Source organism: Podarcis raffonei, chromosome 10 (assembly GCF_027172205.1).
Source record: "Podarcis raffonei isolate rPodRaf1 chromosome 10, rPodRaf1.pri, whole genome shotgun sequence".
Taxonomy (NCBI): Eukaryota; Metazoa; Chordata; class Lepidosauria; order Squamata; family Lacertidae; genus Podarcis; species Podarcis raffonei.
The window spans coordinates 56,135,978-56,280,156 of NC_070611.1; the positions used below are offsets into that span (position 1 = coordinate 56,135,978).

At 43.5% G+C, this 144,179-nt stretch overlaps 3 protein-coding genes and 1 long non-coding RNA gene across 5 annotated transcripts; 2 read left to right on the top strand and 2 right to left on the bottom strand.

Moving 5' to 3' along the window:
* The first annotated feature begins 34,268 nt into the window (after nt 1-34,268).
* On the top strand, nt 34,269-49,722 carry FAM180A (family with sequence similarity 180 member A). Its single transcript, XM_053405745.1, has 3 exons — nt 34,269-34,590; nt 47,270-47,370; nt 49,031-49,722. Exons 1-3 carry the CDS (start codon nt 34,515-34,517, stop codon nt 49,385-49,387), a joined length of 534 nt encoding a protein of 177 aa, XP_053261720.1. The 5' UTR covers nt 34,269-34,514; the 3' UTR covers nt 49,388-49,722.
* Nucleotides 49,723-59,408: 9,686 nt separating this feature from the next.
* Nucleotides 59,409-97,028, top strand: SLC13A4 (solute carrier family 13 member 4). The gene is made up of 16 exons (XM_053405020.1): nt 59,409-60,168; nt 70,220-70,348; nt 72,385-72,521; nt 73,493-73,674; nt 74,494-74,548; nt 76,294-76,333; nt 78,390-78,467; nt 80,420-80,610; nt 82,278-82,397; nt 87,856-87,957; nt 88,993-89,094; nt 90,117-90,214; nt 91,774-91,904; nt 93,711-93,872; nt 94,936-95,073; nt 96,000-97,028. Exons 1-16 carry the CDS (start codon nt 60,070-60,072, stop codon nt 96,135-96,137), a joined length of 1,902 nt encoding a protein of 633 aa, XP_053260995.1. The 5' UTR covers nt 59,409-60,069; the 3' UTR covers nt 96,138-97,028.
* A 4,725-nt stretch (nt 97,029-101,753) lies between these two features.
* Nucleotides 101,754-114,779, bottom strand: STMP1 (short transmembrane mitochondrial protein 1). 2 transcript variants are annotated; one of them, XM_053405022.1, is made up of 3 exons: nt 114,585-114,779; nt 103,511-103,564; nt 101,754-102,381 (listed from the first exon to the last, which is right to left on the bottom strand). In XM_053405022.1, the coding sequence occupies exons 1-3, from the start codon at nt 114,597-114,599 to the stop codon at nt 102,304-102,306; spliced, it is 147 nt and encodes a 48-aa protein (XP_053260997.1). In that variant the 5' UTR covers nt 114,600-114,779; the 3' UTR covers nt 101,754-102,303. The 2 variants fall into 2 exon arrangements, with proteins under 2 accessions (XP_053260997.1, XP_053260996.1); XM_053405021.1 differs by lacking the exon at nt 114,585-114,779 and adding an exon at nt 103,699-104,612.
* On the bottom strand, nt 108,964-110,656 carry LOC128421807 (uncharacterized). The gene is made up of 2 exons (XR_008332376.1): nt 110,588-110,656; nt 108,964-109,231 (listed from the first exon to the last, which is right to left on the bottom strand). It is a non-coding gene; the product is annotated as an uncharacterized LOC128421807 (long non-coding RNA).
* Nucleotides 114,780-144,179: the final 29,400 nt, after the last annotated feature.

The window sequence follows — 144,179 nt, forward strand, 5'->3', positions numbered from 1 at the left end:
TAAACGTTTTGAGTGATGCAAATAGTCCTGAAGGCAAGGTGTTCCTGCTGATTGTTATATTTTTGAATGCAGCATTCTTATGGTTCAGTCCTATACATGCCTATTGAATTCAGTGGGGCTCACTCCCAGGTAAGTGGGCATACATTTCCAAGGGTATAGGACACTCAGTGGGTATAGGATTGGTACTTGCATAAGATTGTGCTGTGAAAAACTGATCAAGTAGCAAGCTTGAATTAACAAAAGCAATGACCCTATCTGTACTTCACATTCTCATACCACTTAAACGGTCATGGCTTCCCCCCAAAGAATCCTGGGAACTGTAGTTTGCTAAGGGTGCCAATAATTGTTAGGAGACCCCTGTTCCCAGGGAACTCTGGGAATTGTAGCTCTGTGGAGGAAAACTCCAGGGAGGTGAAATGAGGGGTGATGTCTGTCACCCCTGCCTTTGTGACAGTAGCCCACGCAGGACAAAGATGAGGTAAGTTCAAATGGATCCTTATGACCATTCCGACGGACTGCAGGAGTGCTTCCTTTAGTTTTTGGGCTCCTCCAACTACAGCACATTCTGCGAAGATCTGGCTTTCCAATGCAGTTGTGAAATCACTCAACAAAAGTCATGTTAAGCATGTAATGTTTCTAACAGAGCAAGTGACCAGCTTCCATCCAGACTCTCCTGTTAACCTAAGAAAAGTGTGCCATCTCGTGGAGGACAAAGAGCCTCAGCCTTCTGATTTATTCTGTCGCATGCCTCATTTGATCTGCTTGCCCCCAGGTTAACATTTAATTATGTTGCGCAAAATGCATTGAGAATAATTGCAGGTTGCGGGTATCAGTCAACATTAAAATCCTTTCGAGGGAATTTATTTTTATAACCTTGCCTATTAGAAAAAAGTACAGAACTCAGCACAGAACTTGACAGCACTGACAGACCTCCTCTAAGCAGCGATAAAGTGTCAAAGTCACACTCCCTTTCCATGTGGATTTGAAGAATATATATTTGGGGATGTAATGCCTAAAGAACAAGGTTTTCAGTAGGATATTTATTTTTAAGAGCACAAAAAGCTGCCTTTCCCCCAGGCCAGATAGTTGGACTACCTAGCACAGCATACAGTGACTGGTGGATGTTGTCTGGGACAAGGAAAGGGCTGAACTATAGCTCCCCCCATCCACAACTACTGACCACGCTAAGTGAGATGGGTGGGAGTTGGAGTGCAACAACATCTGAGGGTTCTCCATCCCTGATCTAGGGCTTTAATCTTCTCTAGCCCTTTCTAGTCTCAGGCCACACCTGGAATCCTGTGTCCAGTTCTGGGCTCCACAATTTAAGAAGGATATACAAGCTGGAACGTGCGTGGAGGAGGGCAACCAAGGCCTACTAGTAACAGTTGAGGGAGTTGGGCATCTTCAGCCTGGATAAGAGGAGACTGAGAGGAGATACGATGATAGCCATCTTCAAATATCAGATGGAAGGTGGTAGCAGATGATGGGAATGACCTGTGCCTTAGACCAGCCTAGGTAGACAAATAATCTGACTTTGTGTATGCTGTGTTCCTATGAAATAGGATTAGGTCTTCACCTGGTATGCCCTAAATGTCACTGTCACCTACCCACTGGTAATACTCAGCTATAAAACTCAGAATGTCTCAAGCTCCAGGGTTTGAACTACAGTGAATTTTGACCTGATGACCTGAGGGATTTTAGGCTGGGGACAAAACTGTGCGCCTTTACCTGCAGCTCTGGCAAAAGGAGAGAATTGTGTGGAAACCAGGCAATGGAGAAGGGGATTGTTGTTTTGGTTTGGTTTGGTTTGGTTTGTGAATGTATTTTGTGTTTATATCTCGTATTTTTATGTTGTAAACTGCTCTGAGATCTATGAGATGAGGGATGGTATACAAAATTAACTAATAATAATAATACAGTGGTACCTTGGGTTACAGACGCTTCAGGTTACAGACACTTCAGGTTACAAACTCTGCTAACCCAGAAATAGTACCTTGGGTTAAGAACTTCGCTTCAGGATGAGAACAGAAATTGTGTGGCGGCAGCGCAGCAGCAGCAGGAGGCCCCATTAGATAAAGTGGTACCTCAGGTTAAGAACAGTTTCAGGTTAAGAACCGACCTCCAGAACAAATTAAGTACTTAACCTGAGGTACTACTGTAATACTGCACAGCAAAGTGAAGGTAAGAAGATGAATTGGGAATGTTTGGTGTGTGAGGATTTTTATTTTTATTTTACTTGCAAATGTATGATCAGGAGTTGATCTTGGTGTGAGAAAAAAAGGAGGCAGCCTTGTTTTCATTCCCATCAGTTCTCACCAGCCAGCGCCACTGTAGGAGGCATTCCTCAGAGCACAGCACTGATAATGATGTGCCTTTTCCTGACTATGAGCTATTGTGTACTGTGCGGAAAGGGAGATCGGCAGAGATTGTTTTCTGCAGTAGGTTTCCTGAGGACAAAAAGAGACACTGTTCCAATTTCTCTCTCCCAAGCCTTCAGCTTGGGAGGGTTAGGTTTAGAATTTGGAACTTTTTAACAGCTGGAGAAGTTGGGGTGAGACTTCAGTTTTCAACTTGGAAAAACCTTAAACCTTTCAATTTATGCTTTCCAAGTACTTAGGCTGTATACACACTAGTGGTTAACCTGACATTCCCACTGCTGGTTTTCGAGTCGATGTAAACAGATGTTAGCCAAGATCCACACGTATCTCAAAGTTTCTGCATTCTGACGTGGTTCCTCCCCAAAATAGGTTCATTCTGATTTGAAAACTGTCTGCTTCATCAGTGTGTGGTGAATCCCAGGTGTGTACAAAGGAAATGTTTGCTCCTAAATCTCTGGCATCAGCAGGGTGTGTGTAATCCCATGTCCTACCTTCCTACCTGCACTTTGGGATGATTTCACTTCCTGCGCTCTGTTCACCTGCACTCCCCCCCATCCTTGCTGTGAGAGCACCAAAGGACATATAGTCATTCCTTGGTGACACATGCGGTATGACTGTTTCGATCCTTATTTTCTCCCCCCCCCCCCCAAGATCAGAAGCATGAAGTCTTAAGAGGGATGGGCTTAGACTGAAGTGAGACTGAGCAACAGGAGGAGCTCCCCACTCACACTTCATAAACACAAGATGAGCCTGGTGGGTTCTCACAGGGGCAGCCAGATGCCCCTAGTAAACCCACAAGCAGGATTCGAGCACAAGAGCACTCTCCCCTCTTCTGGTTTCCAGCAACTGGTATTCAGAAGCATCTCAGCCTCCAACTGTTGAGGCAGAGGATAGCCATCATAGCTAATGACCACCAATAGTCCTCTCCTCCATGAAATTGTCTTCGCCTCTTTTGAAGCCATCTAGGTTGATGGCCATCAATGCCTCCTGCATGAGGAAATTTCATCATTTAACTATGCACTGTGTGAAGAAGACAAGGCTAGCATCACAAGAGCACAAGGCAAGGATCTGTGGGGTGTCAAATGATGATGATGATGATGATGCGAGCAGAGTGGTGCAGCGGAAGCGTGCTGGGCCCATAACCCTGTTGTTGGGATACTGCTGGGAAGAGGGGGCATCAGGCAGGCATCAGGCAGGCCGCCAGCTGGCTCCAGCCACCGGCCGGCAGCCAGTCTCCCTTGGAGCAGCATCAAACAGCGACATGAGCCTCAGATACATTTAGAGACCCGTGCACACTCTATCATCAGAGTGTGTAAATCATGACACAGCAGATGAGGCGGACAGAGAGAGGTGCAAGCATAATGTACAGCATTTTATTCAGCATAGTTCAGGAACGAAGGAAAACATGTCTGCTTTCCTTCGTCTCCAGCAAAAAACAGCAGTATAGCAAAAGCAACATACAACGGAAGTTCCCAGCAGACTGTGCTGGAGTAAACAGGAATGTGATACACAACAGTCATGCCTGACCCTTTTAAGGTGGAATGGAACTATATCCTAACATGGGGAACCAGGTTTCTTATTCCTAGACTTGATCAAATATATATTAGTGGGTACCACAAACCAAAGGCATTGCTACCTGTCCACCAGGTGATGTACATCCTTTGCCCTTACAAAATGTGGTTCTTTTTTGGGGGGGTGTTATTGGGTTGGTGTTTTTTATTTTGATTATATATTTTGTGGTTTTATATTTTGAAATCATTTTTATTTGATTTTACAAATGTAAATTAATTACAATACCAAATACATATCTATAAAATGAGATTTCTCAGAATCTCGAGACTTCACCCCATCCCCTCCATGGGTCCTATTGTCAACATTTCCAACTGCATGTTATTTCATAGTCTACGTTTTACATCTAACTATATTGACCATAGCGTTTGTTACATTACAAGTGAAATTAAAATCCTGCTAATGTTTTCATCTGTTTACAGTGGTCTCTTAAACAAATTATAATGGTTTTATATCTTGATTTTGTTCTGTGAACTGCCCTGAGACCTCCGGGTATAGGGCAGTATATAAAATCTAACAGCAGCAGCAGCAACAACAACAGGTAAAGGTACCCCTGCCGGTACGGGCCAGTCTTGACAGACTCTAGGGTTGTGCGCCCATCTCACTCAAGAGACCGGGGGCCAGCGCTGTCCGCAGACACTTCCGGGTCACGTGGCCAGCGTGACGAAGCTGCTCTGGCGAGCCAGAGCCGCACACGGAAACGCCGTTTACCTTCCCGCTAGTAAGCGGTCCCTATTTATCTACTTGCACCCGGGAGTGCTTTCGAACTGCTAGGTTGGCAGGCGCTGGGACCGAACAACGGGAGCGCACCCCGCCGCAGGGATTCGAACCGCCAACCTTTCGATCGGCAAGCTCTAGGCGCTGAGGCTTTTACCCACAGCACCACCCGCGTCCCAGTTGCAGCAACAACAACTATACCTTTAAAATACATTCCAATCTTATTCTCTTTGCCAAAGAATTCTGGACCCTATAGTTTACTCCTCAATGTTACAATTCCAGCAACCCTAAACAAACTGTACTGCCCAGAATTCTTTGAGGGAAAGACTGTGCTCCAAAGGTACAGTGCACACACAGCCCCATACTACTGGTGCCAGCATACCTTCCTTTACCTATTTGTTGTGGATCAAAACAGAAATCCTGCTTACAGCATGAGTGGGCAAAAGGCAACTGGCAAAATCAGCACCAGATGCCACATCTCTCTGCTTTACAGCTTTGCAAGGGACAAGCATCATATCTAGAACGGCAGCCAAGAATCCAAAACACTGTCTACACAGACGAGCAGAAAAATAAACCCTTTGACACTTGCTTCAACATCTCACAATGTCTTCTGGATCTTTGTCTTGGCCATCAGCAATAACTGGAATGTTCCAAACATTGCCTTTGTCCTGGTCTTCGTAGCTAGCAAAACACTATCTTGTTTTGAATACCTGCTGAACTTAAGTCTAGAGCGTACGCCAGCAGCCTGAATCTTTTTTTATCAAGGTGTTAATTCGAAACAGCTCCCAAATCTGTAACAGCCACTCAGAGGAATGGTGGCCAAGGGATCAAGGCGTAACCCCTCAACAAGCTTGAAAAATCATCCCCTAGAATGTTAGGCTAGAAGCTGTTTCTCTGCTTCTGAGGTGATAAGTTCTGCACTGTGAGTCATTTTCACATGGGTGCATGAGGGGCTGGTGCCACATTTGATGCCAATAGTGCATCCTGCATGATGCCATAGCGCTTCACCAGATGCACTCCATACATTCACAACAAACCCTCCATCTCTTTGCTCTCTCTGGCTAGATTCCCCAACTTTCCCAGCCTTCCAAACCCCTTAGCAACAGTTGCCGTGCGCGCCCAAAACTGCCTCACCCGTGACAACTTAACATTTGCTAATCTCCTGCTTTCCTCAGGCTAAACTAGCCTCATGAAATATGTGAAATCCAAAACAGAAACATTAAACAAACATCTCATCGCAAACTCGCATGGATAAACATAGATCATCTGCCACACTTGAATTTCCCACAATGCCCCAGAGCAATGCTAAGACAGGAGGAGGACTGTGAATTTTAAAAAGATGGGTAGATCCAGCTGCTTGGTGTTGCTTGGAGTCCCTGAGCAGGAAAATAAAATAAATATAGGGGGAACAGGGGACAGACACCAGCAGTGGGGGCAGGCTTGTAGCCCTTGGCAGTTGCCTAAGGATTGCAAATGTCGAATCAGTGTCTGATATAATAAAGCCACATGGTTGTCATCTTTTGGAAGCGTGGCAGGGCTCCTATGCCTCTTGATAAATTAGTAACTGCATCACAGGAAGCAGTTTTAACAGGCCCAGATTTTCCCAGTATGACAATGCAGTGATGAGGACAAGCCGCATCTTTTAAATTTCTGAATGCCACCCCACTAGTAGAGTCACAGGTTTACTGTCACAGAAACATACACACACTGATCTCCATATAGAAGAGCTGTAACTGTTCCCTGACTATTTGAATCAGCTATAGAGTCAGCAAGGTATCTTTTTACATTTTTATTTTATGCTTCCACTCATAAAACAAGCAAAACATATCAAGAAGACTGAAGACTCTTATCCAAATGGGGAGAAGCCTTTCTTTGTAAAATGTAGTGACATTTCAGGGGGTGGATGGGAACAGGGCAAGCATTCCTCACCAGCCAAGCAATCCTTAAAACGTCACATCTTACTTGCCAATGTGGTGAACTAAATTTAAGCTTGGGTGAATGTTGAGAAACTGAGATTCATACCTCTCTCCTTCTGGATAGCTATGCATAGGACTGCACTCAAACAGAGCAATTCTAAGAAGGATCAGGAACTACTGCCACATCTAAAAGCCTGCCAGATCATTCTGGCTGGGGCAAAAACTGTGGTTAGTCTTGCCAAATTGTCCATCTTGCCAAGTTCTCTGTGGGCACAGCAGGGGCGTCTTCAGTTGTAGACAGTCCCACCCCCCACCCCCCAATGACAGACGAGTCCTTCTATCATATCCTTACCCCCCTCCGTCAGGCAACATCAGAGCATCAGGATTACTCTCCAGAACACATTTTTGCAATATCATCTTGAATTTACCAACGAGCAAGCCTTATTGCAACCTGAGATGCTGCTCCAGCTTTCCTTACCTGTTTCATTTATGAAAGGAAGAGCCCACCCCAGGTAACCCTTTGAATATTGCGAAGAAACTAGAAAACCGCTACTCCTTCCATACGACAAAAATGAATAAGGTATGCTATAAATTAACTAATCAGCCCATCGGTAAATAAGCAGATTTATCTAAACTCATTAAAAAAGCTATAAAGAAAATGTTTGATCAGACAGAACAAAAATGATTAGCTTGCTCTTGGATTTGGTGCCGTTGAATTAATTTTACATGAATAATGATAAAAGAAAATAGAAGTTCAAATTGATTTTTGAGATTATGCCAAGAGTGTCAGACTACTGAACTTTTTAAAATATGTGAATTACTTTCAAAACGAGTACCAAAGCTACTCAGATCATACCAAATTATTTAATGCATTCAAGAAGTGGGCACACAATTGGCATGTTCTCTCATCTGGGTTTCATTATCACAAGGCGAAAGCTACTGTTTTCTACTCTGGAGAAAATTAGTTACGCCTTTCCTATGGCATTAACACAATCCCGTTATGTTCTAGTGAGCTTCAGCCATCTTCTATCATCACAAATGTTTCATTATATAGAAGAATGAAATGTTCATTCTTTATTCTTTATTCTTTATTTTTAAATATATTTTTATTGGGTTGTACATAACAAATTTGAATTCAAACATTACACATCAACATAATCATTTAGGATTCCCTGAGTCCTTTGATTCCCCTCCGCCCTTCCATGGTTTTCATTATCAATCTTTTTTTCCAACTGCCTCCCTTATTTCCTCTATTTTTTTAAACAAATAACCCATTTTTACCATTAGTTCTTTGTATATTACAAGCATTACTCAAATCCTGCCAAAGTTTTTAGTCGTTTACAGTGTTCTCTTAAGTATATTGTAAATTTGTCCCATTCCATCTTAAAGTTCTTGTCTTCCTGGTTTCTGATTTTCCCAGTCAATTTCACCATTTCGGCATGGTCCATCATCTTCATCAGCCATTCGTCTCTGGTCAGAACTTTATCTTCTTTCCATCTCTGGGCCACTAGTATTTGCGCTGCTGTTGTTGTGTACAAAAATAGTCATTTCTGCTCCTTCAGAATCTCTGCAGCTAAAATACCTAGTAGAAAAGCCTCTGGTTTTTCCCCAACCCCCTTTTTCCAACTCATTGTAAATCATTTCCCACAATGCGTTTGTTATCTTGCACGTCCACCACATGTGCTGGAACGTAAAGTTCATTCTTTATAAGCCCTATTCAATCATTCCCTCTCATGCAATTCAAATTGTCAGGGGGAGGGGGTGTCAAACTTTGGTCCTGCCCCTCCATTGTGTTCTCAGAGGCCTGTCTCTGCAGGTCTCCATGTATTCAAGCTGAACTTCTGCAATGGGGATGCTCTACTTGTGTTTGATCTCTGAATAGCTCAGAATCCTACATGGGTTCTTAACTCTGATTCTAGAACCCTGAATTATCAGGCTGGTGTGAGGGTGACCCAATTAGAAAGAGGACTAAGGACTGCGAAGATTTGAGTTTGGCTCATAGTAGCTCATTATTTTCTGAATTGAAGGGCATTTATTATTTCTTCCCCAATTCCAGATTTTGACACTTTCACTAATTATTACCACACATGCATTCATTAGGCAGCACCTTTTTGCTTTATTATCTTGGGAATCAGTTTTGGCACTATTCAGAATTATGAGAAAGTCATAGACCAACTTGCTCCTTCACAAGTTCAAGCTTAATTTTTACAGATGTTCCTACTTTTAAATAGATACACGTTAGGAGACTTGGGGACCTATTTATCAGCTGCTCTTATCTTCTTTGGTGTGACTTAACAAGCTTCTAAGTAGTTAAAGGATTGTGACCATATGCTGGTTTGCGACAGAAGTTTGCAAAGCTCATATTTCTTGTTTCTCTTACCATCAAAATATGCGTTAACATCTGGAGATTATGGTATTGTGGCAGACGGGATAAATACTGTAACACAAAAAATGCATGTGAATAGCTGATTTTGTATTTCTCAATTAAGGCTGCGTTTTAAACTCTTAGCAACACTTTTTGTATAAATGTTTTAGATTATAATAAAGTTTTGCCTTTCCTGGTGCAGTGATATCTTCTGCTCACTGTAGATTACAATTTTGTCTTGTTTATGTGCTGGCACTAAAATAACTGCAGCTGGTGTGATGCTGATATGCTAACAGCTACCCAAGACAACAGCGATTCCCATAACTTCTGGCTTAAATATTTCAGCTGTTATTTTTCCCAGTTCCAAGAAGTGCAAACTTTAATCGATAATAAACTAATAACAGATCAATCTATTAATAGATTAAGAAGTGACATGGTAGAAATGTATAGAATTCTGCATGCTGTGGAGAAGGTGGATACAGAAAAGTTTTTCTCCCTCATAACACTAGGGACTCAGCTATACATCTGCAAATATAACGTTTTGAGTGTGTTTTAAGCGCATAACGCAAATGTAACACTAGATGGCGATGGTAAGCTAATGGGAAATTCCATATATATTTTAAAGCATTGGGGTTTGTTTAAAAAAAAATCATTTTCACAGCGATTTTTAAAAATGTCTAGATTCAGACTTCCCAGTAGTGATGTATGGAAGTGAAAGCTGGACCATAAAGAAGGCTGATCGCCAAAGAATTGATGTGTTTGAATTATGGTGCTGGAGGAGACTCTTGAGAGAGCCATGGACTGCAAGAAGATCAAACTGATCCATTCTTAAGGAAATCAGCCCTGAGTGCTCACTGGAAGGACAGATCGTGAAGCTGAGGCTCCAATACTTTGGCCACCTCATGAGAAGAGAAGACTCCCTGGAAAAGACCCTGATGTTGGGAAAGATGGAGGGCACAAGGAGAAGGGGATGACAGAGGATGAGATGGTTGGACAGTGTTTTCGAAGCTACCAGCTTGAGTTTGACCAAACTGCGGGAGGCAGTGGAAGACAGAAGTACCTGGCGTGCTCTGGTCCATGGGGTCATGAAGAGTCGGACACAACTAAACGACTAAACAACAACAGATTCAGCCTAAAACTTGTGGACATGCAATGAAGCTGAATGTTGGAAGATTTGGGACAGACAAAAGAAAGTCCTTCTTCACACAGCGCATAGCTAAACCACCAACTTAGATGGCTTTAAAGGGGAATTAGACAGATTCATGGAGGGTGAGGCTAAGAATGGCTACTATGCCATCCACAGTCAGAGGCAGTAAACCTCTGAATAGCTGGGAATCAAAAGTAAGAAGTGTAGTAGCTGGTAAGATGTTGCCAGTGTAGCACCATTGCTCTCCCAGCTTCCCAACATAATAGGTCACTAGCGCTTGTCAAGAGAGAGGGGAAGGGTGAGGCCCAGTGTGGTTCATGGCAATGGGAGCACATATATACATACATCATTTTATTTGCACGTCACCTTTCCATAGTTCAAACTATGCTCAAGGCAGCTCACACCATGAAAACAGTTCATAATTGCAACAGAGCAAAGGAAGTCATAAACAAAAAGTGAAACATCAAAAAACCACAACCAAATTGAAGAATCTCCACATGCCATATTTTCCCATGTATAAGACAACCTTTCTTCTCCTGAAACTTTTTAGTAATAAATTGGGGGTCGTCTTATACACAGGTTAATATGGTAAGTAACTGAGGCCTGCAGCCATGGTGGGAGCAGGGAACATGGCGAGAAGGCTGCTTGCTTGCTCTTCTGGGCTTAGGAAGAGTAATTTTGGGCTCCCCAGAATAGGGGTCGTCTTATACATGGGGTCATGTTATACACGGAAAAATACGGTAATTTGTAAGATCTAAAATAAAGATACAAAAAAATAGTATCAATAACAGCAACTCTCCCTCAACAACACCCCCAATCCAATCCAAAAGCATTGGATTGACTATGCCATCACATGCCACACCAGATCAAGCCCTCTGTGCCTCACTCCTCTCTCCCAGTAAGCCCCAGTTGGGAAACTGGGAGAGCAACATTGCCCTACCTGTGCTGCCTCACTGGTTGCTATCACACTCAGGTCCTGCTTGTAAGCTTCCCACAGGTGTCTGGTTGGCCACTGTGAGAACAAGATGATTGACTAGATGGGTCATTGGCTCTTATTACATTCTTAAGTAAGTAAGAGATCCAATGTGGGCCTCCAGGCCTGTTTATCTGGCCCTTGAGCCTCTTTCCAGGCCCAAACCACATCCCTCACCAGTTCTGCTTTGCACCCTCCTTGAATGCTTTTGCATGGCTGGAATGCAAACCCTCCAAGTGCCCCTATTGTCCAGGGACAGATTTACAGAAGTCATACCAGTTTCTAATTTGATCCCAGAATGTCCCGCTTTTCCTTAGGACGTCCCTATTTTCATCAGAGGGTATGGAGTTATGTGATCCCCGAGCCAAGGAGATAAGTAACTATACAACTTTTAGAAGACATCTGAAGGCAGCCCTGTATAGGGAAGTATCTTTTTTTAATGTTTAATGTTTTATTATGTTTTTATATATGTTGGAAGCCACCTAGATTGGCTGAGGCAAACCAGTCAGGTGGGTGGGATATAAATACAGTGGTACCTTGGTTGTCGAACTTAATCCATGCTGGGAATCCATCTGATTCCTGGAACCATTCAAAAACCAAGGCGCGGATTCTGATTGGCTGCAGGAGTTTCCTGCACTCAGTCGGAAGCCACAGAAACAGCATCGGACATTTGGCTTCCAAAGAACGTTCAGAAACCAGAACACTTACTTTAGGGTTTTTGGCGTTCAGGAGTCAAAACGTATGAGTACCAAGGCATTCAAGAACCAAGGCACGACTGTAACAACATTATTATATTATGTAATAGGACGTTCCTATTTTCATTGGAGAAATGTTGGAGGGTATCAGAATGTGCTTACCTGGATGAGGCAGGTATGTGAGCATGTGTAGAAACTAGCCTCTCTCACAGAAGGTTGCCCAGTAAGGAATGCAGACCTTGAGCTGAAGAAAGCTCCCCAACCTACCCCGAAGGCTGGCAGTACTTCTGAATGTCTCGCGTCCCTAAAAGAGCTACTCTGAAATAAGCATTATGACAAGAGAAGCCTAAGTGGCATTTGAATCTTTCTTCACTGCGCAGCGATTCCTTTCGCCGCTTTCTATTATCTAGATAAAGCCGCACTTTAAATGAAATATGGGAATGACGAGACTGTGGAATGCGGATGGGACTTACCAGAGAGATTTGGAAGAAGAAAAAGGAAAAGGCTCCGTTCAGAATCTCAGTCTTTCTGCCATATCAAAGAGCAAAGCAGCAGGCCAGAGGGGGACTCTGCAGCTTCCATTTAAAACACAAGAAGTAAAAGAGCGCTTGAGGGGACACGGCGCTACCATAATATAAATAGCTTTGGCTGCCAGAAGCAAACAGATTGTGGCATATTTGCCATGCTCTCCCTTGTGTTTCTTTGAAACTTGCCACGATGTTCATTTCAAAGAGTCTGCCGGTTGCTAAAATAAATCCAACAGCCATTTTGTTGGGGGATAGGGTAAACATAAATGTAGAGAGGGTAGGGGAGAAGCAGTATTGATTTGTACAAAATTCGTGCATCTTATCTGCTTCTACGAGGCTTCATTTTAGAAACCGTAAGCTGGTCTCAGGTTATGGCTTGAAGGAACATAGGGCCATCACCTTGCTGAAGCTAAGCGGGTCTGGTCAGTGGCTGGCTGACCACAAAGGGAACTGCCTGCTTGCCACATGGGGTTCCATGGCAGATGGAAGGTAGGATATAAGTGCAACAAACAAACAAACAAACAAACAAACAAACAAACAAACCAAATAGCTCCCTACCATCATATCGACATCTGGTACCAGCTAGACCAAATGGGAACATCTTCTGGAGCTTCTGAGAAATGCTCAGAATCCAATGATTCATGAGACTCTGTAGGGATATTCACACGTTGTAAAACAGTCATGGCGATTGCTCTCTTAAATGCTCTGGTGGTGCCAATGGCACACAGATGGTACAGCCACAGCAGTATTGTCTCTTAATCATAATGGTTTCAACGGACTGTGAGGGAGTATGTTATATCTAGAGCTGCCAACCCATTTAAGGCCCAGTCCTACATGGGTCAAGATAATAGTTAATTATTCCTAATGCTAGGGTCCCAAGGGCCCAACTGTCCCCCTCACCCCAGTCATGGTCTGCCTTCTCTCATACTGACTGAGGCTCAGGTATGCTGCACGGCCAATGTAGAAAGATAGCTGAGGGACCATAGCTCTGTGGTCAAACACCTGCTTTCATGTAGAAGGTCCCAGGTTCAAGCCCTGTCATTACCAGTTAAAAAGGACTGGGTAGTGGGAAAGACCTCTGCTGACTTCCCTTCATTGAGAGATGTAACTAGAGATGCATGCTATTCAGGCCTCAGCTTGGCAACTTTACAAGGAGGCCTGCATGGACGTAAGAGGATTGTTCTCAGTTAGCTTTGACTTTGATAAGGTATTGATCAAAATATGCAAGCAGCCCAGCCCCTGGTCAAAAGAGCATAAAACCCTATTTGGTCTTAGATCAAGATAGATCAAATGTAAAAAATTATAGACCAATCTCTCTGCTTAATGTGGATTATAAATTTTTTGCTAATATATTGGCCGACAGGCTGAAGAAGGTTATGTCAGAATATATCCATAAGGACCAGGCAGGTTTTCTGCCTGGAAGACATATGAAAGATAATATTAGGAATATTGTAGATATTTTGGAAAAGTTGGAAGCAAGAAAAAATTGCAAAGCAATGTTAATGTTTATTGATGCGGAGAAGGCCTTTGATAACGTATCCTGGAGTTTTATGACATACAATTTAGAAAGTATTGGGGTTGGTCAAGAGTTTATAAATGGTATTAATGCGATCTATCATGAACAAAAAGCTAAAATCATAGTAAATAATATGGTATCAGAGGAAATTAGAATTGAGAAGGGTACCAGGCAAGGGTGCCCACTTTCCCCCCTTCTTTTTATTTCGGTCCTAGAGGTCTTGTTAAATATGATAAGGAAAGATGAACAAATTAAAGGTATAGTAGTAGGATCCAAACAGTATAAATTAAAAGCCTTTGTAGATGATTTGGTGTTGACATTAAAAGATCCAGACTCCAGTGCAGTAAAAGCACTGGAGACGATACAGGAGTTCGGACAGGTAGCAGGATTTAAGCTAAATAAGAGCAAAACCAAAGTATTAGAGAAAAATCTGGACAATGAGGAAAGGAAATCACTACAAGAAAAGACGGGCCTACTCTTTGTGAAAAAAGTTAAATATCTGGAGGTTAATCTGTTGGTGAAAAATTTGAATTTATATAAAGATAATTATGAGAAATTATGGAATGAAATTAAGAGAGTTTTAGAGATATGGTCGAATTTAAAATTGTCATTAATGGGCCGGATTTCTGTGGTTAAGAAAAATGTATTGCCAAAGATGTTGTTTTTGTTTCAAGCCCTCCCAATTATTGATAATGTGAAATGTTTTTAAAAATGCAGAAAGCTTTATCTAGATTTATCTGGCAGGGGAAAACACCCCAGAATTAAATATAAATTACTAACGGATTCAAAAGAAAGAGGGGGATTCTCCCTGCCAGATTTGAAGATTTATTTTGAAGCAGCAGCTCTTTGCTGGGTTAAGGAATGGATACAACTAGATGATGCTGATGTTTTAGACTTAGAGGGATTTGACAAACTGTTTGGATGGCATGCTTATTTATGGTATGGCAAGGTAAAGGCCCATAATGGTTTTAAAAATCAGGTAATTAGAAAATCTTTATATAATGTTTGGATAAAATATAAAGATCTCTTAGAGAGGAAAACACCCAATGGCTTTCGCCAATGGAGGCAAAGGCCCAGAAAAAATCAAACATGGAAACCAAGTGGTTGAGATACTCTGATCTGTTACTGGAAGATAAAGAAGGATATAAACCATTAAGGTTTAAGGATTAAAACCATTTGATCAAATTAAAGATAAAATAAATTGGCTACATTACCACCAGATTAATGAACTGTATAAATTAGATAAGAAAAATGGTTTTGCCTCAGAAAAAACTAAGCTGGAAACAGAGCTGTTGGACTCTAAAGTTAAAAATCTGTCTAAAATGTATAATTTATTGTTGGAATGGCAAACAAAGGATGAACAAGTTAAATCTGTGATGATAGACTGGGCAAGAGATGTGGGACATAATATAATGTTTGAAGACTGGGAAAGGTTGTGAAGGAAAGGGATCAAGTTCACTGTATGTACGGTGTTAAAGGAAAATATTATGAAAATGATGTATAGATGGTACTTGACTCCTTTAAAACTAGCAAAGATATATCATAATAGTGACAATCTATGCTGGAAATGTAAAGAAAAAGAGGGTACCTTTTATCATATGTGGTGGACCTGTCCCAAGGTGAAAGACTTCTGGGAGAAGATTTATAATGAATTGGAAAAAATGTTGAAATATACATTTATTAAGAAACCAGAGGCCTTTCTTCTTGGAATAGTAGGTTTGGAATCGCAAGAAAAAGATGTTAGATTGTTTTTGTATGCCACAACTGCAGCTAGAATTTTGTTAGCTAAGAATTGGAAATCACAAGAAGTCCCGACAGTGGAGGAATGGCAGATGAAGATGATGGACTTTTCGGAGCTAGCCGACCTGACTGGAAGAGTCCACGACCAGAAGGAGGAGGAGTACCAGGAGGAATGGATGAAATTCAAAGACTATTTAGTTAAATATGCTAAGATAACTTAATTGGAAAAACTTGCAAATACCAGATAGGCTTAGGATTTAATTATGTGATGTTAGAGAAGAATATGAAAACAAAGTAAGATGTTAAGTGATTAAGTTAATTTTATGAGAAAATTGGTTTTGGAAAACTGTTACAATGATATACATTGAAATTCAGCCAGGGGGATTTGAGGAAGTCACTTAACAATTGGATCAAGTACAGTTAAGATGTATGGAAAAAATAAAAATAAAGCCCTATTTGGTCTTGTTTAGGATGATCTTCCCTTGAACCTTGTTCAAGACACGTTTTACAAGGCTTTCCAACCACCCACCCCCTGCTACAGAGTTTGCTTAGCAAATTGCCCTGACTCGCCGCTAAACTCTTCCCTCTTTTAAACAAACAAACAAATTAAATCACCAGTCCTAATATACTAGAAATGTGCGCCAAAGTTCAACTTCTCCTTTAATGGGGATGCAGTGTAAATAAAAGATGGCCTTCGGCTCCTTTGCATAGCCCAGCTGTTAACTAATGTGAGAGATTAAAATGTGTTTAGGGGCGCTGAGCAAACACCAGATTAAATGCTGCTATGCTGTCCGTTGAAAGTCTTTTCAGCAGCGAGGTGCTTCCGCTGTTGCTTTGACAAGGTTCTCTTTGGGTCAGAGGCCAGACTTCATTTAGCGATCCCCAGGCAGAAGGTTTCCAAGCAACTGGAAATGGATGTCTTCACACTGGGTTCTTACATAAAAGGGCATGTAAAGATGAAAACTTGGGACTCGCACTGGAGATTTTCACTTCTGTGTTCAATAATATTGTTGTTACCACTTTTAGTGACACTAAATGCTTGCTGCTGGGTTTCAGTACTTGTTAGCATATGATGATGATGATGATGATGATGATGATGATGATGATGATGAGATGGGGCTCATCAACCTGGGAAGGTTGCCCATTCTAGGAGAAGGAAGACTCTGATCCTATATGTCCACTGCCTTGTGCTCTTGGGCAACATGCGTTCAATGTCTCTCATCCCATAGTTAGCCCACTTTCTTCTCCATACCCTCCAACATTCCTCAGATGAAAATAGGGGCATTTCTCACTCCCCAACAATTGGCCCACCTTGACCACCCTTTTTTTGCCCCTGCCTCCAGCAGAGCATTTCCTATCAGAAGATGGACAAGTCTCACCAGCACTATACCAATGGGGAACAGAACACATGCCCTCCACCGTCCAGAGAAATCCGGACTTCAATCCCAATGTTATTTTATTTTCTTCTTCTAAATCGTTTTGTAAATCTTCTAATTTACAAAAAAGAAAAACACACACACCCATAAAAAGAAATTTAGAAAGGGGCAAGATTACTGTATTTTTTGCTCTATAAGACGCACCAGACCACAAGACGCACCTAGTTTTTGGAGGAGGAAAACAAGAAAAAAAATATTCTGAATCCCAGAAGCCAGAACAGCAAGAGGGATCGTAGCGATCCCTCTTGCTGTTCTGGCTTCTGGGATAGCTGCGCAGCCTGCATTCGCTCCATAAGACGCACACACATTTCCCCTTACTTTTTAGGAGGGAAAAAGTGAGTCTTATAGAGCAAAAAATATGGTAGTTGTAGTTTCACAAAGCATGAAAAAGATCAAGAGGGCCCTGCCCTCTGCCTGCATCTCAAAACCGGTGCATCATGTGGAGCTGGGCCATGGCAGCAGCTTCTCCTCACCCGCTAAACAGCATCCACTATGAGCTGCCCAAGGGAGGAGGCCTGCAGTGGAAGCCATGGAGAGGCCATGGAGAGGCCACAGAATGTTCCCTTGCCACCGCTGCTAGGGGAGAAGTGCTGGCTCATCCTCTTCTCCAAGCTCGGCAGCGGTGGCAGCACTGGTGAGGGAAATAGAGACATTCTGGGATGAAATCAGAAGCCAGGATGGTTTTCGTAGTTGCGTGGCAAGACCCTCAAGCCAACCCCCCATTAGGGCAAATAAATTCACACAGACACAGATATTTTGTTTAAGGTTTCTGGGCAAAATTTTGGCCACAACTTTATTGATTATAGGAATGAGAGCAGTATTGGCTTAGGCATTCGCAAGACTATAGCTGACTTCTGCCCCCTTTGCAAGAAGTCTGTAAGGGTAAACCACTGAAAGGGAAATTGCTTCGGGGGAACCCGCCTGCATCTCCCCTGGTGTTCCCAGAGGCCTGGCATGGCCCTCACCCTCAAGCAGACTTCGGACAGGAACCTTTAATGGAATACCTTTGAAAATGGAGGGGCAGGCAAAGGCTGACCTTCCTTCCCCCATTCACCATAAGCCAATGCCTAACTGCCACACAAGCCAATTGCTCACTGCCAATACCCTCACTCGCACAACAAATCTAATAAACTTTTTACAGTTCCAGTGAGCCATACATCACTACCACCATCCGACAGGGGCACACCATCCACCCTAAACAGGGCCACATTTCTGAAAGTAATTGATGGGTGTGGAATCAGCACTGCCACCCAAAGCAAGCACCCTCCGAGAAGCAGTGCGATCAACACACCTTCTGGCTCTGTCTGTAGCAGCTGGGCATGAACTCTTGCGCCATGTGCGCCTTGCCAGGAGCTGTGACCAAAAAATGGTCGTGGCAGGAAGGACCTTCGCTAGCTCCTCCAAGTCTTTGACAATTCGAGTCCGCAAGTCCAAGCTCATAAAACCAGGCAAATCATTTTCACATTGGAGGGGATGCTGCCAAGTCACTTGCAGTCTTTTTTCTGGATTCAAGCAGCAATACTTCTTGGGGAAAGCAGGATAAGAAAAGCAGGGGCAGAGCAAGGTGGGGGCAGGGGCAGAACAAGGTAAAAAAAATTAAAATTTCAATGTGGAGAGGGGTGACAAGAAATTTTTCTCACCTGACCTTGCTACACCACTGAAGAAAAGTGGAGGTTATTATTATTTCTCTTTTTTACTGTGCCTGCTTTCTTGCTCAGAGATGACAGCTAAACATGCAACAACAGCAAGAGGGAAGAGCAGGAGAAGGGCCAGGAGACTTCTGTAATAGTTGGCAGTGGGCCCCTTACTGGAGTGTGGCCCTCGATCATGCCAGCCTTTGCTACCAGTCCTTTCCTTCTTGGTGGGGCTGATAGTGGATACTTGTACCTGTCTAAGCAGCTGCCGCATGAAGTTTTCTCAATGTGTGCTATTGCTTTTCTTCACTGCTGTGACATCACATCCTGCTTTGGGAGGGGAAGCAGCTCAGGGGTAGAGCCACTACTTCGCATTCAGATGGTCCCAGGTTCAATCCTCTGAAAGAGACTCCTGCCTGAACCCCTGCTTTCATATGTGGTGGACCTGTAAAAGAGTAAAAAGAGTATTGGGAAATAATTTATAATGAATTGAAAAAAATGTTTAAAAGCACTTTTCAAAAAAACAACAACACCCAGAGTCCTTTCTGTTAGGGATAATTCCCAGGTGTCAAAAAAGGGTTATTTATGTACAGTGGTACCTCGGGTTAAGAACTTAATTCGTTCTGGAGGCCAGTTCTTAACCTGAAACTGTTCTTAACCTGAGGTACCACTTTAGCTAATGGGCCTCCTGCTACCGCCCAATTTCTGTTCTCATCCTGAAGTAAAATTCTTAACCCGAGGTACTATTTCTGGGTTAGCGGAGTCTGTAACCTGAAGCATCTGTAACCCGAGGTACCACTGTATGCCACTACTGCGGCCCGTGTTTTGTTAGCCCAAAAATGGAAAACGAGCGAGGTCTCAACCAAAGAAGAATGGCAACTTAAACTGATGGAATATGCACAGTGTGCGGACCCAACGTATTTAATAAGAGAACAAAAAGAACATACGCTTAAAGAAGATTGGAAAAGGTTTATTGAAGTATGGGGGGAAATTGTGTACATTTGAAAACATTGGCAGCATTAAGATAAATTCAGATGTCAATGCACTGCAACTCCCAGGAGCCTCAGCCAAGGATGATGAAAGTTCAGCCACATCTGGAGGGCCAGAGATTTTCCTAGCAGTTCTGTGGAGAATCCTGATTGAGATGAACCAAAGCTCTGACTCAGTAAGGCAGCTTCCTTCATACTGATGCTTAGCACATGTTGTAGGGAGCCCTGTGCAGAGAGAAAATGAGCCCTCCAGAAAATAAAGGAGTGAAACCTCCTTTATATGGGCTTCTTAATTAGTTTTTAAACAAGTGCATTCTTCCTACTCATTGTGAGCACTAAAATTTAGGGAGTTTACAAAGTTCCAGACAACAGACAAATAATTCATTCTCTTCCCCATGGTCTTGTCTCACCAGAGTGCACTTTAAGGTGACTTCTTGTCAGAGGGATAAGATAAATTTTGCTGCAGTCATTTGTTCTCCGGCATCCTGAATGACAAAGGGCAACTCATGTTTTCCAGCTAAACAAAACTGCTGAAGTTCAGGAAATGCGACGTATTCATTGTGAATTATAACATGTTTGTGAAATCCAGTTGTTACAGAGGTTTTCAGTAAATTGCAAAAAAAAAATTATTTGGGTGGTCTGAGCAGGAATATCCCCTCCCCTAAAATTATAATTATTATAATTATTATATATTTATTTACTTTCTCCCCACCTTTCTCCCTGATTTGTAAGGCAACTTACAAATAAAAACAAGAACTGCTAAAAACAGAAAAACTGATCATTAAAATACAATTAAATATTGATAGAATTAAACTACATACATATATAAACCATTTAAAACATACCAATGTATTATTATTGCTCAAAATGATTCCACACCAGCCATTTTAAAGGAGATGTGCATTTTCCAAATCTTAATTTCAACTAGCTTTAGTAATTGAGTTTGGGTTCATTCATTGGGGTCTGAATAGAGACAATGGGTTTCCTGTCCTGCCACATACGTTAAAACATTTAGCTAGGCTAAAATGATTGTGTTAGCACCTATTACTGCTATTATTGAATATTCTCTATGGCTAGACACCAAGGCTGCTGTCCCATATGCACTTTCCTGGGCTGTATACACTCTATACATTTAAAGCACATTTAAAGTGCATGGCTTCCTCCCAAAGAAGTCTGGAAACTGTAGTTCACCCTTCATAGAGCTACAATTCCCAACACTCTTAACAAAGTACTGTTGGCTTTCCCATGGTAAGGACAAATTCAGATTTATTTGTTTTTTTTAAAAAAAGGTACTTCCGCGTAGTGCAAATTCATATGCAACCTGCGTGCTTTTACTTTGCTTTTCCATTTTGCAGCTTGGGAGAGCACAGGCTCTTTATTTCAGCCTTCTCTTTGTGTCCCCAGCACTCTACTCTGAAGTAGCATCATTTTCTCTTGGTTGATCAGCTCCATTTACGCCGTCCTCCCAGTAGGTTGTTCCCATCAGTAAGAGCTCTTGTGCTGTATAAAAGGCTTCAGTGACAGCAGTCCATAGTTTGTCTGGGAGAAAATTGGAACTTCAGAAGTATTATCTTGCCGGAACATATGCTTGTGCCTATTTTATCTCTCAAGTTCTTTCCCGTTTCTAGCTATTAAAGACAGGAGAATAGACACGTTCTTCATGGCAAGGACGGGACAAAAGAACCCATTGTTTTGGATGCATAACCTGTGAATCTTGCAAAGTGCCCTTCTAAATGCTGGGCTCCTCCACCCTCTTGCAATGGAGAAGTAGCTCAGCTGTTGGTGTTTTCCACTGGGCTTACTGTCAAAATAAAAATAAGAAGGCAAGATAGGAGATGAAATAGAATGGGAGGGAGGAAAGAAGGGATCATCCTTCTTTAATTTATAATTTCAAAAAGGATTATGTTAAATTCCCTTTCCTTTCTCGGTTTGCTAATGTTTATAGTTAATCTCACTTTCAGAATAGCTGGCATCTGCTGTAGCGTAATCCCTCTCTCGCGTTCTCTGCCCCCCCCTTTAAATAAAATATAGACATCCATTCTTGAAAGGTAGAAGATGGAACATTGTAGTTTTAATTCTTCTTCAGTTGCTTCCAAGGAAAGGTTTGTGCAAACAGTTGTAAGAAAGTGAAAGGCAGAGCAGCCATAATGCCTGCTGTTTGTATGCTGATGAAAACAGAGCAAGATGTAACTCTTCATAAATTCTGACATCTAGGATGGGGTAGGGAACCTTAGGCACACAAATTAGATGTCTCTACATATCTCTGCCTGGCCCTTGGGTTCCAGGCAGATAACATTCCCAATCCTTCCTTGAGATTGCCGGGATTGAACCTGTGATCTTCTGTATGCAAAGTATGTGCTTAGCCACTAAAATATGGCCACTTCTCACAATTAGCTTTTTTTTAAAAAAAAATGCATTTTATTTTGTTTTATGGTTTTATTGTTTTATGGTTTTATGGTTTTATTGTTTTATGTTTTATGGTTAAATGAGAGCATGAAAGAACACTGCATTCTCTCCTTAAATATCACATCCTGAACTTGCAGAGTACAGTTGTGGAGAACAGCAGAACCCACCCAGTCCTGCCTGCCACATCACCCATGAGCCAAAATCTAATATTGAAATGCTGTCGTTTCAGCAGAATGTCTAAATCCAAGATGAGTGCTGAAAGCATGCACAGAAAAGATCAAAAATGAAAAGAAGCAGCAGAGAAGGCGAGGCAGGTCAGACAAGATGTGTCCTTCCATGTTTGACATGTTCAAGGATGCCTTTAGCTACCACAAAGGGTGTGGACATTAGCAGTATTCCATCAAGCTATGTATGTGCTTAATGCAGGGACAAAAACAAGGCAGGTATTTTCTCTTCTTTCCGTTGCTTTGGAAAGGCCAGACTGGAAAAAGCTGAGAGAGGAGAGAGAGAGGATGTATATTAAGAAAAATGATCATGCAGACACACCCCAGAAATGTGAATGGTATTTTAGTGTCCTGCCAAAAAAAAAATGTGCAGCAACACCCAATGAACTCGTTCATTCACTCTTCTAACCAATGCCCAAATGAGTAAATCTTCTCTGAGAGTTTAATGTATAGCTCCTGAAAATGTTATGGTAACCTTAGAGCAGAGATAGAGAACCTGTGGCCATCTCGGTGTTGTTGAAACCCTACCATCCTTGACCTTGACCATTAGTCATGGTAGCCACAGGTTGCCCAACCCGGTGTTAGAGTGAGCACACTAAGCCACACATATTTCAAGTTCCACAAAGGACCAGCTTTTCCCCAGTAAGGCTGTGCAAAGGATTTGCTGCTCGTATTCTAGACTGTATGGTTTGTATTTGTACATATGCACATACAGTTGAAATACATAGCTTCAAGCATTTACATATACCTCTGCAATTGGTTTCAGGCTTCTGGAAGACCCAAATCATTACAGTCCATGTAACTGAGAGCCATTGTGGTGTAGTGGTTAGAGTGTCAGACTAGGACTTGGGAAATCAAGGTTCCAATTTCCACCCAGCCATGAAGCTCGCTGGGTGACCTTGGGCCCATCACCACCTCTCAGCCTAACATCCTTCATGGAGTTGCTGTTGGTATTAAATGAGGAAGGGGTGAACCATTTAGGCCACTGTGGACTCATGGGAGAAAAAGGTGAGCTATAAATGCAATCAACCAGTCAATCAAATTTTCTTGTGGCAAACTAGCATGCCCTGGTAAACCCTCTGAAGAATTACTGCTCTATGCTGAGAGCATGACAGCTGTTTATTTGGGTGTATAACAGAACAATCTCAATCTAGTGTAGACTGTAAATTCTCTGGAGCAGTGACCATGCTGTTTCTGAGCTCTGTGAAACACCCTGTTGGCAGTACTATTCAAGGCATTTGCTTCAACCCTGGCACCATCTTCCCCATCCTCACACTTAGCATCTCCTGTTGTTGTTGTTTTCCCCTTGAGGCTGAAAAAGTCAAACTAACCAACCTAAATTGTTGATAATCTGGCCACAGGCTGCTGCTGCTGTTCAACCTGGTTTCACTGCTACAGAAAAGGCACCACTTAGTATGTCTTTACAGTATCAAATCCCATTCGCTTTTAAGGGTCCTTTCTTTGGATTCTTTTAAATAAAATTAAAAAAACCTGCTTGATAGCATTTACTGAAAAGACACGCTGGTGCTCTTCTGAAGAATTAATCATAAATCCTTCATCTGTGAACATTTGGAGTGCTGGTTGTTGACTTTGCAAGCTGCAAGGCAGGAAATTCTTCACATTGTTGACCTTCCTTTATGATTCTAGCAGCATTTTGTGGCATGGAGCTTCGTCTGATTTGTTTTGGAACATGTTCCCTCCATAATATCCCTAGCAGCCTTCTCTTTTATTTAGTGATGGGTTGTGGCCTCAAAGTTTGGATTGGCTCTTGGCCACTGGATTCTTGCTAGGGGGCTGTGGAGGATCCCAAGTAGCAGATTTGCACTTCAGAACTTAGAAACCTCCATGCACAAAAACAAGGGGGACTGTCACCGTCCCAGCGAATACAGAGACGGGAGTGATCTTCACAGGATGCAAGATGCAAGCGGCAGTCCGTGTCTTAGCCAGACTTTCCCAACCAGATGTCCTGCCTGAACCCATGGAGAGCCAGTGCTAGTCAGTATAGACGATACAGAGCTAGATGGACCAATTGTTTGCCATCACATAAGGCAGCAACCTGCATTCCTATGTTCCACTTCCCAGTGACGGCAAACTGGCTGACATATGTGTGAACACTGCACAGACACTCCCAACTACCTGGAGTTTGTGGGCCATCAAGGTGGCTTGAAGAATCCTCCCTACATATTGAAGAACTGTCCCAACAAGGATACAAAACAAGAAATGTTCAAAGGGCGTTCCGATCCCTTCAGCTTCTTAGGAGTTCTTGTACAGTAGTACCTCGGGATAAGAACTTAATTCGTTCTGGATGTCCATTCTTAACCTGAAACTGTTCTTAACCCGAGGTACCACTTTAGCTAATGGGGCCTCCCGCTGCCGCTGTGCCGCCACCACACAATTTCTGTTCTCATCCTGAAGCAAAGTTCTTAACCCGAGGTACTATCTCTAGGTTAGCAGAGTCTGTAACCTGAAGTGTCTGTAACCTGAAGCGTCTGTAACCCGAGGTACCACTGTACGAGCTTCTCAGCTTCTCCCTCAACATATAAACACTGCGAGCAACTTTAGGCCGAGACCAAAAACAACAACAACCAAGAGCCCCTGGTTACTAACGAGATTCAGCTGCCAATCATCTGTTTTTCAAGTAACTTTTCCTTGGAAGTCTGTGAGCCATCCTTTCAAGGGGTGAAAAGTTGCCTTTGGGCTGATTAAAGGCATCTGGAGTGTGTGGGGATCCTCTTCCCAGTGTTTATTCAGCCAAGCTGATGCTGCTGGAAGAGGTACAGCTAATCAAGCCAGTGCAAAAACGCAGGAGTCTTGGGTTTGAGTCGTGGCTTAACCTCAGAGGCTGGGAACATATTTCATCACAAGGCCTGCATTTTCTAGTCTTCCAGAGGCAGTGGGTGGGGTAGGAGGGCTTCCACTCCTCACACACACCTCTCCAGCCTTCATCCAGGCAAGCAAGAGGCATTAATGCAACTCAATAACACATTTCAGTATGTCAAACCGCTTGAGAGGTGCAGAGGAGGATCAAGACCAGTGAAAGTTGTGGCCTCTGGAGAGGATGAGTAGCTTAGGAAGGAGGCTTCGAGAATGGTCTCCTGTGGGAGGTAGTGGACTCTCCTTCCTTGGATGTTTTTAAGCTCAAGTTGGATGGCCATCTGTCATGGATGCTTTAGCTGAAATTCCAGCATTGCAGGGAGCTGGACTTGATGAGCTTTGGGGTCACTTCCAACTCTACAATTCTATAATTCTATGAGAGAGCTCAAAGGGCCAGTGAGAGAAGCCCAGAAGGGTGCATTTGGCCCCTGGGCCGTAGTGTTTTCTCTCCCCAGCTTTGCAAAGTCATTATCATAAATCAGGTTTCCTCAACCTCGGCCCTCCAGATGTTTTTGGCCTACAACTCCCATGATCCCTAGCTAGCAGGACCAGTGGTCAGGGATGGTGGGAATTGTAGTCTCAAAACATCTGGAGGGCTGAGTTTGAGGAAGCCTGTCATAAATGATTTGATTGTGGGGAGTGCAGAGAGAGGAAATGCAGCAGCAAAATCAGACACCTTCATCTGCCCCAGCTACAACTAAACATGTCTCTCCTGTATCAGTCTCTACTGCCACAGCAGGTGCCGCAAACTTCCAACAGTTTGACTTCACCCCCACAGGGACTCCTGAGACAGACAGCCGCCTACCAACCAACTAACTAACCCATAGGCATCTAGCTGGCCACTGTGAGATCAAGAAGCTGGACTAGACTATGCAGACATTGGTCCTGATCCACTGGGGATGTTCTTATGTTCAGCTGACCATTTGGCTTTTGTAAGAAGCCTTTGGAGTCTACTTGATTGTCCAACCACTTGGGTTGTATGTTTTCCTGAAAGTCATTCAGACAAGCATGCCCTATATTCAGAGTGATGTAACTAACACAGCACCAACCATATCTGACCCAGGTAAAGCCATAGTTAAGTTTAATGATGGTTAGGGGCAACTGACCCCTTTTTTCAGCAGCCTGCATTCCTGAGAATTCAGTGATGCTTTGCACCGCACCCAGCTTATATTTGACACTGGTAGAGCTAGAAGAAGCACCTTGTCCAAGGTAGCACCTGGAGATTATGCCCGGTTTTAGGTCTTAGGTTCAGTATCGAGCAACTTCAGATGTCCCCTGCTTGAAACCCTGGGCATTTGCTGCCAGTCAGTACGGTATTGAGTTTGATGGACCAACAGACTAACTCAGCATAAGGCAACTCTCTATGTTCTGTCGTTGATGCAAAATGTGAGTCCAGAATTGTACAGTGGCACAATCTGACCAAGACACCTTTGCTATAGCTCTTAACCATCTAAATAAGGCATAGCGGGCTTTTGATCTGCAGGCCCAATCTTGCCCACCATGGCTCTTTAACCAGCACTCTCCCCAAGGCACAGACCCTTCCAGTGTCCCATTCGGCAGGGGCCTAGCCATGCAGGAAGATATCTCCTACATAGCGGGCTTCCTTGTTTCAATATTGTGTGCCAAAACATTCCGGGCAGCAGCAGGAAGCAGCAAAGTCTCTCTGAGAAACCCATGTGAGATCTCCCTTCCTCCTCCTCCTCCTCTCATGCCGAGATAGCATGAGATGCTGTCTGAGACATGTCATTGCTCTGTTCTCCCCCAGCAGCATATAAGGAGAGGGTGCAGCTGGAGGAGGCTGAACACACAGCTGAGAGCAACTGACCTTGATGCCTAGAGACAGAAGCATACCAGACCCATGAACCACCATGGAAAAGGGAAACTGATTTCAAGTGGGGAATGTGCTCAACTGATAAGAGGACTGAAGTTAACTCCATGATTAGAGGAGCGGAATTGTAAGGGCTTTTGTAACTTAAAACACTGTGCTTGATAAGTGGCAGTGCCCTATAGTAAGAAGAGTCCTCAACTTTTTCCAGGAGGAATAAAGGACAGGCCAGAACCTTCCAGTGAATAATAGGGCTCTGAGGTCATGTCGAGCCTAAACAAAACCATTTTATTGAAGGGAATGCACTGAGTAATCTCACGGATAGCATCCCAGATGTGAGAGTAACCAGGAAGCATCTGAGTCCATAATAGAAGACCTTAGTCTAGACCAGCCTTTCTTAACCTTGGGTTCTTGAAGTTCCTGAAGTACATCATCCCTGGCCACTGTCCATGCTGACTAGGGATCATGGGAGTTGTAGGGACCCAAGGCTGAGAAAGCTGGTCTAGACTGAGATGCCTTAGAGAACTACCTTTCCCAGGTTCTCTGATGACTGAACACTGCTAGGAACATAGAAAGAGCCTTCTGGATCAAGCCAGTAGCCCATCTAGTCTAGTATCTTGTTCTCACAATGGCCAGTCAGATGCCTATGGGAAGCCCATATGCAGGACCCATCCTGAAGTTTCCAGCAAATGGTATTCAGAAGGATGCTGGCTTCAATGGTAAAAGCAGGCCATCAGGGTTAGTAATCAGCAATCTAGTTACCAGGGAGGGAGAGTTATCCCACCAGTTTCCAAAGACACCTTTCTGATTCCCCACTGGTGTCTTGGCCTCCAGATGGATTTGAGAGAAGCAGGCTGGCAGCAATGACAGGTGAACCCCAATATGGGCCAGGCCTAAATTTGAAAGGGGTCTGGGTTTGTTCCATATCGGGATGAACCTTCTTGAACTAGGAGAAGGTTGTTTGTATTCCAAACAACCTATCCAGCTTTCCAACAAGCAAATGACTGTTTTTTGCTTCTGTAACTTGGTCAGCTCACAGAATAGCTCCCAAATTTCCAAACATCTGGGAAAGAGTTCTGTGTGCTAAGCAGAGATGAGTTCTGTCTTTGGGAGGTTGGATCAAACCTCTTAAAGAAGGGACTCCTGGAGGCATCTCAAAAATTTATCACCAGCATCCAAGAGATTGTCAACCTGGATTTAGGGTGTACTTTCTTATGTACAAGTAGCTGATACTATTAAATGTGTTCCAGTTACACTGACACTCCAAAGTGGTCTATACTTAGCAATTAAAGAGCCACAGAGGAATTGAAGAATTAGAGGCTTCCTTCCAAGGCGCTGCTAACTATTGTTTATGCAGCCTTAAAACCACAAAGCCCATGATGCAACGTGACCAGGAATGCAAAGGATTGAGTGCAAGTTCATGCCATTAAGATATTTAAGAAATTTTGCGTGTGGATAAGAGCACGAGGCCTTTGATTAAAGAATGCAACTGAGAACACATTGGAGGCATGGAGACACAATGGGAAGCATATGAAATTGAAAATGGCAGATGAGCCTGGAGACATGAACTGGAAATGAAATTCATCTATGACCAAGTACACCAGTGTACCAACCTACCCACTTGTTCTGACAAAAGAACAAAGACACACTCACTTCTGAAAAGCAACAGGTAAAGAATGTTGGAGTTTGGTATATGTCATCACAGTGGAGTGCAGAAATAGATAGTCTAGTAAGAGTGCTGGCTGAAAGAATAAAGAAGGTCTATTCCTCATGGCAAACAAAGTCATTCTGTGCATAAGCTTACAAGTGGCCAATATGGAGTCAATAGGTTAACACTAACGCTTGCTAACACCAATGGACTTGGAGAAGAAGTAGGAAGGAAGGAAGCCTGAGAAGGCCACATATCAACAAGTAGTTCTTTAAGGAAGAATCTACAAGAAAAGGATAGGCTACCTTTCTGTCTATTGCCCCTGATTGGTTCAGGTAACTTATTGCAAGCGTTGTTGCTCTCCTCATAACTAAGGAGGGTGCCTTGCTTGTTTCCCAAGGGCTCCAAGAAGATGAGGAGGAGAGGCCATAGCTCAGTGGTGGGGCAGGTGATTTTTGCAAGTAGAAGGTCCAAGATTCAACCCTCAGTGTCGCAAGTTAAAAAAGAGAGAGAGAGATCAGGTAGCAGTTGATGAGAAAGACCTCTGCCTAAGACCCCGGGGAATAGGCAATGCTGGACCAAAACAGGCAAATAGTCTGACTTAATATAACTAAAAGCAATCCTATTTGCAAGGAGCTCAAAGTGGCATCCAGGAAAGTAGAAGAGCCAAACCTGGTTAACTGCAGCCATAGAACTACATCAAGTGCCTATGGACCATTTTTTAACCTGATGGTATGTCTTATGGGTGTGATCTGGAATGAACTGCACTAGCATCACGTGGCTTGCTGGGACCATTGATGCATTCACACACATATATTTACACTGGCTCCATGCAAAGGGAAACGTTCCCCTTCTTGTATTTTTAGCTGCGATGACTTCATGCTTCCAGAGCTGCATTTCCTTCATTAAAATGTACACACCTCGTTGAGGATTCCCCAAATAGAACAGTGCCGTGAGACTATATGCTAAGTGGAGTAGCCAGGCAACGGCTGCGTCAAGAGATTGAAGGCTCATTCACCAGAGGGTGTTTCCAAAGTAGCTCTTGGCGCAAGGATGGTTTCGCCTGTTTACATGGTGCTGCCAACACCGATCAAGCTACGTGCGCAGCATGTGCTGGAGGCTTCGTGAAGGCAGGAGCTTTTTTCATGTACATGGCATTTTTTGTGTGAATGCCAGGTATCCACAGCATAGTGTTAGAGGGCCCAACTAGGACATGGGAAACTGGGGTTCAGCTCCCCGCTCAGCTGTGAAACTCATGGGGTGACCTTGGGCCAGTCACTATCTCTTCGTCTAGCTCACAGGATTCTTGTGAGGTGAAAATGAAAATGGGGAGAACCATGCGTTGCACCTTGAGCTGCTTGGAGGGAAAGATGGGGTGACCTCAGCTGTATGTTCCACTGATTAAATTTTATATTGATTGTTGTGGTATATTCTTATACTGTATGGTGTTTCGGTGTTTTTATCTTAAACGGTACATAAGTGCTAAATCAGGCACAGGCAAACTCTGGCCCTACAGATGTTTGGGACTACAATTCCCATCATCCCTGACCACTGGTCCTGTTAGCTAGGGATAATGGGAATTGTAGTCCCAAACATCTGGAGGGCCAGAGTTTGCCTATGCCTGTGCTAAATGAAATAGTGGTGAGCAGTGGTGGCTTCCCCTTTCCGCCCCTGTTTTTTAACAGGGGGAAAATGTAGCTAGACTGCTGCTTGGGACAACAGCAGCAGCACAACGCTTCTCAGTAGCCAGCATAGGGCACCCTCCTCAGCTGAATCTCTGTAGAAGGATGGCAGACCAGGAGTAGGCACCAACACAATTCAGATTTGTGGCATCTGCTTTGGCTCTTACTAGAACCATGAGGCCCACCAACCGGAGCCAAATGCAAAATTGTGGCTCAGCTGGGTTGCATTCGACTAACTGCTACTCAGAGTAAACCCACTGAAATTAATGGAGCAACATTACTCTTGGCTATTAATTTCAGTGGGTCTACTCCACGGACGGTTCTTATTAAGAAGGAAGGGTGAGGGTGCCTCTGAATACATACTCACCCAGGGAATTTGTGATCAGGGCAGTAAACAGTATACTTTCCCCAGCAATCTAGTCTGGGGGAGAAGGTGTGGGGAGTTTTGGTTTGTTGCTGTTGTTAGAGAATAGGGAGTCAGAAGGCCTTGCCAATCTAACAAACATCACCCAGAGATTTACCAGTAGATCCCAATCTACGTTCTGCCCGGCTACACTCTGAACAGCATGTCATCAATCTTTACAACTGCCTCTACAAAAATTGGCTAAGATCCAGACACTGTTTGTACTCTGCACTGAAAAGGAAAGAAAAATTATGCCACAAGGTAATCACAAGAAAAGCAACCTCCCTCTGTTTCATGTGTATAATAAACATGTACGGCTGTTGTCATGCAACAGTTCACTAGGCCCCTGACTCATGGTGCTGTGAACAACATCAAGATGGCAGACTGGGTTCTCAGAGATGCTGCACCATCAGAGGCTGAGAAGGAGTGAACTAGAGAAAGGAGGCTTATTATTTCCTATAGAATTCGCCAAAAATCGGCATTTGTCGGATAATGTAAGGAATATAATTGACATTTTGGAAAAGTTGGAAGTGAACATAAACACTAAGGCTGTTTTGATATTTGTGGATGCCGAGAAAGCCTTTGACAACATTTCTTGGAGTTTTATGTTGAAGAACCTCCGGGGGATGGGGGTAGGCCAAGGGTTTGAGAATGGTATAGGTGCAATTTATTCTGAACAGAAAGCAAAATTAATTGTAAATAATGTGGTTACAGAAGAGTTCAAGATTGAAAAAGGGACACGACAGGGGTGCCCTATCTCCCCATTACTTTTTATATCGGTCCTGGAGGTTTTGCTTAATATGATTAGGAGGGACCAGTTGGTTAAAGGGATTCAGGTCGGAGCTAAACAATACAAACTGAGAGCATTTGCAGATGACCTAGTACTTACATTGCAAGAGCCAGAAGCTAGTACGAAAAGAGTTTTGGAAATAATCCAAGAGTTTGGTCAATTGGCAGGATTTAAATTGAATAAGTTAAAGACAAAGGTATTGGAGAAAAACTTAACACAGGTTGAAAAAGAAAGGTTTCAGAATGAGACAGGGTTGACTGTGGTTAAAAAAGTGAAATATTTGGGTATAAACATGACAGCTAAGAATGTGAATCTATTTAAAGATAATTATGAAAAAACCTGGACAGAAGTGAAAAAAGATTTGGAGATTTGGTCAAATTTAAAGCTTTCCTTGTTAGGTCGAATTGCAGTTATAAAGATGAATGTATTGCCAAGAATGTTGTTTTTGTTTCAAGCATTGCAAATAATGGATAAAATGGACTGTTTCAAGAAGTGGCAAAAAGATATATCTAAATTTGTCTGGCAGGGCAAAAAGCCCAGAATTAAATTCAAGATATTAACGGATTCAAAGGAAAGAGGGGGGTTTGCCCTGCCAGACTTTAAACTGTATTATGAAGCGGCAGCTTTCTGCTGGCTGAAAGAATGGCTGCTTCTTGAAAACACAGACATTTTGGATTTGGAAGGTTTTAATAACATTTTTGGGTGGCATGCATATTTGTGGTATGACAAGGTTAAAGCACACAAAAGTTTCATAAACCATATTGTCAGAAAAGCATTATTAAATGTCTGGATCAGATATAAAGACTTGCTGGAAAATAAAACTCCAAGGTGGCTATCGCCAATGGAAGCAAAGGCTGTTAAAAAGTCTAACATGGAGTCAAAGTGGCCAAGATATTGGGAAATTCTGGAAAAGGAAGGGGACAAACTAAGATTGCAGAGTTTTGAGAAATTAAAAGGGAAGGTGAGAGATTGGTTGCACTATCATCAAATAAATGAAGTGTTTAAAATGGACAGTAAAATTGGCTTCCAGGTGGAAAAATCAAAATTGGAGACAGAATTGTTAGAACCCAGTACCAAGAATTTGTCAAAAATGTATAATCTGCTGCTGAAATGGAATACACAAGATGAAACGGTTAAATCAGCTATGATTAAATGGGCTCAGGACATTGGTCATAATATTTTGTTTGCTGATTGGGAAAAGTTGTGGACCACCGGGATGAAATTTACGGCATGTAATGCCTTAAGAGAAAATATTATGAAAATGATATATAGGTGGTACATAACCCCAGTCAAGCTTGCAAAGATTTACCATTTGCCTGACAATAAATGTTGGAAATGTAAAGAAAAGGAAGGTACACTTTTTCACCTTTGGTGGACGTGCCCGAAGATTAAGGCATTCTGGGAAATGATCTATAATGAACTTAAAAAGGTATTTAAATATACTTTCCCCAAGAAACCAGAGGCCTTTCTCTTGGGTATTGTCGGCCAGGGGGTGTTAAAGACAGATATAACTTTATTTATGTATGCTACAACAGCAGCTAGAATACTCATTGCGAAGCACTGGAAGACGCAAGACTTACCCACACTGGAAGAATGGCAGATGAAGGTGATAGACTACATGGGCTTGGCAGAAATGACGAGCAGAATCCGAAACCAGGGAAGAGAAGCAGCGCAAGAAGATTGGAAAAAGTTCAAGGACTATTTAAAGAAATATTACAAAATTAATGAAAGTTAGAATGATGTTGGATTGGAAAGTAAATGGTTACTATTAGTAATGGTTAAGACAAGGAGAATAAGGAAGATTAGTTTAAATTTTAATTAAAACAAGGGAAGATTTGCTGAGTAATTGATAAGAACCTGGAATACAGAAAAGGGAGGCATGAGGAAGTCGGGGAAGAAAGGTATAAGAAACTAAGATATGAAATGGTACATGTTTTTTGTTTTGATTGTGTTTTTTGTTTGTTTATGTATTTGCTATATGTTTGTGTTGTTATAAAAATCTGTAATAAAAAATTATTATAAAAAAAAAAATAGAATTCGCCAAAAATCTGCAGGGGGTGTCTAAATCCATTTTCATAATGGCACTTAACATTTGGAGCAATCTAGCCCTGGGTTACCAATGACGTGCCCACCAAAAGTTGTTGGAATACAGTTCCCATCATTCCTAGTCAGCATGGCCAATGGACAGAACTACAATGGAAATTGTAGTTCAACACACACACCCAAAAATCTGGAGGGTGCTATGAATTCAATGGGAGAGAATTAAGCCTTGCTTCAAGATGTGCCATCAAAAACAGCAAACCTTAAAAGCACTTAACTTTGGCTGGATCATGCTTGTTCTTCAAACTGCATGCTGTGAGAATATGAATGTGGTCTCACTAAAAGTTCACTACATCTTCCATAAAAGTGTCCGGTTTGTTATTAAAGATTGTTTTACAAGAGCATCAATCCAAGTCAAGGATTGACTTCTACACACCTTCCACCCAGTAGTGACCTGATTGGCTGAAGTCTTTTCCAATGTTCTCTGTAAAATAAATTGGCACAGAGAAAAACAGAACATTTTCTCAATGAGCACGACCCACTCCCTCATTTATGCATCCAATATGTCACTCCAATAGCTCAGGCTTTGATCACGAGGACATGCGTATAGCAGACTGCAACCCTAAAGATTTAATAGTGCTCCTTAATACAGCTACTTGTGTCTGTTGACACAGGGAAATTCCAACTGGCCTGACTACTGAATGGAACTGAAATACAAAAATGTAATGATATTTATATACCCCCACAGCTGCCAGCAAACTCACATGCGTCATGAGTCATTCCAGATGTGGATATAAAACAGAGCCCGTCTGTGCAAATGAATTCCCTGACCCAAAGAGACTTGGTTTAAGGCGAGGTGCCGCTAGTTTGTCAGGAAAAAAATTGCGCTCAGCAAGTTTTTCCTGCTACCAGGAGGGAAGAGGAGAAGAATTTGCTGGCTGTTACAGATACAAGGAGAAGGTTGGGAAGAAAGGCCTAACCTATAGGCACTGCTAGGGCACTATTTTTGGACAATCAAGGATGCACTTGAAGACGGTGCTGCTGCTATTGTTATATTACAATGCTCATGCCACTGTGCCTCCCAGGTGGAACCGAGGTAAGAGTTATAAATATAAATTGCTTACAGCAGAGAAACAGAGGTGTTGCACAGGAGAGATCAACTGAGGGCTCCCTCTCCCCATCTCCCTCTACCAGCTCTTGAGAGTGGTCTGCGTATTTGCTTGTTTGCTTATGTTCGTCTATTCCCATCCACTTCATACAACAGCCCCCTGTTTTCTTTCTTGCAAAAAATTAACTTTAACATAGATTCTCTTCCAGCTGTAAAAGGTGGACATTGAAACCACAGAGTCCCTATCTGGAATTCAGTCCTGTAAACGAACACTACTAATTGGTCTCATATGTTTTTACATGGACTCTGTTCACACAAACAGAAACCCTGCAAGCCAAAGACCTGAACTGAATTTTTTTTGCTACGCTCAACCACATGCAGCTGTGCATTTGAGTCTGGTTGATTTTAAACACATTGCGGTGGAATCCTATCTTGAGCTCTGCTTTTTCTCGCAATGTAAAGGGAAATTAAGGAAAAATGGTTGATTCCTCTTTTAAAGAAATGTTGGCGTGCCTCTTTTATTTCAACTTAACTTCACACGCACTCGGCTGCCACCAATATTTATTATATGTATATCACCATTCTTTTATTGATCTCAAAGAAGCTTTCAAAACCAGAGCCAGAACTGCTTAGCTTTAGCAAGGGGTCTCTGTGCCATGTGCCTTTAAACCCAGCCTTTAAACTCATCTTAGGAAAGCTAAGTAGCAGCATTTCTTAAAAGAGGAGTGTATATTATTCATCCACCTCTATTCATATATTACCGCAGCAGCTTAGAAGCAACTTCCCTATAGCTTCATCCTATGTCACCACCTAGGTGTGAGCGCAGAAAGGCAGTCAATGGCACTGATACATTGCCCCTTAAAATGATCGACTATAGCATTGCCCCATTTGATGACACCAGAGCAATACTCCAGATTGGCTCCTGTTGCGGGTTCTGGTTGCAAACACTGTGCTGGTGTGGCAAACCTTGTACTCCATCTAATACATTCACTTGCTGATATACTTGGGCTGTCCCAAAGGAGGACCCCAGAAAGCTTCTGGAGTTCTTCTGGGAATTTTAAGATGGAGTTTAAAAATGGATAATACTTTTTCACTATTGAAAGTGGAGATGTAACCACCTAGGTGTGAGCGCAGAAAAAAGGCAAGGCTAAATTGGGATAGAGCCATACAACTCCCCTGACATGGCCTTCCGTTTTTCTCAACCTGGTGCCCTCCAGATACTGTGGACTAGAATTCCCACCTGCCTCAGTCGCAAATGACCGTTATTTGCAGAACATACAGCATGGACTAGTTGGGGGGAAGGCTGATTGACATATTATTAGGATGCTGCTGCAGTCCTGCAGTCCTGTATAACTAGGATCAGGTGGGACATGAATCTGCCCCAGAATGCTTACATGCAAAGTGGTGGTACAGAATGCATTGTATGCCTGCAAACCAACAGAATCATTCAATGCTTCTCAAAGCTTATCCTGCTGTGTTGCTTGTTGCTATCAGTTCCAATAAGAAAAGTTGACTTACTTCTGAAGGTGATAGCATAGAGCCAAAGACATTTGCTCCAGGTAGCCAAAATGGTTATGGTGTGCAACCTCCCCAGCCCTGCCTCTGTGCGTCCATTCATCTACCACATAACAATTTCTCATGGCACAGATACGCCACACCTTAAAATGATCAACTATAGCATAGAAAGCTTCTGGACTCCTTCTGGGAATTTTAAAAGCCAATGGGAGTTTAAAATGGATAAAACTTTTTTACTATTAAAAGTGGAGATGTTGGAATGAGAACTTTTTACTTAATCCAGGTTCAGCCTGGGTTGTTACCATCACATACCTGTAAAAAAATAAATCTGTAGCAACCCAGAGATCTACATTCCTTTCTAGGTTATCCAGAAATCAGTCAGGCCAGACACATGTGTAGAAGGTGAATAAGTGAGCCATGCTGCTTAACACACATGAGTCAGTGTTCTCCACGCCAGTTGGGTAGCCATGAACCAATTTGGAGAGCCTGCTGGGGGCTAGCCTGGTTAGCTTTGGCTCCATCAATGGCTCTTCTGGTGACTCACCGGCAGACAGCCAGTTTTTGTGCCAAGGAATTCTGAACGGAGGAAGGAGATCCAGCAGTTGGGGCTCTCACACTTGAGTGCAGGGATGGGAAACCATTTTCAGCCTAAGGGCTGCATTCCTTTCTGGGCATTTTTCCAGGGAACCATGCCAGTGGTAGGTGAGGCCAGATGCAAAAGTGGGCAGGGTGACAAAGGTCAGTTTCCCCTTTGTACCACAGGCTGGTTTCTACACCCACCCACCCACCACACCATCCCGTACCCCTCAACCATCTCGACTTGAGCCGGACATATCAGAATTACAGAAGACACCCTGGCTTCTGATTGGATCCTGGAATGTCCCAGGTTTTTGGTCCAGGGCTCTGGTGCAAGTCAGCTGGCTCCTGCAAGAACTAGGGGGGCAAAAAAAAAGAGAGAGAGTATCCTGGTTTTGATCAGCGAGATGTGGAGGGTATGCCATCCAGCTAAGCCAAAAGCAGGATCAGAGTCCAAGGTCATGGGCTGGTCAGGCCAACCGCTCCCCACAATCTCAAGGAGGATGCAGACTCGGGGCAGTGATGTGTGTGAGCTGGGGGGACTCCCAAGGGCCACATTTGGCCCCTGGAACTGAGGTTCCACTTCCCTTCCTGAGTGCACAGCAATGATGGCATGGGTGGCCTTCACAAGAGTTGTGGTGCGCTTGGCAGTTGCCCTCCTGCATGGTGCTAAAGTATATTCTTTATTTTTATATTTAATACATTCATATCTCACCTTTTCTCCAAAAAGCTCAAGGGGGAATGCATAATTTTCTTCCTCCCCATTTTATCCTCACAAGAACCCTGTGAGGTAGATTAGCCTGAGAATGACAGGCCCAGGATCACCCAGCGAGCTTCTTGGCAGTGTGGTAATTTGAACCCTGGTCTCCCAAGTCCTAGTTCAACACTCTAACCACTGTGCCGCCATCTGGCAAGCACACTAGGCCTCTCATTCAGTGGCAGGGGCTAAAAGCCTCCCTTTTGACACTGCTTGTCTCTAAGGAATATTAGCAAGACCCCTTCAATTGTCACTCCATATCACTCCCAGTGTTGGGGTACCGTACACGTTCATTTCTTAGGGTTATTGAGGATTTGTGAGCATCATTTAGAAAAAAACAAGCATGGTAACTTATTTGTGTGTTGCACTGTTTATGGAGGCAGGCAGACGAGCACTTGCAATAATCATCTTGCTCACATACAGGGGGCCAGATCCATCTCTACTCACGTGCAAGAACCAATGGCCCCAAATAGGAATGCCTGACCCCGTCTGCATGAAAAGGCACATCCGGAGACATAGATTGGGAAGCAGATGACTTTCAGCTGGATGTGCTTCTGTGTCCTCAGATCCCCCTTAGAGAACTGGATATTTAACTAACGGGAGTTTCCCTTTTCGTTTCTGCTGGGATCAAAATGTTCCACTGCGTTCGAAAAAGCTCCCTGGAAATGTTTAGAGCTTGGTATGGAATATGGCAATATCTGGTTCATTTTGCTGGTGATTAATAGTGGGGGCATTGTTAAGGGGTGGCCAGGACCCAGATTGCTTGCCCTTCCCCACTTTTTAAAGTAAAATGTTGTTTACAGGGCAGCTGTTCACACTGCAAACTTCACACTTGGGCACCCCAGTTTCCTTAAGGTGCCCAAAGGCACCTCTGATTGTAAATTAGCAGATTCCAGATGGCCTTTTACCAGGAGTCCTTTAATAATAATAATAATAATAATAATAATAATAATAATAATAATAATATTTTTTTTTATACCCCGCCCTCCCCAGCCAAGGCCGGGCTCTAAGCACCGCTAGGTAATAGGGAAAGTTAAGTTCATGGGTTACTTCGAGGTCATTGTGGCTAAAATGAAAAAAAAGAAGAAGTCTGTAATAATGTCCTAACCCGTTTGATCTCTTTGCTGTTATTTGGCACTGGGTCTGTGTTTGCTTTGATTGCACTGTCTGTAATAGAGAAGAAAAACACTTCTTATCCAAGATTGTTGGGACTGCCCCAAAATCCACAGGTTTTCGAGAGAACTTTGGCTTACAGAACAAGTTTAATTTTAAATTAAAAGAGAGAAAGCCTTTGCCTGATTTGGATATTTTGAAATAAATCTGTCCATAGAATTATACAGTTTTATGGGGTATCATAGGTCAACTAGTCCAACTCCCTGCTTGTTGCGGGAAACCCAGAGATAGAGAGATGACATCCTTTAGGTTTCACAAGATGGCAACTTCCATCATTCTTATCCATTGGTTGTGCTGGTTGGGACTTGTGAAAGTTGGAGTCCAATAACATCTAGAGGACCACAGCTGCTGCCCAGCGCCATTCCACTTAAAGACCTCCAGTGAGAGATTCCACACACTCATTCACTCGCTAGCTAGAGATGGGCGACTCTGTCAACTTCATTTCCCCCTCAGTTTTTCATTTTTCCAATCTCAAAATTCAGTTCTCTGCACTTCCATATCACTTTGTGGGGTGGGGGTGGGGGGCGGATTTAGTCCTTATGAAAACCCTTCAGCTTTTCTGTGCAAATTTCTCCTAATTTTTGTATGCACTTTCCCCTGTGAACTTTGAAGGATAGCTGTGCCTCAGAGAATGCAGAACTGGCATAGCTGTGTTCACACATTGTTTCTGAGAAATTTGGCAGGTTCCCCTTTCAATGCAAACTGGATCAAATTTCACACACACACACCCAAATCCCTACCGTTGAGTAATTGGTTCCATTGTCCATAGTGCTTTTTACTGTTATCTTACTGTTCAGCTGAAATCTGTCATCCTGGAATTTAAGCTCCTTATATCATGCTCTATTCCTTGGGGCAACAGAGAACAAACAAGTCTTTGCCCTCTTTCTAGGTGGAATCCTTTGGAGGGTTGGGACTAGATCCTTAGGGATCCCTTCGAACTGTATGATTCTATGATTCAGGTATCCAGAGTACCTACACACAAGTAGGACCCTGGCAGAGATACATGCCCGACTGGCATGCTCTCTCCCTCCTGGTCTTCCGTTCAGAAGCTTTAAAAGCTTTCTTCAGCCCGAACATCACAGCAACCGATGCCAACCAACACCAGCATACTTAAGGATCCACAGAGTCTTCGCAGCATAGCGTGACAGACCTCAGCTACTCAGCATTTTGCCTAATCTACTTTATTTACATATAAACACACATGGAGTACTGCAACATGGCTCCCTCTCTCTCTAGCATCAGACAGCAGAGAAAAAAAGGACAAAGGACATTAGTCCCACTTCACAGAACACAGTAACACAAACATCCTGTCTCCGTCACTTCCCACTTGTGGAGTCAAAACATATACTGTCATGTGATAGACAAAAATCCTATGACTCCAATCATGGAGCAAGAATTCTAACAGTTCTGCCTCACCCTGCTCCACTTCTCCAGGTTAAACATACTGAGCTCCTTTACCTCTTCACAGGACTTGTTTTCCAATTTCCATCTTTGTTGACCTCCTTTGGACCACTTTTTCTACATCAAAGATGGGGAGCTTGTGACACCCCCCCCAGATGTTATTGGATTACCTCTCCCATCAGCCCTGCTCTACGTCCTTCTCAAAGCGCAGTGCCCTTCTTTATTCCAAGCTTGTTGCTGAATCAATGAGACATCGTGGCTTGGTTGCAGTGCAGTGTGGGGAAGGGGTGGGCGGGATATTATTATCCCCCATATTTTTAGTGGCCAAAATTTGGTGTGGCACTAATCTGAACACTTAAAAAAAATGTATTTCTCCTCCCCTCCCCAAGAAGCTGTAAACGAACAATAATTATCCATTGTCAGTTGAATCAGGGCAGGAAATATTAAGGACAGATGTCTGTAATGAGCCATATGCAGCATTCTCCATGGAATGAGGACTATGCGGTCAGTGACATCTGAAAAAATGGGTTGCCTGCACACGGCAAAGCCAGCTAATTATTAACATTTAGGGTTCATTGTAAATAAGTGCAGCATGAAATAACCACAGAGATGTGGTAGATATTTTTGGAACGACTTGTCTGCCAATCCTGGCGAGGGTTGCCAAATGTCAAGGTTTTAGCCTCCTTCTCAGTGTCCCTAGGAAAAGGAATAAAATCTCAAGCTGTTTTTTCTCAGGCCATCTCTATCCCAACCAACCATTTGGCTGATTCAAGTATCCTGAAGCTTTGCAAAAAGGTTACATTAGGCAAAAATGCAGTCAAAGCAGTGTATATTTGGACTAGGCTTGCACTAAAATGCAGGTGAATTTTCACAAAGGCTTTTTTTAAAAAAAAATTGCAAACTGATGTGGAAATGTGGAGGATTGAATTTAAGATTGGAAAAAGAAGAGACAGGGAGCAACCTAAGTTGTCAGATTTGCGCATCTTTATGTGGCTAGATGATTGTCAGATTTACTCATCCCTACCTGAATCATAGAATCATAAATTTTTAGAGTTGCAGGGAACTCTGAGGGTCATCTAGCTCAACGCCAGCAATGCAGGAATCTCAACTAAAGCATCCATGACGGATGGCCATCCAACCTCTGCTTTAAAACCACCTGGGAATAAGATCACCCATCCCACTGAATTCAGTTGGAATTACCTCTGAGTGGACAGAGTTAGGCCTGCACTTTTAGTCTGGCTCTAACCTCAGATCAGTCTGGATCAAACCCAATCCCTCTAATTCCACATAAATGCAAATATTCACAGACACTTACAGAAGCTTCTTGTCTACAGGGTCACACTTTTGGCTTACCTGAGGTTATGATTATCTTTTCCACAGCTCTGCCCCAAGAATAAAAACAAATCACGCCCAGCTAGAATTGGCACTAAGCAAAGTTCCATAGACCAGCTATTATTCCGATTCATTTTTAAATAAGAGTACTGCTTTTTAAGATTATGAAAGAGCTGGATTCATATAAACAGATGGACAGTAGACTCCTTTTGCGGCATAAAATCTGCTCCTCCTCCTTCTAGAGGGAGAAGAGGGAGTGATTTCGCCCGCAATAGCCTAGGCTGCTGACCACTCCCTTTCTCAAACCCACCTAAGGGCAGTTTTTGCCAGATGCATGAGAGCCTCTTAGCCATTAGGCTCATTGCCAGGGCCTCACCTTCTTTAAGAGGAAAAGAGCAGAGAACTTTGTAATGAGAGCGGCATTTGGAGAGATTGCTTGTTCTCTGTCTGGAGTCTGGCTTTATGTCTGAAGATGTCTGAAGAGATCATTTGGTGGAGTTTGGTTTTCCTTTCTAGACTTCCTGGAAAATGGGGGCACCCCACCCTTAATTCCATGACGGTGGGGCTCATCTGCTGAGCCAAACTGCCCCATGATGTCAAGTGTTTCCTCCTGCTTGGAATGAATTCCTTACAGTGAAACAATTTTGCATACATCTGTGCTGTTTCAAAGGATTTGCAGCACAATCCTACGTAATTCAGTCAGGCTTACGCCCAGGTAAGTGGAGTTGGGGCCTCATCTTTAAATCTGCATCATCAGATTTCAAAGCATTGTACAAATTGCAGCTGTGGTTGAATTTGGGAAGGACGCGTGATAATTCTCCCCTTCCCTCTTCCATTCTCCGTCCTTTGAAAGGATATTGCATGATCACTTCATCTAATAGCAATTTAGCTGTACTTACCGTATTTTTCGCTCTATAAGACGCACCCGACTATAAGACACACCTAGTTTTTAGAGGAGGAAAACAAGAAACAAGAAAGCAACGCAAAGCCTCCTGAGTGAAGAGGTAGGAGCGCTCTGGCTGCGCTCAAGAGGCTTTGTGTGGCTATCCCTGAAGCCAGAAGAGCAAGAGGGATTGCTGCGCAGTGATCCCTCTTGCTCTTCTGGCTTCAGTAATAGTTGTGCAGCCTGCATTCACTCCATAAGACGCACATACATCCCCCCTTACTTTTTAGGAGGGAAAAAGTGTGTCTTATAGAGCGAAAAATACGGAAGGTAATTTGAGACTCTGGGTTTAATGGCCTCTCTTTAGATTAGGGATGGGGAACCTATGGCCCTCCAGATCTTGCTGGACTACAGCTCCCATTGTCCCTGGCCACTGCTGCATTACATCACTTCCTTCAAAATGTGGCACACCAGCCCTGTTGCATTCAGTGGACCCTCTGGCCCATTCTGCTGACTGGGTTCCTGGGCTTGTGCCCCCAAATCCTGCCCTGGCAGCATTGGCAGGACCAGTGCTTGCATTCTGTTTCTTAGAAGCATTAACTTCTAAGCAAAACAATTGCCTTTTTAAAATATATGACTAGCTTCCCGCTCCAGACACCCTGTTTATCGAGCATTCATTCTGATTTGCTTGCGCAAAGCTTGAGCAGAGATGAGATTATATGCAGTATTTATTGAGCATTTGTTCTGATTTGTTTGCTGAGTGGTTATATGGCAATGAGCATTTGTCCTTCATTCATTTTGATTTCCTTGCAAGGTGTTTATGCCTCTTGGTCATTCAGTCATTCCACACTTTTCAGTGCATGCCCCTATCATTCTCCAAACTGCAAAGAAGCCTGATTCTTTTTGAAAGTGGATTTGTTGTGCTAGAGCAAGAGAGCAATTTAATCTATTTTGAGTGTGGAAAACTAAAGTTTTGGTGTGTGGATGAATCCTTCCTGCAAAATAGTGACAGTCTAGAGGCACCCCAGCAAAATGCCTATAATCTATGACATAATACCAGTGAGATCACGGTCAGGGTGCTGACCACCTAGTGCCCAGAGTGGAAGGTAGATTTATCTTCCCCATGGGAGTGAAAATCAACTGTCCTTTCTCCCATATAAGATAAAGAAAATGGATGTATTTTGGGATGCCATACTGCAACATTTAGAGATGTGGAAAATCCAGTGGATCCTTCCATTCTGATCCAAGAGGTGCAGTTAAAGGCAGTTAGCATTGGAATTTGCAATGGTCAGATTCTGTCACCGTGCCAACACAAATAGTGGAGGCCATGTCAACAGCCCCCACCTGAAAGTATTGTCTGATGCAACCAGCATCTCCATGTGATGCCCACCAGGAAGAGTGGCCAGTTGTCCTCTTTCATGCTGGTTTCCCACTGCTTGTCTTCTTTCGCTGCATGCCTGGCAGGCAGCAAAGCCAGTGCACCTTGAATTAAGCAATTTCCAAGGGCCATTTGAGGATTCACGTGGTGCATAGCACAGCAGCAGGCAGGGAGTGGCTGCAGCAGGATGAAGTGCTGGCTTGTTTCCGAATTGAAAGCACCCACCATGCCTTCGCCCACTGACCACCTCCTTCCATAGTAAAAAGAAACAAACCAGAACCAGCAGAGCTGGTCTAGGTTATTGTGCAAGCTACACCTGATGTTGCTAGACTCTAAATCCCATCACCCCTGGTCACTGGCAATGTTGGATGGGATTGATGGGAGTTGGAGTCCACCTGTGTAAGGGTAACCACTGGTTCCCCATCCCTACTTTAGCGGGCTTGTTCGATCTGCCTACAGGCAGACATTCCTTATAGTGAGGATGTGGAACCTATGGCTATCTGGATGCTCTTGAACTCCGAACCCCATCAGTTCCAGATAGCATGACTGAAGGAGGTTGTTCAACAACACCTGGAGGCTCACACATCTGGTTAAAATGTTAGAACAGTAAGAAAACAACCAAGAAGCAGTGGGGTCAGGGCACAGCAGAAGGGCATAGCCAGGTTCAGTCCCTGCCCTCCCCAATTAATATAGGGATTAGCGACTGATGATGGGAAAGACTATATGCTGGAGTCTGCCTCCGACATTGTTTTTGCTGCAATAGCAGCACTAAAGTGACCAGCACTGAAGTGACCTCTCTGGGACGCAGTCTTGGGCATCATGTATGGAGGTCCTGGGCTGCCCAGAGAGCAAGACACCCCCCCCCCTTTGGACTCATTGATGTGGTCCAAAGCAAAGCAGAGCATTAATTGTGCTGAGAGTTTCCCAATTCGGTGTATTTTGAAATCCAGTCTTATGCTGGATCAGGGATCTCCTGTCTCCCAAGCAGTCACAATTACTGTACATGATGTGAGTCGGAGGGATCATTAAAATAAATTAGTGCATGTTGAGATGAAATAATTGTTTTACATAAACTCCTCCAGGGGAAGAAGATGGAGATGGCAAATCGCATTAAGCCTGCCATCCTATTCTCTGATACGGAACAAGTGTCACAGCTCTGCGTTGGTGTAGGGGGAAGCTGAATTAGCAGAAAAGTTTCTGCATGGTTTTGTAAACACTGGGCCAAATACTGGCGGCACATGTTTCTCCATCTCAAGACCGTTTTTGTTTTTGCACGATTTGCAAAATGAATCACTGGCGATTAGTGATGATGCATTTACTGAGTAAAGCCTATGGAAGAGAAAGCTTACAAAACAAGAAACCACATGCATAAATGGGAGGAGATAGAAGTCTTAACGTGCCCAGTGGCCTGGGATGGAAGGGCATGAGGTTTTCAAGATTGCCTTTCAGCAGCAATAAAATAAAAGCCATAAATAATTAGGGAGCCAGGGAATACCCAACAATTCCGGGATCAAATCAGAAACTGGGATAGCTTCTGTAAATCGGGGACTGTCCCTGGAAAATAGAGACATTTAGAGGGTCTGGAAATGGTGGCATGAAAGGAAATCTGTGTGAGCCCTTAGTCGTTTTGCAATGGATTAATTCATCTATCCCTTGGGAATAGACCTTTCCATGAGCTATGTTCCCCAAAGAACGGTGCTTTAAAAGTTATTAATTTGATCATTGTAGCCTGGATCCCTGCCAGCAGTTGTTTAGCAAATAAACATTGTAACTGCTGGGTGATTGAAGTTTTAATTACTAAGCAATTAACACTTCAAGATTTCATGGCAGAACATTGTACGAAAGGTGCTGCAGCTTAGGCAGGAGGGAAGGGAATGCAAAGAAGAGCAGAACCTAAAAGGAATGGAGGAGGAGGAGGAGGAGAAATGGAAGCCTGGATTGCAACCCCCTTCCTCACAGGGCCATTGTGAGGGTGACATGGTGTGGGGGACGGATGGACATTGATCAACCTCAAGTCTTTCTAGTCCAGCATCCTCTTTTCTCAGTGGCCAACCAGATATATAAAGAATAATAAAAAAGGACCTGATTTAAAGATCTCAGCCCCATAGAGTGAGTCCAAAGGGTTGAAACAATGGGCAAAATCTTTATCTCCCACAGGAGATAGAGATGGCCATCAATTTAAGATAAAGGTAAAGGGACCCCTGACCATTAGGTCCAGTCATGGCCAACTCTGGGGTTGCGGCACTCATCTCGCTTTGTTGGCCGAGGGAGCCGGCGTACAGCTTCCGGGTCATGTGGCCAGCATGACTAAGCCGCTTCTGGCTAATCAGAGCAGCGCACGGAAACGCTGTTTACCTTCCCGCTGGGGCAGTACCTATTTATCTACTTGCACTTTGATGTGCTTTCGAACTGCTAGGTTGGCAGGAGCAGGGACTGAGCAACGGGAGCTCACCCCATCACGAGGATTCGAACCGCCGACCTCCTGATCGGCAAGTCCTAGGCTCTGTGGTTTAACCCACAACAGCTCTAAAAGAGGATTGGAGAAATTCATGGAGTATAAGGTTGTTGTTAGCCAGTAGTCCTGATAGTCACGCTCTGCCTCCATGCTGAAAGGCAGTCATGCTTCTGAATGCCAGCTGTTTGAAACCGCTGGGTGGAAGAGAGTGTGCTCTTTTGCTCGGGTCCTGCATGTGGGCTTCCTACAGGCATCTGGTTGGCCACTGTGAGAACAAGATGCTATACTAGATGGGCCATTGGCCTGATCTAGCAGAACATTATGTTCATATGTTCTTACTGTGCTCCCATCAGCAGGGGTGAGGAACCACAGGCCTGGATGGATTGAATGCGGCCCCCTTCTCTTCTCCATCTGGCCCTCAGAATTCTCCACCAGCCACACACCACTCTCCTCAAGCACACCCCTCAATGCCTCTTGTTACACACCCCAAGTGTTTTTGCCTGGCAGGAATGTGTCCTTGAACTCCCATAATGCCTCATGCTCAGAGAGGAATTTGGGCCTCAGACTGAATAATCTTCCCCATTAGAACAAGAAGGAAAGTTACGGACTATCTGAAGAGTATTTGTGATGACCAGACAACGTTTGTAGGTTTGCAAGAAGTTCTGTGAGGAGTATTAATGGAAATATTGTTAAAATGGAAAGGGAGAGAAGATAGGTTAAGAGATATAAAGACAGTATTAAGTTAGGGAATGCATAAGAAGTGATGTAAGACAGAAGATTATCAGAGGTGCTGATGGAAGTCCAATAAGACTGTATTTGTGATAATTTTGTGTGGTACGGTTTATAATTTTGTATGTCAAAAATCAATATATATATGTATATGTATATGTGTGTGTGTGTGTGTATAAAAGAACAAGAAGGAAAGTCTTGGAATATGGTGTTAGAAGGAAGGAACAGAATGGCTAAAAAGGGAGCAATTATTTCCGTTTGAGCCAAGGCTTGTCAGAGCTCAGATACCAGATTTATTAACTATGCCGGGCAGAAGTTCAAAAGGTATGGTTTAAATGAAAGGCTGCATTTCTGCCTGATGAGCAGCAGCTCTGAAAAACAGCAGCCCTGCCAGGCTGGGGTGGGTAGCGGGGGCAGCTGCACAGTGAGTGCAACAGCTTCTTTCTTTATCTCTTCCTTCCTCCCCAGCGATGCTCTTCCCATCCGCCCAGCGAGTGAAGAGGTCTTCGGCAGCTCTCCTCAACCCAGTGCTTCAGAAGTCTCAGGATGACGTGGACCTTCTGTTCGAGGTTCAGTATACACCAGAGAACCATCTTTCTGTGTAGAAATATACCAGATATAACAATATCTTCTAAAGAATGTTGAATGATGAATTACGTGGTTTCTAGCTGTAATGGTATAAAGGAATATGAAAAAATGGTTTTTTATAAGTAAAAATTTAAGGTTATAATAACCTAAGATGTTGGATAGAAAATAAGGTGTTTTTTTAGCTGTAATGCTTTGAGATAAGGATTTGCTGAACAAATAATTTGAACTGGATATACAAGAAGGGGAGGTATGAGGAGGTCAGGGAAATATGTCATTGAAAAATAAGTTGTGAAATTTATGTGTTTTTAATTTTTTTTTTGCTTTTTTGTTTGTATAAAAATTGAAAACTTTAATAAATATCTTTTGGGGGGGGAAATATAACAATATCTTCAAGGCAGCACAGAGAATAAGGAGCTTGGTGCAGAGCGGTGTCGGATAGCCTGGTGGGCCAGAAGCACTTGTTGACTCACTGCTGTTTACGAAGGGGAGGGGTGAGGTGGCAGGGCAGGTGGCACAGCACAAATGCACTGGCAAAGCCAACCTGGTGCTCCCGCCAGTGTGTTTGCACCACGCTGCCTTCCTGCTGTCTCACCCATCCTCCTCCTCTCAGTAACCAGCAGTGACTCACCTGCTCAGAGGGCAAGTGAGTATCTCTGCCCTACCATGCTCTATGCTACTGGCGGAGAGATGTCATGGCATTTATTGGCAGGCTTTTGCTCTCATGTTTAAGAGCAGCCATCCGCACTGCTGAAATAAAGTTACAGGCATTAGGGAAAAAACCCTGAAGAATCAGTTTACTGTGGTTAGGGAACGAGGCATATGGAAAGGCTCTCTCCCACATCAAATATAGAATCACAGAATCACAGAAGTGTAGAGTTGTCACTGTCAATCCACAGCTTCATTGCTGAATCCAATAAGCATGCTTAAAGTTGTCACCATAACGCAGAAATGGGGAGCCATCATCCCGCACAGCCTGCAAATGTCCTGGAAAAAACAGGACATCCTGTTTTCTCACACAAGAGCACAGCAACCATTTTGGGTGCCGTGACTCATACAGGAGCATGGGTGGGAAGACACACATCTTGGGATTCCATGTTGTTGTTGTTGTTGTTTTGAATATTTTATTAGTTGAATATAAGAACAACATATAATCAAATACAAGCAATCAAATACAGTGGGATTCCAAGATGTTGATGGGTATGCACCCCTGGCTATGCTGGCAGGGGCTGATGGGAACTGAAGTCCAACAACATGTAGAAAGCCACAGGTTCCACAGCCCTGTCCCAGAGCAATATTTTAACAGAAATCGTAGACCAAGTAGATGGTGGGTTAGATGCTGGCTTCAGAAGAACGTGGTCTCAGACACAGCTGAGTGATGGACTACAGCTGTAAGGGCTGCTGACCTGCCTCCTGCCATTTTATTTTTAAACTAATCAGTCCCTTTGTCTGCTTTATGTTCCAATAAAAACAATCTAAATTTAACCTAAATGTTATGCATTGTTCCTGTGGGAGGCTGGCTGGGTTCTCCCAAACAGCAAATGAGCCAAGTTTTGTTTGGAAGGTACCACTCCAAAATACGGTTGCCCTGCCATCTTTTGGGACAACTCTGCCTCATTCCTCCTCTGTGTGTTTCTGCCCCAGCTTCTTCTAAGTGAGCTGCAGATCAACGACGACCTGAAGATCTCTGTCAAAGATGAGGAGCTGGCTTCGATGAGGAAGGCGACTGCATTTGACACTCTCTGCAATGACGTCATCCCTAAAAGCATCACGGACATTCGCCGACTGAATGCCAGGCTGCTGGGCCACCCTGGGGTGCTGAAGAAAGAAGATTTCGAAAGGACAGTGTTGACCATGGTCTACACAGCCTATAGGGCAGCTCAGTCCCAAGGTCACCAGAAAGACACGTGGGCTGAATCCTTTGTGGGTCTCTACAAGGCCCTGAAGCACGACTTGACATTCTCAACCAGCCAGACGTCCTCATCTCAACGGACTTTGTAGTCCAGAGATTTACTTTAATAGGAAGCACATCTGCCTCTTTGCTTTGTTTTTGTATATATAAAAAGTTTAGGACTGCAGGCGTGGAAAGATTCTTTATTCTCTAGCTCCTCCTAGAGGGCACCTGTTGAAAAATCTTTTACGTGCTTCTGAAATTGCTCCTTGTCTGAATTTCTCCCTGGATTTTGGGAGTTACAAATTGCCTGTGCCTGCTTCTGAAATGGAACCAATGAGTTAAGAATCCTCCTTTCTTATTCTTTTCTCCTTTAAATAATCCGAATTTTGTATGAAGCACAGTGAATGCAGAGTTTTCCGCAGCCTTTCATGGAGATAAGTGATTTCCCCAACTCAGATAAGTGATTTTCCTAACTCAGATTAGTTTGAAAATTAATTGAGTTCTCCCAGAAGGAAAAATGAGACACCTTACCTTTTTTTTTTTTTTTTTTTGCGGAGCCAGTATGAGGATTCAAAACACCATCTCAGTCCTGCCAGCCTGCTGTCTCCCAAAACTCTCCTTGCAAGCTGACCTCAACCCCCAGACACACTTCATTTTCTTTGTCTGACAATCAGTGACCAAATGGGGAGGGCACAGGAGAAAAGGGAATATTGCTCTGTTTCCTTGTTCCCTCCCCAACCTTATTCACATATTACTTCTCTGTAGAGTGCTAGCATCCTGGAGTCCCATCCCAGGCTACGCCTGCTTCAGTTTGTTTCTTATTTTCATGCAAGCCTACCTGGTTCACATTTTCTGAAACGATGCACCAAACTGCCCTTAAAATTGGGTAAGTGAGAAAGTGGGAGAAACCAAAATGGACAGATGCACCAATCTGTCCATCCCAGCTGACATTAATTTATATAAAGAACCAAGGACATTTCTCTAGCAACCAACATGCCCCTTTGTTTTCAGATACTATGGTAGCCACAAAGCCCAAAACACCATTTTCTCTCCCACTCACTGGCGAGTGGAATCAGTATAAACCATGCAAAATCTGTATAGGGAAAATTAATGTCCATAGACTTATACATCGAGATCAGTTAATCTGATCCTAACTTTTAGGGTACCTTCATTTTACTCTAAGTGAATGAATCATTGGTTCTTTGATGTTCCCTCTTGTTACTCCCTCTAGGTTTATGTGAGTGTGCATACAAAGTGTGGCAGTTGCTTTGATACACATACATCCAGAGTCAAAAGGCCTCAGTGTTGTTTCTGCAAACAGCATTGCAGGGCATTTTTAAGCATGTCTATTCAGGATCGTCCTGTTGTATTTTATGGGTCCTTGCCCCTCATAAGCGTGCATAGAATCGCAGCCTTGTTTTTTTTTTTTTTCCTGACTTGAAAACTGGTGAATGTTTGGGATCCACGGTGGAGAAAATACCCATTCAATAAAATTCTCATTGATGAATTCATTAGCTTTTCAGCAGGGAATAATAGGGTTATGCATTGGCTCTGTGTGCACCTCAAGTAATGAGGCAAATTGGGGTGATTCCAGTCACGATGTCATGCTCCTGAGTTAGATCAGGCTATTAACAGGTGAATTAGGGAATCCCCAAAGAAGTAGTTCTGTTGCCTCGGTTCCTCCATCCCCCAAAATTTCTGTGCATGACCTTCCTTTCCTTTCCTTTCCTGAAAAATGAAATCAAGTTGAATGGTAAAATGTCTAGCACTTGAGAGGAGAGGGAATATAAAGGAGAGGAGAGATGGGGGATCTTTCATTTTGATGGACATTTTGATTATCTTTTAATCAGTGAATTATTTTCCCAGTGCACTTCACTGTCAGTGATTTGGAGGAGGAATGTTGAAGTAAACATGCGGTCTGCCTTTCTCCTCCATATTCTGGCTGCAAGAACAGGGCATAAGCAGTAGAGTTAGACTTCTGGGGTCTAGGAAAATAAGCCCTTTTCCTAACAAACCATCAGAAATCATAATGCCCTCTCTTTTTTCTTCAAGGGGGAATACTTCTAGGAAGTGGGGAGTGGGGAGAAAAAACAGTGACTTTTCTATTTTGTTATAACAAGATAAAATCCCCTAGCATGATAGCCCCTGGAACTATTTGTCCGAACTTTGACAGGTTACTTAACTGTCCTCATGTCCCCATTTCTCAAACAGATTCCCCCGATCAAATTAGGGGAGGGAATGTGATTCTTTTTTGTTTTCCCACCTGAAAATGGTAGTCTGACCTTGTAGGAGAACTGCTGTAGCTACCTGTCAGAAATTTGGCAGTATTCGTTCCTTCAGAAGTGGGAACTGTGCCTGCAATTTGCATCCAATTCTGGAATAAAATAAAACAATTAAATACTTTATTTCTTTCAGACAACAAACAAACAACAAACCACCTTAAATGTTCCCTGCATGGAAATCCCTGGATGGATCTGTTTGAACTTTTGCAGACTTGATCCATTCTGCAAGGGCTATTTGGCCCACAAATTACATCCACTTGTGTGAAAAGAAGTCATAGCCGCTTTTAGATTTCCCATTCTAGTCAATGGGGGCTAAACAGAGTTACGGACTTAACAGGTCAGATTTGGACCCAAATGTCAAACCAGAACAACACAGAGCAGATCTGAAACAGATCAGGCTCTTTCGCATTGCTAGATACAGATACAAAATGAATATTGTGGTTGCTTCACATGCCTAGAACATACTTTTGGTTTAGTTTGGTTAAGAGATGATGACACAATTATTTTTGTGTTACCCACTATAAGAGACGAAGACTGAGTTATCCAGATCTCACTTTCCTTAGAGATTGGAGATGATATTAAAGTAATGAGGAGATAATCCCACAATTTCTGCAAATTAAATGAGGAACCTTAGCAACAGTGGCTTTTGAAGCCCCTTTGCACAGAAACGGTGGAGAGTCAGCATTTATTTTCTAGGAACACTAATATTTATATATATCTCCAAAAACAGAGCACTCGCAGTCAGACTGAAAGGGCCCAAGCAGCGTCAACGTCCTGGTATGGCTCCAAGCCTAGAGCTGACTCTGTGTGGGCTCAGACATCTGTTCAGCAACGGCAGATCAAAGATTCTACTAGCTGTGTAATTACACCATTCCTGGCTGTTCCTGTCCTGTGATTGAGTAACTCTGTGGCGTGAGTCATAATTTTGCTGCATCCCCTGCAGAATGAATAGTTTAGTTTAGGTCGCATTTGGTCAGCCAATCAGAGAACCAACAGCAGGCAGCTCATCTTGTTTGACATGCAGCAGGGAAAGGAATCCGACTACATGTGTGTAGCAGGACCACATCTGTGTCATGGGACTCCAGTGATGGGACAGCACGCTCCATTGGATCTCAGAGAGTAAAATACCAGTTTGGAGGTGCCAGGCAGAAACAGCTCTGCCCTCTCACTCCTCGTCACCACTCTGCCCGGCTTCTGTTCAACGTCCACTCAAACTAATGCAACAACATGCCATTGCCACCATGTGTCACACCGAGTAGACCAGCAATGTCGAACCAGTCGACTGCAATTGCCAGGGTTCTCCAGATCAATCGTGGGAGTGAAAAAAGAGGTTGTCTGGTTGCTCCTGAGCGATCGTGACGTGCCCCGCACCCAGCACCATGTTTCATTGGCGCCACTTGTATTCCCCTCGTCTGTGGTAGAGTGGGGGAAGGAGGGATGGTTGTGGACTGCTTGGTGAGTGATTTTATGCAACCCTTTCCTAAATAAAGCTCAACAACTCTGAGCAACGACAATGGGTAGATCACTGCCAGTTTTATTATATAGCCATACCTCATGTTACGTCCGCGTCGTGTTACGTTCTTTCAGGTTACGTCCCGCAGTGACCCAGAAGTACCGGAAAGGGTTACTTCCGGGTTTCGCCACTCGCACATGCGCAGAGGTGCAAAATGATGTCACGCAGATGCGCAGAAGTGGCGAATCACAACCTGCGTGTGCGCAGACGCACCGCTGAGGGTGGCATTCTTTTCATGTTGCGAGGTACAGTGGTACCTCGGGTTACATATGCTTCAGGTTACAGACTCTGCTAACCCAGAAATAGTGCTTCAGGTTAAGAACTTTGCTTCAGGATGAGAACAGAAATCGTGCTCCGGCGGCGCGGCAGCAGCAGGAGGCCCCATTAGCTAAAGTGGTGCTTCAGGTTAAGAACAGTTTCAGGTTAAGTACAGACCTCCGGAACGAATTAAGTACCTAACCCGAGGTACCACTGTACTGGGAGTAGATCGCATCTCTATAGATTCGGATGTGCCTGGAGTAGACCAGTGCAGCTGCTCACACATTGCCTGCTGGAATGTACAGCCTGCCAGGGATAATTGTCCCTCTGTCTGCCCACTTGGTTAGGGGGTCTTTCCTAAACCTATTTCAAAAAGTAAAAACCAGGAAACCACCCAAATTGTTGAGCTTTTCTTTACAAAAATGCAAAACAAAAACAAAACACCGCGATTTCTCAGTTTACTTCCCAAAGATCCAGGACAAACCGCCACCTTCCAGAAATTCTCACTGGATTACCAGAGAAGAATGGATAACAGAGATGATGGACCATGCTGAAATGGCGAAAATAACCAGGAAGATCAGAAACTAAGCAGATAATAAATTTAATAAAGAATGGGAAAAATTTATAAGTTACTTAAAAGAACACTGTAAGCAATGAAAAACATTGGCAGGATTTAAAAAACCACACTTGCAAGGTAACAAGAACTGTGGTATGAATTGAGTTCATACGATGCAGTTGGAAAAGAATAACTATGGATCCCATGGAAGGGAAATGGAGGGAAGTCTAGGGATTCAGAGAATCCTGTTTGTATATGATTATGATCTACATGTGAATGCAAATGTTAAATGTAAAACTTAATAATAATAATAATAATAATAATAATAATAATAATAATAATAATAGAAATTCCCCCTGGATGTCACTTCTGCCTTTGAAATCCTAGTAATATCTGGGAAATCCCAGACGTATGACAGCCCTACCTAAACATGCTGTCTGTGGTGCACTGGAAGAAGGCAGTTAGGAGAGACAGACAGCCCAGGTCAGCAGAATACAAGAATTGCCACTACTAGGGAGCTGACTCTGCTGAAACTGCTCCATAGACCTGGGATTAGCTGCCTAGATGCCAGATTGGTGTTCGCAGGAATTCAGAGATGTCGAAGCGACTGCAAGTGTTCCCATTGACAATAAAGAGCTAACTCTCTGCCATGTGTATTCCTTGGCTGTGAAACTCCATTCATTTCTAGGCAATCTTACAGGGAGTCACATGCCAGTGCTGGGCAGGGCCAGAGCCAAAGGTAAACCGAGCAACACATGTATATTTTAAACTCATACAACCCCTCTATCCCCCATCAAGGAAAGCAAGAGGCATTATCAAAGTTCTAGGACACAATCTAGGTAAAGGTAAAGGTACCCCTGCCCGTTCGGGCCAGTCTTGACAGACTCTAGGGTTGTGCGCCCATCTCACTCAAGAGGCCGGGAGCCAGCGCTGTCCGCAGACACTTCCGGGTCACGTGGCCAGCGTGACAAGCTGCATCTGGCGAGCCAGCGCAGCACACGGAACGCCGTTTACCTTCCCGCTAGTAAGCGGTCCCTATTTATCTACTTGCACCCGGGGGTGCTTTCGAACTGCTAAGTTGGCAGGCGCTGGGACCGAGAGACGGGAGCGCACCCCGCCACGGGGATTCGAACCGCCGACCTTTCGATCGGCAAGTCCTAGGCGCTGAGGCTTTTACCCACAGCGCCATCCGCGTAGTCGGGCAAAAATACTTGGGGGGGGTGGGCAAAGAAGGGGGAGAGTGCCAAGGTCCAGAGGGGGGGGGCATTTGGCCTTCAGGCCTGGGCTTCATCACCCCTTCTTTATATAGAGAGCCATTGTTAAACTCTAAAGCACATTTCCCAGCACAGTGGGATTTCTCCCACAGTCAAAATGGAGTGTTGTTGATTTAAGAGCCAGCGTTGCTAGCTCTCTGAATAATACATATACAAACAAAGCATAAAACACCCTCGGGCTCCCAGTGGATCAATGAACCTTAGAAATAAGTCTTACAACCCTCTGCTTCTTGCTTGTAAAATAGAGCTTTGTTGGCTTCCACTCTCCTCTTTTACTGTGGGTAATGTCAGAAGCACAAAATATGGGAATGACATCCATAAAGGTCTATTTTATTTACTAAAGCATCTCTAACGAAGAAGTAAAACACCCGTGCTTTGAGGCATGCTTAAATTCAAGGTACATTTATCAGTGGAGATAAGCAACAAGGCCAGCAGAAAGTGCACACAAGGTATTTAAAAGCCCTTATCACCACCATCTAATTTAGTTTTCTTTTTAAAAGAAAAGTCTTTCCAGGTGCTCAGGAAAGCTAGAGAGGTAACCAGGAGATAATGAGCTGGTCGCCAAGCATATCCTTAGAGCAGGAATGCAGGCGTACCCTCCAACATTTCTCCAATTAAAATAGGGGCGTCCCATTCCATAATGATAATTTTACTATTTATACCCCACACAACTGATTGGGTTGCCCCAGCCACTCTGGGCAGCTTCCAACATATATAAAAACATGACAAAATAATAAATATTGGGGGGGGACGGACATTCCCTACACAGGATTGCCTTCAGATGGCTCGGGAGTTGAATAACTCCATCCCCTCCAATGTTTCTCCAGTGAAAATAGGGATGTCCTAAGGAAAAGTGGGACATTCCGGGATCTAACCAGAAACTGGGACAGCTTCTCTAAATCAGGGACGTCCCTGGAAAATAGGGACACTTGGAGGGTCTGGGAATATAGAATTTAGGGAAGGGAATTCCACAGAGGCCATCTTGTTCAAAATCCAGAAATGGCATTAGCAGGCTTAAGTTACAGAAAGGTAGATGTCAGCTGAATGTTGTAAGATACTTGATGGTAAGAGTCACTTGACAATGGAACTGACTATCTAAAGTATTGGTCTTAGACTAGTGGGTGGATCCACTAACAGATCATGGCCTGATCTAAGGCGTATTGCAACAGCAGCATCTCTCTATCCCCAAATGCATTTCTGGGTTAAAAGTGGATCCCAGGTCAGAAAAGGCTGAAGACTACCGACCTAGAGGGATGATGAGCTGTCCAGTGCTAGAAGTCTTCAGGTAGGATCCTCTGGATTTCCTACTTTGAGAAGAAGCATGCACAAGAGATGACAATGATGCAGCTGACCTTCAGTCAAAAGATTCCGATTTTACTCAAAAACAACAACACATTAGCAACTTGCCCCAGATTCTGGCCATTAATGCAGTTGCACACATAATTCTGGCAGCAAGCACAGAACCAAGTAAGCTCATCCAGCATTTTATTTTATTTTTAATTCCAGTCAGTTGAAAACAACCCCAATTTCAAGTTTCACTGATTTCTAACTAAATGCCAATCCTCTATGAACTCATCTACTCATTGCTTGGGAGTGGGGGAGTCACTTTCAAAATATATTAGTACTTTTCCTCTTTGGAATGGGGAGGCTTACCACTTCACATCTTTTTGCTATGAACTGTTTTTTAAACCTTTCTTCTTTGGTACATTAAAAACCTCTGGCACATGAACAAAGAAGGAAGCCATTAAGGGAGTCGCAAGTCTCATTTATGCATCTATACATTTAATAAATGCATTTGTTTACATGATTTTTATCCCACTCTCCAGCCAGTAAAGGCTGCCAGAGGTGGAAAGTCATTGCCCTCAAGTTGTTGTTGTTGTTTAGTCGTTTAATCGTTTAGTCGTGTCCGACTCTTCGTGACCCCATGGACCAGAGCACGCCAGGCACTCCTGTCTTCCACTGCCTCCCGCAGTTTAGTCAAACTCATGCTGGTAGCTTTGAGAACACTGTCCAACCATCTCATCCTCTGTCGTCCCCTTTTCCTTGTGCCCTCAATCCTTCCCAACATCAGGGTCTTTTCCAGGGAGTCTTCTCTTCTCATGAGGTGGCCAAAGTCTTGGAGCCTCAGCTTCACGATCTGTCCTTCCAGTGAGCACTCATGGCTGATTTCCTTAAGAATGGATAGGTTTGATCTTCTTGCAGTCCATGGGACTCTCAAGAGTCTCCTCCAGCACCATAATTCAAAAGCATCAATTCTTCGGCGATCAGCCTTCTTTATGGTCCAGCTCTCACTTCCATACATCACTAATGGGAAAACCATAGCTTTTACTATATGGACCTTTGCTGGCAAGTGCCCTCAAGTAGGGCTGGGCAAATCTGTCACTTTTGGTTTCTCTCACTCTCTCACTTTTCCAATCTTCAATTCCATTCTTTACCTTGTTACATCAGTTTGCTTTGTTAAAAAGAAAAAGAAAAAGTTCTCAAGAAAATTCACCAGCATTTCTGTGGAAATTTCTCATCACATACACATTTCTGCATGCAATTTTCTCTAATATACACATTTCTCCTAGGCATAGTCTTCCTGCAAAATTCAGAAAAGTTCAAATTTTGATGAGGGACTGTGTTTCGGTTCACATTCTGTTTCAAAAAGAGAAAAAGAGAGAATCAGGTATTCACCTTTGCATGTGAACTGAATTGAATTTCTCCTCCATCCCGGCCTACACCCCACATCCAGGCTAGGAATGAGTAAATTTCAGGGTAACAGGCAAAGTGTGGTGTGGCCATTAACTAAATCAAAAATAAAAGCTAGCTAGCTTTTTTCAGTAGCATTACTAAGCGTGTGTGAACAGGACTCAAGCTCTGGAAGGAAGGCAAACCCATCCCTCAAGGGGTGAACTGCAGTTGACTCCATGCCCCAGGGTTCAGCGTACAGTACTTTCAAGCCCATCGGAATATAGGAAGCTCTCATACAGAGTCAGAGCACTGGTCCATCTAGATCAGTATTGTCTACACTGGCGGGCAGCAGTTCTCCAAGGTATCATTCTGGGCACATTCCCAGCCGAACCTGGAAATGTCGGGGATTAAACCTGCAAAAGCACATACCCTCCAACATTTCTCCGATGAAAATAGGGATGTCCCATTCCATAATGATAATTTTACTATTTATACCCCACACGTCTTTGCCCCAGCCACTCTGGGCAGCTTTCAACATATATAAAAACATAATAAAACATAGACCATTAAAAAAACACCTCCCTATACAGAATTAAGGGACACGGGTGGCGCTGTGGGTTAAACCACAGAGCCTAGGACTTGCTGATCAGAAGGTCGGCGGTTCGAATCCCCACAACGGGGTGAGCTCCCGTTGCTCGGTCCCTGCTCCTGCCAACCTAGCAGTTTGAAAGCACGTCAAAGTGCAAGTAGATAAATAGGTACCGCTCCGGCGGGAAGGTAAACGGCATTTCCGTGCACTGCTCTGGTTCGCCAGAAGCGGCTTAGTCATGCTGGCCACATGACCCGGAAGCTGTACGCCGGCTCCCTCAGCCAATAAAGCGAGATGAGCGCCGCAACCCCAGAGTCGTTCGCGACTGGACCTAATGGTCAGGGGTCCCTTTACCTTTACATACAGGATTGCCTTCAGACAGCTCGGGCATCAGATAACTCCATACCCTCCAACATTTCTCCAATGAAAATAGGGACGTCCTAAGGAAAAGTGGGACATTCCAGGATCAAATCAGAAACTGGGACGGTTTCTCTAAATCAGGGATGTCCCTGAAAAATAGGGTCTGAAAGCAGATGTTCTACCACTGAGTTGTGGCCCTTCATCAAATATTTCTCTACTATAATCGTCTCCCACAGAGATTGAACTGCTTGAGAACATGAGGCAGGAGCCAAAGGTTACAGAACGATACGGCCCCTGACTAATATTATTGGGTACCACTATTTGTACAGGCCTGCTTTATCGGTTTTAATGGCTAAAGTTGCAACTGGCGAACAACATGAGGTAAAAAGTGAATCATTTCGCATTGCCAGTGGGGAGTTTATATTTTCACAGCCATTCCTTGGCCTTGAAGCAGTCACACTGCCCAGCAGCTGAGGTGGGTGGTGGGGCCAGGGGTTGGGGGGAGGGAGGGAATAGCACTTGTCTTGGAAGGATATTGGTTTCCTCCAATGCCATCCTCTTAGCAGGCGGAGCCGGGCTCCTTTCCATCCCTCCCATTGGTGAGCTGCAATAGGTCGGGACTTCCTCTCACGTTTTTATCTCAAGATGAAGGTAATCTGTGTAAGAATTGCTTCTCTGTGCATTCCCTGAGAACTGCTGATCTGAGGGTAGGGAGGGAAAGGAGCAGAAAGATAATCTTTAAGCAGTTGAGAAATGTTACAGGAAAGAATGCAAAAAGCATAAAGGGAGAGAGAGAGAGAAAATACTTTTTTTTTTTAAGCTGTGGATTTTCTTCCCTATTTTAATTTGTGCTAAACTGAATGCTAACTCTTTAGTTGAGGTGCACCTGAAAGTGGGCATACCGGCAAGAAGAAGAAAGCAAGGCTCAAAAAAACGTTTGGGTTTCTGCCCACCTGATTCATACTCCAAGCAAACAAACGTGATGCGAGGTGAAAAGAAAATGGACTCCACGGAGGCCGCCTGGTGATTTTCCTGGTGGTGGTCAGAAGGAAGAACATTATGTTCCTCAGACACTTATGGTGCGATGGTCATGAGGAGGCACTAGTCAGTCCTACATAAAGGCAGAGACTCTCCAATGCATTTCGCAACGTCCCTTTAAAGGAGAAAAGAAGCAAGAGCCGCCAATAACGCTTCTGTAGAAGGAGGGAACCATTTTCCCAGGGCTGGAGGAAGACCCTGAGGATTCCCATTGGGTCATCAAGGAGATACACCAGGAACAGAAGGATGACAGTAGTGAAGGAGCTGCTCCGTGCCAGAAACCTGTTGCTGGTTATCCTGATTCCACTCTTGTTGCTTCCTTTGCCTCTCTTATATCCCAGCAGTGTAAGTACTTTGCTTCCCCGCCCTCTCATTTTCACCATAACTGGATTGGGAGCCAGTCTGGTATAGTAGTTAGAGTGCTGGACCAGAACCAGGATTCATCCCATTTCCTCTTAGCCATGAAACTCACTGGGTGACCTGGGAGCCAGTCACTCAAGCTCAGCCTAGCCTACCTTCACAGGGTTGTGTTGAGGATAAAACAGGGAAGAGGAGAAATATTTATGCCACCTTGAGCTCCTTGTAGGAAAGGTGGGTTATAACTGTGATAAATAAATTAATGTGCTCAAGAGTTAGCAGGCCAACTAGGCAAAGCATTCTTGGGAAGCGGCCAGGAAGGTGTATGCAGGGGAGCAGGGAGAGTTGCGGTGCAATTCTCTACTCAGAAGTAAGCCCTATTGAATAAGTGGGGTTCGATTGCAACATTAAGGTGGCAGCCCCTTTGCCTCCATTGCATGGGATCTCCATAGGACGCTACTCAGCCTTGATTATTTATTTCATTGAGAAATTACTTCTCAAAGCAACTTTGCAATGCAACAAAAACATCTCTAAGACAATTGTGTGTGCAAAAGGAGTTAAAACAGTTGCATATATATAAAACAATTAAAAACAGTTTTAAATATATAAATTAAATTCTTACAGCAAATTGTTCTGGATTCCAGCTTTACTCCAATGAAAATGATGCTGTTTCCAGGGTGGACTCATAGAAATGTAAAGTTGGAAGGGGCTCAAAGAACCCTTGACAGATGACTATCCAAGCTTTGTTTAAAATCTTCCAGTGAAGGAGACAGTCCTTCTGAGGCAGTCCGTTCCACTGCCAAACAGCTCTTACAGTCAGAAAATTCTTCCTAATGTTTAGTCAGAATCTTCTTTCTTGTAATTTGGATCCATTGGTTCAGGTCCTCTGGAGCAGCAGAAAACAAACTTGCTCCATCATCCATGTGACAGCCCTTCAGATATTTGAAGATGTTATAGAGCTTTGAGGATGGAATGCTCAGGAGGTCTTTGGTCGCTGAAGCTAAGTGATGTACTATATTCTAGGCCAGGCTTTCTCAGCCTTGGCTCCCCAGATGTTGTTGGACTACAACTCCCACCATCCCTAGCTAGCAGGGATGATGGGAGTTGTAGTCCAACAACATCTGGGGACCCAAGGTTGAGAAAGGCTGCTCAAGGTTGAGGCCATGTGGTGTTAATGTGTCCACGTTGTTGGATCTGTTGCATTATCCGTAGCTTCTCAGAAGTGTTCAGCAAACTTGCTTGATGTGCTGTTTGATGCTTTCATTGTCTGCCAGCCCATCTATTTATCTATCATCTACAAGCTAAAACAAATATATAGAAACCATTTCAGATCCAATACTGATACTCACTTATAATGAGAAAAAATGTGCTCTGCACATGCCCAGAAACATGCTGTGATTACATGCAGGGCTGAGCGGCCATGTGCCTTTTTCCAATTAAGTTCTGTTTACAGTCTTGGATTCTAGATTTAAATATGCAGCTGTGAGTGCAAAAATACATGAGGAGAGGGAAACAGTTCTCCTTGGTCTCCTGTGATAATCTTAATCAAAGAATGAAGCTGAGTTGCATTATCATTTGAACTGAAGGAAAAGGCAGATGAAATTTCCTTATTAATTTTGGAGACGAGTTTCCTTTCGCAAATGAATTTGCACTGCCGCAAATGCTCTCTAAGAAGGCAGCGTCGCTAACTTGGCGGTGTTTGTTTTAATGAAGTCGAGTTGCACCTTTTGATTAATTTGTTTGCAACTTGTTTAATTAATGGTGTCCCCTTGTTTATCAGGGTTGGAGTGAACAAATGAACAAATTGGCAAATTAGGCAAAGTCGAAGTCAGCTAAAACAAATTTCAACCTCATTAAACAAGTAAACGAAGAGCGAGGCAAAGGAAGATAAATGAGGTTTTTTTCCTTTCCTTTTGCCTCTCTTGAGCTGACAAGAGTTAAGCAATTACAAGCTTACAGACCTGGTGCGATGATGAAGATGGAATGACAGCATGATGAATTTAAAAAATCAAATTAGCCAGCAGGTAGTTACTTAATATAGAACTAAATAAGGGATGGGCAGGTCTGCTTCCAGTCCATTTTACTTTTGTATGCTTTTGCCCACAATTCTGTTCCACTCCTGCATTAATCTGCATTTCATATTCATATTTAAATGTGTATTTTCCTCTAAGACTATCTTTTGAAATTGGGAGTGGCAAACCCTTTTCAGCTCAAGGGCCACATTCCCTCCTGGGCAACATTCTGAGGGCCACATGTGAGTGGTAGGTGGGGCCAGAGGAAAAAGTGGGTGGGGTAAGCAAGGAAAATTTTACCTTGGCTAGTTTCACCCAGCCCTCTGTCTCCTCCATCTGAACAAGCAGTGGGCATTACTAGTGCTTAAGGGCACATTCCAGCCTGGCAAAAGCATTCAGGGTGCAAAGCAGAGCTAATAAGTTTGATGACCGAGAGAGAGGGGGTTGGTGGCCTTGGGGAGAGTTATGAGGGCCTGAGGCAGAGGCCTACAGGGCCACCCTGACTTAAATGCATATTTTGCTATATTTAAACCTCTAAGAACTGCATCACAAAATTTGGAGAAATGCAAAATCAAGTGGATTGCTATGGGCTGATCTGCACCTTTAGTCCATAGAGGCACAGAACAGGAAATTCCATATATTTATTTCATGGAAACATTTATACGCTTCCCTTCTAATGCCCACAAATCACTCACAATGCCCCACATACAGCTTAAAATCACAATTTTAGATCAGTGGGAAAACGGCTGTTTGAAACACTCAAAGAATAGTTAAAATCAGCCACAAGCTGAAAACCAGCTTAAAGCACATGCCAACGTTCCACATGCCTGGATAGATTTGCCGAAACAAAATTGCTTTTAGCGGGTGCTGAAAAGATTACAGGGAAGGTGTCTGCCTCAGTTTCCAAAGTGCAGGCACAGCCACACCAAAAGAGAGATTTCTTCCAATTGCTGAATGAGTATTATGTGAAACCTGTAACAGTGCCAAAGGGGTTTGAGTGGGCATGCATGAAGTAAAGCAATCTTGCAGGTAAACTGTGACAGGCTTCATATACTAGCAGTAACACCCTTGAACTTGACCCAGCAGCAGACTGGCAACCAGTGCAGGTTTCTGGGCTGAGGTGCTCAATGCTCAACCTCCCCTTGTTCTTTGGCTGCAGCAGTTGGTTGTCAGGGCCAACTTGATAGCCAAGTTCTCTTTGGCTATCAATGCAGAAAAGTGGTAATAAACCTCTTCTCTGTGTCTGAAGCTGTGCCGATGAGAGTGGAAGGGCACCAGGTTGGAAAAGATGGCCTTAGGATTGGGAACTGTAACTCAAGTCAGAAATATCATGCTATTAAATGTGCTTGATTGGATTCAATTCAACTATATGCATTGGTTTCTCTCTTTCTCGCTCCCTGCTCACTTTAATTCTTTTGTAAAGGCCTAAAAATTAAATTAAACCATTCGTGGTTTTTCCTCCAGTTTTCTCCATGCATGTCTCTCTTGTGCAGAACAAAACACAAGATGGATGTTTGCACGCTTTGCTCTCAGAGCTTTCTACAAGCTCCACTCATATCTCCATCCAGACATGCGAGAGATATTATAATATTTCAAGGACACATTCCAGCCAAACAAACACACTTGAGAAAGTTGCAGGGCAGGGACAGTGTGTTCCTATCTTGTATTTTTATGTTGTGAACTGTCCCATGCTCTTCGGATAAAGGATGGTACAATATAAATAATATAATATATAGTAAACCCACAACTTACGGGCCTTTAACTCGTGTGCATTCAGCTTTACATGCTTGGCAAAAAAAAAAAAGATTAAAGGGGAGGAGGCTGGCAACGACTTTGGCAATCCCACCCATTTTTGAACCCAATATGTTTTGATGATATGCGATTTTGGCTTTAGGCACAATCCCCAGAATGTAATTCCCAGATAAATTGCAGGGCTTCCTGTTATATTATGTGTTATATTAGGGGTTATGTAGATTTGCAAAAATGTGTATATTAGGGGAAATTGCTTACCGTATTATTATTTATTAAATTTCACCCAAAGACCACAGGGCAGTTTACAATATAAAAACACAAAAATACACAACATAGTAACAAACAAAAACAATAAACAAAATGCAGAATGATGCAGAAATGTTGAGAGCTGAACTTGGGAGAAATGAGAAACTGAAATGAACAGATGGCCATCTGCTATGGGTTCATTAGTTGAGAGTCCTGCATTGTAGGCGGTTGGACTAGGTTCCCTTCCAACTCTACCGTTCTATGAAATCGGCAGATTCTCTCATGCCGAATGATAAGGCATCGAACCAGCACCCAAGTATCCCGTGTGTCCACTGGTTTCCAAAACACCATCTTCAGAAGCGACACACAGCTGCAGTGCTCCCCTCCCTCTGGAGGATCATAAGCTGCAGTTTAGAATGACTAATCAAACTGATCCTTTTGTGTTCTGCACGAAGAATCGAAGCACAGACAATAATTTAACATTGCGTAACTCAATCAGAAAGAAAACCCTGCGGTCTTTCTCGGTGGATCAAGTGGAATGGAAAGAAATTAGCGCAGAGTGCCTACTCACGACAAGCTGGCTTCTAAGCTCTTCTTCATTAAATAGCCCAGTTATCCGATAGCCTAGTTACTTGATCATTAAATAGCCCCACGGAGGCCGATTATGGTTTAGCTGAGATTAATAAAATGGCTGTTGTGAATCACTTTTCTTCCTGAAGGCTTGCCAGTCAGCCCTTGGCTGTTAGTCATCATGTCTGCATGGCATCTTGAGATCCAAAAGTAGTGTGGCAATGGACAGCTGCTGCTGTGAAGAGACAATGGGAGAGGTTTATTGTCCTCGTGCCCTGGCTGTGAGCAAGATTTTTCAATTGACTTGCCTAAAATCCAGGACAAAGCACCACCTTTCAGAAATCCCCCCCCCCCGGACATCAATTTCACCCATGAAATCCCAGACCTATGGCAGCCCTACTTTATGCAGGATAGTAGGATGGTAAAGGTAAAGGTAAAGGTACCCCTGCCCGTGCGGGCCAGTCTTGCCAGACTCTGGGGTTGTGCGCCCATCTCACTTAAGAGGCCGGGGGCCAGCGCTGTCTGCAGACACTTCCGGGTCGCGTGGCCAGCGTGACAAGCTGCATCTGGCGAGCCAGAGCCGCACACAGAACGCTGTTTACCTTCCCGCTAGTAAGTGGTCCCTATTTATCTACTTGCACCCGGGAGTGCTTTCGAACTGCTAGGTTGGCAGGCGCTGGGACTGAACAACGGGAGCGCACCCCGCCGCAGGGATTTGAACCGCCGACCTTTCGATCGGCAAGCCCTAGGCGCTGAGGCTTTTACCCACAGCGCCACCCACGTCCCACCCCGCGTAGGATAGTAGGGGTCTTCTTATGTTCAGCCAATTTGATACTTGCTTTGGTTTATTGTTTCATTCATAAACTGCTTTGCTAGTAAAATATCCATTGTTTACATACGAAAGATGCATACATTACGCCTCATTTAAATCTCTTCTAAAAATCCATGTCTGCAAAGTCTTTCCTGAATTAACATTGGCTGAATGAATCTTTCCCCTCCCCTGATTATCTGTTGCCACTTATTGAGCCCCTTGATCCATTCTCTGTCACATCCAACCTCCAACCTTATCCTCCCTCTTTGGGGTGGGGGGCAGGGGGGTGCTTCCGCAACAGCGTGGCAGGAGAATGGATCCTTCACATTTGCACCCCTCTGCTCTCAAGTTCTAGACGTTTCCCCACTCAGTTTAGTTTCATTTCCCAGAAAAGAAGGAGGTGAGGGGATGAGATGAGGCAACATTCAGGACTTCAAGGATCACCTCTCCCCACGTGAGCCAACCGAGACCTTACAATCATCATATGTGTATCATATGCCTTGGAAGGTCAGGAGGGTGGCAGCATGACAAAAGGCCTTCTCAGTGGTAGCTTCCTGCTTGTGGAATGCTCTCCCTGGGGAGACTCGCCTGGCACCATCATTACATAGCTTGAGGCCATGCATGAAAATGTTTCTTTATTGCCAGGCCTTCGGCTCTTAATTATCTATGGCCTGGTGGGGGTGGGATGTTTTAATCCTGTCTTTAAACAAAAGGATTGTCTTTTATATATTTTTTCTTTTGTGTCAGTTTCAATGTATGTGTTTGTTTATATATTGTAAGTCCATTACGGCGAAAAAGCAACTGTTGAATTTAATTTGTCGTAATAATAATAATATTGTCTTGAAAGATGGGGAATCCCTGATCCTCCAAAATGGTTCTAGCTAACAGTACCACCTAACTGAGGAATGTGAGAGTTTGCCCAGAAGCACCCAGATTTGCCTCATTATTTGAGGGACACACAGAACTGATGCACACCCACCTCCTAGAATCTGCATTATAACTGCAGAGGATTCATTCAGCTCCTCTGCAGTCTCCCTGCCCTATTTTAGCACACCCTTCACTCCCTTGTCATCTAGCAGTCCAGATGCCTCCCTGCTTCTGATTCATTGTTGGTCTTCATGCTTTGATTTAGTGCGGTTTGCACAGTGCAAAGGTGGCTTGTGAATATTTTTGAATAAAGCTGTTTACATTCAAAATATCTTTCCGTTTGCCTTAAGGTCAGCTTGCGCTCCTTCAGCCAGATTTTTGTGTTCCTCTTTTGTTTTCCTTTTTCGCTCTTCAAACAGCAAACCTCCATCCTATCGCTCAACTCCATATGACAAATTGCTCTGGAGCTCCTCTCCAATTTCAATTCTTTGCAGTAGAGTCAGAGGTTGCTGTTTGGAAAACAAGCAGAATATTCTGCAGCGTGCACAGCTCTAAGCCATGTGCTTTCCTGAATCGCAGCCACTGTAAATATCCCGCCACATAACCAAGTCATCAATGCTAGCAGTGAGTTCAAAAGATCAGAGGAAGAAATGTCTGTAGCAAATAATTTATATTCCCTGCTGTGTGTTTTGGGGATAATCTTCATCAGATGTACATTGATGGCGTATCATCACCATCAGTTGTGGACATGTAGCTGGAGTTCCCACTCAATTTCACTTAAATGGGAAACATGGATAGCTTTAAAAGAGGATTAGACAAATTCATGGAGGATAAAGAATAACGGTGGCTACTAGTCATGGTGGCTGTGCCCTGTCTCCATGCTTGGAGGCAGAAATGCCTCTGAATACCAGTTGCTGGAAATCGCAGGAGGGCAAAGGGCAACAGTTTGGCCACTGTGAGAACAGAATGCTGGACTAGATGGGCCAGCACACTCTTCTCAGATACTGCTGAGCTACGACTTCCATCATTTCCGACTATTGACCATACTGGCAGGGCACTGCTTGCCCATCGCTGACTTGAAGGTTCCTGTTCAGATGAAAAATCTAAGGGAAACAAAGACACTTAAACAGCAAAATGTCTTGAGGGCAGTAGGAAAGAATCCTGTAGATCCTTGATGGTCACTAAGGACTCAGATATACAGCTGCAAATCAAACGTTTTAAGTGTGTTGCAAAGTGCAATATAGAAATGTGACACTAGGTGGCGATGGTTAGCTATGGCAAATACAATATATTATTCAAAACGGTGTGTGTGTTTTTTTTTAAAAAAGGCATTGCCACAGCGTGTTTTTTTTATATGTGTGTAGATTCCACCTAAATTTTGCCCTGAAGCCAAATTTGGAATTTCCTGCTAGGTTGTGAAACTTCTGAGGATTATTGAGACAAAGTGGGGGAAGGATTTCAGTGACACTAGTGACATATCTTAGGGATGCTCTGCACATCCTTAACCTGGTTAGCATTCCGTAAGGATAGAGTCAGGTGCTCTGGAGTGAAATGGCAATTGTTTAAATCAGTCTTCCCCAAATTGGTGACCTCCAAATATTTTTGGACTCCAAGTTATGGAATGATCTCCTTAGCCTTATTTTGAGTGCAGTCCTATTCATTTGTTCAATTTCCATCCTTCCTATGTTTTTATATATGCTATAAGCTCCCCAGAGTGAATGGGGAAACCCAGCCAAATGGGCAGAGTATTATTATTATTATTATTATTATTATTATTATTATTATTATTTCCATCAATCTGTGCTCAAGGTGGCCAACAGCTGCAAAATATAAAGCAAAAACACTAGAAAATTACCAAAAACTGCCAGAGGAAAGCATACCTAAAACCAACAAAAACATCCAATACACAGAATAAACAGCAATTTATTTACGATGTCCACAAATGATCAGCTTCAAGCTGGTGGGAAGCTGCCAGTCAGAGCAAACAATAGTGGACTAGATGGACAAATAACCTGAATCAGTAGAAGGCATTCCTGCCAGTTTATTAAGCATCCATTGTGTTTGGCCCATTGACTGCATTCTCTTACACTGGGTGAAATGGGGCAACCCATGATTTTCACACGCTTTTATTTCATGCATGCATATCAGAGCTTTGGGTCACAGCAGTTGCCAATTCTGATTGCTTCTGCTTCTACAGGCGCTTGAGAAATGGCCTCTGTTCTTTAATACAGTCAGATCCCCTAACGAAGGAATAATAATGGACCCTGTGCTGGAGAGCTTAACCGTTTGAATCAGAGTTACATAATGGCTAAGTACCAAAACAAAGTTAAGGATGGAAGATTATAGTACCTTTCCAAGAGTGGCTGTGTGCATGTCTAAAGCTGCAGCCACTAGAGCAGCCTGGCCTGGTTTTTCATCTACACAAGCGATGAAGCCAGTTTCTTCTGTCTGGACCAGGATAAAGGTGGTGGTGATGTTGGGAGAGATGGGCTCCCCTTAGCAAGTGGATTGCACACCAGAATCTCTCCTTTCTACACACCTGCATCAACATAGACTGAAGGAGCATTTCTCCCTATATAATCCTGCCAGGGCTTTCAAGTTGGTTTGGGAAGTTCTTTCAGCAATGCTGGCATAGCAGGAGCTGTAACTCAATGGAGGGTCTTCTCAGCAATAGCAGCCAGTTATCAAATACCCTCCCCACTGCACTTAGGTTGTATATTCTTTTTGGCAACCAAATGAAGACTGTCTTCTTCCACCTAGTCTTCTGAGTTGGCAGTTCCAAGCCCAAGAGATACTTGAGTTATATACTGAATAGATGGAGATGTTCAAGTTTATTGGGTTTGACATTGCTGTGACCCACCCTGAAGTCCGAATGATGAGGGGCAGGATTTAAATCACCTAATCAGTGATGGCCAAACTTGGCCCTCCAGCTGTTTTGGGACTAGAACTCCCATCATCCCTAGCTAACAGGACCAGTGGTCAGGGATGATGGGAATTATAGTCCCAAAACAGCTGGAGAGCCATGCTTGGCCATCACTGACCTAAATAAACAAACAACAAACCCCCTGAGCAATTTGCCTGCAACAGATCTTCAGTCCTTCTTCCATCCACAGCACCATCAGCCCTGAATAATGTGCCTGGTAAGTAACTCCCCTAAACATGCCAAGTAAGTAGATAGGAATGCCTTGTAGCAATAAATTAGAGGATTCTTTAGAGTCTCTCAGTTGGTTGTGCAATGTCTATTTAATGTCCTTGCATTTGGACCTGCAGTTTCTGTTTCTTTTAAACACTGTATAATTTGAATTGGTGGATTATTCTATCGATTGTTGTGTAAACCAACTTGCAACCATCTACAGTGGTGCCTTGGTAGTCGAACAGCTTGGCTCCCGAACAAATTGGCTCCCGAACACCACAAACCTGGATGTGGGTGTTCCAGTTTGCAAACGTTTTTCGGAAGCCAAATGTTCGACGCAGCTTCCACAGCTTCTGATTGAGTGCAGGAAGCTCCTGCAGCTAATCAGAAACCGTGCCTTGGTTTTCGAACCATTTCAGGAGTCGAACGGACTCCCAAAACGGATTAAATTTGAGAACCAAGGTACCATTGTATAGCAAAAAGCATTCTATAAATACTGGAAATCAACCAATCAATAAACCATGTCTAGCTTCCACTGATAGCCTTTTCCTCCATGAAGTTGCCTAAGCCATCACTGTACCTTGTGAGAGAGAATGCCATTGCTTCACTACAGCTCAATTGACTTTCTCCTCCCTTTCTTTCTTTCAGGAAGCCTCGTGTGGCTATGTGCTGATCGTGACGGCAGTGTACTGGGTTTCGGAGGCCGTGCCACTTGGGGCAGCAGCCCTTGTTCCTGCTTTCCTCTATCCACTGTTTGGAGTCATGAAATCCAGCGAGGTCAGACTTTACGTGTACTTTTCTTATCTGTGCTACTGGGGCCTGAGGCACCTGTGCATGCAGGCCCTTCAAATAATTGCAGGACAGACACAAGAAAGATGGAGAAGCTGTGCTCTCTGTTGGGCAGGGATAGAACCAGTGGGCAGAAATGGCAAAGAATCAGATTTTGGCTAAACATTAGGAGCAACCCCCTAATGGTATGAGTTATCTGGCAGGGCAACAGATTGCCTCAGGAGGAAGAGAGAGAGCTGTCTGCTGCAGGTATTTAAACATTGGCCAGGGGGTAGGAATACTGAGCCTGTAGTCTGCATTGCAGATCTTGCATTGAGCATGGGAGCTGGGTTAATTGATCTCTTTAATGCTGTGATTCTATTATGTCGGATCATTCCGTGACTTTGTATTTGAAGGTTGGGGCCAACTGTATTACTTTCTCCCTAGGACTGGGGAGCAGCAGACACGCACATGTTGCTTTTTAGCACATAACACCTGCTTTTACAACTAAGGAATGTTCACTGCAAAATTCATGCTCCTTGACTAATCTGTATTTTTGGACAGAGCAAAGAACACTTCATTCATTATTTACATTGTTTTTATGCTTCCCATTAACAACAAGTTCTCAGAGTAGAGTTTCTTTTAAAAAATATGTGCAAATGCAACATGAAAATAGAGTACCTTAGTTAAAAAGGTTCCTCACAGACACTTTCATGTTCTTTTCTCACTCTTCTTGGCTTGTGTCTGCATCATAACCTTTCTCTCCGACCTCCACCCCAACCCCTGGTTAGCACATGCAACCATTGTTTTAATAAGCGTAATCTTGAATGGAAAGAAAAGAATCCATGTCAACCAGAAGCACAAAAGCCTTTATTATTCCACTTTATCCCTTTCATACCTCTTTGCAGCGTGGCAGATACAAAGACTAATGTTCTTACAAGCACACAGCTCTGTGCAATAGGCAGCAGGTTTCTCCAGCTTGAATGGGGAGAAAACCTTCGTCATGCTTTCCATTTTACCATAGTGACTTGGCCCTGATTTTCCGGAACTGCCATGTGCTGAGGCTGCTGAGGCTGGATCTACACCTTTCCTTCAGAGCACATTTAAAGCACATGGCTTCCTCCCAGAATCTTGGGAACTGTAGTTTGACAAGGATGCTGGGAATTGGAACTCTGTGAGGGGTAAACAATAGGTCCCAGGATTCTTGGGGGGGGGTGCAATGTACTTTACATGCGTAGTGTGTACGCAGCCTCAGTTTTTGGGGGGGAAAGCTGCCAACACATTGTAAGCATCCTTATTTGGTAGCCAGTTCACACGTTGCCAGCAATGGCCTGGCCGTCCCTGGGGCATGGGTGGCTCTGCAGATTTGCTGATTGGATTTACGGATGACTTTCCATAAGTCCTAAAGCAGTTCCCAATAATGTAATACAGGAATGAAAATGCATATTAAAAAAATATTTGCTGGCACCAAAATGATGACAAAGTTGGCACTGGTTCCCGTAGAGAGAATTCCATAAATCGGGGGCTAGAGAGAATTCCATAAATCGGGGGCTAAAGAAAAGGCCTGTTCTCTTCAACGGCCCTTTGTGGTGACTCACAGAGAAGGGCTTCAGGTGATGATTTCAGGGTTTGGGCAGGTTTATATGGAGAAAGGCAGCATTTTAGATATTGGGGTTGGAAGCTTATTAAGACTCTAAAGGTCACTTTGGGGCCTGTTTCTTGAGGATTTCTTAAAAAAATTAAATCAGAAATTGTTGCAGAAACATGGAGAGCTGATTTTAAGACTGGAAGAATGAGAAATTGAAAGATACCCAAACCAGGAGATTTCTCCAGCTCTAGACAGAAGTCTAATTCTGCTGTGGTTTATGAATCAGACTGAACAGGGGACATAGGGGACAGGGGGGAAATAAAAATGATTGAAAGTCTAGGCAGGGACAGGAAAAAGCTTTTTCTAGCTGTTTCTACACCTGCTCCTGGGATGTTCCTCTGCCAGCAGTCAGCTCTCCCTAGAGGTTTATCAACAACTCACCTCGTCTTTTCTGCAGGTGGCTGCTGAATACATCAAGAACACCACCTTGCTCCTCATGGGTGTAATTTGTGTGGCAGCCTCTGTTGAGAAATGGAATCTGCACAAACGGATCGCCTTGCGCATGGTGATGATGGCCGGAGCGAAACCAGGCATGTGAGTGAACCTGTTTTTTCACAGCATGGAGGGAAAGAGGAAGAGTGTCACGGGCCCTCCAGCAGCAGGTGGAGTCACTTCGCTGCTCAGCAGGTGAAGCCGACTCCTGGCCCATGACAGAAAGAGGGAGTGGGAAGGAGAGCAGTTGAAAAGAAAGACACAGCACTGTCATTAAAATGTGAAGTGGTGCTTATTAGCCAGCGAGAGTACTGCTTCAGGAGCCCAGTGGGCTGACAGAATGCAAGGCGCACACTTAATAAATAAGTCACTAGGTTTCCAGATACATTTCTAGGACAAGTGTGGAGTCTGCTTCAACAGGATGAAAATATTCTTCCCTTCCTCTTCCTGCCAACTTCTTCTCTCTTTGGTCCGTCATCTTATTGCTTTGTTGATTCTGGTTTAATTTCTGCTCTCAGTTCATTTAGATCAGGGTGACTGGGGCAACCCAGCCAGTTGGGGAGGGTAATAATAATAATAATAATGTTTCTAGCCCATAGGTCATATGTAGTCCCTCAGACTCCCCTTTCTGGCCCTCAGGCCACGCTCCCCTTGAACTGTGTGATAATGTCCCTTGCTTCCCTGAATGGAGAGGCGTGTATTTGTGTGATGTGTGTGTCGGACCTCCAACTTTTGCATGGCTCAAGTGTAGCCTACTGTGCAAAGGAAAGAGCCACAACTGTTGCTGCAACCACTTTTAGCTCTGGCCCATCCCACCCTTGGGTTTGCCCCCCGACGGATGACCCACAAGGGAGGACAACCCTTAAGTTGGACAGGGCTACCCACCCTGGCCTTTTTCCTCTTTGACACTTCTTTAAGTTGTGCAGGGCAAGTTCAAAAGTGCATGATTTCACTCAGAGCTTCCGGAAATACCCACCCACCCCCATTTCATTCTAAGTCACATGCATCTAAACTAGGCTTTCCTTCGTGAATCTGCAGTTTCCCCCAAAGGGCTTTCCTTTCCCGTTCTCTAGGCTGCTCCTTTGCTTCATGTGCTGCACAACTGTCTTGTCCATGTGGCTTTCCAACACGTCCACCACAGCCATGGTGATGCCCATTGTAGAAGCAGTGCTGCAGGAGTTAGTGAATGCCGAAGATGACCGCGAGATGAATGGTACCACTGGCAACACCATCCTGGAAGAACGGGAGACTATAGGTACATGATAGTGACACCCACGTCTGTTCATTTATTTATAAGCATTTACAAACCGCTTCATGTTCCAAAAATCTCTAAGCAGTCAGTGTGCGGTCAGTCTAAAAAACAAGCAATATATGATTACAACAGAAACAAAAATGCAACTGAATTCCATGCAGGAAGCTCAGTCCTCTGACTCTCCAGGTAGGGCTGAGGGACAACCTGGACTGAAGCCCTGGACGGCCTCTTCCAATCAATGTGGGCGATACTCAGCTAGGTGGACCAATGGTCTGACTCAGTATAAGGCAGCTTCCTGTGTTCCTGTGCAAAACTAATGAAACGGCAGTATAAAAACACCCACACAAAAGCAAACAGAACAGAAATTCAGAGGACTCGACACCTGTAAAACTGGATCCAAACTGGGAAAGGCTGGGCAAAAAGTCAAGTCTTTATAAGATGTCTGGAGCTGTTCCACATATGGCAGAGGGAAGGTCATTTCACAGTGCAGGGGCAACATCAGGAAATGCTCATTTTGGGGTCACCACTCTATGATATTCTGTAGGGTGTAGTGCCATGAATATAATTTCCCTAGATGAACTAAATGATCTTACAGGTCTATATAAGGATAAGCAGTCTTTGAAATAATTTAACACTCTCTTGTTCATTTGATTATTATTATTTTTTAGTAACTCATAATTATATTTATCTTACTTATTTAAATGCATTTTTAAGCGGGGAGGGAAGGGTTGAAGGCTAAGTCCAATCCTAGCGTACAAAAATTCTGAAATGCATATAGGAGAAACAGGCGCCACCACTCCACCCCTTTTTCTCCTGCTACAGGTCTTGGCGAAAAGCGCGGGCAAACGTCCCTGGAGCTCTTTTTCATCAACGAGGAGTAAGAATGAAGCCCGTCCAGCTCTAATGGACATTTGAACCCTTTCAGGTCACAATGAGATAAAATATAAAAGCAGGAGCAGCAAATGGCATGATCACAAAGATTTATTTTATTTTAAGGGTTTTTAGATGTTAAGGGAATATATAATGGGATGTATAACATGAAGCAGACACACTCAGGAATGGTTCATGGTGGTGGTGGCTGGAATTTTGTGTGCAAAGTGGCATTTCATTTGTTACATATATTTAGGCACCAGGTGAAAACACTCCCCTTTCCCCCAGCCTTTGGCTAATTAAACAATCTATGGCCTTTAAAACTGGGGGGGGGGGCTATTGTTTTTGTTTGTTACTAGCTTATGTATTTTGTGGTTTTTTGTATTGTAAACCACCCTGTGATGCTTGGATGAAGGGTGGTATAGACATTGAATCAACAGCAAAAACTATTATTATTATTATTATTATTATTATTATTATTATTATTATTATTTCAGGTGGAAATTAAGGCTGTGTACACACTATACTTTGAAAGCACATTCAAAGCACACCCCCACACCCCAAACAATAATTCTGGGCCCTGTAATTCACCCCGCACAGAGTTACAATTCCCAGCAACTCTTAACAAACCTCAGACTTCTTTGAGGGAGGGAAATGTGCTTTAAAGGTATAGTGTGGATGCAGCCAGGTAATTTGATTTCCTTTCACATTGTTTGCTTTTTTAAGAGCTTTTTTAGTCTGCCCATTGCCAGAAGGTCCCAGGGTGGTGAATGCATACATATGAATTCATACAGTCAATATATACCTTATGTGTTTGTGGTGGCAAACACTGATTGGCTGGGCTGGTGTGATGTCTTGGAGGGAACAATTTGCTTATGGAATGAAGCAGTTTGCAGTCAAGCTTCTCTAAGCACAGGGACAGTTGTCAGTTGGACTAAAACCTCTCACAGGTGATTGCCAAAGATGGGAGGTTGGAATCCTGAGAGATGCACAGAAGCTAAGGACTAAAGATGTCATCCAGGCTCACTAGTTCCCCTTTCCATGGGCCTTATCCTGATTCCAAAAGCCTACTCTCCTGTTCTCTTTAAAGATGACTTACCAATCAGTGTACAGAACATCGAAAGCCCAGGAGAAGAATGAAGAAATGAAACCAGTCCTCCTTTCTCCCTTTCTCTTGCCCAGGCAAGCTCCTCACTCATCCATACTGGTTCTGTGCAGCAGGCTAAGAACCAGATCTAAGCAAACAGAAGCAAAGTTATGGCATCTCTCGTATTTCAACCTGTGACTTTCCTGTAAGATAAAGAGGTGGTGCCATGGACATATCTCTAACCTACCAATCTAGGGAAGTTCATATAAAGCTATGGTCTTCTTCAAAGAACCCTGGGAACTACGCTATAAGGGTTTATTCTGATGTTAGTCTCAGTGGTGGGGAAACTGGTGCAGGGCAACTCCTTCCCACCATGTCCAGCAACATTGGAAGCCTCACTCCACGTGAAGCAACTGATTTCCCATTCCAGCATTGTACCTTCTCAGAACTGGACACCTGGGTGAACGACAGTGGTGATCTGGCTTGAACCAAGTCTCTACTCTGCCAGGAAACTCCTTTGGGCCAATCAATGTCAGCCTAGCCTTCCTTACTGGGTACTTGTGAGCATAGAATTGGATGGCCCCATCTAGAATGCCATATTTCATTTGCATGGTATGCAATTGTACAGCGGCAAATCAACATTAATTATCCTCTTTTTTTTGCAGTGCTACAACTGCTGACTTCAGCTCTCTGATGCATTCCAAGGTATATTTTCGTAAAATAGCAAGTTGATTCTACAGAAAGCAACACAGGATTGCATGGTTTTCTTCCCTTTAATGTGTCTGGAGGAGGACAACATTCTATGCTTAGAGGAATGCTGCACTTCTGTTCTGCTTACAGAGGCCTGATGTGGCTGCATGCACAGCTCAGGCCTGTAGTGTGAATCAGGGGGAGACCAGAGGTCAATGGTTGAACCCACTTGCTTGGCATTCAAAAGCTCCCAGGTGCAGTTGCCATCATCTCCAGCCAGGGCTGCAAAAGACCCCTGCCCAAAGCCCTGAAAAGTCACTGCCAATCAGCATAGAGAGAAAAATACCAAGCAAGAGGGGCCGAGAGGGATGGTGAAGAAGATATTTGTTTGCCTTTTAGGGAGAAATGACTTGATTTGAGAACAAAACTGACATATCTGGCCTCCCGTAAGGATCAGTGACCTGACTTGGTCTAACACAATTTCTTTGGTGCCCTGATATCTTCTCCAGGTTGTGCTACAGTTTTACTTTAGGCTGGGGGGCATCAACTGATTAATGGGGTGTTACTACCATTGTGGAGATAGAATGTGTTGATGGTTTCCAATTCCCAGATTCAAATACAAAATTTGATCTCTTAGTTGCTTACTGCTCTTAGAGCTTAACAGATGAATATACAAATTACCCCCGTTGAAATTTATTGTGTTTGAGGTTATGTAAACACTCTCATTAGCAAGCTTGCAGGTACCACAAAGCTTGAGAGAGAAAGCCAGTTACACAATGTTTTTATTGGGCCGGCTAACATTGCATTCACTTGGGAGTAACACCTTTCATATGCCCCCATCCTTTAGGTCAAGCAGTGTCCATTAATGTGTGGGTAGATTGATTTACCAGTGGTCAGGGAACTGAATCCGATTCCTTCTGAAGCCTCTGATCCTAATGTACAGGGAATGTGTTAACAATCCTTTTAATCCACTAACCAAACCATCCACAAACGGAAGCATTTTTTCTCATAGGCAGTGATTGCTCTTTGGAGATGGGGGTGGGCAGGGGAACCTCTCTTGTTGTGAGTCACCAGGTGTTTAAGGTTTCAGATGATCAAGTGACTACCTGATAATTACAATACTTAACATTGGGTATAAGCAGTGGTTCTGTGAGTTTCGAAAGAATTGTACTAGCAAACACTTGAAGGTGGCTTAATCCTCTCCCCATTAGCACTCCACTTCTAGATCCCTTGGTGCTTAAAAGTAGAGATGCATGCTTAGGTTATAATTTAAACCCACATGTAGAATTTTAATACAAAATGCAAACATATCTCCTGAAGCATGGGAAAGGAAGTAATTTTTGAAGAGCAGCCAGTTTCTTTGTACCTTTTCTATTTTGGGCAAAAGTGGAGAAAGGATGTGCTGATGCTGGCTATCTCATGCCCTGTCCACACCAGAGGAAAAAAATCCCCCCTTCAGTAGCAAAGAGAGAGTCACATGTCTTGCCATCCCATGCATTACATAAAATCATTGCACTCACACAACCCCTCCTCCTCTCATGCACTTTGATTCACCGACTGACTTCCTTGTCAATGTAGCTGCATGGTATGCATCAAGAATAACATTTTATTTGGCCCTAATTGTTTGGTAAGTGTTGTCTTGACTTGAAAAGACCTACTCTACATCAAAACTTATTTTTTACTGGATCAGGCAGCAGCTTTGATAGTGTTTCTGTAATTGCACCAGTGGCGAAGCTGCATGCTCTGGCACCAGGGGCGGAGAGCAGGCTGGTGTATGGCTGGTGTGCGTCCTGGGGGGCATGGTATGCGTCCCAGGGGCATGGCACCCGGCGCAGTGGGGGGTGCACAGCACGTGTCCAGGGGGGCAGCCGCGATGGTACCCCCCCTCCCTGATGGTGCGGGGGTGGTGCGCTCCCCCTCCGTTCCTCTGCCAGTGAATTGCACAGAATATTTCCGATAACATGAAATATCAACACAGGAATTTCAAACTGGCTTCCATCCAACTGGTGTCCTGGAATGGCACTGAAAGAGTTGTTTTCTAATGAAGGGGGATTTCTCTTCCTATATATAGAACATGAACGGCGTACACATGATTGCCAACACAATTGGAACTGTGAGCTCCAAAACCAACGGGCAGCATCTGCCTCAGGTAAGAACATTCTCCGCTATTGAGAGAGACAATGAATAACCCCAGGTTTATTTATCACCATTGCTTGGAAAAAGCAGAACATTTGATGACAGGGACTGTTTGTGTTTGTGGCTCTGTTCCTGCCACTGCAGCTATGCAGTTCAAAAGCTGTCCCCAGGGGTCCAGGATAAGAACATTCAGCTTAGCATGGGAGCTGTCCAGTGCAGAGCCCCAGGGAGCACAGAAAGACAGGTGTTGTTTCAGCGATGCTTCGGCTGCCCCTGGGCAGCTTAATCTGTATTGTGGCCCTACCTTACCTAACCTATCTTCAGCATAACTGTCAACTTTTCCCTTTTCTTGCAAGGAATCCTATTCAGAATAAGTGAATTTCCCTTTAAAAAAGGGAAACGTTGACATCTATGATCTTCAGAGTCCTGACCCAGAACATGTGCTTTTAGAGCCCTGCTTCCTCCTCATGCATAAGACTCGGGAATGTCTGAGATGCTGCCAGAGAAGCAGTGTGCTTCCAGCTCTGTTTTCCAGCTCTTTTCCTTCACTTGGACACACTTTCACCTCTGTACCTCGGAGTGATCCTGCAGGGTACGAAGCGGGGTGATGAAACCAGTGAGGGCAACTTGCTTCTTCCAACCCTATTATTATTTATTAAAGTGGTTAATCACTTTATCTTGCCCAAGGCAACCCAAAGTGACTTCTAAACAAGCAAACAGACAACAACCCCCCACATAAATACATTAAAACCAAAGGGGAATAGAAATACATCAAAAACATCACACCCAGCATCTGACAGTATCCTCAAGCAGCACACCACCCTGGGTGATGATATTGGAAGGGCTCTTGGTGCCTGCTGACTCCCTTTGACCCTGGCAAGCACTAAGCCCCTTGTCCAAAGTTTCATTCATTTCTGGTCTGATCCCACCAGGAAAGTGGTGGGATATGCCACTACTTTTCATATGCATAATACTCCTACTATTTTTTGATATTAAACAGTCTATCATAAAGTGATATTTCCCTCAGTGTGTAGGGCTGGATCCTGACTTAGCAAAGTGCCCTGCTGCAGGGTTCTCCTGTGTTGATAACCCCACCCTTCTTTGACTTATGATGTGTTCCTAATTAGTTATCAACACCAGATGATTTGTCTGTCATATACTATAGTGTCACTCTTCAGCATTGTGGAGAACTAAAATGGCAGCTGGAAGATTCAGTCACCCAGTGTTGATCAGACTAAAATATTTTAAAGGAGACCCATTTCAATGCCAGCCCCTACTGAAGTGTTGAGGCTCATATGGCGCTAGGCTTGGGTCGCGTCCCATTTGAGAGATGAATGTTAGATTGAGAGAATGAGAGAGCAATTTGCCCTAGACCATTCCAGACATGATTAATTTGAGGCGGAAAGTCTGCCAACTATTGCCCTGGACTTCTCTCGTGATTTGAGGATTATGAGCTCCTAACAAAACCTGTCTGAACTGAATCTTTCCCGCAAGGCTGCATGTGGCTCAGCAGCCTGATTACTGTTGAGCCTTTATTTCTGTCACTGACGAAGCAGTTTTCAGGGAACTTGAGAAGACACCTGTTCTGAATCTTTCTAGTTCTTAGAGAAAATAAGCTGTCTGCAAAACACAGGCATCCTGGTACACAGAAAGCATATTTATCAACCCATCAATGAAGCTCAGAGAGCCCTTTCTGCTCTTAACTTAGCTTCAGTAGAAACTTCCAGTTAAACCCTTTCACCAATACTCATAGCCATTCCCATTTCAGTGTGAATTAAACCATTTATGCTTAACAATATCTGCCCTGTGATTTTCTGCAGTGCTGGTTGGTGTGGACCGCCCTGCATTTTGCTTTCAATTTTAAAATTTACACCCTGCTTTTCACGGTGTAGGTCTCAAAGCAGCTTACAACACCCAAGAATTACAACATACAGACATGTGTTAAATGATGTGGTTTCTTTACAGGCTCAGATCCTCGTTCTGCCACCTCAGCCTCAAAGTTTAGACCTAAGCAGTAAGCCTCGGTACCCAACCAAGCACGATCAGATGGTCTGCAAGTGCCTCTCGTTGAGCATCTCCTACGCGGCAACCATTGGGGGACTCACAACCATCATTGGCACCTCCACAAACCTCATCTTCCTGGAGTATTTCAACAAGTGAGTAATGCATGCGCAGTGCACATTTAGCAAGACCAGTGTAAAGACCTGGTAACCTGGTGTGGTTACAAGCCATGTGAAGTGAATGGCAGGAGTTGGTAACGCAGGTGAGCTGTGCACAAGCAAGCTGCCAGCTACCTCTGCTGAGGCTCTTTTTATTAGCACAATATGCAAAACCAGTCAGATACATTTTGGACTGTGACCTTTACACATCTTCCAATCCCGAGATCGTGGGGTGGTACAAAGTTATTTTGGCACCTGTTTCCACTGCATCATTTTCCCCTTGAACAATGTATGATGAAGGAGACAAAGGTCACAGACAGGGCATGGCAGACCACCAAAAAAGCAAAGGTTAAATAGAGGGCATGGTGTTCAGACAGCTATGGCTTGTCTGCGGATGGAAGTGTGCTCCACACCCGGCGGTCATTCCTTCACCATGGAGCTGGTTCCTGGTGACCCTTATAAGAGCCCTGAAAGGAAGCAAAGACAGTCCCCGTATAACAGATGGTGAGCAAAGACTGAGAAATAGTGACCTGCTTCAGGCTCCTCAAGAGAGAGTGAGTTCTCGCTGAAGTACACATTTGAACCGGCGGACTTTGTCACCGCTTTTTTAACCGTATCCTAGACGGAACAGGCTTCTTTTTTCATTTCTATTTACGCTCTTCTCTAATTCTTTATCACTACTCTTCTCTAATTCTTTATCACTACAGGCTCTGGAATTGAATGGGAGGTGGCAGCAGGGAGGGGAAAATCTTTTTGTTTCTGGGACGGCTCCATCTGTTCTAGTGATTTGTTCCCCCTGCAAAGTAATAATCTTCCAAGTGCAACATCATTATGCTTTTTAATGTAGCAAATTATGTTAACAATAGATGGGAAATTAATGAAGCCAAAGGCATGCCTAAACTACTTCAAAAGAAAACGATCTGATTTTATGAATATTTTCATGCAAATTTACTGTTTAACGATTAGCAAGGGGGGGAGAGGAGGGGGAAACAGAATTTAAGCACGGTGCTCTGAATTCCCCCCGCCCCCTCAAGATCTCTTATATAGAGTTCTCCACAATAGAACCTATTGTGTTTGCTCAGCCAACCAAAGAGCCAAAACTTGCTATCTCTCAGGTTACCCTGAAGGCCATTTCACAGATTACACATCCAAGGCTGAAACTCGGTGTTATGGCCCATGCTTGGCATGCAAAAGGAGCCAGGTTCAATCCAGGTAGGACTGGGAAAGATTTATGGAGAGTCGGAGTCACCAATACGGAGCGAAATTAACTAATGCTCTGACTTGTCTATTATGGAACTTACGTCAAGGGAGTTCTGCATAACAACTTCCTTATCCTTCTGATGCTGGCAGATGAAGACTTTTCATAGAATAATAAAATTGTAGAGTTGGAAGGGATCCTGAGGATCACCTAGTCCAACCCCCTGCAATGCAGCTGTCCCATATGGGGATCAAACCTGCAACCTTGGTGCTATTAGCACCATGCTCTAACCAACTGAGCTATACTAATCTTTTTGGGGGCTGTTCGTTTGTTTACTTGGTATTTTAAAGGCATCCTGAAGCAGGCAGTACACAAGGTGAACTTGAAAAGGGAAAAGCATCGTATAGGTCCCTGATGCTGCCTGGAAAAGCATACTACAAAGTGGCTGTTTTTGATTTCCTTACAGCCATTATCCCAATGCTGAAGTGGTGAATTTTGGAACCTGGTTCTTACTCAGCTTACCCATCTCCCTCATCATGCTGGTGCTGACCTGGTTTTGGATGCATTGGCTTTTCCTTGGATGCAAGTAAGTGGGGTCTGCAAGATCTTCGTAAGAGCTCAGCACAGCTCAGCAGTAGAGCATATGTTTTGCATGCAGAAGCTCACAGAAACGTCCACCATTTTGCATCATTGGATGTCCAATACTTTTGCCATGGAAAGACATCTAATGCAGCTTAATGTTGGGAGATTCATGCATACTTAAACCATGGAACTCACTCCCACAGGAGACAGTAATAGCCACTGTCGTAGTCCTGTTCTGCCAGCCACAGCAGAGCTCAGTGGAGGGAGAATCCAGCCAACCAGCTGAGTCTCAGGGGGGAACTTGCCTGAAGGCAGAGTCCGTATACAAGGTCCAGTCCAGTCCTAAGGTCAGGAGTACCTCAGTTCATGTAGTCCAGTGGTTTTCAACCTGTAGGTCTCCAGATGTTGTTGGACTACAACTCCCATCATCCCTGAGCTCTGGCCTTGCTAGCTAGGGGTGATGGGAGTTGTAGTTCAACAACATCTGGGGACCCACATGTTGAGAAAGGCTGATGTAGTCCAGGGGTCAAGTAAGCTGGGGGTCCAAGGTCACGAGAAGCAAGAAGCAGCAAGGTTTGGCCAGTAATGACAAATGTTGTTCCCAGCAACTGAATGAGGCTGGAAACCCTGCTTAAGAAAGCTGGAGCCAGTTGGTTCTCATCAGGAACAAGAAGGCTGATCAGTAGCAGGTGGAGTCACTTTGCCTTCTGCTCCTTCAGGCTACTGCTCAGCAGGTGAAGGTGACTCCTGGCCCATGACAACCACTAACTTAGCTTGCTTTAAAAGAGGATTATCCAAATTCATGGAGGAGAGGGCTATTGATGGCTACTAGCCATGATGGAGGCTAAGCTCTGGTCCCACTGTCAGAGGCAGTATGCCTCTAAATACCAGCTGCTAGGAATCACAGAAGGGAAGCATGCTGTTGTTCCCCGGTCCTGCTTGTGGGCTTTCCACGGGCACTGTGTGCTTGCAAAAGTGCAGCTTTGTTCTGGTTGACTATTGAGATGCTCATGCATCCTTACTCCTCAGATGAAAGATTGGAAGGTATCTAAAGTAGGACCTGTCTGCTTTGGCACCCACTCTTTGGAATTCTTTGCCAAGTGATATCTGTCCTCATGGCAGGTGAAGATTTCCCTCAGAACCATAGAATTGTAGAGTTGGAAGGGGCCACGAGGCTCCTCTACTCCAACCCCTGCAATTCAGGAATCTTTTGCCCAATGTGGGGCTCATGACCCTGAGTTTATTAATCAATTCTATTTGAAGGTTTTATTTTTTTAAAAAAACCAGAGCCTTCTGTTCTTCAAGTCACATTGAGAACTATGCTAAATAAAGAAATAGTTTTCATGCTAGTACATGAATAGCTGGAAGATGTTAAAAACCTCTGGTTGCTACTGGCTTTTTCTGGCATTAAATATGAATCTGTTCCATGTGCTTTACCATTCAGTCCCATAAGTTGTCTGTTCCCTAGCAAAAAAGGGGGGGCTATAGTAAATCAGAAATAATTTATAATCCCATGACAAGTCCTAACATGATCCACAGTTCTTTCACAAAGAGCATTTGCATTCCACATTACAGTTCCAAATATTCTCTCTAACAAGGGTTGGTTTTTTAAAAAATCCGTAAGGGAATTAAAGCGTTAGCAGCCTATTATGAAACATTAGTGGATTCTGAGGCTCATTAATCTCTGACTCCTGCTTACTGCAGTTCATTCAGGAATATATTCTCCTGGAAACCTGATGCTGCAATAGTTCAAGAGGAGGGAATATGTGAAGACACCAAAGACTATTCTTCCTGACCTAGACAGTGGGTCAAAAGTGTAGGACAAAGCAAGGGAGAAGATGGGGGCAAGAAGGTCCTCTGGAACAGGGTTTGTTTGAGCAGAAGCTTGATTCTTATCGTGACAGTGTCAGGGTTTGGTGAGATGCCCCTGTGCCATCCTGGCATTGCCAGCATCAACCCAGTGTGGTTGTGGGCACTGTCATTTATGAGTGACATCATGGGGAAGAAATTCAATTCAGTTCACATTTGAATGTGAATCGACCTAATTCATAGTCATCCTTAAAAATCTGCCCTTCTCTGAATATTGAAATACAGTTCTCCGGTCAGGTAAACATATACAAAAATGCATATGCTGGGTAAACTGGGCATAAAAAATTGTGCATGCATACAAACATGCATTATATTAAGGAAAATTGCTTGCAAAACATGTTTCTAGAAGAAATGCATATAACTTTTCATGAGAACTTAAAAAGAATTTGCAAACTCATGTGGAAAACTAAATTTAAGGCTAGGAAAATGAGAAACTGAGTGAAACCAGAATTGACAGATTCGCTCCTTCCTACCTCGGATTGACTTAGATAACAACAAGAGGCTTTGGAATTGTCACAAGTATGTAGAGGGCAGAGCCAGAGGTGAGACCAGACCCCTTTAAAGAGGAAAGGGAAACTGAAGGGCAGGAGGCAAGAGAGAGAGAATGCAGCACAAGAAGAAGTCAGGCTAGGCAGGTTAGGAGGAAGAAGGCTGGGACGCCCTGCTTGATTCACCTGCCACCCAGAGATCAGGCAAAGAAACCTGGACCTTGCATGGCAATACCCAGAATTGAAGATGATGAGCCCTAGTTGAGTAGGTCACTTACCCTGCTGAGAACCACATAATTAAACTACAACTATTGCACCATAGGGATGTGGGTGGCGCCATGGGTTAAAACACAGAGCCTAGGACTTGCCAATCAGAAGGTCAGTGGTTCGAATCCCCGCGACGGGGTGAGCTCCCGTTGCTTGGTCAATGCTCCTGCCAACCTAGTAGTTCGAAAGCACAAAGTGCAAGTAGATAAATAGGTACCGCTCCGGCGGGAAAGTAAACAGTGCTTCCGTGCGCTGCTCTGGATCACCAGAAGCGGCTTAGTCATGCTGGCCACATGACCCGGAAGCTGTACGCTGGCTCCCTCGGCCAGTAAAGCGAGATGAGCGCCGCAACCCCACAGTTGTCACCATTAGGGTCAGGGGTCCCTTTACCTTACCTATTGCACCTATAAGTGATATGTAATGGCCACCAACTTGGGTGATTTTAAAAAAGGATTAGACAAATTCATGGAGGATAAGGCTATTGGAGTCTACTAGACATGATAGCTAGGTTCTTCTTCCATTGTTGGACGCAGTAGGCCTCTGGGTACCATTTCTTGGGAATCGCAGGTGAAGAGAGTGCTGTTGTGCTCGCTTCCTGCTTGCAGTATCTGGTGGATCACTGTGAGAACAGGATGCTGAACTAGATTGGCCCTTAGTCTGATCCAGCAGCTTCTTTTTATGATCCGTGTCCTTGTCCCCAGGTACTTTGTGTAACTGGATTTCAGCACTTGGTTCCACAAAATTAGCCAACTTTGTGGGAGGCTGCATCAAGGGCAACTTTTCCTTGGTTCCAGCTGCTCTTTGCAGCATGGAGGAGCAGGGGTTGTGGTGGAATCCTGCTTGGAGAAGTACAAAGAGGTACAAAAACAAAGATGCACCAGAGGAGGAAGCTACCCTGTAAATAGGGTCACTCCTGTGAAGCTTCAAAACTAGCCAAGACTTGATTCCCTGGTGCTGTTGATTCAGAGAAATGAATATATATTTTCTGGCTGTGATGACAGACTCACTGACTGAGGGTGAGTGAGTCAGAGGCTAGGAGATAGAATGTCTTGGCTCTCCCAAAGGATGCCTTGTTTCCCAATAAGTTGTGCGCTCAGAAAGAAGGACACATGAAGCTGTGTCATCCCACGTTGTTGCTCAGTGGCAGCCAACATGGTTTCCTCCTGATGGCTGGACTGCAACTCCCATCATCTCTGACCATTGACTATGCTGGCTGAGACTAATGGCAGTTGGAGTCTGACAGTTTCTGTGTTGGCTATCCCTGCTCTAGCCCTTTGTTGTTTGCTCTGACCAGCAGTGGCTCTTGAAGGTCTCCAGTAGAAGTCCTTCTCATTGTCTGCTCCATGACCATTTAAGTGGAAATCACACTTGGGGGTTTCTTCATGCAAAACATGTGCTCTGCTACTGAGCTGCCCCTTTCCTGAGGAGGCTAAAGAGCAAGAACAGGTTTATCGTGAATGGAGAAGCATTGTCGATTCCGTGAGTCACCTGACCAATTGCTGAGTCAGTGGAGTTTGGAGAATAACAGCGGCATTATGTTTGAAGTTCTGCCTTTTGGCCAGCTGCATCAGCAGTATTCAAGAACGGCGGCCAGCTGGCTTGATGTACTTTCTTCTGATAAGCTGCTACTGCTGCGGTAGAGTCTTGTTGCTAGAGTCCTGACCTGAGTGCTGTGGGGCTTACTGTGAAATGCTCTTTGCTCAGGTGCAGATTGCACCAGCTTTTCATGCTGTGTTCAGAACCATTTCTTGCAAAACACAGGTGGTAGAGATGTAGGGGCCAGCTCATTTTAGCTCAGAGGTGAGGAATCTCTGGCCCTCCAGATGATATTGGATGCACTGCCTTCAGTGCTGACTATCGGCTGCTGTGTCTGGGGCTGGTGGGAGCTGGACTCCAAGAACATCTGAAAAGCCATCCCTGTTTCAGTATGCTTTTAGTTAAGGTGCTGGGCTGGGTATTTTAATCACTTAAATTATTGGTAGCCAACATGTTAGTCAGATGTTGTTGAACTACAACTCCCATCATCCTTTGGTTGCTAGTCATGCAAATACATGTAATATAAGGGGCTGGATTGGTGATGCTGGACCACAACTCCCATTATTCCCAACCATTGGTCAGACTGGCTGGGGCAAGGGGAGCTGGGAATCCAAAAACATCTGAAAGGCACCACATTGACTACCCCTGGTTTAAATGGTTATCGCTGTAATTGTTAAAATATGTTTTTAGGTGTGTTTTATGTTTTTCATCATGTGTGAGAGATACATCAGGAGGGCTTGCCCTGAAATATTGGGAATGAGCAAAGAAACAAATTAAAGTTTGCCAACAGCAAAACCCCCTGCCTTATTTTGTGCAGATCATCTACAGAAGTGTTGTCATCCATGCTTCACTTTGGGGATGTGATAGTCTTTGCGTAAAAGTACACTGTATATTGCACACTGCTCTGCAAATCCCATTTATTTCTGTGGGATATCTGCAAGAGATTTTCTTAGTTTACTCACAGTTTTTCCTTACATGCCCATGATCCCTGACTTTTGGGCACATTGGCTAAGACTGATGGGAGTTGTAGTCCAGCAACTTCTGGAAGGCCACAGGTTCCCCACCTGTGAAGAGAAACCACATTTCAGTGGAAACTATGCAGAAGGGAATCTACCCCTGTTTATTTTCACTATCACCCAAAAATGGTACAGTTTGGGTGGGTTTGAGAGAGGGATTGTAATTGGCTCACCTTTATCCAGTATATGGATTTCAAGTTGAGTGATGAAAATAGAGAATATTTGGTGCAAACCGAGTTATACAACTCTAATTGCTTTCTGTTTCCATGCCTCACATTATTTTCAGTTTTAAAGAGACATGTTCACTAAGCAAGAAGAAGAAGACCAGACGGGAAGAGATGTCTGAGAAGAGAATCCAGGAAGAATATGAGAAACTGGGAAATATTAGGTAAAATCATAGAGTCATAGCTTTGGAAAGGACATTAAACATCACCAGGTTTAGCACTCACAGCATCCTGTCTAGTTTCTGCTTAAATATCTACAGCAAAGGAGAGATCCACCACCTCCCAAGTCAGTCTGTCAAACAGCTCCTATCAGTAGGAAGTTTCTCTTGAGCTTCAGCCACAATCTGCTTCCCTTCCATTTCCACCCAAGGGGAAGGGCTGTAGCTCAGTGGTAGAGCACCTGCTTTGCATTCAGAAGGACCCAGGTTCAATCCCCAGCATCTCTAGGTAGGACTGAGCATTTTCCTTGTTTGGAACTTTGGAAAGCCATTGCCAAGTAGCGTAGAAAATACTGTGTTCAATGAACCAATGGTCTGGCTAGGTATACAGAAACTGCCTATGTTACCTCTTGAGTCTGTTCTGTCTTCTAGTCCTTTAAATATTTGAAGAACTGTGTAGGTTTTGCTTCTCATGCATAGGCATCGGAGAATTTGATTCAATTTGCATTTAAAGGTAAAGTTACATAATTTGTACTTTCTATAACATTACATGAAGCAAAACTCAGGTGTTCTTTGAAGTTCACACTTCTCTGAATTTTGCAGTACAGTTCTCCAGCCAAGCAGAAATGCATGTATCAAGTTAGAGTGCAGCTAGAAAAGCATATAATTAACATTAATGAACATGACATACAAAAATGCATTATATTAGGGGAACCTGCTTTGTAGAAACGATCGTACTAGAAAAGAATTGCTTACAAAAAGGTGCATATTAGAATAAATTCTGATGGATTTTCAGGCAGACTCTTTACTTTGAAAAAATCATAAACTAATGTGGAGAATTTAAGATTGGGAAAATGAGAAACTGAGAGGATGGAAAAATTGCCCGTTGCTACACATGCACAGCTATCAATTGAGGAGCTGAGTGTTTGTTTTTTTAACTAAAAAAAAAAGAGCTAACTGCTAATCGGTAAAATCTTTCTTTATTGGCCTCTCTAGTATTAAATGTATTAAATGCTTCCCCTTGTCCCATTTCCTTTCTAGTTATCCAGAGTGGGTGACAGCGTTCTTTTTCATCTTGATGACTTTGCTCTGGTTTACAAGGGAGCCTGGATTTGTCCCAGGCTGGTCATCCTTCTTTGGAAAGTAAGTTCCTAGTTCGTAGCAATAACTTTTCCAAGTGGAGTTGGGAGGGGCAGACTGGGCGAGAAGGACCTGTGTGATATTTGGTGCCATATTTAATACTGAAATGTCAATGAGGCCTCCAGCGCCACATTTGGTGTCAGGCAAATGCCCCACCACCACCAAGACCATTCCATTGTAACTATCCAACCTCCCGAAATTTCAACACCTCTTGCGATGGTTTGACCCCTTTCCACTTTAACAGTACAAATTCTACAAGCACCCTCCATATCTCCTCAAAATCATTTCTCCTGCATATTCCCCATCTTACCTTAATGACACATGTTAATTTATCATTAATAGCTATATCCCACACCTCTTGATGCCATTCTTCCATTTAAATTATGCTTGCCCCTTCCACTTCCTAGCTACAATAATGCGTGCAGCTGTCAATACATTTGTGAGCAAGTCCTTCTGTCTGTGCTACACTTAAGCCATTTATGGTGATAAATGCGCTGGCACAGCTTACAAGCATAGTTTTTCAGTTTTTCTGAGGATATATATGTGAAGCTTCAGCCCCAAATATCTGAAGGACCATCTCCTTCCCTCCAGACCCTCTCAGGTTGTAAGATTTGAGACCTCCTTTGTTGTTGTACCACCTTCAGAGATTTGAGGGATGACAGCTCAGGAGATGGCATCTTCTGCGGCTGCCCCCATGCTGTGGAATTCCCTCCCCACAGAGGTAGATTTGGCACCTTCATTTTGTAGTTTCCCTAGCATTTTGAAGACACATCTCTTTGTCATGGCCTTTGACACTTGAGATATATATTAGGACTCACCCTGGTGTTACTCTTCCTATCACATGTATAAGAAATATGGCGTGGTGTTTGGGGGATGTAACATGGAGTCTAAGAACTGCAAGAACATGAGCAGCATGCCAGTAAAACTTGCAACAAACCACTAAGAGGAAACAGGAGGAGCCACACAGATCTTTGCTGCCTGTTTTCCCTGCCTTCTATAAAACAACTCCCATGTCTCTTCCCTAGGAAAGGCTATCGGACCGATGCCACAGTCTCTGTTTTCCTTGGGTTCCTCCTCTTCTTGATTCCAGCAAAGAAGCCATGCTTTGGAAAGAAGAGGAAAGGTATGAGGGACTCAAACATAAGAGCACTCGACACATCTTGTATTAGCTCCTTTTGGTCTCCAGCCACACACAAAGTACCTGCAGGGGAGTTCACACATTCAAATCAGTCACAACAGTGAGCTTCAGATAATACTTGTTTCCAGATTGGCTCCCATTGGGAGCATTTGCGTAACATACGTAGGTAAGAGGCAATGATGTATGATGATTAACCACATGGGGCCAATTCCAGCCATTTGCATTCTAGTTTGCTTGTGAACTCTGAGGCTTTCCTGAAAACTGGCTGTCAGATGATGGTGTGGTTGCTCGAGAGTAAACAGGCAAGACTCCGACCTGTCTTTTCCAGACTTTATTCTTGGTGCAAACGATTTACAGTGAAGAGCGTTGTAAGTTCATGTCTGGCTCAGTCGCTAGCAGAATCTGGGAGTGGTCGGTTTTTGTACCTCCCCCAGCATAAAAGTCGCATCGCCCCCAACCTTTTCCATCCCTCCCTGCACCAGAGCCTACTGCACAGAATGGGCGCTGGCAGGGGCGAACTTCCCGCCTCTCCGGTTTGCTCGGCTTGGTGTTGAGGCTCTCCCTAGCATCCCCTGGTCGCTGCACCTCTTCTCCACTGGAGGTGGGGCTTTCCTCCTCACCAGAAGAGGAACTGCTTCGCAAGATTTTCGGAGGCTCCCTGTAACACAACTGCCCTTCCATCTCTCGCCTCTGAGCTGATGGCAGTTCCCTGACACTGGCCTTACCTAAAATGTTGCCCTCCTGATGTTTGGGACTACAACTCCCATCAACCCCAGCATCATACAACCATGCTGGCTAAGCTATATGGGAGTTGTAGTCCAAAACGTTGGGTAAGGCTGCTGTAAAAGAAGGCAGTGGTCTTCTGCTAGATTAATAAATTCTTTCTTTTTATAGGAGGGCCAAACTTCTTTCCCTGAGGCTTTTCTTTTCACTAGACTCTGGCTGGGGCCAGCTTCCATTTTCTCAGCTCTTTTGTCCCATCAGCCTCCCCTCCCAATATATAATGTCAAAGGCCAGGTTAAAGAGGTGTATATTCAGCATATTGCAGAAGCTAAAGGTCTAAACAAACCTTTTGGTGGGGGGGGGGATTCCACAATTTAGGGGTTGCCTCTTCCTTACCTCAGATTCTCCAGGCTTGTTTCAGCTGGGCATGATCACAGTTTGCTTCACACACTCACTTCAGCAAATTGAAAGCAGAACAGGAACAACATTTTGCCCCTCAGAAGAAAATGTTGGCCTTTTGCGACTGCTAAGTGAGACCACTTTTAACCCAAGCCTTCTTTTTTGGCACATCCTCAGTGTATGCGGTTTCATATAGGCTCCAGTTTCTAACAAGATTTGTGGGTTTTGTTTTTTTATAAAAAAGTTCAGAGCAAGCAACCAATGCAGAGGGAGGATGTCTTCATTCCTCTCAGTCCTGTTCCAGGACTCTGTGTTTCTTTGTGAACATTTCCTGACAATGTGTTCCACGCCAATCTGAGTTTGCAAAGGAACCTGGGAAAATGACAATTTTATTTTTCTATGTGTGTTTTGCTTTGATGCAGGAGATGTTCCTAATTCCACCAATGTTAACGCAGGGGAACCAATAATCACCTGGAAGGACTTTGAGAAAACCATGCCCTGGGAGATTGTGGTCTTGGTTGGAGGAGGTTATGCTTTAGCAGCTGGATGCAAGGTAACACCATTATCCCCAGATAACCCCCTGTGCTATAAAACTGGGATCCGCACATGTCAGAGCTCTTTAACAATGATGCATCTCTCTTCAAGAGAATGCTGTTTTATCTCAGGTCACACACACCCTATTCACTCAGTTTCACTCTCTCTGGTGCCCCCTTAGCTATTATTCTTTGAGCTTCCTCCCTCTCTCTTTTTCTCCTTCCTGTTCTACTGTTATGTACTGAGTTGAATAGGATCCAAAAGGCAGCAGTCTGATTGGTCCTAGAACAATAGGCTCCAGAATGCAGCAGTCTAATTGGTCCACAGGAGCCACCCAATCCAGCTCCAGGTGGAAGTGAATCCGCGACCTGATTGGCCTACAGGAGAATCCCGGAATTAGCCAATCATGTGGGGCCCATTGTGTAAATAATGTATATAAAGCAGACATTCTGGGGGAACTTTCATTCCTTCTCACCACTATGAGCTGAATAAAGAGCATGAAATCCACTCTCGACTTCGAGTATATTTCATCTACAGATGTCCCCATGACATTGGACTGAAATTATACTCTGAAGACTGATGCCTGGATGACTTTCACTGTAATATTGGGGCCTAGTCAAAGTTAGAGATAAAGTGAATTCAGCATTGCAGTGAATTCCCTGCAGTTGGAAATCCTCACCCCATTTTGAGACCCTCGGTCCCTCCCAAATTTAGGAGTGGGTCAAAAACATTGATTTAGTTCTATTAATTTGTACACCATCCTTCATCATGTTGACATGATCTCCAGGTCGGGTTCCAGCAATACATAAAAATGCATTGAGCAAAAATTATAAATGAATGTTAATGCAATCCAGTTAGTAAAATCACAATAGACCAAAAGCATGAAACCAAAGAATTCCTGGTGGCTACAGGAAGGCCCCAGGCTCAATCCTTAGTTTATTTTTATTTATTTTTTATTTTATTCATTAGATTTATATACCACCCATCATACGATCTTAGGGCGATTCACAGAATAAAATACAGGATAAAAACAAGTAAATAGCTAAAACAAAACAGCAAAACAATATCCCCCGCTTCCCTACTCTACTCTGAAGGCAAGATTAACATAAGCATACTGAAATGGAAGCAACATGAAGACCATTTCTTTCAGCAAGCTCCCGTTATGACGAGAGATCCCCCACTCACTATTCTGAACAACTTTTTAAAAAATAAAAAATGCAAGAGTGCACTATACTAAGAACACACATACAGTTTTGCAGAAATAGATTACTGTACAGGGATTGCCAAATCAGAATTGTAGGGTCACCTTAAATTTATGAGGAAAACCTACTTAGGGAACAACAGTTCTTGTGAACATTTTAATCTAAGTGGGTTTTTACTTTTCCACCAAAAAGTGGGAATATATAAATATAATCATTGCTGCAATTATTAGGAAAACTATAGTAACCAATGTCATTTCTCTGGCTTCTGGCCCATGTAAATTCTCTGAAGTTTCTCCACCAGGCATCAAGCCCACTGCCTCCTCCTGCTCCGTGACAGGAAGATGTCGGAGAAAGTATCTCCAAGCAGGGCATTTGGAAGGTGGGGGCAGAGATGAGGGAAAGCCCCATTGCGTTATTGAGGGTCCTTGTGCTATCTTCTGCAAATTTAGCTGAACCCAGGCCACATAGCCCAACTTGGTATTCAGTTATGTGTGTACAGATCAGTGTAATGACCAGTCCATTCTGTATTCCTGCAGAGTAGTGGGACTGATGTCTTGAAAAGATGCTGATGGACTGGAGATGTCCGACTTCAGTTTTTTTCACCCAATGTCTTTCCCCCACAGACTTCCGGCCTTTCCACATGGATTGGGCGACAAATGTTATCCCTGAGTAGCCTTCCCTCTTGGGCTGTCAGTCTGTTGGCCTGCGTCCTGGTCTCCGTAGTAACAGAGTTTGTTAGTAACCCAGCAACTATAACCATCTTCCTTCCTATTTTATGCAGCATGGTGAGTACAGATCAATTTATTATCAATCAATCACCTAGTTACAGATATGTCTCAAGGCAACTTGCAGACATGTCTTAAAAACAGCTAAAATGATTTTTAAAGCAGTACAAATGCAACTGAAAATAAGTTTGAAAACAATACAAAACGAAGACCCTAAAACTTGCCGAAACAAACATATTATTGTAGAGTAATCCTACACATGCGTACCTAAAAGTAAGCGCTCTCAGGTAAATGGATATAAGATTGCTGCCTGAGTCCTGGAGTCAGCAACGTTTTAGGACCCAGAAACTGTTGTGGACACTACAAAATACCCATTTCACAGAAGAAAAATGGATGGTGCTCAACCGCCCCCTCCCAAATAGAAGGCAAAACACCAAGTCCCCTCCCACAAAACAAATAAAACACAGACCAAAAAAAGTAACGTTCTGCCCCCAACCTAAGGCAACCCCTCCCCCAGGGCAAACAACCAGAACCTGCACCCCCGCCAGCCCAAATTTTAAAAATGAAAGGACAAGGGGACTTGGGTGCAGTGGTGCCTACAGGTACCACTTTGAAGGCCTTGATCTAATACTCTATCCACTAAGGGATACGGGTGGTGCTGTGGTCTAAACCACTGAACCTCTTGGGCTTGCCGATCAGAAGGTCGGCAGTTTGAATCCCCATGATGGGGTGAGCCCCCTTTGCTCAGCCCCAGCTCCTGCCAACCTAGCAGGTTGAAAGCACGCCAGTGCAAGTAGATAAATAGGTACAGCTGCAGCGGTAAGGTAAATGACATTTCTGTGCGCTCTGGTTTCCATTGCGCCAGAATCTGTTTGCTCATGCTGGCCACATGACCCGGAAAGCTGTCTGTGGACAAATGCCGGCTCCCTTGGCCTGAAAGTGAGATGCGCACCGCAACCCCGTAGTTGACTTTGACCGTCCAGGTGTCCTTTACCTTTTACCTTATTCTATCTACTACCTGACATTGGCTCTGAAAAACAATGGTTTCCTGCGAGGAATAGGTTTTGGTAGTCTACTACTTTCTTTGACTACAAATGCTCATATCTCCCCTTTCTCTTTCCAGTCGGAAACCCTACAAATCAACCCTCTGTACACCCTGATCCCTGTCACCATGTGCATCTCTTTTGCGGTGATGCTGCCAGTGGGCAACCCCCCAAATGCCATTGTCTTCAATTATGGGCACTGCCAGATCAAAGATATGGTAAGTACCAAGAGTGATGCATCCAGAATGATCAGTGATCAAATTGGTTAGATAAGGGGCAGTGATAATAATCACTTAACACTGCAACTGTTTTGTTGTAGTGCTTAAATGATGGTTTCCCCCCAAATTTGAAACTGGGTAGCATCTATCATTTCAATTGTGAGTTCAGATTGGATGTCAACATTTCTGTGAATTGCACAAGGAGTGTGCTTGAGGAATCTTCAATGGGGACCAAGGAAGAGCCTCTTACCTCTGTACAATAGGGTAAATAATTTTACACAAGTGCCAAAGGTTTCTGTGCATGCACCCCTTCCATCCTCCATTCAGATATTATCTCAGTTCTGTTACATGTGTATGTCGGAACCCACATGCCCATGACCCCAACAGGCACTTCTACGAGAGCAACAAAAACACTAACATAGAGACAGGCATGTGTTGGTTTAAATGCATGCATACCTTTTACCTTGGGTCTGAGGTTTCCTGAAGTAAGACAAAACTTAAGAGTCAGGTTCTCAGCCAGGTGTTGTGCAGAATGAGTTACCTGGCTATGGCACAAAGGCAAAACCAAGAGAATTACCCTGCCCCATTATCAGCAGATTCATCAATGAAGTTGATAGCACAATTTACAAGCAGACTGGATCAGATGGCGAAGGGCCAAAGGAAGGTGTGGTTGTGGATGCGCTTGTGTTAAAATGTGGAAAACAACCACAGTACAAAAGAGATTTCTCACCTGCTCTAGGATGAACTGAAATCTCACCACCCCTTGCTAATGTTGAGGATTTTGTCCAGACCATTTTAGAAAAATGATTAATCTCATAATTTCATTGAAGGCATGTCTACCTGTACCCCTTGCTACCTTGAGAGAAGTCCTACCTTAACTGATGACAATTAATGTGGTCTGTTTCCCTTGTTTTTTTCATTCATAGATCAAAGCTGGCTTTGGTGTCAATCTGATTGGTCTAGTGGTTGTTACAGTGGCAATAAATACTTGGGGAATTAGACTCTTTCACTTGGATAAGTTTCCAGACTGGGCAACAGCCAGCAATGTCACTGGCCCATCATAGTCCGCATCCACAGAACTTGCTGGCTCACAGCAAGTTGGGAGCAAAATATTTGCACAGCTGTTAAGAAAGGAAAACACTTGAGTGTATATTTGTTCCATTAACCTGAACTAAGTAAGAAGTAACTCTGTTGGAGGTTTCCCTAACGATCATCATATCTCCACCATCTAGTACTGAAGGGGTTGGGGAAAGCATGCATTATTCTTGTCTTTCAGCAATACCATGGAATTGCCTTGATCCCTCACTCCCCCATCGTTTCCACAGAAAACCCATTTTTGTTCTACAGAACACTCAGCCAATTTGTCTTCTTTACTTGATGGGGTATACATAAATCACAGTGCCTACAGTCCTAACATCCAAAGTGTGTTTTGAAGACTGTATCTATATGTATATATCTATAGAACATTTTTTAAAAAGAAAAAGTAAAAAGTTGCATGTGGAGTTATTTATTTGGTAACAAGGAAGAACCAATTTGATCAGCCAATTGCTCAAGGCCAGAGGGTTATCTGCACAGCTGCCCTTTGGTCCAGGGGGAAGACCAGGTCCATGGTAGACCAGGGTTCAAATCCCACCTCAGCCGTGAAGCTCACTGAGTAATCTTGGGCCGGTCATTGTCTCTTGGTCTAACTTAACAGGGTTCCTGCAATGATAAAACAAAGAGGGGAAAGAACCATATAGGCCACCTGGAGCTCCTTGGAAGAAAGGCAGGGCATGAATGTTATAATAAATTAAACAAAAAACAGCCAGAGGGCATCAGGCTGCATTATGCACTCTTGCGATGGAGTGTTACCAGACTGTTAGCATGAAGAAGGAACCCAGTGATACAGAAAGCTGGGGAGGCAGATATCCAGCCTCTGGCTAATTATTTACCACATTCTCCAACTTTGATGCTTATCTGCCTTCTGTGGCAGATGATGTTTTTTCAAGTAAAACTTGAAAGCCTCATCAATACCACATTCACTTGCCAGAGCAAGGAGCGTCCTTCAGATGCCTGGCACTCTTGCAGATGATGCACCATTCCTGTTCTAAATATATATACATTCCTAGATCTCTGTTCTCCTTCCACTACACTACACTACGGGGGCAGCCTTGAGGTGGAAAACCAGATTCCCAGAGAGAACACTTGACACCTGAATCTCTCCCAAACACCTGAATCTCTCCCAAACCAGATTCCCAGAGAGAACACTTGACACCTGAATCTCTCCCAAACTAAATACCAGGCCTCTACAATAGGCATATTATTTTAATAACTGATGTAACCAGAAACTCTTGGATGTGTACAGAAATAGAGCCTTTGTTAACCACAGTAACTGTACTAGGATCAGTTTTTTTGCGGGGAGGGTTCCCTATTAAAGGGGGAGGGCTCCTCTGACGCTAATAAAAATGTCTATGCTGTAGAAATTGCTTGTGAATAAAATAAATTATTCAAGCTTCGGAAATTATTGTGATCTGTAGACATATTAATGGAGATGTTGAAAGCCTGAGTGAGTACTCTGCGGCAGTGCTTTCCCCCCTAGAAAAATAGGTGCCGGTATTCACCGTGAAGCTGTTACACAGTAAGTGCCAAACTTTTTAACAAAACAAAAAAGAAAGGTGCCGGTACTGCGTACCATCTTGTACCCCCTTGGGGGAGCACTGCTCTACGGCCCTCTGTGGAGATGACATAGCAGTGCCACAAGCCTCCACATGTAGAGATGGATGGCTTGGCAAGTGACGGAGACCCAGTTCACACTTCACCTCATCATCTTGGGATCCACTTCCCCTACAGTGACTTCTTCCCACACTATTCCAGCAACATGTAGTACTAGCACCAGAGAGACCCCGGTTTAAATGGCCACTCAGGCATGAGCACACTCAGTAGGTCAAGGGTTCCCCAGCCGGGGCTGTGAGATTCATTCTGTTGGTCTATGGCACGTCTGTGACCAGAAGGGAGTTGGCAGTCATGATGGGAAAAGTAGAAGTGGCCACCCACTTAGTTGTTAATTTAAGTGGACGATTGACAACAAAGAAAATTCTCTGCACATATAGACCAAGTTGCAAACAAACAACAACAAAATAGAAAACAGCTAAACTAGTAACGTCTTGAGCAATATACAGGAAAGCAACTGAATTAGAAATGCCTTGGGTAATTTATTAGGACACTTGTTTTGATTATCTCAAAGTTAAAGAGGCAATTCCAGGGCAAACCATTTCCAGATTCAAAAGTCCTGTCCCAGCTGGACACAGAATGCCACTATTGTTGCCCAAATATATATGTGCATCTGAAATAATTTTACCATTCTGCTAAAAGAGAGAACTGGATTTGAGCACCAAATTAGCTTGTGTGACAACTGTAAGTTATTGATTGTAGATAACTCCACAGCTTTGTTAAAACAGCAAGTTTTTATCTGATGTTTGGAGTGCGGCAGGAACAAGATGATCTCTCCCATTCCATTTAGTTCAAAGATGAAGGACTCTCTCCCATCAGTCCCAGTGAGACAATTAATATGGGGGCAAATTAATATGGGGGAAAAGAATGGTCATCCAACAGCATCTAGAGGGCCACAACTTCTCCTTCAGCTTCCTTGGTATCTTTTCCTCATTCAGGTGCATTGATAAAACACGCAAAGAAGTAACCTGGACATGACAGTACAGATGGAAGCATTCAGGCCTGGGATTTGCAGTGTTTTAGGAACAGAGGCTGATAGGAAGTTGCCAATACCCCGAGTTAGATTACTGGCCCATCTAGTCAGCCATGTCTACACCTCTCGGTAGTGGATGTTCTTCAGGATTTCAGAGTGAGTTCTTTCTCATCCTTACCTGGAAATGCCAGAAACTAAACCTGGGACCTTCTTCGCAGAAAGCACAGCGAGCCAGAACCTTTCCAACATTACCAGTGACTGTGGGCTATTTTACAGATTCACAAATACACTCCTGAACCTTGGTCAAAGACAGCAGAAAAAGAACCTTCATACAGCCAAGTATCCTCTTTTCCTACATTATAAGCTGTCCTGAGTATTGCTATAAAGTACTATATCTATCTATCATCTATCAGTACCTCTTGCAAGCATTGCTCAAGATGCTACACTTGCTAGACCCTCACAGATGAAAAATTACAGCATGGGAAAAACTGGTGTTCGTATCGACCTACATTTATTTTATTTTTTAATTATCTTCACTGATTTTTTTTTAAAGTATAACAACAAACATACATATCCTCAACCCTGCCTGCTCCCTTTCTTGCTTTGAATGCATAAGTGATTTCAGCCACAAATTCAGCACTGACATTTTACATCTCCATTGCCTCCCTTTTCATAGAAATGGGCATTGCCAATAGACTAGAAGAGAAGCATACCTCTTTCGGACTTCTAAATAGACAAACATCCCTGGTATTACAATTTTGTTTGTTTTCTTGCAATGAGGAGCAATGTGGATCCACTATTCAACATGACTGGTAACATTACGAGCACCTACTCTATAGAGCCCAGGTTCAGTTCTTAGCATGTCCAGGTAGCGCTGGGAATGCCCCCTGCCTGAAACCCTGGAGAGCTACTGCCAGTCAGTGTAGACAATATTGAGCTAGATGGACCAAGGGTTGGGAGAATCTCTGCCTACAGGCATGGAAATAGATGGAGGTTTATGCTAATCCTGGTCTGTGTTTGCTACTACTTGAAGCTTCATAATTATGTCAGCACCACGGACCAGGGTGCCCTTCCCAAATAGTTCTGGCACTTCAGAAACCCATTAGCGACTTTCGAAAGCCATCGCCGCTGATGTACAAAGGACTGCAGATCTCGAAAGAGACATAAGAAGTCCGCTCAATTCACATTAATGGGTACTGACATCAGAATGTCTCTTGGCTTTGTTTAGAACCAGCTTTGTTTGCCTGAAAGTTAATTGCTTGGCAGATCTGAATAAGCAGGAACCTTAAAAATGAGGTTGGGGCGACCCCTCTGTTTTTCCTTGTACTGTATACAGAATGGACACTCTGCATTTCTGGGAAAAGAAGCAAAAACATTCTTTGATAAAATGCCTGTGAAGGAATTCAAGTTCTTTTAGCGCAAAAAATTCTCATTTGAAGAGGGGATTTCTTACCACGGCATAACAGCGTGCACCTGTATGTCATAGACTCAAAATATAGTAAAAAAAGAGGAAGCTCTAGGACAGGTATCCACAACCTTCGGCCCTCCAGATGTTTTGGACTACAATTCCCGTCATCCCTGACCACTGGACCTGTTAGCTAGGGATCATGGGAGTTGTAGGCCAAAACATGGAGGGCTGAAGGTTGGGGATGCCTGCTCTAGGACATAATCCAAGAGAATAGCTGGTTTCAGTATGTAAGGTTGTATAAATATATACCTCAAGCTCCAGTCAAGGGAATAATCTCCCGGTTCATTCACTGTGAAGTAAACACATTTTATTGGTTGAAATAGCTCACCATACTTCAGTATTTACACTTCTCAGACACACACACACACACACACACACACCATGACCACCCAGATGTCTTCAAGAAGTCCATGAGAACATCAACAATGGTTACAGAGATGGCAAGACTCTGGTTGTACTCGGGCTTCTGTGATGGGATCTTTGGAGCCAGAGTGGAAACGATAAATCCGTGGGCCACGGAGCAATGACACTATGGGTTAGTCCTGTCTGGGGCTGATCCTGGGTGCAGCTCCCCTTCTGATGTGGAGTCCACAACCTCACTCACTGAAGAAGGAGCATCTGCCCCCAGCATCATCACACTCACATACTTCATCCTCCCTCTGGGGAGGAATTGTCAGAGTTCAAGGACACATTCCAGCCAAGAAATGAAGTAGATATGGGAACAAAGGTGAGGCCACATTTAGCTCTCAAGCCTCAGGCTCCACACCCCCGACCTCCAATGTACCCATGCTAATGCCTCAGAAATCTGCCCAGTGGAATGCAGCCCATGAGTTTTCCATTGTGACTGCTGCAGAGAGGGATCCCATGGACCACCTTAATGCAGATACCCTCCCAATTGTATGTACAACTTTGGGAAGGGACAAGCATGGGCCGAACACCCATGGCCCTGTATTCCCAGTTCGCACAGTATTGACTGCATGTAAGTGAATGTCTGAATAGTGGACACTCGTTCATTAGGGTGAATGAGGCACTGCTGTACCCACTTCAGTCTGCTCTCACCCCCTCATACCTGCTAATTTGCCACATATCTCGGGGGAGGAGATTCCTTTATGGAACTCAGCAGAGAGCAGACCAGGGACAAAACAAGAATTAGGCCACATTCACACCATGCATTTAAAGCACTGTTATGCCACTTTAAACAGCCATGGCTTCCCCCAAAGCATTCTGGGAGCTGCACTTTGTTAAGGGTGTTCAGAGTTGTCAAGAGACTCAAATTCTCCTCACAGAGTTACAATTCTCAAAGTAGTTTGAGAGACAATTCCTCTTCACAGGGAACAACTTTGTTATTGGGCATGTTGTAAGACTTTTAAAAAAGCAACCAATGTTGAATCTAAGGAGCAACCAAACAAAATGCCTGAGAGAAGAAACCGGGTGAAAGCAAGACCAGAAACTTATTTCAATGTTCTCTGATTTGCTCAATAATTCGCACTTCTTTTGCATGGAAAATACACAGCATAAGAATCAACAAGGTTAAAATAAAAAAAGCTTCTCACTTCAGAGGGGGGAAAGAGAGGAGGATTTTTATCTGTGATTTAGTATGTTACAAATAGGTTGTACAAAAAAACACTGAATTGATTTTTAAAATACCATTAAAAATCTTTGGATGCTAATTCCTGACGCATTTTAATTTCTTTCATGAGTCACTTCTACAGCCAGACCATTACTGATTGTCACATTGGAATAATTAATTTCATTACTCTACTTCGAAATCAAATTAATACTGAATAGAAAATATTATTGAAAACAAACACTGAGAACAATAGTCCAATCTCTTAGTCTCTCCCTGCATGGTTTTTCTTATTACACATGGGGTAAAAAGAAAGAAAGAAAAAGAAGTCAAATATCCAGAAAGTGCTAGAAGGTCCCTTGGATGGGGTGACACTTCAGCCTGAGGGCAGCTTGGTTTTTCAAGACTACACATCTGGAGGAAATCCAGAAAAGCCACATGAAGGTTTGGCATCTGCGACCTAGTGGCAAAACTACATGATCTACATTTAATATAGAGACAGCTAGGCAAACATCATTTGTCGTTCGGAGGCTTCTTTCTAGCTTCCACGTCTCTCTTGATGTCTTCAATCTTCTTTGAAATGTTCGGAACCTATTTGAAAGCAGAACAGGATATCAGAATCTTCTACTGTTCACAGAATTCATTGTCTCTGGCATGGCGATACCATCATTAGGCCAACCAAAATGTCACAAAGCAGTGAGCAAGCTTTCCATTTATCTTCATCAGTCTGTGTGGTAAGAAAGGCTGGGTGCTTGGCCGGCGGGCAGGGGGAAGAGAATTATTGTTTGGTTCTGAAACCCTACAACAGGGCTCTCTCTTTCCGCCTGTCTTTTGTTCTGGTGCTCTATACGTAGTATGCTTAATGTTAAGGTTTAGACTTATTATAAGTTATTGTAAGTTTAAGTTAAGTCTGCTGCAACTGGATTTCTTATGGACAGTGCCAATCCTGTATGTATTGGATTTGTGACCATTATGCTCATTTGCCTTCAGCAGCAGTAAAGCTCTATTGGATGAAATACAATTGCCTTTGGTCTATTTTTGGGGAATCCTGCAACGTGTTTAAGTTGTTACTCTGCTAACTATACGTTGGAATCTTCTCTGGATTATATGGAGTAGAATTTCAATGACACTGCCAACCTTTTGGGGCCTGTGGAAGCACTGGGATTTTGAGAAACTGCTGTGGGCACCTGTTACAAAATGGCTGCTCTGGAGGCTACATCACACAAAATGGCTGCCAACTCTAAAGGGCAGAAAAATATACTGCACAATGAAATGGTGTGGGCATGCCTTCCTTCATCAACTATGTGAGGAGGGAACCGCCTAAATCAGGTCCTGCTTGTGGGCTTCATCTGGTTGGCCACTGTGAGAACAGGATGTTACATTACATAGACCACTGGCCTGATCCAGCAGGCCCTTCTTATCTTTTTAAGTGTGTTAGATAAGAGTCAATGCAGCTGACTCCGTTTTTGGACTCTCCATAGGGGTATGGATATAGGGTCTGTCATGATGGGCTCCTGCACTTCAAAATTTGCTGATAGACAACTGGTACTGACTTTTAAAATATATCAGATTAACAAGGAAACAGGACAGAGTGGATTTCTAAGTGAACGTGTGAAAATGGTATGAACCAGAACATGGAACTGCCTTACCACAAAACTGCAACCCCATAAACAATGTTAATAGAAGCTCAGCAATAGGAAACGAGCAAAATAATACTTACATCATAGTTCTGGGCCAGATACATCCCAACTACATTGCCAAGTGCAAAACCAACCTAAAGAAGAAATAAAAAGGATAGACAAGGATTATACTTTTCTCCCATCTGGTGAATGTGCTTGAGGATATAACTTCTTTTCCATTAAGCTTTTTAAAACAAAAAAACAACTTTTTGCCAGTTTCAAAACAAACCTGATACTCATTAAAGTGTTTGTCACATTCTCTGCTGTTGGTTTTTGCCAAGTGGTTTTTGCTGCTCATAATGCTTGCTTCGGAAGTTAAGCTACGTAGCAAATACTGTAATTAATTCCTTCAGTCATGATTTTCAGTACAAATGCAGGAATTTTGTAAAAATTTCAAACACTTCCTAGCACTTGACAAGCGCCAGGGGATTTTTTTCATGGGAGTGGTGATGTTATGTAACATGCTAAAGGCATGGGGGGGGGGTCCCTCTCCTTCTCCTTACTGCCATTGCTGCTTGCAAAGGAGAAAGTGAAGAATGGCCGCTGCTTCCTCTTTGCTGCAATTGCCTCTCACCAACTCATCCACTCCAGGCTGGAGCACAGGCGATCAAAGGGGTGCCAATAATTAAACTGAGGGGGAGTAGAGCTGGCAGGGTCTCTGTGATGGGCCCCTTCCCAGGTCATGGACCTTGGTGGATGTCCAACCAAGCCATGCCCTGACCCCTGACACTGGATCCAATATGACTGCCTGCCCACTATGAAATTGTCATAGATCTAGGATGGGGAACCACAGACTCAGAGGCCAAATGTGGCCTTCAGGACTCTCCCCAAGCTGCACATGTCTTTCACGGGGCACATCTTCCTTGAGTGTTTTTGCCTGGCTGGAAATGTGCCACTAAACATCAACAAGGTCTCTTGGTTTCCTGGAGGGAAGGCGGAGAAAAATGTCTGTACACATATTGACTTTTGTGTGGTAGAAACGCACATAGGTTTCCTCCACTTCTCTGCCTACGTTTGCATCCGCTCCCAACCACCACTGGTATATGGTCCCCAAAAGACTACCCATGAGGAAATGTGGACCTTAGGCTGAAAAAGATTCCAAAACCCTGACTTAAGACAGACTAAAGGTTTATCCTAACCCAGCAGTGACCACTCTGATTGACAACGACCTTCTATGCAAAAGGGTTTATGTTTTTCCCAATCCAGCATCTGAGAGGCCTCGTAAACCTCTTCCATCTGGATGATAAAGTCCTCAAATCTTGCAATGTTAAATGGATAAATAAATGTGTCGCCAAGTGGTGAAAATATTTCAATGCCTGTGGTTGCTAGTTTAACCACAAGAGGATCTATTTTTCAGCCACAAAAGAAATGCAGATTTTATTGCCACTGGGTGTAGAAAGAGCTGTGGAATAAAAAAATATGTACAGTAAAGTTAAAATTGCCTTAAATAATTAAACTTGGAAAAGTGGGGACACTATTTCAGGAGCTGAGAATTCATATATCACACTTTGTAGGAGCTAGTCAGTCTAGTGCTTGCAACAGGAGAGCAAGGCCAATTTTGGATTGTGTGCGCCATGAAAAACTCAGTTTCACAACCCCCTTTGGCCCAAGGTCAGCCAATAAGCTTCATGGCTGCATGGGGTTTTGAATTGTGGTCATCTGGGTCCTGGTCCAGCACTCTCAACCACTACACCAGATTGGCTTGAAGAAATTGTAGGTTATAAACCATACATGTTACCCTCACGCTAGGCACCTAAATGCCTCTCCAGTCATCATCTGAGAAGAGCAAGTATGCAGTGCAGTCCTCACTCACTTCTAGTTCAAGATTTTAGGGATTGGGGTTGGCAATAGCATCTTAACACGTGGGTGGAAGGAGGAGGCTAGGCTAGAGGAAGATGGGAACTTCTCTTTCTGCCCACATTCACTTGATTGCATTGTGCCACTTCCCCTCTGGAGATTCTGGCGCCACCACTTCTTAATCTGCTGCCATTAGGTCCCGGGAGAACCTGCCTTCAAATGGGGTTTCTTCCCACCTTGCTAGAGTATCATTTCTCCCAGCAAGGAATGAAGTGGTCATCCTCCAAGTCCTTGGCAGAAGTGGAAGAACAAGAAGCAGGATTTGGGTCAGAGGAGAAATAAGGGGAGGTGACAGGAAGTGTGCCTCCTCTCCCAACAATGCCTCAGGGCAGAACAGATTTTGAAAATGTCAGATTGCTAGCAAACAATCTGCCTAACCCTTAAAATCTCGCACATAAAGTTGCTTGTGGATTGGAGCTTGGTGTGCCAATATCGGAATGCCAACTTTAACAAATAATAATTAAGTATGAATTGTTTCCTAATTAAAATCCGGCTACTAGGCAGCAAGCACACAACAGAATAATAAAGAGAGCCGGCATCTTCTGTCATGGTCATAAAACACATTCTTTTGGGGGAAATACAGTGATTAAGAAGGTTCTATGGAAAATTAAAAACTGGTTGCTCACTTTTCCACACCATCAGTTATTAACTTAAGATATGACTTTTCGGGAGGATGGTACATTGCACTTATTTTCGTCAATTGGCACATTAACAGGCAACATTTTTGTTATGCATTTTCTTGTAAGGGTTACATTTTACTTGAAAAGCTAACAAAGCTTCCGCCCGCCCCCCCAATGTGGGTGTTTTGATATTAATTAATTAACACATGCTACATGCAGCTGAATAGTATTTAATACTAATTTCAGCGTTACACAAAGATAAACATGGTCTAATACTCATTTCAGTGCTGAAAATCAAACAAACAGGTTGCATGGCCATGTGCTTGATAATAGCTCCTATAAAACTGCCTTGTTTTTTTTAAAAAATGAGTTTGTATTACATCCATTTTACTTTGTGTAATATGGTAAAGGTAAAGGGACCCCTGACCGTTAGGTCCAGTCGTAATCAACTCTGGGGTTGCGGCACTCATTTCACTTTGTTGGCTGAGGTAGCCGGCGTACAACTTCTGGGTCATGTGGCCAGCATGACTAAGCCGCTTCTGGCGAACCAGAACAGCACACAGAAATGCAGCTTACCTTCCCGTCGGAGCGGTACCTATTTATCGACTTGCACTTTGACGTGCTTTCGAACTGCTAGGTTGGCAGGAGCAGGGACCAAGCAATGGGAGCTCACCCCATCGCGGGGATTCAAACCGCCGACCTTCTGATTGGCAAGTCCTAGGCTCTGTGGTTTAACCCACAGCGCCACCCGCTGTAATATGGTAATGTGGTAAAATTGTGTAATATGGTATTTTATGCATATATGCTGCTTTTGCTACCCTTGAAGATGCTCTGTGTGTATATGTATGAATGAAGCCAGTTTGAGGACGGTGCCAGAACTTGAGTCTGATTGTCCTGCTACAGCTCTCGAAAAACACCCCTAGGGGCTTGCATGGTCTGGTGGTCACTTAGGAATCACAGTCTCAGGACAGTCCAGGACACAGTGGCCAATTTCCAGACAAAAAAAGCCATCCTCTTTCATACAGCAAAACCAACACTCTTTGTTGGCTTTCAAAAGTAAAATAGGTTATTGTTTTCAAGTTGCTGGCTTCTTTTTACAGTCACATTAAACGAAGAACATTGCCTTGTTTATGATTTGCTGGACTCCGCTGCATATGAATGTGCCGTCACAAAACACATAGTGTACCCCAAAGTTATTTGCCGCATTCCTTGCTCTGAAATAGTGCAGTGCCTGAAACAGGCCAAGAGACATTTAGTCTAGCTGGAAGCTGAGACATCATTTGCATCCAACTCTTCTCAAAAAATGCTTCACATCGGCACCGTATCTCTTTTAACTAACATCCTAACAAGATTTCCATTTCATGATCCAGCTCCATCCACATATATATATATATATATCCCTACTCTTAATCCAAACTGCTCCTCCTTGCCCATCCAGCATTTCAGTACATCTGTCCTAATTTACCTTGGTTCCAACACCATTCCACTCTTAGAAAACAGATTTATGGACCTCAGTGTCCTGCTTTGCTTGCCATGTACTTACGGGTATCGAGGGGTGTGGTGTGGGAACGGATTGCATCTCAAAAGCCGCACCCACTCACTCCTCCTTCCCTCCTCCCCCCACCTCTTTTGCTTTCAGGCCAACGGAACATAAAATGCGTACCAGCACCATTCCATCGATTGGTGGTCGGAAAAATTGACTGCTCTGAGGCAGTTGCTGGAGCATGTCAACGGGCAAAGCTAACCACAGATCAAATATCTATATGAGAACAACATGGTCTCAGCTGGCTCTGTCTATTTTAGGCGTGGGGAAAACTTTGGCCACCCAGATGTGGCTGAACTACAACTCCCAGCAGCCAGCGAAGAGGGGAATTGTTGTTCATTGACATCCGGTTTATTTGGACACACCTATCTTCACGTTGATGGGACGCGGGTGGCGCTGTGGGTTAAACCACAGAGCCTAGGACTTGCCAATCAGAAGGTTGGCGGTTCGAATCCCCATGACAGAGTGAGCTCCTCCCGTTGCTCGGTCCCTGCTCCTGCCAACCTAGTAGTTTGAAAGCACCTCAAACTGCAAGTAGATAAATAGGTACCGCTCCAGCGGGAAGGCAAACAGCGTTTCCGTGCACTTCTCTGGTTCGCCAGAAGCGGCTTAGTCATGCTGGCCACATGACCCAGAAGCTGTACGCCGGCTCCCTCGGCCAATAAAGCGAGATGAGCGCTGCAACCCCAGAGTCAGTCACGGTCAGGGGTCCCTTTACCTTTACCTTATCTTCATGTTAAGAACATAAGAATAGTCAGCTAGATCAGGCCAGTGGTTAGTTTTGGCCCAGTTCTCCATTCTGTTAAGGCCATCTTGCATCCTGATTCTCTCTTCTGTGGCATTCTGTGTCAGGTGAAGCCTGATATCAGAGCATGTGGGTGGGGAAAGGGGTGGTGTTTCCATTTGGCAAGCTGTGATGCTTTGTGCAGATGGAAAGTTCATCACAGCACAACACTGAATCCCACCCTCAGAGTTTAGGGTAGTGGCAACCATGTACTCTGGCACATTTATTTCGGAGTTCATAAAAGGTCAGTTCCTGAAGCAAAATACCCTCCCCCTGTGGGGCCTACACACAGCTCATTTTCCGATATTTTAAAGTACTTTTTATTTGCTGCGGCATCTGCAAGTGGATTTAAATAGTCTTAGGAGGGAAAAAGCTGGCAGCCCGTTTGACAATCGGCAATTTGCATGCCAAGCGAGGACTGCAAAACATTGGCTGGAATGTATAGGGCTTCCCACAGTTATCCTAATTTTATGCATAGTCCTTTAAAAAAGCACATAGTTACTTTGGTCTTTTGAAAAACAAAAGCCACGTTTATGAGATTATCCCTTTATCTGCCTGCAACAGTCTTAACTAGGAAGGAGCAGAGTCCCGACACTGTATGTTACCAAAACAGGGAAGAGAAGGCAAGGCTCAATATGTCAGCTTTTCCCTCTTCCATTCTTCCGGTTCTCAGACACTAATCAGAAAGTCTTCTACAGAAGTGATTTTTTTTGTGGATTTGCAACGCAAGAGAACATCAGACATCTACTCCATCAAAGAAGAATACTTAAGGATGCCCTTTCTGTTGCGAGTCTTATCTGTCGTTTTGTCAGAGGAATAAGAGACAAAGCCAGAGAAATAAGAGACGTCCTTCGAACGATTCCGACTTTGCTTTGGATTATGAAGCATTAAAAAAAGAAAATCAATAGCAACAACAAAAGGCCGACTCTCAACAAAGATCAGCATCTGAGCTAGGTAGCTGTATAAATAAAAGAGAAAAACAAATTAAAGTCTGATTTACTGTAAAATTACACAAACACCCGCAATAATTTAATTAAAAGTCTGAACTTGGAATTAAATATGGACACAGGATGCCATTTACAACAGCCTTCCCTAGTCTGGTTGTCCTCCAGATGTTTGGGACCACAGATCTCATCAAAGCCAGCCAGCATGACCAATGCTCAGATGCAATCCAAAAAACATCTGGAGGAATCTGGTTAAAGAAAGTAGCTTTAAAGGTTGCAAGACTCTCTAAGCATGTCTCTGAGCCACAATCACCAGGAGCATCACATACAAAGCCCAACAAAAAACAGAACTTTAACATGTGGACCCTCCACACAGAGCAAATTTATTAAAATTGGACAGAGAGATGTGCTGCCTGGGGGCTGATTTGTAGGATTCTGATTTCCAAACTGTGCTGCAAGAAGATAGTAAGATCACCTCCCAGGGAAAGCCTAGGTGAACAGATGAGTTTAAAGTAGGAGCCTAAATGCCAGTAACTACCGTATTTTTCGCTCTATTGGATGCAGTTTTTCCCCTCCAAAAATTGAGGGGAAATGTGTGTGCGTCCTATGGAGTGAATGCAGGCTTGTGCCATAGCCGCGCGCAACCCCTCCGGCAGGGAGAGGTTGTGCACAGCCTGTACGCTGCTCTTTGGGGCTGGGGGGGTATTTTTCTTATTGATTTCCCCGTCTAAAAACTAGGTGCGCCCTATGGTCCGGTGCACCCTATGGAGCGAAAAATACAGTAGGTACTCGTCTGATGTTCACTGGGAGCGCATTTCAAAGGGAATGTGCCACCACACCCAAAGCACAGATTGCCCAAACTTCAAAAACCTACTGCGCATCAGTTTGCCATCCTATGCGTCTTCCATGGAACTCTTGCAGTTTAGAGGATGTTGGAGGGCGCAGACCAACTGTTCATTCTACACCCCCATTTCCGGACTGTTTTAGCTGATTAAGACATATTTTATTCTACTTCCCTGTATTTTCAATGGTTATGTTGAGATTATGTTGCTTGGGCATCTGGTTGGCCACTGTGAGAACAGGAAGGTGGACTAGGTGGACCCCTGGCCTGATCCAGCAGGCTCATCTCATGGTTGCCTTGGGCCAGTCACTCACTCTCAGCCTGATCTACCTCGCAGGATTGTGGCAGGGACATAGGACGCTGCCTTAGACTGAATCAGAGCACTGGTCCATCTAGCTCAGTATGGTCTATCTATGCTGACCAGCAGTCGCTTTCAATGGTTTCAGATGGCTGTATCTCCCAACCATATGTGGAGGTGCCAAAGACTGAACGAGAGACCAGAATACAAAGCATGTTCTCTTCCACTGACCTATGGCCTTTTGTGTCCCGAGTTCCCAGGAAGAAGGGTGGAATAACAATGCAATTCAATTGCCTCTTGTACTCCGGGATCTGTGTTCAAGCACACAGAATGTCTTTCAATAAGAAACCCGGTAGCTCTGTTTATGGGACCATGGGCCTAATGTTTACTGGAAAGGAGACATGTGAACCTCTGAACTTTACATGCACCTTACTAATGCCTGATCAAAATATAGCCAAAGTTCAGAAAGCAAACATCTGTGTGGCACTGTATTTCAAGAAGTGTAAGAATCAGGGATGTCATAAGCTGCCCAAGGGAGTCCCAGGAATACAGCAGGAACAATCCAGTGGAAAATTAAAGCACGTATTTCCATTTCAATGGGACAGTTCATTTCAATGGGAAAGTTAAGCATATGCTTGACCCCTCCCCACAGAAATGGCTTTAAAGTGCTTATGTGGCCGGCTCAAGGGTGGCTAGGATTAGTATTCTGAGCCATTATAGAAGATCTTGACAGGGAGGTGAGGAATCAGGTGACTGAAGGGAATCTCTGGCCTGCCTGGACTATAATGGCCAACCAGCAGACATCCAGACTTCTACTGACTATGGATAACTCATTCGGTAGAGCATAAGACTCTTAATCTCAGGGTCATGGGTTTCAGCCCCACGTTGGGTAAATGATTCCTGCATCACAGGGTCTAGATGACCCTCATGGTCCCTTCCAACTCTACAAGTCTGTGATTCCGGTTCTCAATGTTTCACTTGAAAATGCTGGAAAGTTGTTCAGCTCTTCGTGCAGATGCCCTGGCCAGCAACCATTCCGTCTCCAGCATCCCACCTTTCCTTTTTAACACGGCACTGGAGCAAGCAGTAGTTGTTTTTCAATAGGGTAGCAACTATGCATCACAGAAAACAGCAAGAGAGAACACCAGTGTGCATAAGATTTGCATTTGCTAATATATATGTAATACAGTGGACACTCAGGTTGCGAATGTGATCCGTGCGGGAGGCACGTTCACAACCTGCAGCATTCACAACCCGCAGCGCCGCGTCTGTGCACGTGCGGGTTGCGATTCGGCACTTCTGCACATGTGCCGAAACCTGGAAGTAACCCGTTCCGGTACTTCCGGGTTTTGGCGCGTCCATAACCTGAAAACACACAACCTGAAGCGTCTGTAACCCAAGGTATGACTGTACATTATTTGTAGTACACTGATACATGTGGCTGATTTACCTATCCACATGAAGGTGTGACTACATTTCTGAACCAATATTTAGAAATTTGAAGTTTCATTAATTCAACATCCAGGTTGAAACATAAGAAAAACTCTGCCGGATCTGGCCATAGGTCCATCTACTCTGTCATCCTGTTCTCAGTGGGCAACCAGTTGCCAGCAGGAAGCCTGCAAGCAAACAGGACCAGAGCACAACAGCCCTCTCCCGATGGACTTGAGACGACATGCACAGAATTATGCTGTTCAGTCCCACTGATTTCAAATGGGGTTTATTCCCAGGTACGTGGGTCTAGGATTGCAGCAGCAGCAGCAGCTCAGTGAAACAAACAGGGGAAGAGTGGAAGGCATGCACCTTATCAGGCATGAAACGAGTTGAACTTTGGATATGGTATGGATATCTTGTTTTTCTAGAGACAGCTAGAAAAAGAAAAAGGAAACCCACAGCTTGGGAACTTCTGGTATGTTGTGGGCACTAACAACCACTGGCCCAGCAAACTGCCTCACTGTGTCACAGGGATAAATATGTCAAAATGCAGGTGGAGGTTGGGAATCCAAAGGGTACATAAGGATAATTTGTGTTTCTTTTCATTTTTAATTAGTGGTAAGGAAATTGGGTAAATCGTGGAAGGGAAATTTTGGTCGACTTTAGGAAAAAGGTTTAAGAACAATTAATGAGGTATAAGTATTGATGTATGTTTTTAATAAGGTAAAATTGGTTTCTTCTTTTTTAAATTAATTGAAAATAAGATTGTAAAAAATAAATGGAGGAAATGGAAAAAAGAAGCAAAGTAAAATAATGGTATGTTAGAATAAATGTATAAATTAAGGTAAAGAAATAAGTTAAGGACTTGCTGAACTGATAATTTAAATTGGAATACAAGAAGGGGAGGTGTGAGGAGGTCTGAGAAATAAGGTTAAGAACAATAAGTATTAGTAATTTTATGTGTTTTTTTTCTATTTTTTCTTTTTTTGTTGTTTAATTTTGTTATGTATTTTTGTATTTTTCTTTTGTTTTGTCCATTTTTTTTGTTCTTGTTTAATTCTTGAAAAAGCTAATAAATATTTAATAAAAAACAAAATGCATTAACAAATATCAGGCGCTAAACCAAAACACTTAAGCAAAACTGGTGCAAAGATATGGTTGCATCAGTCTAAAAGGAAACTGCATAGGCCCCCAAATGGATCATAGTCCTGGGAATCCCAAGGAGAAATTTGACAGGCACTTAGTAATTGTGTTGGTCCCCAATAATGAGGAATGCACTGTTAAAATGGTGAAGCACCCAGTTTTGAGATGCGCTATTGAACACATCAGGCATGATCTAGCCTACTGCAGCAACCTGCAGGGCAGAGGTGGGGAATCTATAGCCCTCCAGACGTTGTTGGGACTACAGCTCCCATCATCCCTCACTGCTGGCCATGCTGGCTGGGGCTGATGGGAAATGAAGTTCAGCAACATCTGGAGACCCACAGATCCAATAGTTCCAATATATATACAGGACACATTTAAATGCCTTTATTTAAAACAACAACCAGTGTTGTTTTCTGAGATATGTTAAGGGGTTGTACGGCCTCTGGAAGGCGTTGTCAGGCTGCATGAAAGGCAGAGGGCATACAAAGATGACAGTGTGGGAAAGCAGCTTGGTTGTGTTTGAAAAGACAAAATAAGCCCAGGAATGTATCAAGAAGGTGCTAGGAACAAGCAAGGGGAGATGGCTGCCATCTTGATGCCCTGCTTGTGAGTTTCCAGAGGCATCAGTAATGGAAAGAGAACATTAGGCTGGCCAGTCCTTCCTCAGAGCAGTTATTCCGCCCTTATGATTTGTAAGTGGAACAGAAGAGCACTTAACCCATGTGAAATGATGCTGAGAAAAAACTAAACAGTGTCATTACAACAGCAGTTTACAGACACTACCAAATAGATGCCATATTACTGAGCTGCTGTCAGGTGCCACAAATGTGGGTCAGGAGAAAGCTTTCATCCTTAGAACAATTGGGATGGGAAAACATTAGACGCCTCTGTTTTTGTCTCTGTTTGTTTGTAAGTTGCTTTGAGTTGCCCTGGGCAAGACAAAAGCGACCAACAAATTTAATAAACAACAACAGACCTTGGGCGCAGGAAGGGATATATAAGTTTCCAGGCTCACAACACAACCTTTTTTGTGTATCTATTCAGAAGTTTGAAGTCAGAGGGACGCACTCTCAAATAAATGTTTTACGGTGCAATCCTACACACACCTACCCCACTGCTTTTCTTGGGCTTTGCTCCCACTTACAGGCTTGCCCTCTCGATGCCTTAATTTATTCCTCTGCTCATTTAAAAGGTGGGGGTGTCTTTCGTAGGCAAACCACCCTCTTTATCTTCTAGAGGCCCAAGGTGACAGCAAATTCGCCTCTCTTCCTCTGCCCTCAGTATATCCGGATGGTCTACTAATGTACAGCAAATCGGTAAGAGTTTCTTGACTCCCACTCTGTTTTACAGTGGCAGCAACAGAAAGACCTTCCGAACTAATGAAAGGAAGACAGTTAACGGAGGGGACACTTTCCCCTGAAAGCACCGCGAGCTGAGTTCAAGTTCTGGAACGGAAAACGGGGATCTGTGCCCATTCTAACTATGTGCTCTTTTGCGCTCGGCCCTGGTTGGGGGATCTGAGCCAGAGAGAGAAGTAGAAAGAGAGATAGATAGAAAGAGAGAGATCCAAAGGGCACCTTCGATCCTGACGCCTGCCCACCCCTGCTCCAAGCCAACCCAGCCTCTGCGCCCCTGGGAAAAGACTCACCAAAAACTGAAACATGGTGCCTGCGCGCAGCCTCCTTTTTCCGCCCCTCCGTTTCCAGTTGGAGAGCCTCGCGCGCAGCACAGAGCATCTTCTCTTCCGGGTGCCCGCCTCCCAACCCAACTCCGGCTTCCCTCACTGGCTGAGCCTTTAGACGGGCCTCTCAGGAGCCCTATCCGGGGCGCTCCTTGCTCTCGGCGGCGCGCACTTTAGGCAGCCTCTCTTCCTCCTCTCTTGCCCTCGTAGCTCCGGGAAGGAAGCGCGCGCAGGCTGATGATTCAGCGGCGAAGGTGGCGCTTGGCTAAGCTAGTTTGCGGCGCCGACCGAGCTGTTTCCGTTACGTTGCTTGGCCAGGACCTCCATACGCGCAATTCCCAGGTTTGCATCCTGGGGAGGAAGTTGCTGCTGGCGCAGTGGTTTGGCTTCACTCCCCAGAGGCGCACGGCATTGTCTCTGGAGGCAGACAGATACCAGCAACAACAGTACCACCAGCTGCGGGTCACAGGGAGGTCTACAATATAAAAACACAAAAATGCACAACAGTAACAATCATAATGATAAACACACACACACCAGTTTAAAAATCCATAGATGGTTTAGTTAGCCAAAGGCCTGGGAGAAGAGGAATGTTTTTGCCTGCTGCCTAATGAAGGTGCCAGTTGAGCCTCCCTGGGGAGAGGATTCCACAAGCAGGGAGCCAGCCTTCATCAGTTTGGTTGTTCTTTTTCAGAACTTTTCCCAACTCTTACAATTGCCTTTTGGAAGCAAGGTGACCAGAACTGCAGCCATGCAATCCTATGTATATCTGTTGTTGTTTAGTCGTGTCCGACTCTTGGTGACCCCATGGACCAGAGCACGCCAGGCACTCCTGTCTTCCACTGCCTCCCGCAGTTTGTTCAGACTATGTTTGTAGCTTCGAAGACACTATCCAACCATCTCGTCCTCTGTCGTCCCCTTCTTCTTGTGCCCTCCATCTTTCCCAACATCAGGGTCTTTTCCAGGGAGTCTTCTCATGAGGTGGCCAAAGTATTGGAGCCTCAGCTTCAGAATCTGTCCTATACAGTGGTACCTCAGGTTGCATACACTTCAAGTTACAGACTCTGTTAACCCAGAAATATTGCTTCAGGTTAAGAACTTTGCTTCAGGATGAGAACAGAAATCGTGCTCCAGCAATGCAGCAGCAGCGGGAGGCCCCATTAGCTAAAGTGGTGCTTCAGGTTAAGAACAGTTTCAGGTTAAGAACTGACCTCCAGAACAAATTAAGTACTTAACCCGAGGTACCACTGTAATTATATGTGTGTGTGTTTCCGTTAAGAATGTGCTTTACTGTCCCAATCAAGGAACTTGTTAAAAATAAAAGTTTTGGTAATTGTAGAATGACAAACAATGCCATTTTGCTGATGACGGAATAAAGTGTGTGTGTGTGTGTGTGTGTGTGTGTGTGTGTGTTTCGTTCCACCACTACATTCCACAAATCTCCCATTTTTGAATGGAAGTAGCCTTGCTACATCAACAAAGTTGAATGAGTCAATGGTGGGCACAGACGAAGTTGTTTGTTATTACAGCTGATAAACGGGACTCATGCATCAAAATGGTCATGTTTTGTCTTAGCTGTTAGAAATGCATTCAAGTTCGTTGAATAATGAAATTTTACAAAACAAACACAAGATGGCACCAGAAATCCACATTAGTGGATTTTTCTCAGTGGTGATACTTTATTCATTTAATGACCACAGAAACGGAGTCATAATCTCAAATCTGCAGGGGGTAAATTTGAACATTTCCCCATCCAGCTATATACCTGTGACTCTCAAGGAATTTTTGGACTCCAACTCCCATCAACCCCTTTCATTTCATGCGTATATTTTCTTCAGCAATTGATATAAGCAAACTTTGTAAATAAACCTAGCACAATGACATTTTGGGCAATGGAAGCTAGATGGCAATGTTTCCCTTTGCAAATAGTTTAATCATTCCTCCACAATAATTAGGAACATGTTCAGCTTTTTCAAGTTCTGGGGTTTTTTGTTTGTTTTGCAATTCACATACATGGATGGTAAAGTGTAATAACAGCTGAAATATGTTGTGCTTTCCTTCCCAAAGCCACACCAGACTATCTGTTTATTCTGGAACAGGAGACTTTGTTCTGCCAGCTTCCTTGAACCTAGCAGATCAATAACTCTGGTATTCAGCGACACATCACTGAAGTGACTTAGCAAATGTGCAGATCCCTCTGGGGAAATTTCACTGGTCTTATGCAAAGTGATTTGGTAGTCTTCCAAATTCCTCGGGTGGTATTCATCTGAGGAAGACCCACACACACACACACACACTTTCTACTTTGATTTTGGCTGGTATTTGATTGGCAATGTTCACCTTACACCCATGAAATTATTTATCCAGGTTGGCCTTTGACTGCGGAGAAGGACGAAAGGCTCAGTGGTAGAGCACATGCTTTGAATACAGAAGGTCTCAGCATCTCCGGGTAAGGATGGGACGAACCCACTCTGAAACATTGGAGACCCACTGCCAGTCAGGTTGTGTAATATTTAGCTAGATGAACCAAAGGTGATCTTACGTTCCTGTTTAAATCTGTCCTTATTTAAGAGGAAGGGCTGTAACTTAGGAGCAGAGCATCTGCTTTGCATGCCAAAAGTCCCAGGCTCAATCCCTGATGTCTCCAGGTGCAAGATCACCTTACACGTACCCACTTGACCATTTAGATCAGGCATAGGCAAACTCGGCCATCCAGATGTTTTGGGACTACAACTCCCATCATCCCTAGCTAACAGGACCAGTGGGCAGGGATGATGGGAATTGTAGTCCCAAAACATCGGGAGGGCCGTGTTTGCCTATGCCTGATTAAGATCAACAGAACTGGCACTACAGGTGCCACATAATTCTCATTCCACATTTGTAAGAACTCAATCATTGGGCAGCCCCTGCACTCTGGAACTCCCTGCCTATTGAGATTAAGCAGGCTCCTTCAACATACTCTTTTCGGTGCCTGCTAAAAACATTCCTGTTTAGGCAGCCTACCCAGATGCTTAGAAAGTTGAGGTGATTTTAATCTGTTTTAGTATTCTAACTTTTGTATGTTTTGCAGCAGGGTCGTAAAATCTGTCTCGATTTTATTGCCTTGTCTTTTTGTAAACACTTTGAGGTTTGTTTTTACAATTCAGTGGCTTATAAAGTTAATGAAATAAAATAAAGAAAAATGAACCAATACACCTCTGCTAGGCAGTGTAGCATCACTGAGGTAGGTGGGCAGATTCCTTTTCCCAGCAGCAAATCATTATGGGCATAGGGTGGTACACTTCTACAATTTGTTTAATTGCTCCAGCATCAAGATCCAGTATCAGGCATTTCAAAGATGCTGCAGCTTGACCCAACATAATAAATGGACTGGTCCCCCCTGTTCTGCTCCATCTCAGTGACATAACTAGATCCAGAGTCCACTTTTCTTCTGACTGTGCAAAGCAAATAACTGGATCTTAGAATTGCCATATTCTTGGTTTGGTATTGCCACGGGCAGTTTTCTATTTCTTTTGCTCATCTGACTTTTTCTTTCTTTCTGCCACTAGCTTAACTGCGCATTTTTTTTGCTCATGCATATTAAAACTGTGCTTTGTGGCAGGGGATGGGGGGGGGAGCAGTTGAGAATGCAATTATGCACACAATTGGATCAGCAAGGAAGAGTGTGTGCGCTCATGGTTGCCAAAAATTAAATTTAGTTTGCTGTCTCCCTCCATGAGCTGAAAAATACAATAAAAACAAACTATTTCCTGCCTTTTCATGCAACCCGAAATCTGCCTGAGGTAGCTACCTCACTCTGCATAACAGCAGGGCTGGGCCTGAGAAGGAGTCCCTGGAAAGGACTTCCTTGCATGAGATGTGTGGTCTTCCCAAGCTATCATGTTTTGTCCTATATGCTTGATTATTCTTTGTTTCTACATCCTGGTTTGGTCCTATGAAAAAGACTCCTACATTGCAGAGTTTGGACTAGACGAGCCTCGTGGTCCCTCCAATTCTACAATTCTATGACTCTATGATTCTACAGGCTTCTACACAGAGTGGTTTCTGAACATTTTGGAAGTCAAATGGACTTCCGGAACCGATTCCATTCAACTTCCGAGGTACCACTGTACTTCTTAGGAAGCAGGAAGAAGTGCTTTAAGATCTCCCAGCCATGGCACCACACTGGATTTCTGTTTATTCCTTTTTACAATGACAATCGGTGCTTTGCTTTTGGACCTTCCTACACCAGCACTGGCCTAGAAAGTAAAAATGCTTCTCTCTCTCTCTCTCCCTCTCTCTCTCTCTCTCTCTCTCTCTCTCTCTGTGTGTGTGTGTGTCTGTGTGGCAGAGGGGAGTTTGTTTATTCATTTATAACCTGCTTAACATTCAAGCAAAGTCTCTAAGCGGTATACAAATCTCAATATAGAATAACAGCAATGTGAAACCATTACTAACCATATCATTTTGACGAAACAAAATACAAATTTAGCAACCACATTCCATGGTCAGAGAAAGCCTGGGCAAATAAATAGGTGTAAAACCAATCATAGAAGGAGCATCTCCTATGGCAGAAGGAAGAGCATTCCAATGTTTGTGTGTGCTCCTCTCCACTGTGTGTGCAGGTGCTGAATGTTGGGTGAACCTTCAATGTGGCCCTCAAAGCCCTGCAGTAAGCCTTCCATTTTTGTTGCTTGCCTTGGACTGGGGAAAAATGGAGTTCAGCTACATTTGGCTCAGATGGTTCATGAATTGTGGATATCTGATGCAGAAGAACCATAGGAACACAGGAAACTGTCTTATGCAGAGTTGGACAATTGGTCCATCTAGCTCATTCTTGTCAACACTGACTGGCAGTGATTCTTTGGGATTTCAAGGAAGAGTTCTGCCTGGAGATGCTGGGGATTGAACCTATGAACTCCTCCTACATGTGATGTAGAAGCTCTATCACTCGGCTGCAGCCCCTCCCCAGCAAAAGGGGGATACAATTTTTTTTTACAATTCAGAGCTATGTTGTTGTTTTGAATATTTTTATTAGGAATTTCAACATAACAATTTATCAAAAACATATCATCCTCACCCCCCCCGTTTTTCCCTCCCTTCTCCCAAAAAAGAAAAACCCACCCACCCATCCCCCAGACTTCCCTCAGCTCCTTTCTCTGGTTTTTCAGCACATTTTAATTTCTGCATATTATAAAATTGTAAAGAACCTTAATTTATCTATCTATATATCACCAATAAGAAGTTTGTGGATATTTATTCAAAACCCCTGCCAAAGAGTCCAGTTCATTTTGTTGTTTCTTTAAGTACTTTGTAAAAGGTTCCCATTCTTCTTTAAACAATTCAGAGCTATGTTGGACCCCACAGAGCCAGTCATCAGATGCAGAGAATTCAGTCGAGTATCACATAAAAGGAGCACAGATACTGTCAAATTACTGCAAGAACCAACTGACTGTGACTCAGCCAACTTCACCAAAGCTTTGCTACTTTCCTAGAAGATCTGAAAAGTACCTGGGACCTCTATAGCTGCTTCGAAGGCAAGTCTGGATTGTTGGAGATGCTCTCCAAGTTGCAAAACTGCTTGGAAAGTAGCTACATAATCCAAGTGGCTGAAATTTGTTCACTGGAGTCACATGGGACCATGGGCGGTGCGTGGTTTTTTAACAGTAGCCATGCAACCTCAAATTGAACATGAAGATTTATTAGTGATGCAGCAGAAACTAGGCACAATTATCAGCAAGCTGGGAACTGAGATATGCGCATCAACGGAATGAAAGCAAGCGGGCTTCAATTGTGATTTTATTTTATTTTATTTCATTTTATTTTGGCAGCACAGCATCCATAAGAGCTTCACATTCGCTCGCTGCCTGGTGCGAAGTCACTGCAGGTTTCCAAATGCACTCAACACAACCCGACAGCTTTGTGCAATTCAGGGTTCAGCTTATAATGAGCCTTATTGTATTGTGCAGCATGAGTTACATTTCCAAAGTCCTTGCCCCTGAGTAATTTTCTCATCACACTGTGAAGCCCTGTGTTCTCGGTATCATTCTGTTTCTATTAACCAAAATATGTTATCGTCTAAGCACTTAGCAGTTGGATTCATCAGGACGTATGTATATAAAACTTTTGATTGACCAAGCAAGTGCGCTGATTAATCTGGCACACACACACACACACACACACACACACGTTCACAGAACTACAGATGACAAGCATGATCTTAGAAGAGGTGCATGTGCCCTTCTCTCTCAAACAGGAGGAAAAAGCTCTTTTGTGACACCTTAACCGACTGAATGTTCATGAGCATTGTTACCTGAACAGTCATAGTCTGCATTGCATGCATACTGTGTTCAGTTCCCAACGTCTCCAGATAGGGTGAAGACAGTGGGTCCTCTACCAGAAATCCTGGAGATTTGCTGCCAAGCCATAGGGGCATTACTGAACTAGACAGACCAGCAGCCAGACTCAGTATAAGGCATCTTCAGCAGCATGAAGTTTGCTTAACTTCCAACCATATTGATCAGCTATAACAAAAAATATTAAATTGTCAGGGGAAAAATGTGGAACTCCTTGCCAATAGAGGTCCATCCATGCCCAATTTTAGATGCCTCCTAAAAACTATCATTCAGACAGGCCTTTGGAACCTGAGATTCTTTGCCAACTAGCTCTTATTGAGATGTTTGACGCTTTCATTGCAAGGTGGTGGTTTGAGTCTTGTGATAGCTTACAGGAAGGTGTAGTTTATAAGTATCTAAATGAAACAATAACAGCATATATCCCAGGTTTCAACGTTTTGTTTCTGGGAACAATTCAGAGTTGTTGGTGTGCACTTTTCAAAGCCCTGAATGGCCTAGATTCCGAGTACTTTTCTCCCCAATTATGCTGCCTGCTTGCAAAGATCTGTTGGAAAGCCTTTCTTTGTATTTTTAATCATGGAAGCACAAGTGAGCAGAAGAGGAGGAGGAAGAGGCCATCTCAGTGGCTGCTCTCAGATCGCAGGACACCTTGACCCAAGAAATGCAGCTGACTTAACAGTGTTCTGAGAATTGTTGAAGAAATTCTTGTTTTATGAAGGAGACAGTGGGTCATAGCAGTATGTTAGTCCTACTCAGAGTAGAGCACTTGAAATGAACGGATGTACCTAACTTATGTCTGCTAATTTCAACAGGTCGACTCTGGGTTGCATCCTACTAAATTCTACTCAGTGTGATTTATGATTTAATTTTAGTAGCTCACCTTGTCTCTCTTACTGGCTGTTTCGTTTTATTATTTTATTTATTAAGTTATATATGGCCTGCCAACCCATCACAATAGTTCTGAGGGTGACAAATCTCTCTGCACAGGTCGGACAGGCAATACTTAATTGCTGCAAAGCAAATAGGAAATAAACCCAAATAAAAGGGGAAAAAACCCTTCCTAATGAAGCACAGTTAACACTTTCACGTGTGGAATAACAATGGGTCTCTGAATGACCTTGTGTAAGAGCACTTGGCATCCACTCTTATGACATAAATCTTAAATAATAAGCTTTTTCTCTTTGACAAAAAGGCACCTGCTCTCTCAAGGTTGCTTGGGCACAGGGCAGATAGGAAGAAGCAATTAGTCCATTCCATGTATTTATACACAATAGACAACAGAGTAGTTGCTAGTTAGGGTTTGGTATAATTATTTTGTTAAGAATAATAATTAAAAAGTACAGATTTTAGCTTCAAAGCCTATTTTCCAAAATGATATGTATTTTCAAAGATGATATGTATTTTCAAAGATGATAGTACAGTCGTACCTTGGAAGTCAAATGGAAACCGTTCCAGAAGTCTGTTTGACTTCTAAAATGTTTGAAAACGAAAGTGCAGCTTCTGATTGGCTGCAGGAAGCTCCTGAGGCCAATTGGAAGCCGCGGAAGCCCCATCGGACGTTCAGCTTCCAAAAAAAGTTCACAAACCAGAACAGTCACTGTTTGCGGCGTTCGAGAGCCAAAACGATCGAGAACTAAGCTGTTCAAAAACCAAGGTACGACTGTACTTGATTTATTTCAATATATCTTGAAGAATTTATATGTTACATGTCTGCCTTCAGCTGGCTCCTACCTGCCTGGCTCCTCAGAATATGTTTTTTTAAAACAACAACAACAATGCTATAATCCTGTGTCTTTTTATAGCTGCAGGTGAGTTAGCAGAGGATTTCAACCTGCAGTCCTATACCCATTTAACCTGGAAGTTACCTTCATTGAATATATTAGGAATTCTTTCTGAGTAGAGATGTGTAGAATTGTGCTGCAATGACTGATATAGTCTTTCCATTCAAAGCTGCAGGCCAGGGATCAGAATAACTTCCTAATACCCAATGTATGGGTTTTATACTGATGCACGTCACCCCAATCTCTGAGTGGTGGGAGATTCCAGGGTTTCCAGATGCTGACCCAGGGCCTGACACAAAACCCCACACATACATTAAGCAAATTAGAAACATTGCCTCCCTACCCCACCCCCACTCGTCTTTCCCCCCTCCACCTCTCCCCGCCCCTTCTTACTAATGTAACCTAATGTCTCAACAAATGAAACTGACCTATGGAAAATGTAACTTGAAAAAAGAGACATTGTGCATACCTTTGTAAACCAAGAAAACTATAATAATAATAATAATAATAATAATAATAATAATAATAATAATAATAAACATTGAAAAAAGAGAGCTTATTACACCAAACAGCACTCTAATTAGTCTTTTGTCCAGTCATATAACTATCTGACTTCTTCTAAGACATCTGAAGGCAGCCCTGTTTAGGGAAGCTTTTAATATTTGATGAATTATTGTATTTTAATATTTTGCTGGAAGCCACCCAGAGTGGCTGGGGAAACCCAGCCAGATGGGCGGGGTATAAATAATATGTTGTTGTTGTTGTTATACAAGCAGAATTGTACAGAAACATGTTTTCTTCCTCAGGAAAATTGCTAGGAAATTTACCAGACGAAATAATATGATGAGCTGGATTTTGGCAATGTATAGTACATACGCATTTGATCCACACTGTTTGCGAGCACACTCTGAGTCACAGGTGAAAATTAACCATAATATGAAATCTCCACATCAGTAATAGAACCAGAAGCTGAGTATTGTTCTTGCCAAGTAAAGTGGTGAAGCCATCAGAAAAGTGCTGTGGCGTCACTGTAAACCTTTGCTAAGTGTCATCTTGATGATTCATCATGGCGGCAGCCGGGGCTTCTGGGAGTTGTGATCCAAAGCATTTGGAGAGTTCCAGACTGGCAAAGCCTGTCAGAACTGGCTGAATCTGAACCATTTTTCAGGAAATACTGAAAATATTTGAGGGTGTAAATTTTTACAGCTACATACTCTAAGAAACATCAACTAATTATTTCTTTATTTGACACACCTCTGAATATTAAGCGCAAGGCCCTGGGAGGGTCATTAAGTAAGAATTCATTTCATTGCTGTTTGTCCTGACATGTCAGTTCTGAGTGACTCGTAACATAGCAACAGGCTGCAGCTTTTCATTATCTTCATAATCTGCTACCTTTCTAACATCCGAAGGTGACATTTAAGTCAGGCTGAGCTTTGTTCTTAAGCTGGCAAAAGCTTTACTCTTCTTATCCGAAGCACGGAGCAGGTTTTGAGCACGCTCATCACCCAAGGCAAACTCGCTGTGCTTACAAAACAGCTTAAAATAATACTGATATTAAGATGAAGGAGGATAAAATATAATTACACTTAAAAAATAGCAATTATGAGGCCAGCAGGAGTGCGGCAAGATTAGGCCATTTTTGCCTTCCAGGTCTACAAACCCAAATTAATTTCTGCCTATCGTATCCAGTGAAAATATTTAAACAGAGGGCAAAGGCACATAAAACCCTGAGAAACTTGAGTAGCAGAATTAATTAGCTGGATTCACAAAACAAGGAAACATAATGCTTGATAAATGGTGAGATTTTGGCTTCGGGAACAGTTTACCAATCATAATTTATGTAATTCAAGTGGGACACTGTGCAGGAAAGGACAAACCAGGTGGAAAATGAAGGGAGAGAGGTTTATGATTTAAAGAGCTAGAGCAAAAATCATGAAGGGTTTGAGTAAACCAGGAAATGTTTGAAAGGCTCAGTTTAACTTGTGACTGGCATATTTAATGTCCCAGAGGAAATCTAACTTGCGGCATTCCTGTATGGCTCAGCATGAAAATCTTTGGAGCTATGAGCTATGCTACTGAGGATAACAAACATTCGGATGGTTCTATCCAGATATGGAAGGCTCACATGTGGGGAATTTAAATGACGTTCCTCGTAACTCCTAACATGGGCTGCCATACATATGGATTTTCCCGGACATTTTGGTGATTTCCGCCTGGACACTGCTTGTGGCTGCAGTATTCCGGATATGCCCGGGAAATTCCGGACGTTTGGCAACCCTCCCTAACTGGCGGTGGTGGGGGGCATGTGTCACTAGTTTTGGGTCCCAGCAGCTGCCCAAGGGGGCACACCCTTCGAGTGTCCTTATTTTCCAGGAACAGTAGCCGCCCAGTTTCTGATTTGATTATGGAATATCCTTAGGATGTCTCTATTTTCATCAAACTGTAATTTGATGAAGAGCAGCTTTTTGAGTTGTGGTAGACTAAGAGATTGAGAGAGAGAGTAATCGACCCACTGAGTGAATTAAGAGCATATGGTCTTACATGGCAGCATTTGTAAACAGGCCAGGCCTTTATTATTATTATTAATAATAATAAAAAAACAGAACACTAAAAACAGAATAAAACTTCAAACATTAAACATTTCCCTAAACTTCTCTCCCCCTCCCCCATTTCCTTCATTGTATAATGCAAGTTATGTTTTTATACCCCCATTTATAATTTTTCCCAGTTCATTTACTCCCAGTTTATTTAGCCTTTTAGACTCCATCATTAACAAATCCATGTTGTATTTACATTATTTTGTTGTTAATGCACATTTTTCTTTTCATGTTTGTTGTCTGCTTTTGATGTTAAGAAAAAAAATATTTTTTAAAAAGAGCATTTTTCTTGGTTGCTTTTTATACATCATAACTACGTTCATTCTTGTCCTGTATTCGCCCATTCTGCTTCTGTTTGTCTTCTGCCCAAACTAGTACATAATTTGTCTGTCTGCTGTAGCAAAATTATGGAATTAACGTAAATTACATTGCTATTATGTTATTCCATCTGATTCCTTTCATGGCAAAGAAAACACAATGCAAATTGGGGAAATATTATCAGTTTCATAGCATTTGCAGGCCAAAAGCAGCAGCAGTGAATAACCATCACATTCACTGGATTGAGTTCCAGACATGGGGCAAACCAGTGAACACTGGGCTCTATCCGCTCCCATTTCTGTTTTTGTCAGATTTCTATGACATTCCCTAGGAATGAAGATGTCCCTGAGGAATACTCATGTTACCTCAGCCACAGGAGAGTGCTTTGCACTGTGACATTTTAAGCAGACTCTCTGGATGACAATTGGCATGTTGTACCAGAGATGAGGAACTTATGGTTCTCCAGATGTTGCTGGATGCTACCTTCTATTGACCCTAGTCAGCATGGCCATTTGTTGGAAATTATGGGAGTTGTAGTCAAACAACATCTGGAGGTTCAAAAGTTCCTCAGATCCTTGTTAAAAGGTGGGCAGACACTGATCTTATCTATTAAGTACTGGAATATCACTCTTCAAGATCAGAGGCAACCATATTTGTTTTGCAACCATATTTGTTTTGTAGTGAGATTGTGATCGTTTTCGCACCCACCATTTGTTTTAGTTTTTAAAATAAAAAGTTTTTTTAAAAAAAAGTTTTAAAAAGACTACAGTTTGATTCCTGGGGAATGCGTTGTGTATGCAGCAGTGTTGCTTAACTTGAGAAAAGACGTGTAGATCACCCAGATGTGCTCATAACTCCTAAGTAATTAAAAAATCACTTCTAATTAATAAAGCGTGACAGGAAGAGCAAAGGGCTGCAGAGAAGCAGGCAGCTTTGCAGATGTTAACAATGCACAACAGGATTCTGATGGGATCGTAATTATGAGCCACAGGGAAAGTTGCAGCTGGTGAAGCAAGCATGCCCTTGTATTCAAAGAAACAACCCACTTGTAGTTTCTTGTAGTGGACATGTGGATCTGTTGGCGCAGGATAGCAAAAATATTTGGAATTTGTAGACCAGGACTGAGAGGGGGGGAAAGGTCAATGAAAAGTAGCTTGAGAATGCATTAAACAAAATGTCCATGTCATAAAAAACATGTTTTTAATTGGACAGTTCAGAAATGTATTGTGAAAGCCTGATATGCAAATAAGGGATCGAAAGTAACGTTCAGTGATTGGATAGTTACAGAAAGTTGTTACAGTTACGTTGTATTGGAGCTCTATATAAGCAGGCTGGCTGAACCCTTCAGTTCAGTTCTGTTCCAACCTGTGAATAAACAAGAGGTGTTTGGAGAATCGCTGTGTCGTCTGATATGTTCACTCACAACTTAACAGTTTCCATTGAGGGATGAGAATTGCAGGTGTGTTTCTTGTATTTGGAGCCATGTTGACTCTCCCCTCCAAAGTACTGTTCTTGGGGGCCAGTTTTTGTCCTGGTGTCACTGTCTGGTTCTTCCAAATAAAACTTGGAAGGATGAAAGCAGAATCTTCAGTCACATTGACACCCTACATTTAGGGCATTCGCCATAGTGGTGGCTTCCCCCCAAGAATCCTGGGAACTGTAGTTCGTTAAGAGTACCAAGAGATGCTCAGAGACCGCTCACAGAGCTAAAGTTCCCAGCACCCTTAATGAACTGCATTTCCCAGGATTCTGGTGGGGAAGCCATGACAGTTAAAGTGATATAATAATGCTTTAAATGAGGATGTGGCTGTGCTCTGGGTCCTGATAGGGATGTCAGAAGCCCTCATTTTCTGTTCTGCTCTGTATGTGTTGCATGCAGCATGGTTTCTGTTCCGTTGCTGTTCATCCTCCTCCAAAAACCACATTATTCATCTCGCTGTTCGTATTCACAATTGCAAAATTTGGAAAAAAAGATGCCACATTCTCAAAAGTTGGCAAAATTTCAAGCAGCCGCTTAGAAGCAGCCCTGTTAAAAGGGCCTTCAAAGCCATTCCAGAACTCACTCTTATTTCCACCTTGTATTCTTTTGCTCTCTCAAAGCATCTTTGTCAAAATGATGTCTACTCGGATTCAGGGGACTAGAATAAAACCATGTAGCAATCCCACAGCAATCACACTGGACGGCAAAAAGAAATACTACCCAAAACAGTTGCCTGTCTGGGATCACTGATGCAGAATATCACATCTCGCAGGCTTTCCTTCATGAACATCATGAATCTTTTTTTTTTTTTTTTTGCTTTCTAGTTCCCTGTCAAAGTGTCTTTGTGCCATTACTATATACAAGCAAAGGTCTTGCTCCAAGGATGCTTTTAAATTCTTTTGGTTCTTATTGCAAACAATCAATAAGGACTCTTTGAAGTCTGGGATGATCTCAGTCTAACCTTACATCCCCCCGCACCCTTGTGAAAGCAGAGAATAGCTTCTGCTCTGAAATAGTTGTTCCAACGTAGATTTATTGGATGAAAGAGCTTGGTCTGCTTATGGTGTTTCAATTAATCGGTTATTATTGCCCAGCTGTACAGCATTGCTTTCTAAGATTTGTGCAAAACCATACATGACTGACAGCTCAGAGTAAGGTTACCAGATCTTTTTTCAATGAATCTGGGGACACTTTAAATAAATAAATAAATAAATAAATAAATAAATAAATAAATACTACACGTTCGGGACTTTGATGCTGCAGTGATGGTAGTGGCAGAGGGGCAGCTGCCACCTTGACCTCAACCGCCATGTTTCCCCTTCCTCTGAGGCTTCTATCTCCTTTCTCCATGAGCCTGGGCAGCCCCTGAGTTGTTGGTTCTTCAATGGCGGTGGTGGGGAGTGGTGCGCAGTGGGTCAGGCATGGAAGGTGGAGAAGGAGGGCCGAGAGCAGCGGTGGTGAGGCCATTGGAGCATCCCCAATCCCATTCCTACTTGCATGTAAGCAGGAGGGGGCGGGGATCCCTCAGCTGGGAAGGGAGAGATCGCCGCCCCCCCTCCTGCTTGCATGCAAGTAGGAGTTGGGAGACTGCTCTGATAGGCAGCATGAAGCCTCCCTTCACAGCTTAGTTGCTGGGGTCAGGGAAGGTGGAGGCAGCCCGGAAGCTGCATCTTAGAGCCCCTGCACCACCATCATATGTGGGACATCCGAGCAGCTCCTGAAGCCAGCCAGAGCCAACTGCTCCGGACTGCTGAGACTGCTGCTGCTGCTGCGTTTCCCGGGGATATTGGATGAAATCCGGGGACATTCCGGGGATGGAATTTATAAGGGGACTTATTCACAAATCCGGGGACTGTCCCTGGGAAATGGAGACATCTTATAGAATCATAGAATCATAGAGTTGGAAGAGACCACAAGGGCCATCGAGTCCAACCCCCTGCCAAGCAGGAAACACCATCAGAGCACTCCTGACATATGGTTGTCAAGCCTCTGCTTAAAGACCTCCAAAGAAGGAGACTCCACCACACTCCTTGGCAGCAAATTCCACTGTCGAACAGCTCTTACTGTCAGGTAGCTCAGAGCTCAGAGGCTCAAAATGAGATCTGGCTGCAAGGTAAGGGACAGGCAGTTGAGCATTTCCCATGTGTCAGGGGCAGGAGTGTATTCCATACATCACTGGGAACAGCCTAGGGCTGGCACTACCGTGAGCCTTTCCAAGGCAGTCAGCTCAAGCAGCATTCTGGGAGGGGTGGCAGATTTGGATCTGGCTGCTGCACCTCCCTCCCTGCCTCCTTCCTGCTTGCTTGCCATAACAATGCTTCCTTCTCCCTGGGGCAGTTCCTTCATCTATGCACATCATTTCCTATCCTCCATTCAGGCAAGTGCTCGTGTGACGCCACTTCCTTGCCCCTTCTCCTTTCCGCTGACCGGCCTCTCTCGTCCTTTGCAGCAAGGCTTGCTGGCTGGAGACTGCAGCTGCTCTCCTGTGAAGCTGGGCGTCTGTCTGCCCACCAAGAGGAAGCTATTCACACTGAAAGAGGTACGGAAAGGAAGGGGAAAGAAGACACTGTGAAATGGGAAGGAGAAATGCAACAGGGACAAACTGGAGAAGGAAAATGTGGAGTATCTCTTTAACAAACTTGGCACAAGAGTTCCCAGGTTTCAGGAGCGTCTTCATCGATGTTTGGATGCTGTCCGCCATTTTAAATCAAGCTGGCAGACCAAAATGTGCCTTTGGTGTTACTTCAGCCATTTTTGGCATAGCACAATCACACGATCCATTTGAAAACCAGATTTTTTTATTTTTTTATTTGCTTATGTTTGGTGGCAGAGGATGTGCCTGACATCAGCTTCGGCTGGGGGTCTAGCTGCAGCCATATCTGGACAGGGATAGCCTAACTTCTGTGGTCTATGCTCTAATAGCCTCTAGGTTAGATTACTGCAGCGTGAAGCTGCCGCTGTGAGAGGTCCAGAGGGTGACACCACTAGAACAGGCCTTTCCTGTGGTGGCTCCCCACTTGTGCAATGTTCTCCCAAGGAAGGCTCACCTTGTGGCTTCATTACATATCTTTAGTCACCAGGCAAAAGCATTCCTCTTCTCCCAGGGCTTTGGCTGATTAAGCAATCTATGAGCTTTTAAACTGTGAAGGGATTGTTGTTGTTGTTGTTGTTGTTATTATTATTATTATTATTATTATTATTATTATTATTATTATTATTATTGCTACTACGTTATTATTATTGCTGCTATTTTTGTGTTTTTATATTGTAAAGTGCCTTGTGATCCTCGCATGAAGAGTGGTATAGAAACAGAATAGATAATAAATAAAAATCTGTCCCTTTTCTTTTCTCCGTCTCTCTACAGTCTGCACTTTGGCTAGCAATCAGGTCAACATGGATCTTTTATATTTAGACACATCTTCAAAACACTGTGCCTTTTAGCAATAAACATGTCCAAAGACTGACAAGAAGAGGAGCTAATATTGTATTTCCTTATTAAGATGCATCTGCTTGAAAAACCCAGGGTCTTCGATCTGTCAAGGGTCTCCCCTGAGACATCGAGGAAAAGCCTAGCTAAGCCATGATGACTTATTGCAGAGGTTAAAACCTGCAAAATGTAGTCAGACAGAGTATTGTTGCCTTGAGAATGTCTTTGGCTATATTAAATGGGTGTACAAGGAAAGCTTACTGAGAATTCGAAGTCCTTCTCCAGAAACCCAGAGCTAAGCCCTTGATTATTATATTGTGCTGCCTGCTCTTTTGACAGCAATTTCACTGGCTTTCATTTCAGAAAAAGTCATGCAGATAACAATATGTTAGGAGCTGCTGGAAAGTTTTTGCACAGCTGTTTGGAGTTCTAGTCCACTGGGATCATTTAATAAGTAATCTCTGCATCTCAAATTTTAAAAAAATTCTTTCCTTTCTTTCTTTTACTAAGAAATCCAGCTACTCAGCGTATTACAGAATCTCAAGGCAGATTTGCACTTGATGTCTCCCATATTGACTCAGTTCCTTTTATTTTAAAGAGGCAGGCATGCATGCCTTTTCTATTTGACAAGGTGTGCAACACTTTGAAGTCACCACCTCTGGGCACTTCTTCTCTAGAGCAGAAAGTTAATGAATCATAATTGTAGAGTTGGAAGGGGGTCATCTAGTGCAACCCCCTCCAGTGCAGGACTCTTAGCTAAACAACCCATGGCAGATGGGTCCTACCCTCCAGGGCAGGAGGAAACAAGCTTGCTCCATCTTCCATGTGCTGGCCCTTTAGATATTTGAAGATGGCTATCATATCTCCTCTCAGTCTTCTCTTTTCCAGGCTATATCCTATGTGCCCTTTGCAGGTAGGTGAATCAGCTGATCACAGCAACTCCCTTTGGGCTGAGCTAGGTCTTCACCTGCCCCACACCTGATGTCATACACAGCAGTCCTTTTAACAAAATTGTTAACAGTACAACAGATCCAGAAAAGAAATCAGGACCGACACAGAAGCAGTAGAGACAGGGAAAGTAGCAGAGTCATCAAAGAAGGTTGGTTGCGTTCCAAATGCCTGGGTAAATGGAAAAGTTATTACCTTATGCCTAAGTGATACTGAATGTCACATAATCATGGGGCCACCACCAAGATATCCCTGCCTCATGTTGCCACTTACCCAGGAGAAACTAAGGCTGGGGAAACAAGCAGGGCATCTCCAACATACCTTAATAGCTAAAAGACATTTTCTCTGGTACATGACTCACCCAGTTGCTTACCATTAGGCCAGAAAAAGAAGACAGGCAGGAGGCACTCCTGAAGCAGTGGCTCTCCAGCAGAGTGTGCTTTTCCACTGAGAGTGCGGCTTAGATTACTAGCTCCAGCACACCCAGCTCCTCCTGACAGCTCCAATGGCCTCACACCCATAGAGAGACCCTAAAAACGTGCAGTTGTGTTGATCCAGGTAGAAAGATAGACCTGTAGATGCTTCATTCCAGCAGGCAGTTACATTTTAACTATGGCTGCAATGAAAGCACATGACTTGCCCCAAAGAATCCTGGGAGCTGTAGTTTGCTATGGGTGCTTGAAATTGCAACTCTGTGTAGCATAAGCCCCCAGGATTCTTTAGGGCAAGTCATGCACTTTAAATGTTTGGTGTGTTTGCTGCTTCTGTCCTGGCTTATCAATTGTAATCATCTATCTATCATCTATCTATCTATATCTATATCTATATCTATATCTATATCTATATCTATATCTATATCTATATCTATCATCTATCATCTATCATCTATCATCTATCTATCATCTATCTATCATCTCTGTAAAGGTTTTGATTTAGATGTTCTATTTTTAAAAATGTGTTCTTCTAACCCTCCTCCCGTCTCAGAATCTCTTGCAGCAGGTCAAATTTCTGGAGCTTTTGGAGTTATTTTTTTTCCCTTACTGTAGCCTATTGGCAACATAATATTTTGCATTTGGAGAACAAGCACCAGATACTCCTGACTATTTGCATGCTTGTTTTGGATTGGGGGGGGGGGTGACCCTACACTGCTCAACTGAAGGCAGAGGAGGGAATAATGTGGCGTCTGAGGTCTGTGCATGGCATTTGTACAAATCGAATTGGACATACTGTTTTCTCCAGATGTAAAGCCCAGTCGTAAATTACATTTGACCAGGCTAACTTCCTGACTTTTCATTAATAACTTTGAAGGAAACTAAAAAGAATCCCATCAGGCATTGAGGAAGGAATTGGGGGGAGGGGGAGAGGGAAGCATCCATGCAAAAAATGAAATACACGATTCTCTTCTCTTCTAAGAATGAGAAATAAAAACCTCCTCCTTCCACTTCCCTCTTGCCTTCCTCTGTAGTGATCTGGAATCCAATAAGCAGCGGAGGTCTCCTACTTCAAACTGCAGCAGTTTGGTGGGAACGTCTAATGGCAACCAGGAAATTAAGCTGCAAACACACCTCAGCCTTACAATTTCTCATCTGAAAATTTTCTGTAAAGGGCGGGGGGTGGAGGGGGACTGAAGGACCTGGCTGTAGCGCCAAGTGTTACAGCTAAAAGAATCGTGCATGATAAATCAAGAGAAGTTGTTCCAGATGACTAATTCATACAGATACCTGATAGCAGTGAAATGAAGTTTCCGTATGAATTCCTGCTTCCCCAGGGACAACAACTTGATTTGTGCTGGAGATCATCACCTGCCGCCTGAAATAGGTTTTGGATGGCAAAACATTGCTTCTGCCATCCTCGGTTTTCAGTAAACAAAGAGGCAATCAGCCCCACATCTGTCTTGTGATGAGAGCTGGCAATGATTGTGTCTCTGGACGACATGACCGTTTTGATATACTACTGTGTCATGGCAAGTGGAGTTGAATGTTTTCGTCTGGTAATCTAAATGGTGTGATACAGACACCAGCACATCTCCAGTACAGTGGTACCTCTGGTTACGATCTTCATTTGTTCTGGAGGTCCGTTCTTAACCTGAAACCATTCTTAACCTGAGATACCACTTTAGCTAATGGGGCCTCCTGCTGCCGCCATGCCACCAGCGCACTATTTCTGTTCTTATCCTTAGGTAAAGTTCATAACCTGAGGTACTACTTCTGGGTTAGTGGAGTCTGTAACCCGAAGTGTTTGTAACCCGAGGTGTTTGTAACCCAAGGTACCACTGTATGTGCAATGGGTGCATCTCAGGACGTCTTGCTCCTTGCACATTGCGAAGGGGCCAAAACCCCATGTAGTACAGAATTCTTGGGTCCAAGCTATTTGAGAGACTCTATTCCTTCATACGAACCTGCCCAGGTTATTCCTCCATTGCAGAGGGTTGGACCCTTGAGGTCCCTTCCAACTCTAAAATTCTATGATTCTATGAGATCTTCAGAGGAGGCCCTTCTCTGGGCCCTGCCACCATCATAGGCATGCTTGGTAGGGACACGGGAGAAAATATGATGGAACACAACATACAAAAACAAAACCAGCAAAGATATCCATAAGAACATAGTTTTAAAAACATTGTTGAATTATGACTGGGTTAAAAAGAAAATTCATGGTCCAAAGAAAGTAGGGATGGTTCTCATTGAACCTCTACAGGTAGGGAGTTCCACAGGGCAGGACCTGACACACAAAAAGCTTGACCCTAGTGATGATCAGCTGGACTTTGGGGTTACGGGGAACAACCAGAAGTGTCCCATCGGAGGATCTCAGGGATCAAGATGGAGCATAAGGAACCAGCTGGTCCTCAAAGTAATTTGGACCCAAGTTGTCTTGGGCTTTGAACCTGGCTTGATAGCAAATTGGCAGCCAGTGCAGCTCTCTCAGCTTGTGATGAGCTGATGAATTTTGAAATGTTGGTACTCTCTCCTCCATTAGAGGGCTGTAGCGCTCAAGAACATCTTCTTTGTGTCTTGGTGCTTTTTTACATGCTTTGATTGCCTTTGCCAAGGACTTTTTAATTAGTGTTATGAATGTGATCAGGTCATGTCCAATTGTGTTGCCATCTCACCAAGTGGAAGCAACTGTACTATTCATCGCCAACACTGGGGCTGCCTATAAACAGGGATTGAACGGGAAACATTGGAGATAGTCTACACTGCTGAACTGTTAGGCTAGGGTTTGGTTGGTTGTTTTTGTTTGTTTTTTAAGATTCTGCTTAGAGATTTCCCCTTGAAGCAAGAATGAGTTTCTCAAATACATGGGTCAACGCTGGCAAACATTGGGGTCCTTCCTCAGGTATGAGGAATTCCAAGTGAAAATTTTGGACAAAATGGATTGTTTCAAGAAGTGGCAGAAAGACATTTCTAAATTGGTCTGGCAGGGCAAGAAGCCTAGAATAAAATTTAAGATATTAACTGATGCAAAGGAAAGAGGTGGATTTGCCCTGCCAGACCTGAAACTTTATTATGAATCAGCAGCATTTTGCTGGTTGAAAGATTGGCTGCTTCTTGAAAACACAGACATTTTGGATCTTGAAGGTTTTAACAATGTTTTTGGGTGGCATGCATATTTGTGGTACGACAAGGTGAAAGCACACAAAGCTTTTAAAAATCATATTGTCAGGAGAGCACTGTTTAATGTTTGGACTAGATATAAAGATCTACTGGAAAATAAAACTCCAAGGTGGTTGTCACCAATGGAGGCTAAGGCTCAGAGAAAACTTAACATGGAGGCTAAATGGCCAAAATATTGGGAAATCTTGGAACTAGAAGGGGACAGATTGAAACTGCAGAGTTTTGAGAAATTGAAAGATAAAGTGCGAGATTGGCTTCATTATTACCAAATAAGGGAGGTTTATAATTTGGACAAGAAAGTTGGTTTCCAGGTGGAAAAATCTAAATTGGAAACAGAATTGCTAGAATCCAAAACTTAGACCTTGTCAAAAATGTATAACTTGCTGCTGAAATGGAATACTCAGGATGAGACTGTTAAATCTGTAATGATTAAATGGGCACAAGACGTTGGACATAATATTATGTTTGCTGACTGGGAACAGTTGTGGACCACCGGGATTAAATTCACGGCATGCAATGCCTTAAGAGAGAATATTATGAAAATGATATACAGGTGGTACATGACCCCAGTCAAGCTTGCAAAAATCTATCATTTGCCCGACAATAAATGCTGGAAATGTAAGGAAAATGAAGGTACATTCTTTCACCTTTGGTGGACGTGTCCCAGGATTAAGGCGTTCTGGGAAATGATATATAATGAATTGAAAAAGGTATTTAAATATACCTTCTTGAAGAAACCAGAGGCCTTTCTCTTGGGCATGGTCGGCCAAGTGGTGCCAAAGAAGGACAGAACTTTTTTTATGTATGCTACAACAGCAGCAAGGATACTTATCGCAAAGTATTGGAAGACGCAAGATCTACCCACTCTGGAAGAATGGCAGATGAAATTGATCGACTGTATGGGACTGGCAGAATTGACGAGCAGAATCCGTGACCAGGGAGAAGAGTCGGCTGAAGAAGATTGGAAAAAATTCAAGGACTATTTACAGAAATATTGTAAAATTTAAGAAAGTTAGACGGTGTTGGATTGAAATTGAGAGGTTTCTAGCTGCAATGATATATAAGAACATAGATGGGGGGGGGAAAGGGTTTGAAAAATAAGGTAATGTTACAAGCTGTAATGCTTTAAATGAAGCATTTGCTGAACAAATAATCTTAATTGGGATACAAGAAGGAGAAGTATGAGGAGGTCTGAGAAATTTGTTATCTAAAAGTATGGTTTATGAATTTTATGCCTTTGTTTAATGTTTCTGTTTGTTTTGTTTGTTTGGTTTTTTTAAAAATTGGAAAACTTAATAAATATTCTTTTTAAAAAAAAGGAATTCCAAGTGAAAAGAGTTTTGATATGACTGTGCAAATGCACATTGCACGTATGTGTATTTGTTTCATTTGTAAAAGTTGCATTCATATTTGTTAGAGATTGGGAAGAGAAATTTTTGTGGAAGGGCCTAGGTCAGCTGCAGAGCACATGCATTGCATTCAGAAATCCTAGATTCAGCACTTGGTGTCTCCAGGTAGAGCTGAGCAAAGACACCGGCCTGAAACCCTGGAGAGCTGCTGTCAGTCAGTGTTGACAATACTGAGCTAGATAGCCCACAGATCTGACTCTGTGCAAAGCACCTTGTATAGATGTTGGAGAATTGCTTTATGTCTCAGAAGAATGTGTTGCAGTCCTAGGTTGCCACGGTAGGAAGAGCAAAAACTTGCTGTTTGTCCCTGGCACGGCACTATTCTTTGAGTCTTTCCCAGTTGTTATATTTACTCAGACTCAAGACAAAACGAAAGCAAATGTTTTGCCTTAGCCTTCTTTGTTCATTTTAGTTGGTACTCCAGGGACCTACAGCCCTTCTGAATGAAATGTTTATTGTTTCTGCAAGGGCTACAATGAAAAAAGAACCAAAAACAACACAGTGCCCGGCATGTTCTGTCATTGCTTGTTTTTCTTTCCTGCTTCTTTTATGTCAATTTGCAGAATTCTATTTTTGCTAGTCAACAAGCATAGGGAGTTTTTATTCCTGCTTTTGCTTGCTTGCTTGCTTGCTTGCTTGTTTTGTTGCATATTTCTTCCAGCTGACCACAGAATCTTTTTCTTTGTATCAAAGCATAAGCACTGGGCCACGTTTGATGCAATTAGTTCACGCCATTGCAACCCGGGCTCCAAATTCAGTCTACTGTTAGTGATGCATAAGTCTTTGTAGACTGCTTTCCCTCACCACTGAAGTTTGGTCAGTTTTATCATCCCCAAAAGCAGCCAGCAAAGTGGCTTGCTAGTATGAACCACTGGCCAACACTGCAGGGCGTTTGAGGAAGGTGAAATGAATTCCCATCTTTAAAAGAAACCAGGAGGTGGCAGAGTGCTGCTCCATGCAAGTGCACCTTTTCTGGATAGTGAGGTGCCCCTTGTCGTAGACTGATGACATCAGCAAGAGCAGCTAGACAATTAGTTGCACAGTGCTCCCTGATTGGCCTCCTGCACCAATTGCAATCTCTCTCTCTTTAAAAAATGCCTCTTCCCTCTTTGACCCCTAGACCTCTCTGGCTCTCCAACCTCGACAGGTTCAGAGGAAAGGAGTAGACGTCATTACAGATTATCCCGGGGAGTGGGGAACATGTAGGCATGTGTATAGCAGCACATGGCATCTACCAATGTGGGACGAGGGTGAGGCAATTACGTTGGGTGAGGCAATTAGTGTTGGGGGGGTCCATTGTAAATAGGAATATTAGAGTGGTCCCAAAAGCAGGGCTACTGCAGGAAAGTTTTAAGGAACATTGTAGGGACTAGGAGGAAGCAAGGACATGGAGAAGCCACCTGTTCCATTGGGGCTTCTGATGCACAAGGGATAAGGCTACATAAGGTAAAGTCTCTTCTGGAATGGTCATGCCAGGTAAAGGTCACATCTACACTACACATGGAAAGCACATGGCTTCCCCCAAAGAGCCCTGGGACCGGTAGTTTGTTGAGGGTCCTGGAAGTTGTAGCACTGTGGGAGGTAAAATACTGCCCTCAATATTCTTTGGGGAAGCCCTGTGCTTTAAATGTCTGGCATGGATGGTGTGGACATCTCAGCAAGGTCATGTCAGACAATGTCAGATTCTGGAGAGTGTGCCCTGACTTGTAATGCACATTCAGATTCAGCACCATGGAAAGTTCCCAGTAAGCACTGCTGGGTGTGTTTTCTCTAGTGCTGCTGTGCCACAAATGTATCCCTCTTCCCCCCTACAACCATCCTCCATCAGTGAATGAGAAAAGCAACTACATTCAAAAACTATCAAAAGGGTAGATAAAATTCCAGTGAAATTCCCACAAGTGTGCTTAGGAGAATCTTTTCAGTTGTTCCTTCTACAACGTCCCATCTACATCTCTCTGTCTCGTTGGCGGTTTGCACTCTGCTGCCTTCCCAGGTGTCCACTCTTCAATGAGACAGTTCCTTCCATGTGGTATTTTCACATCAATAAGCACAGGCAGTTGGGGAGGCTGCAAAGTGCTGGCAGAAACGCTTACTGGGAAGAGAAAAAGAGAGACGATGAAATATTGGTCTTCCTGTTGACAGTTCAGACCCATTGGATTAAATCCGATCTAGCCAGCTTCCTAGTTGCAGTCGTGTGTATTAAAGTGTAATGGGCTGAATTCCATATGGTTGACCGGCAATAATAATAATAATAATAATAATAATAATAATAATAATAATAATAAATTTTATTTATACCCCATCCTCCCTGGCCAGAGCCGGGCTCAGGGCGGCTAACACCAGAAAAATTACAGTAAAAACATAATAGGGGGGAAAAACCAATTTAAAATACAGGTTAAAATGCAAATTAAAATGCAGCCTCAATTTAAAAGTAGCCCATAGATCAAAACCATAAGGGGAGGGAAACACAAGGGTCAGACTGAGTCCAAACCAAAGACCGGCGGAACAGCTCTGTCTTGCAGGCCCTGCGGAAAGATGTCAAGTCCCGCAGGGCCCTAGTCTCTTGTGACAGAACATTCCACCAAGTCGGGGCCAGTACTGAAAAGGCCCTGGCCCTAGTTGAGACCAATCTAACCACCTTGCAAAATGTCCTCCACGGGGCATACCAGGAGATGCAATCTGGAGCAATGAAAGCAGGGAGGAAAGGAAAGAGACAGCTGGTTGCCAATTCTGAGTTAAAAGTACTGAGTCAAATTACAAATATGTTTTCTTAGGGCAGGGCAGGGGAGTAGGGTTAGGAGAAACATTACCTAAAACCCTGGAGAGCCACTGCCAACCAGTGTGATCAATCCTGAGCAAGGTGGCTCAATGGTCTGACTCAGTATAAGGCAGGTTCCTATGCACCTTTCTGTAGGAAGTTGTTTTTTTGAAAACAGCTGGTCATTATCATTCAAATTACTTTACTCACTGGCTCTCTTTCCTGCAAAAGAAAAAGCATTTGAGAGATGGAATGTCCTGTACTCTTGTTTGATCCATCCAGTTCCTGTGGAGTCTATTAAACCTGGTAGCCTGAACTTATAAAAGGTATAATTTCCTACTTATCTGTGTGCAGTAAATGCTGGGTGGGTGACCAAGCTTGTTCTTCAAAATCCCTGCTTACTTTCAGATAAAGCAGAGGGCAGGTGTGCATCAGGGAAGATGGATGCCAACTCATGTCTTATAAATGGGCGATCACAACTTTTTTCCAAGAAATGTAAAAGGTCAGCTGTGGAAGGATTTTATTAGATGATGATGATGGGGGACAATTCGAATTTCATTAAAGTGATGGCTTATTGCTTATATTCCTTTTGGGGGAGAATTGGTTGGGATGATGTGAACATCTAGCATACTAAGTTTGCATTGCTGTCCTGCCTTCCTCTAGCAACTTCAGTCTATAGATATTGCGCTTATCGCTCACTATCCTTTGCTGTTTCTGCAATCTAGTCTCGAGTCATGTAAAAGCTTGGGGCGGTACTCACCAAATTGGTATCGAGGCCCTTGCAGAGAATTACACAATCCTTTCATTTGTCAGTGACCTTTGCAGCAAAAGTGGAGCCTGCTGCTTATTTGCCAATAAACTTTTGTTAGCATCAGCTCATGTGCTAATGTACAATGTCTTGACAAGAGGTCTCAATTGTTTAGCTACAGTTTTCTCATTACTGGTTTCTTATTTAAACATGCCAAAAGAACTAGCTTGCATTAGTTGACTCAGTCACAATGGTGTAAATTGCCTTTTAGTTCACTGAACTTGTTTCTTTCAGGCATCACATTTTCCATCCTTGAATGGAACTGCTCCAGCAAAAATATAATTCTACAAGTATCTCAGCTAGCACTATTAGCTTGAAAATGATCTGCATTTTATTCCACTGTGGAGTAAGGGACCCAGACATCTTTCTTTATCAAAACAGGGATATCAAAGCATTACGGTGCCATACCCTCCAACATTCCTGTGATGAAAATCAGGGCACATGTCGCACTTGCAGGAACCAGATAACTCTCGTGAGAGCGCAACACCACTGCAAATGCCAGCACCAGATACAAGTGCCACCTCATCCTCTTCCCCAAGGTCTTCTTCGAGCTCAGCAGTGGTGGTACTGGAGGGGGAAAACAGGAACATTCCTGGATCAAATCAGAAGCCGGTGTGGCTTCTGTAATTCCATGATGTCCCAGGAAAATCAGGACACTTGAAGGATATGCAGTGCTTCCTGAAAAGAGGTTGAGCCTTTGCGATTGTCATTGGGAACATGCGGTTGTAACTGTGTAGCATGTGATTGTAATCAGGAACATGTGATTGTAACTGCGTACCAAGTGATTGTAATTGGATAGCATATTCAAGAGTCTCTAGGCTACATGTCACCAGTGTGGCACTCACAGGCACTAGCATGCCCTGTACCTCCTATGGTGCCCATGAAAGCTCTCAATAAATAGCCCTCAAAATCCCCACGGAACAAAAAACTGTTTACTCTTCTTTGCACTGGCTCAGCCTCTCCCACCAGACATGCCCATGTCTCATTGGATGCCAGAATTGGACTCCCGCCTTCCAATTTGTTCTGAATGGAGGAGAGATGCCCATAGCTTCTCTCTGTGAGTGGCTAATATAGGTGCATTTCCCCCCATTGATGGAACAATGGGGTGGTGAGGAGCCATTTCTGAACCATTCTGAGCTCCTGTCTCTTTTTCTGCTCTTTTAGTTGTGGCAGCCATTTTGTTGTTGTTACATCACACCCCATGGCACCTGTTTTCAGCTAGGCCATGCCCCCATGGCTGCCATCCTGTGACCAGTGCCCACAGCACTTTATGAAAATTCCAGACATACCCATTGGCCACAAAGGTTGTCAACCCTGTTCTAGACGCTCATGTAGAAGGGAGTGTCTTGAAGAGGAGAGTCTGGAGTGCTCTTTGGAACCGAACTCAATAGACCCCCATGTTAAAGGAGTGGTGCCAGGCTTTTGCCCAGTCCTTGGGCTGAGTGCAACCTCTGCAGGAAGATGTCATACAATTCCCATTGGGGATATGAAAATACTGGGTCTAGTTCAGGGCCGGATATAGGTTTGATGAGGCCCTTTATAGGTAATGGGGCCCTTTATATGTCCAGCTGTCCTTTGTCAACAACAAATTGTCACTGTTTTTTGTGTTGATTATATGCTAAATGGTAATTTATGGACCTAATAGGTATCTAAAGCCATTTGCACATAACAAAATATGTATTTTATCAAAGTAATTGTTTAAATGAAATACAATTAAGAAGAAGTATATTAATAGTGAAATAATTATTAAGCTCTAACTTAAAATGATTGGGGGCCCATTATTTACATCATAGGAGCCTACACAACACAAACCACTATTGCTGTATGTAGGTGTTATTTAATTGGTTTTTTATCTTATATTTTGGAAATGTACATCCAGTTGTTTTTTCCTTTAAATTTTTTTGGGTCTCCCAAGAGAGTTGGGCCCTAAGCTATAGCTTGTTTAGCTTATAAGTAAATCCGGCACTGGTCCAGTTCATGGCTGCATCCTGAGGTGTTACAGCTTGAGGGAGAGTGTAACAACAAACAAAAGTTGAGAAGCAGCTGTACCTGGTGAAGGTCTGCCTTGCCAGGCTGTTGCCCTACCCTGGAGTTCCTTCAGAGGTGTTATGGAACAGGACAAGCTGAGTGGCACTCACAGCTTGTTCTGCTCTGTGACCTCAGCATCTGCCACCGGAGGCAGCTGCCTCACTCTGCCTAATGATAAGGCTGGTTCTCAGCTGTGATAGTGGGATCTTCTGAAACTTGTCAAGGTGATCCGTAAACCCACTTCTGTCCACTGGCTTATCTGACTTGTGCCAGCAGTGAAATGTTTGTGCTTTATGCTGCTATTTAATCTGTCCAGGGAGTCAGATGTGCAGCTGTGAATCAACTGGCTTCCACAGCTTCGTGTTGGCAGGCAATAATCACCTTTGCTCATACTTGTGGCCTCCTCCTTTGGTTGCTTTTCGCCAGGGTCAAAAGTGACAGCCTTCGACAATGAAATCAGCAGGTAGTTTAAAGGTATCACTTAAAGAGGAGATAGAGGGCTGGATTAAGCATTGGCACTCAAAATGTGTGCTCCAAATGGAGTAAAAGCACATCAGTAGCATCTTAAAAATGACAGACATCACCTTGCCAACAAAGGTCCATATAGTTAAAGCTATGGTTTTCCCAGTAGTGATGTATGGAAGTGAGAGCTGGGCCATAAAGAAGGCCATAAAGAATTGATGCTTTTGAATTATGGTGCTGGAGGACTCTTGAGAGTCCCATGGACTGCAAGAAGATCAAACCTCTCCATTCTTAAGGAAATCAGCCCTGAGTGCTCACTGGAAGGACAGATCCTGAAGCTGAGGCTCCAATACTTTGGCCACCTCATGAGAAGAGAAGACTCCCTGGGAAAGACCCTGATGCTGGGAAAGATGGAGGGCACAAGGAGAAGGGGATGATGGAGGATGAGATGGTTGGACAGTGTTCTTGAAGCTACCAGCATGAGTTTGACCAAACTGCAGGAGGCAGTGGAAGACAGGAGTACCTGGCGTGCTCTGGTCCATGGGGTCATGAAGAGTCGGACACGACTAAACGACTAAACAACAATAATCAGAAACTGCTTAACGTTTCCACAATAAAGCTATTGTGATGCAGGTTATGGAAGACCATATGATAACAGAAAACAACTTGTACAACATAGACCATTCTCATGGCAACAACAACAGAATAACATTTATAGAAGCCTGAGGTTGTTGGGGAGGGAGGATTTTCCACCAAAGCTCCCATTAGCAGTAAGAAAACAACCCCTTTGGCCAATTGTTCAGAGAAGGGGGCTGAAAACAGCAATTCATTACCCTTTCTCTTGCTTAGCTTTATAACACTGGATGAACACATGATGTCGCATTCAAAACAAGAGGTAGAAGCAGTGCCTTCACTCTAAATTGGCTTTGTCTGATGGTCACTAAATATGGAGATTTCTCCTGTTCCTTTTTTGTAATGCTTCTACATTATATTCTGCATTGCCTGTCCTCCAAAAAGGGAAGGCAAATTTCTATAATTAATTTCTGAAATTAATTGCTCTTGCATCAGCTCATTGTTCCTGAAGCAATTAAAATGATTTTTTTCCCCATGTAGAAGAGCCGCTTACAGTTCTAGCCATACGACTTGGTAATATTTTTAGTCAGTAGAATGGTCCCATCTGAGCATGGATTTGAAAGCATAATATTTACTTCTGTTAAAAATACCAAAAGGGCTGTGTTTTACTTTATTTTTTAACGATATTTTGCTTATGATTAAGCAAACTTATCTCAAAAGGATACATTCAAACCAGCCTAGTGAGTTTATGAGAAAATTGATGTTGTATTTCTTTTAATATATTTTGAAACAAAAAGTTCAATGATAATGTCCAACATTATGCTGCTCTCAAACTCCTGTAATGGTATTTCTTTATGCTCTTTATATTTGGTTTATTAATAAACTGTTTTTTTTAAAAAAAATGACAAAGAAACAGATATGCATAAATGATTCCACTTTTTGAAAAAAAAGGGCTGTTTGGGAGAGAAGCTACAGAACGGGACCTATAATTGTATTTGAATCTTGACTGGGGTACACTTTCCAT

What these genes read in the sequence shown, in the direction of transcription:
- FAM180A (XM_053405745.1), top strand. Translation starts at nt 34,515, where the DNA reads ATGCACTTGAAGACGGTGCTGCTGCTATTGTTATATTACAATGCTCAT. An exon ending in GCCTCCCAGGTGGAACCGAG is followed by an intron (nt 34,591 to 47,269) that starts GTAAGAGTTATA and finishes CTTCCTCCCCAG; the next exon opens with CGATGCTCTTCCCATCCGCC. An exon ending in ACGTGGACCTTCTGTTCGAG is followed by an intron (nt 47,371 to 49,030) that starts GTTCAGTATACA and finishes TTTCTGCCCCAG; the next exon opens with CTTCTTCTAAGTGAGCTGCA.
- SLC13A4 (XM_053405020.1), top strand. Translation starts at nt 60,070, where the DNA reads ATGACAGTAGTGAAGGAGCTGCTCCGTGCCAGAAACCTGTTGCTGGTT. An exon ending in ACGGGCAGCATCTGCCTCAG is followed by an intron (nt 78,468 to 80,419) that starts GTAAGAACATTC and finishes GTTTCTTTACAG; the next exon opens with GCTCAGATCCTCGTTCTGCC. An exon ending in CTTTGGAAAGAAGAGGAAAG is followed by an intron (nt 90,215 to 91,773) that starts GTATGAGGGACT and finishes GCTTTGATGCAG; the next exon opens with GAGATGTTCCTAATTCCACC.
- STMP1 (XM_053405021.1), bottom strand. Translation starts at nt 103,767, where the DNA reads ATGAGCAGCAAAAACCACTTGGCAAAAACCAACAGCAGAGAATGTGAC. An exon ending in AACACTTTAATGAGTATCAG is followed by an intron (nt 103,565 to 103,698) that starts GTTTGTTTTGAA and finishes TTTCTTCTTTAG; the next exon opens with GTTGGTTTTGCACTTGGCAA. An exon ending in ATCTGGCCCAGAACTATGAT is followed by an intron (nt 102,382 to 103,510) that starts GTAAGTATTATT and finishes GCTTTCAAATAG; the next exon opens with GTTCCGAACATTTCAAAGAA.